Here is a 144,179-nt window from a genome sequence, read left to right on the forward strand (position 1 = left end):
TAAATTCAGGAGCTATATTACACAACATGGTGATTATAGTTAACATTGTATTGTGTATGTAAAAATTGCTGAGAGTATATCTTAGATGTTCTCGCCAAAAAAATTGATAAGTGTGTGAGATAACAGAAAATATTAATAAGCTTGATTTAGTCATTCTACAACGTGTACATATATCAAAACATTATGTTATACATGTTAAATATATTCTGTTTTTATCAATTTAAAAAATTGAAATAAAAATTAAGGTTATCTAATTACAAATAGTATGTTCTTTAAAAAATAAAAAAAATATATTGTGTTTTTTTCACTAAAGCTCTGTTCTCCTGCCATTGCCTTTCACAGGGAGGCAATTTCACACAGTGGTTAAGTACATGGGGTCTGGGTTGAGACTGCTCGGGAACAGAGGTTTGTTCCAACATTGACAAGGTGATTTACATAACCTATCTAAAATTCCCTGTCAAAGTATCTAAAGAATGGGAAAAAAAAAAAAAAACACCACATGTGCTCACTACTAAATTGGAACTAACCAATGAGCACACATGTGCATAGAGGGAAGTAAAACTCAATGGAAATCAATTGAGGGGAGGCGAGAGGAGAGGATGGGCAAAAACTTACCTAATGGGTATGATGAACAATATCAGGATGACAGGCACTCTTATATTCATGACTCAAGCATTATAAAAGCAACTCATGTAACCAGAATTATTTGTACCCCATAATGCTTTGAAATAAAATACAATTCACTGTCTTCATCTATACAAAAAAAAAATAATAGGATCAACATGAGAATTAAATAAGATAACAAATACAAAGGGACACAGTAAGTGCCTCAAATAGTCACTACTATACTACCATTATACTCGTTGGTTGTAGGTAGAGAAATTGTCTTACAATGACAGTTTTTATACATCAATAGAATGAAATATTCATTCTAAAAAGTCAAGCAACTAATTTTTTCTATCAGAAATATTTAATAGTAAAAACAGTTTAAAATATTTTATTTGCATTTTATTTTGGTCACAATAATGTTTTCCACTATTTCTTATCGGGATTTATTTACCTGGATTAAAGAAGTTCATGACAGAATAGGAAGTCTATGACTCTGAAAACATAAGAAAATTTTTATCTGTACATAAGAAAATTTTTATGAATACATACCTATACTCATTTTACCCCTGAAAGAAGGTTCATGACTTCATCCAGATTATTCTCCCCCCAAATTTAGGAATCTCTTACTTATATATTGGTCCATATTACCTATTTTGACATGAGTTACGTGGCAAAATATGTTTGTTCTACATAAATAAAATTATTTCATGGCAATTAAGAGTGTCAAACTTCCCAGGTTTCTTTGTGTAGCCACATAAATACGTAAGTGCCACATGTGAGTAACTATTAACTGTATAGCAAAATTCAAATTGCAGTTTGCAGATACTTAAATGTCAGGATGTGATCATTTAGCACTCACACACATGTGCACACACAAGAGTATTTGATAATGTCACCATCAACTGGATCTTTGCTTGCTGAGAAAACATTGAGACTGCCATTTAAAAAGGGGTAAATAGAAGAAGGAAAGAGTTTAAGAGGGAAAATAGTTTTTATTAAATATTTAATAATATAATAAGGCTATTTACTCTTATTGTCCATCTTCAATTGCATTAGTGAAGTACATTAAGAAAAAAATGGGTATAATATTTATCTCAAATTCTGATATTATGTCAGATATTTTTTGTTGTTACTCAGAAATGTCACCACTCTACTAAGCCCTCCTTGTACTTCATGGACATGATGCTTGGAAATGGCATTTCCCAGACTCCTTTGCAGTAGTCTTCTATTAGGTTGGCCAGTGGGAGGCAGTTATGTAAGATCTAGATGGCAGAAGAGAAGTAATGCATTATTTTATGGCATCAATTATAAAAATGTCACTTGGGCCACAGAAAACAGTGGATGTAGGGTTTGTTTTATGGTTCCATGATTCCTTTTGAGAATCTGTTACCTCAATGCTACAGGAAACTGAGACTATTGGTGATGACTTGTACACTATCCCTGGACTTCCAGAATTCCTGAAAGTAGCCTTTCTAGCCATCACTGCTTCTGACTATTAACAGATATGTGAGTCTAATACCATATACTAAACAACATTGCTTAAGATTGCCAGAATCAGAACAAATCCTTATTGGTATTGATAGTAGAATAAAAATAGCACTGAAATGAGAACCAGAGTTAGCATAACACTAAACTAGAAGCCTGGAAATCTGGGCTCTTCTCTTAATTATTCCAATAACTTGTTGAGTTGGCTTTGGGCAAATGATTTTATCCTTTTTGGCATCAATTTACTCATCTATGGATTCAGATGGTTTGAGTGTGATTTTTTCCAAACGTTAAGGAAGAAATAACACTAACAATATTTTTCAGATAATTAATAAAAAAACAAGGACAATTTACCAGTGAATCTTAAAAGGACATTATAAAAGATAAAATTACAAGCTAATTTCCCTCTCATGAACAAAGGTACAAAAACTCCAAAGAAAATATTAGCAAATCAACTCCAGTGATACACAAAATAGATAGCACATCATGACATAATTAGGTTCATTGCACAAAAACAATAGTGACTTAAGATTTGGAAATAAATCAGGGAAATTTGTTATATCACAGAATAAAAGGAAAAAAAACATACAATCATCTCGAATGCAGAGAAAGAATGGAAAAAAAAATTATAACTCACCTAATGGATGCAGTCCACACTGTCTGGGGATTGGACATGACTGAAGCTCTGACTCAGGCAGGGCAAAGGCAATATATGTGACCTAAACATTTATACCCCCATAATATGCTGAAATAAAAAAATAAAAACAAAAATTATAACTCATTCATGATTTAAAAAACTCTTAGAAAACCTAGGATAGCAGTTAACATCCTATCCTGTTAAGTGATAGTCAGGAACAAAAAATCAATGGTAAACATTTCATGCTATAGCAAAATTGGAATGATTTCTCATTGAGCTTGTAAGCAAAACAAAAACTGTTATTACTACTTGCATGCAACATTGTACCGGAAGACATAGCCAATACAAAATAAAGAAACAAAATAAAAGCATAAGAATTAAAGAGAAAATAATAAAACTTCCATTATTCACAGATGATATAATTATATAAATAGAAATTGCAAGAAACACACCAGGTAAACTATTAAAATTAGTGAGTATTATGGGTTGTATTTCTATATAGCAGCAACAACTTAGAAAACAAAAATCTTAAGATGGCAAATTTTATGATAGCATGAAGAAAACTTTAATACCTAGGCTTCAAACAAACAACTATGTGCACAATTTCTACATGCAGTAAATATGAAATACAACTAGTAGAAATTAAAGAATACCTAAAAATGATGAGACCAACTGTGCCTATGCAATGCATGACTCATTATCATGATGATGTCAGTCCTTCTCAAATTTAGCTCTAGATTAATTACAAATAAAATTAAAATCCAAACAACTTTATTTTTATTGCTTTTTTGATAAGATAAATCTAAACTTTTTTTTATGCTAAACTTTTAAAGAAAAGTAAGTATCTCCAATAGCCAATAACATTTTGAAGATGAAAAAAACCAAGGTATAAAACTTCTGCTACCAAGTACCAAGACTTAGTGCTGCAGTAATTAGAAGTAAAGTAGTATTGTTGCAGAGATAGATAAATTGAACCATGAAAGATAACAGAGGGTCCATAAAGAAACACACACATGTACAGTCTCTTGATTTATAACAAAGGTACCATTACAATACAGTGAGTAAAGAATAACTTTCTGATAAAAAGTGCTGCATGAATTGATTTTATCTCACACCTGACAACAAATTCATTCATTCATTTATTCATTCCAGATGGACCACAGATCTATATGTAAAATAGGAAAAAAAATAGGAAAATATATTTGGGTATGCAAAGATCTCTTAAATAAGATTTAAAAGAGCTAATTATAAAGGAGAAAACCTGACTTGATTAAAAACATTGACTTCAAAAGTTAACTCTATTAAAATAAAATATTCTGTTCACCAAAATTCAAGTATGAGAAGGCAAACCATAGAATGGGAGAATCTTTTTGTAACAGATAGAGCCAATAAAAGACTTATTACCTGATTTTATAAAGAACACTTACAAAGCAATAAGGTGAAGTCAGATAAATAAAAAAATAGAAAAGGAACTTCATAAAAGAGAACAATCACATTGCCAAAAACATAAAAATCAAAAATTATTAGTCAATGGGAAAATGAAAATTAAAGCCACAATGAGATGTTATAATATGTACCATTATGGGTAAAATGCAAAATAATTAAATTTAAAATACAATGTTTTGTCAAAGATGTGGAACAACTGGAACTCTCAAACAGTGTTGGCTGATGTGTAAATTGACTACTACAAAGTATGACTACTTTGAACAACTGTATGGCAATATCTCCTATAGCTGATACACCCCATACCTGACAATTCAGCAATTCCATTTGTGGTAAAAGTCAGTATAGTTGTTATATTTTGTGGGAAGAATATTGACCACAAGAGGCATAAAAAAACCTTTCTTGATTCACACAATCGATACAGGAATATATATATATATATATTTTAATCATCAAGTTGTAAAAAATTGCGATAGATTATGTTAAGTGCTAAGAATTATGCAAAGAGTAATATACATTTTTTTTAACTCTAGAAAGATAAGGGTCAGACAGGAAATTTTATATCACCGAACAGCATGTGGGATAAACCCTATTATAAGATTAAGTTCTCAGTATATGGTCCTACAACTTCCTAAACTTGCTTTCACAGCAGTTATCATTGATATATTTATGTATATCATATTATGTGTATAATTATCTATTTAATATCCCTTCCCAAACAGCCTATAAGCTATAAGAGACAGGACTGTGTCCTTACTGTTTATGGCTTTGTTCCTGTAACTGAGCCCAGTGTCTATCACATGGCATACACTCAAAAAAATGTTTGAAGAGGGGAGGGAGGAAGGGAGGAAGGAAGATCTCTGAATGAAGCTTTCTACCAAAGAATATAGATTGAGCATAGGAGTGGGGGTGGGGTGGGGAAAGCAAAGGATTCAAAAGTCTCACAAAGTAGCTCTAGACGGAAAAATCAAATCAACAGAAACAAGTAGCAAGCTCATCAGAGGCACGAAATAAATAATCCTGCTCTCCTCTCCCATTAAAAAAAAAAAAATGCATTGTAGTTGCTTCTTAAAAGTCATTTACAGGACTAAAATTCATCCCCCTGCTGACTTTAGCAGTTTTTCCCCCCACGTATCTCAGTCTATCTTTGTGCAAAATGTCTGTTCTTTTCTTTCAGAATAGGTCATTCATGTTTACAAAAGTTGGCCTTGCTTTGTTTAATTAAAAAAAATTTTAATGTCTGGGATCTAATCTGCTTACTTGCACATCACTTGCAAAAGGCTGTGGGCAGGCCAGGCTGAACAATAGCTTCTGGGACTTCTAAATGCACAGTGGAAACGGTCTGAGGGAGGAAGAAGCATGGATTTCATTTACCTAGAGGAAACAACACCAACATTAGTGTTTCTTTTCGCTTGTAAAATGGAGTATATAAAGGTGGCAAAAAATAATTTTGCCAGTCTATCTTCCAATGGGTAATTGGGAGGTTGGTAGGAATTTTCAAACATAATATAACAAAATCTAGAAACAAAAAAGTTCCTTTTCATCTGCACAGAGGCTCTGTTGAAGCTGAAATACTTGTGGGATATTAGGAATGAAAAATGTCAGCATGCACACTGCCCAGGCTTGCCTGGTTTATGGCTCCCACCTCGTGGCCGTCAAAACTGCCCAGTAAAAGAGCCTCTTTGTCCCTGGTGCATTACTTTTCAGAGACAAGAAACATCCACAAGTGTCCTTTCACTTTGACATATAGGTCATGGCATTCAGAGAATAATGTGAGAAATCACCAAGTGCCAGTTCCTTGAATCTTTGGGAGATGAAGTTATTTCGTACGAGTCCAGCTAAGCCTTTTTGCTCCTACAAATTTCCTTCTTAAATGGATGAAGGTCACTTTTCAAGTGAAAAAGATTTGAATTATTCCTCAGTGGCTTGAAATGCAAGGCTTGTAAACAAATAAAAGGCAAAAGAGGGTGGGGGGAGGATCTAGGAAATAGAGAGAGAGGCACATGTCATTCAAAAGTCTTAACCTAAAGCCTGTATTAGTGGGGGTGTGTGTGTTTGTGTGTGTGTTTGTGTGTGTGTGTGTCTATGTGTGTTGAAATCTAAAAGAGGAACGCCAATCCTCTAATTCGGAGTTGAAATGATCCAGACCCTACAATGAGCACATTTCCTGATGTTTTGGTAGTTTGAGAGGCTTGTTGGACGGAGAATGAACACCCACTGATTCCTACCTCACATCCAAGAGAAAGACAAGATTGGCGCGGGGTCCTGCCCTCCGTCAGAAATCCCCGTGCATCTCCAGCCTCAAGTCAGGCCCCGGAGAGGAAAGAGGAGCTTCTGGCACAGCTCTGGAACGCAGGTCTGTTTCTTAGAGGTGAGGGTGCTATAACCACAGCCATTTCAAGCCAAATCACTTTTAAGCCCAACTTAGTGGTTTGTGGAGTTGTGGTCCTAAAGGACAGTAAGTTCTTTTCCTGGATATCTTACATGAATGCCAGCCAAGTCATTTGGTTGAAGTCAGATCTAACCAGACTTCTGGTGTACTTTGTGCCTAAAACATAACTGAAAACAAAACAAAAAACAAAAAAGGAGATATTTTGCATGAGATCCAGTCATGATTGAACAGCCTGGTAGACCCTGTGGTGGCATGTACATGTGACATGTGCCAGAGGATGTGGTCACTGTAAAACCTAAAACTTCACAATAAATTAAAGAGCCAGTAAAGATACAGTGTTGGAACAAACTTAAGTGGACCCTAAGCACAAGCACTGACCAGTACTGGGCTTTGTTTTTATGTGAGTACTTTTAAACAGGTATTTAACTTCTCAGTGACTGAGACTATATGACTTCCCTTTCCAAATATCTTGTTTTCCACTAGAAAATAGAGGCCAGGGCTTATATTCTGTTATCCTTCACAATGCCCAACAGATTAGCAAACACTATGTACTGGCTATTGCTCTAAAATATTTAATCTTTCCCAAACTTTATAAGGTGAGGTTCTTTTTTTTTAAAGTTTTATTTTATTTTTAATTGACAATAATTGCATATATTTATGAGACACAAAGTGATATTTCAATTCGTGTATATATTGTGGAAAGTTCAAATCTGAGTAATAAAAAATAGTAAATTCTGTAATTTTTGACACCATGGGTGAACCTATGTTATGTGAAATAAGCCAGTCACAGAGAGACAAATATCGTATGATATCACTTATATGTGGAATCTAAAAAAGTTGAAGTCACAGAGGTAGAAAGTAGAGTGGTGGTTACCCGAGGCTGGGGGTGGAGGGTGGATGGGGAGAGGGGAGAATTTGGTCAGAGTTACAGCTAGATAAGGAGAAATTAGCTTCCATGTTCTATTGTACAACAAGGTAACTATACTTAATAATGTGTCACATATTTCAAAATAGCTAAAAGAAAGGTGAGGTACTCTTGCTATCTCCATTTTACAAGTTCACAGGACTTATAAGTGACAGAATAAATATTCAAATCTAGGCACTCTGTCTTCACAGCTTGCTCCTACAAATAAGCCATAATAAAGCTTGTCATTTTTTCTACTTTATTTTTCCTTACTCACATCATTCTAATCACTCTTGAAACTACAATGTGTCTTCATAGATAAAGTCAAAGGGTATTAGGTGTTGAAATACCCTAAGTTACCTCTATCACTTCTTGCCTTAACAGGACATCATTCATCCATTCATTCCCTCATTTGTTTAGTCAGTTTAATCATATGCCAAAAGTCTTTTTGTAAGGGAGGTACAACATGTTTTTCAATTTCAGGTCTTATAAACTTAGGAATTAGAGGAAAGATGACTAGACTACATTTCAATGAAAACAGTATTAAGTGGATTCTGTCCCCTAGGTTGGAGCCCTAAGATGGTAGAAGACATCCTGGGTGTAAATGAATAATCCTGTTATCTCTCATATTGATGAGTCTCCCAAGCAGTAGCTTCCATATATCTACCAAGGGTAGGGAAAAAGATGATTATGGTTGGAGAATGGACATGATTCTTATTCTCCTTAGTGCTATAGGCAGGGAGAGGGTGACATCTGTCTTTCAGAAATTTCTCCTCCAGCAAAACACTAAACGAGATGACTGGGAATATCTAGTCTGGTGTAGTGTGATATGGAATTCTTCTGTCCCTTAGAAGATGTAGACATTTCCATGTAAAAGGAAAAGCATACTCCATTTTCACCATGTGTAGATTTCCATCCCGATCGCTTCTCATTAACTAATTTTCCCTACCTCATTGCCTACTGACATCACAAGCTATTTCTTTGTAGACAGATGTTGTCTCACTTATCCATTTTCTTTTGGCCCTTTTTCTTCCGAAGTCAACAATCTTCTTAGACAAGGCTTTCTTCTTTTTTTTTTTCCTCAGCTCTGTGCTTTTACCAGTGACCGCTTGGGCAGTCCTCTCCTGGCTCCTTCTAATACACAGGAGCTCTCCTGCCTGACCCCATAGATAACCCTATCTAGTCCAACCCTTACTCACGGGTAGCCTCAGGCAGTAAAAACCTGGGTAGAGGTAGGCCACAATATGCTTGGCATTTCTAAATTTCTTAAAGATGAATAATAAAGACGGTACTCTTTTACACACCTGTTCATTGAAAATATTCAACAAAGATTGTGAACTACTATGTCCCAGGTACTGGGCAAGGCCATAGATAAAAATATTGAATAGGTAGATGTAGTTCCAGTTGATTAGAAGTTCACAAACTAGTATATTTGATCACCAACATTATCTAGTTACTTCTAACACTTTTAAATAATTTTTAAAAATATTTTATCAAGCATTGCTTCTATATAAAGGAAAAAAATTTAATCATGGAAAATTATATGGCAGCTTTTATTTCTTCCAGTCATTGTTAAAAAATATTGTAAAGCTCAGCCTTAGAAATCTCAAACCAACACATGGCTTTCTCCTTCTTCCAACATATACATGCCTTGAATTAAAATGTTTTTTAAATGCCTAATGAAAATATTTCTATGTACAGTTAGTTTAATCAAGTTTAATTTTAATCAAATCTAATTTTGTAAACCAAATTGAGTATTCAGTGGTTATTTTAGGCTTATAATTTTATTCCTAGCATAACAATATAGTTATGTCATTTGTGAAACTAACATAAAAAATGGAAACCTACCCAGATTTGCCTTGTGAACTATCTATTTTGCCTTGTATATTTTCTTGAAAAGAAACAAATAGACAAAATGTAAGTCATGAGATGTAAAGTGTTTACTTAACATTAGAAGAATTTTTAAATTTTAGAAGAATCTATAGTTGTCATATTAGGTTTCATAGGAATATTCTAAAGTTTCCTAGACATTCTTAGTGAATCCAGTTTTTCTGCTAGGGACAAGTATGGGACATCCTCGGTGTGGACTGGCCTTTTCATTGCTTTATCCCCAGCATGGAACAGGGTGCCCGGTATGTAGTAGGTGTTCAATTGATGCTAGCTCCTTTCTCCACCCTCTGGCTGAAGCAAAAATTTGTTATATTTGCATATATCACAATAATATATTAAACACATTACACTAATATAGATACTATTGAGTTCTAGACTTCTTTGGTTTCTTTTATTCTGTTTCTAGCTTTGACGCTGTCTTTATTTTGACAGTGCTAAAGTGACAAAGGCATTGGTGAATCTCTAAGGAACCCTGTTCTTTCATTTCTCTGGACTAGAAAATCAGAAAGGGCTAGTGAGGGGAGAAGAGGACAAGAAGTCATTACTGGGGTAAGGTTCCTGTCACCTCCCAATACATCGCCTCTGGGTCCTGGTAGAGACAATGGCTCACTCAGGCACAGGTGAAAGAATCAATCTTCTTTAAAACTAAAGCCCCAGACTCTATGACCTGTCCTTTGACCTCTCCCAAACTCTTTCTTCACTCTCCTATTTTAGTCTGTCTGCTTTTTCTTAAATTTCACCTTGGAATTTGTTTCCCATTGAACTGGAAGATCTCATCCAACGTGATTTCGTAGCAATGCCAAAAGACCAGTCCTATTCTTTCCAGTACTTGATGCATGCTTGGTAGTTATAAAACCCAATTTACCTCTGAAGAACTTGGAAAAAAATCACACTGTGTGCTTCTGTCTTTCCTCACTTACTTCCACATTTTTGGAAGGCATAGGGCCTAGAAGAGAAATACAAAGACTGAATTAAAATTTTGCTTCTATCTTGAGTTAGCTGGACAAACATCAGTCAAGTTACCTACTGGCTTATTGTATCATTTTCTCAGTAGTGCTGGTTCTTTGTGTCCCCAGATAAGATTATTAGTATTTATGATAGCATCTGGCAGTGGGATTCAAAGTGTAGCTTGGGCACCCATATGTATCTCTGGGACCCTTTCACGGGAACTATAAGGACAAAGCAATTTTTACAGTGTTAGTAAACAGGGTTTGCTTTTTCCACTCTCATTCTCCTGCAAGTGTACCAAGTACAAAAAGTTCATTAATCTGGTCATTCAGACTGCACATTGCAGTTAACTTTTAAGAAAATAACATTTATAGAGTTTTGATGTAGTATCAAGGAGGAACATCCACAATAATCTGAATGAGCCATTAAAATAGTCTTCCTTCTTCCAACTTTATGTCTGTGTGGGGCCAGATTTTTTTCATATACTTTAACCAAAACAACACCTTGCAACAGATTGAATGCAGAAGCGGTGACAAGAATCCAGCTGTCTTCTATTAAGCCAGGAATTAAAGAGATTTGCACAAATGTAAAACAATGCCAGTTTTTTCAGTAAGCTTTTTCTTGTTTTAGAAAACGTATTATTGATAAATATGTTAGTTATGTTCACACATAATGGATTTATTATTATTTAAAACAAATGAATAAGTAAAATTCTTTTTTAATTTTTGTTTTTAAAAATTTTGAATATAGTAAATGTCAATAGATACAATCTATATAAACAAAAGATCTTTGGTATCTTCAATTTTTTAAAAAAAATATAAAATAGCCCTGAACAAAAACTCTGAGAACCAACGATAACATGGAATGATAACATATACTTTATATCATCCTCACATAACTATTAAGCAAATATGGAAAATCTGAGTTAATATTTTGCTCTGAAGAACAAAAGAGAAGTTGTTTTAATTTCTTTCTAATATCTTCCTAATGTCTTTCTATTATCTAATATTATTTTATTCTTTCTAATATCTTTTCCACTGCCATCTGTCTTCATTTAATTAGAAACTATATAAATATAAACACACATAATGGGATTTTGCCTTATTTAAATCTTTATATGAAAAAAAGTTCAGTACAAAATAATCCAGATTTAATGACAAGAATAGGTCACCCAGTTGTATTTAAGAAAGGAGAAGGGACAATTCAAGATGCTGTATATTTATAAATCTAATATATGGTATATATTACCACTGAGACATTAATGAGATGAAATTTCAAAACAGCTGCAAGAATAGAAAAAAACTATCCCCTATCACTTTTAAAGGGAAACTCTTTGATGGTCAATGTGTTAGGAGAAATAAAACAGAAGGGATGAGATTGGGACATATTCTATTTGTTTCTCTGCTTTAAGTACAATACTAAGCAAGTTCTGCAGTAGCACCATACATTTGCAATAGTACAGTTCAGTAAACAGAATCTCAGAGGAGAGAGGTTTAAAAAGCACTGGAGTTATAATAGAGGAAATGTACGGAACTGTAAAACCAGCCAATAAAACTTTCTTAGAAGTCTTGCTTGTCATAGAAACTAAATGAAATGTGGTGAAGAACCTACTGACATTCAGATGTCATGGATATATTCTGGTTTCACATACACATACATACACAGCCCCAAATTCCTACATCATCACTATTTATTACTTTAATTACTTATTTAGAATGTATTTGTGCTTTCTTCCTCCAAGCAGTATAATGAAATTGATAAGTTAAATTTAGTGCAAAAATAGAAAAACAGAACAAGAACCCAAAGTAGTGATCAAAGGACACAGCAGTTACCAGGATCCTAGGACTCAAGCCATTCGTCTACATTATTGTGATATTGACAACAGTTGATGTTAAGCAATCAATATGTTTCAGGAACTTTACACATGTTATCTTATTTCATTCTTACAGCTAACTTAAACATCAGGTCCAATGTCTCAGATGAGGAAACTGAGGAACAGAAAGATTCTGCAGCATGCTCAAGGTTGCATAGCTGGTAAGTGTTGGTCTTGAGCCCTTAGTCACTGTGCTGTACTGTTCTTTATGATCAAGTGTCTCCAAGAGAAGCTGGGTTGTAGTACTGGGTGGTACCAGGCCCCTGACCTCAGGGAACTGTGAGTTTCATGCACTAGCCAGCTGACCAAATAACTGATTCAGGCTGCAATTTGCCCTGTAAACAAATTATAAATAATGAGCTTTAGGAAGATGTAACAGATACTAAATAACCCTTTAAGGCACATTATGCTTTTATTTTTGTAGCTCAACTACCCAGCATAAATGCTGACTAGATGACAAGGCTATTGGGGAATATTCACAGAAGTAGACATTTGAATTTAGCCTTTATGAATGAATACCTTTCCCCAGGTAGGGGATTGGGAAAGACCACTTTATTTGGGCACTAAAGTATTGATCAAAATGCACATCACTGTTATTAATAACCAAAAGGTAGTATTCACTGAGTGAATGCTATGTGTCCAGAGGTGCACTAAGCAGTTTATTTGTATTTTCTCATTCAATAATCACAATGAAGTAGAAAAGTACTATCATTTATAGACAGGAAAGCTGAGGCTTGGCAACATGCTGAATTTATCACAGCTAATAATTAATTGTTCACAGCTCAGGCTGTTTGAACCTAGCATCCATGCCCTTAACCATAATGCTATGCATTCTTTTAAGAATGCCAATTTTTCCTATGATATCCTCTTTTCCCATGGACCCCCAAACCTGAACTCTGAGGTCCCACCATCAGGTAAGTGGAGTCTTGGCATGCACCACCCCAGGCAGCACCAGTGCCCTCTCTTGCACACTGTATTTGACCTTGACACGGTAGATACGCTTCAGCTTGGATCCCTGTAGCCCTTCAGCTAAGGTGTTAGAATGGAATCAAGGACAGGGGAACCCCAGCAGTGGCAGGAGCAGAGCTGTTTTGTAACTGGAAACCGAACTTAGCTTTGAAGGCACAAGAAAGGCTTCGTTTAGATAGCAGGCAAAAAAGATCAAAGCTGAGGAGTACAAACATGCCTGCTGTCTGAGGCAGGCAGCAAGTCACCAGAAGGCAGCCCACATCCTTTAGTGCGGAGCAGATGCAAGACATCTGAGAGGTTACCATAAACTAAATAAATACTGCCGAAGAGCCTCCTTGAAGTGTTTCACCTGAAACAGAGAAGGCTGGCCCCCTCTTGCAGCTGGCACGCGGCCCTCGGCCCCATCCTGCGTACCATGTCTTAGATGAAAAGTGAACATCTACTAATAAAATCACCCAAAAGCACAAAACCGCTTTATATATGTGTCTGAAAAAAAAAAAACCAACCAAAAAGAGAGATTTTATTTAAAACATTTCCTGGTAATGACATATAATGCCTTCTTTGTCACAAGGGTTTCAAGCTGATAGCAAGGAATTAAGAGAAATGCTATGCTCTACATAAGTGACGCTAGAGCTCTCATAAATGAACAGAGCAAAAGGAGGGGTGATTTTCACTCTTCTAGGGGGGAAACTTCCTGAGCAAAGAGAGAAACAAACACATTGGACATCTACCATATGGCAAATACTATTTTAGGTGTTTTATATACATGATTATATCTGATTGCTATCACAATCCTATAAATTTGGAATTATTAGATCTACAGATGGGAGGATATAGTGTCTATTTTTTTCAAGGTCATATAGTAACTAGTGGAACTACCTTCAAAAAATACTAGATTTTATTAAAAAGTTTCTTTCTTTGTTTTCCTTTCTTTAGAGATAAGGTCTCACTCTGTCACCCAGGCTGGAGTGCAGTGATGCACTTACAGCTTCCTGCAACCTCGAACTCCTCGGCTGAAGCGATTCTCCAGCCTTGGTCTCCCAAAGTACTAGGATTACAGGCATGAGCCACCATGCCTGGCCTAAAAAGTTATTTTCTAATGAATTCTACCAGTTAGGAAACTGAAACCCCAGTTAAAGAATTGTGTAAAAATGGATAAAAGTAACTCAAAAGCAATTAACTATAGGAATAAACCATTTCATTTGTTAAATTTGAAGAAAAAAAGAGGTTAGGAACCTAATAATTAAGGATTGGTAACAAAAGCAGAAAATTGAGCAAAAGGGCTTTACTCCTTAAATTTCATTTTTAAAAACACATTTCTGAGTGCCCACTAGAGTGATCAACTTATCCTGACTGGCCCAGGAAGGTCCCAATAGGACACTTTGTACTAGAGATAAATGGTAAATAGGAATAATCTAATTTCCAGTCTATATTGCTAGAGGCAACAGAAATTAATTAAATGTAATCCAGGGGTGATTAGAGTTATGAGGCTGGTTATGTGAATGAGTTAACAAGGGGACTTGAATCACCTTGGGAGTTTGGGGACAGCTTCCTGTGGCAGCGACACACGAGAGGAAATCTGAATGCTGAATAGACATTAGCCCCATATAAAGGGGGTCAGGGTGAGGGATATTCCAAGCAGAGAGTGAAGCGTGTGCAAAGCCCACATGGCAGAAGAGAAAGGACCTTGGCATGTAGGAGCAATTGGAGAACACAGGGGGTCGCAGGAGTACAGTGAGGACGAGCCAAGTGTAGCTGACACCCCCAGGTAGACCAAGCAGGTAATTAAAGTCTTGTAGGCTGAGTTAAAGGTTTTGGGTTTTGTCCTAAGAACAGACAGAAACCTTTAAAGGGTTTAGGGTGAGAGGAGGGAAGGAGTGGGGGTTGGGGCTGATATAGTCACATCTCTGGTGTAAAAAGGTCACTGCACTGAGAAGAACAGAGTGTATGACAGAAGAGCATTCAGCAGAGGAGAGGCAGTTGTGACCAGGATTCAGTGGTCACAACAGAGATTGAAAGAAGAAAGTGGATTATGGAAATATCTAGACAGAAAAATTGACTGCTCTTGGTGATAACTTCCACATGACCTGAAGTAGAGAAAAGTGTCAAAGACGATGGCTGATATTTCTGGCTCTTAAATGGGTGGATGGTAGAAACTTATATAAGGTTTAGTTTTACTATCTAATAATGTCTATGTTAGCTGTTTTAATAAAGATGTTCTTGTCTTTGTTATAACATCCAAAACTGCATGAATCTTTCCCCTGACAAAGGACTTGTAGTCTCCTGCTGCCACTTGTTGACTGTGTACCTTAATGGTAGGGAGATGACCTAGAAGGTTGAGGGACCTGAACTTCTCAAGAATCAAGTCATAAATTATAGCACACATCATACCTGACTGATGATAAGTAAAGCATAAGGGGGTGATTAATTTCAAAATTCTCTCAAGCTAAGTCAGGAGGCAGATCAATATAAAACGTTTTAGAACAAATTCAGCCAGTCTTCATGACTTTGTAAGTGACAGGAATTACTGAAGCACAGTCTTTTAAAAATATCATTCTTGGAACAGTTTTTGAAAGACCCAAAAAAATGATTCTGCAAATCTCTCTGCTCATTAGATTTTGCTACCGTGAGTAAAATCACTATCCTCATACAGCTTCTACAAGTATTCAATTATGCTCATCATCTAGGTTTTTATCTCAACAGTATTGTTATTAAATCACTGTTACACCATCTCATGATCAAGTTGTCTGAAATACTTAGCTATAATAATATCAAATAATTATATCTAATCATGCATATAAAATATACCCTCCTAGGCCAGGCGCAGTGGCTCGTGCCTGTAATCCTAGCACTCTGGGAGGCCGAGGCAGGAGGATGGCTTGAGGTCAGGAGTTCGAGACCAGCCTGAGCAAGAGTGAGACCTGTCTTTACTACTAATAGAAAAAATTAGACGGTCAACTAAAAATTGAAACAAAAACTTAGCCAGGCGTAGTGGCTTGCACCTGTAGTCCCAGCTACTCGAGAGGCTGAGGCAGAAGGATCGCTTGAGCCCAGGAATTTGAGGTTGCTGTGAGCTAGGCTGACGCCATGGCACTCTAGCCTGGGCAACAGAGTGAGACTCTGTCTCAAAAAATAAAAAAATAAAAAAATAAATTAAACTAAATAAAATACACCCTCATAAATAACATGTATTAATGAATATAATATAGAATAATACATATACATATGTATTAATTTATAATATACTATATGTAATATATAATACATGGCACATAATATATCGTATACATTATATAACAGAATATGTAATATATAATAACTATTCATATTATGCTTTAATATATTAAAGTACCAAGTAATACTGATAATATATGTCATATTTTGTAGTTTACAAGGTGATTTCGCATGTAGTCTCTCACTGAGGCTTCAATTTGATATAAGAATCATTATACCTTCTAACGAAAGGGAAGAAATAGTAGCTGGAATTAGGTGGTCATAGTGAGTTTGAAAGTCAAGGATGGATGGTGTAACACTTTTATAATGTAGAATACATAGTACATAATATAGAACACATTATATATGGTAAACTATATAATATACATTCACTTATGTTCTCTGACTGAATGTGCCCTGTGATATCTGTCTTACTGCGTCCTTCCAACCGAAGAGAAAAATGAAGTGGTTCAATAATGTGCCCGATTTCACTCCGCTAAATTATTGGGCAGATTTAGGACTCACGACCGGCTTTTTAAAAATGTAATTCCACACTCCTTCTACCACATCAGAGCTGCCTTAGATGACTGATTTATGCTTCATAGTTTTTAACCAGCTCCCAACTGGCAGAGTTACTCATAGCAATATGCATGACATTATCTGCTTAAAAATGACTCAGCTAATAACATCCAGAAACAATCAAGGAGACGCTGAATGTGGTGCATATGGCAGGCTCTGTCTGAACAGGGATACCAAGAAGTCCAGTGAGTGCTTGTGCGCAGTATCTCCTGGGCAAGGGCCAGACTCCAGAGATCAGACTCTCAGGACCTCACTGCATCATTCTTTCCCTTTGGAGGACTGTGAGAAGCAGCCCCGCACTCCAGACTCACAGCACCAGGACCGTCTTTGCAGATGGGAAGGGAGGGAGCAAGTGTCCTGGTCTGACAGCCAGGCAGAGTGTGCTCTCCCCTGGAAGCTAAGGTCATTAGGCAATGACCACCAAGGAGCCCACCCACCCAGAACAAAGACTTCTCTGGTTACCCAGACAGATGAGAGCAGAGGAATGGTGTGTGCCAGGGGTTTCTGGGGGAGGGGTGGTAAGGGTGACATCATTCTCTGACTTCATAGTTTAAGCATAGTTAACCTCAAACTGAGACGTAGGTTAAAACATATAGGGAATTCATGGACAGTGAGTAAAAAATCAGATTTTTAACCTTGGCCCTTGCTTTTGCCTATGTGGTGCTCATCCCTAATACTGCCAAAAAGCAAAAGGAAAAACAAGAAACAAAAGAAAAACCCAAATATACACTATGTTCATATGTATATATTTTTTTCTCATTTTTCTCCTTTTTTTCCTAACCTCTAAGAACTCAAATAATGCATTTCTATGGAAAAAGGACTATAATCTAAAGAACTTTCACTGATGGCAAAGACTAACTGTTTTAAAGGTTACTGAGGAATTGAGTTAAATTTTCTGTAAAAGAGAAATAAGACCTAGCTATGGTCTCTCCTTGGGAGCCGCCTGGCTCCATTCTATCTTCTACTCCAGGAGTTCTCAAGGGAGAGTCCTGAGACTTGCAACATCAGCATTTCTTGGGAACTTGAATAATAACATATTCCAAGGTATCAACCCAGACCTGGTGAATCAGAAACACTAGAAGGGTGGCTCAGTCATCTATTTTAACCAGCCCTCCAAGCGATTTAGATGCATACCAAGTACTCAATTGTCTGAGTGATCTTTCTAAAATATATATTTATATTATTTTACTGCTCAAAATTAGCTTTTGGCTATCCATTCATTATAGGAAAATTTTTGAACTTTTTTTAATGTGGCCTGTTCGGTTTTTTTTTCCAACAAAAAACCCTCATTCATAACCCCCTCGCAATTATACAGAACTACTTGCAGTTTCCCTTGATCTTTGGGAAGTAATCCTTCTGTTCACAGTGTCTTTCATTTCTACACTTATCAGCTAGAACATTTCTACTTTTCTACATGAGAAAATAAACATCACTACCTCTATGATGACTTCTCTGAATTCTATAAGTAAAAGTAAATGCTACTAAGTGACCTTGTTTCATCCCTCCATTGTATTCCTTATTATTTTCACAATTTCTAGAGGTCTCTTCCTCACTGCTTGATCTCTTTTAGGGCAGAGAAAGCACGCTTCGGACATTATAACATCACCAGAACCTTCGATTCTCCTTAGCACATAGTAGGTGATCAATAAATAGTTGTTGCATAAATCACTGGATAACTGAGTCAAAGCCAAGTACAATACACTAAAAATTCTACTAGGTAATTTATGATTCTGATGACATTAAGTGGCACCTAGTAAAATTAGTGAAGGCTTTGTTTCCAGCAAGGATTATAGGTCCTCTCCGTGTCTTTTTTTCTCGATTTGCTCAATCCCCTTTTATTTCTACTTTTTAAAAAAATAACTCCCTTTTTTTTATCCATGCCTTGGTTTTGCCAATCATACAAGATGTGATAGCATCCATACAGAGTGGTTATTTCTCTGAAATAATCATATATTTTTCCAGTTATCAAATTCCTATTTTATCCCCCCTGACTTTTGCTGTTAATGTTTCCATATAATCTTCTACCACAAAAGTAGAACCACGAGGCTAATTATTTTAGAAAAGGAAAGGACAAGTACTGCCTGGAACGAGGGTCCCTTCATTAGCTTTGAGTCTTAAGTTCTCCAGATTCTAAGCTACACAAGGAGGGTGATTTTGTTTTTTGTTTACTGCTCTATCTCAGCAAGTAGAAGAGTGTCCAGCACATAGTATGTACCTGATACTTATTGAATGGATAAATAAATGAGCAAAAGCTGACATTCTTGATCTCTTTGGCAAGACAAAAGTAATAATGACTGGACTTTGTTAAGTTAGAAAGGGTTTTCTAACATTTTTTCCTCTTTATTTTGAATTCAACAAAAAAGTCAGGCTCATTCGCCAGATTGTGGTGCCAGGTATAAGGAGAAATAGATTATGACATACAGGAAATAGAGAGCTCAAAGCCCACTCTTTCTAATCCCAATAAATTATGTGAGAAAAACAGGATGACTCACCATGATTAGGGGAGGAAAGAATATGAGCTTAGTTATACAGAGCTAGTCTCTAGGGTTGTCAAATTTAGCAAACAAAAACACAGAGCACCTGGTTGGATTTGAGTTTTGGATCAAAAAGTGTTTGGGTTTTATTTGGTTCGTTGGTTGGGTTTTTGTTTTGTTTTGTTTAACTTTTTGGTATAAATATATCTCATGCAACATTTAGGACAGGCTTCACTAAAAAAAGTTTAAAATCAAATTTGCCATGGCATTCTATATTTTAAATGGCAACTCTGCTGCTGTTAATTCTTGTGTGTAATGCATTCAGGAATTTCCAGGGAGCCCTTACCAGGGCATGTGAAAGTTAGTTGAGATCTCTCCGGGGATCTCAACAGAGGGGATCGCAGCATATTAAAAGCCGAGGTAAGGCCAAATCTCCAGCAAAGATCAGTAAGTCCTGACCAAGACAAAGGAGGAAAAAGCCCAAGTGATGCCAGCCTCATTAAGAGAGACCAGTAGTCTCCCTAAGAATGGCACTAGTTGACCCTCAACAGTGTCATCTGTTAAAAGAGAGGACAGTTGAGGCAGAAACCAATAAAAGCCCAAGTCCACAGAACCTGTGATAGCGATCTCCCTTCAAGAAATAATTGTCTATTTAGCAATAGTGTGGAGAGTACTTGAAAAACTTAAAAATAGAATTTCCATCATTTTTGTGGCTGAGTAATAATACTCTATGGTGTCCATTTACCACATTTTATTAATCCACTCATAGCCAAGATATGGCATCAACCTAAGTGTCCATGAATGGAGAAAGAAAATGTGGTATATATGCACAATTGAATACTATTCACCCTTGAAACAGTCCTTGTCATTTATGACAACATGGTTGAACTTGAAGGCCATTATGTTACATGAAATAAGCCAGGCGCAGAAAGACAAATACTACATGATCTCACTTACATGTGGAACCTAAAAACGTTGAGCCCACAGAAGCAGAGCATAGAATGGTGGCTACTAGGGGTTTGGGGGAGGGAGCAGGGAATGGGAGACGTAGAAAATTTCAGTTAGAAGGAATAAATTCTGGGGATCTATTGTTTAGCATGGTGACTATAATAATAATGCATAATATTTTTAAACATTGCTAAGACAGTAGATTTGAAATGTTCCTCCATCACAAAATACGTATGTGAGGAGCTACTTATGTTAACATTTAATCATTCCACAATGTAGACATATCAAAACACCATATTATATACATAAATAATACAATTTTTCATTTGTCAATTTTTTTAATTGAAATAAATAAAATAAAACATATGCTTATCAAACTGCCAAATAAAAAAGAATTCTCCATTCAGTTGCAAGAAGCACAGTTACCTGGCAGCTTCTTTAATGGCGTAGGTATCACTTGCCTTTTGAGACAAGAGCACACTCTTCCTGGGTAGCCCCTTACAATCACTGAATGCATCAAGGCCCGTTTTTCCCACCCAGCCTAGGACCCCTCTACCAATCAATCTTTCCTCTAGAACTTGCGGTTGGATTGGCAGAGGCTTGCTTTTCCTGCTCAGTCTGCGTCCTTCCATTTTTCTTTCCAAGGCATCACGTGTCTGTCTAATCCTGCTTCCTCTCCCTTTTAGGCTTCAGTGGCCTTGCCTTGCAAAAATATCCCTTGAGCTCCTCCTCTGTTTTAGCATCTGCTTTCCAAAGGTTCCAACTAACACCATTGTGCCAGTTGCAGTGATTCCATCTAAATTTTCCTCCTCCCATAATCATTGACATCTTGCAGAGAAAGAGAAGATGTGACACAGCTCTAACACAATGTGTATTACCTGAGTTATTTTAGTAGAAAAAAATAGTTTATTTTTTAAATAAGACTGAGAATAACTGGCTGAAATAAATCTACCTGGAATAAAACCATCTGTCCAAATCATCTACTCAACAGGATGGGGGCCCATGAAGGTGATCAGACTAGTTATACAAAAAATAAAGAAATCACATTTTCTTTACGTATTTGGCTGAAGTGCTGGAGAATTTACAACCTTGCCCCATCTACTTAAGGTAGAACCATAAAAGATTAGTGAGATAGGAAAATAGAGATCAGGGAGAGGTGGAAGAAGGAGATGAGTTACAGGGAGGAGAAGACAGGCAGGCTTCATAGACATTCAGAATTTCAACGTCTTTCAGGGGAGAGTGGTTTACAATTCTACCCTCTGACCCTTCATTAACTTCAATGCCACTTTCCTGTCTTGGGAAAACACTGGCCAGGTTAAGTAGTAAAATCCTACCCTGTACTTTGTTCTGGGAGAATGACCAGAAGCTATTTTTTAGCAGGTATCTGAAAAGGGGAAGAAGAGGACTTCCTGCCAATTCTTGTAGTGTGAAGGCTCATCTTCCTCCCGTCCACTAAACCTCTTAGAAGCAGAATGTCTTCCTAGTAGCACTCTACTAGGGCAGGGTTGCTACCCTTTTAAAACATTTTAGGTTGTATCCCACACAAAATGAGAGAAATTTCTTGAAGAAATCAAAAAGACTCTAGAATTTGAGCTCTTTAGCCTGTAGCTCAGGGCACTTTATAAGCTCAGCCTGACCTATGTTTGTCCCTAAAGGTTGGTTAGAGTGATTTTCTGCCTGTATTAAGCCCTGTCTAAATCCCAGATATATGACAAATCTGCTTCAATACTCAAATCTTACTTGGGCACAGTAGTAACAGATTTCTCTCTCTCTTTGAATCAGTATTATGTTTATTTAATTATTTATTTTTTCATTCATTAAATACCTTTTTACATTTTGTAAGTAATTTTTCTGTATAAATATCTTATCTCACCAATAAATAGTAGATTTATTAAGGAAAGACTATATATATTTTTTAGATTAAATATTGTCCATAGTAAAAGCTTTAAAGTAACTGTCATCTGATTCTTACCATCAAAACAATTATTGCAGGAAAATCACAGACATGCATGATCAAACTGGGGTCAAAGGTAAGTAACATCACTTTTAAGGTATATGAGTATTGTGCCCTGTGCTCTGATCCTTCAAATCAAAAAAGCTCAGAGGGGTAAAGAATAATGGAAAATGAATTTTAGCCAACTTGACTATGAACAGCACTTTGGTCTCTACTGGTGACTAACAATGAACTTTGAGGTGAGTCAGGGCTAGTTACTCCACCTCTAGCCTTACTCCAGTTATAATGAAACAAGACTCAGTCTAAATTCTGCCTCACACACAAAACAAAACAAAAACAAAAACTACTCATACAACCTGTCTTGTTGTCTCGAGAAAATCTTAGCTCACTGCCATTTCAGGCACTCTTATCACAAATTGCAAGAAAAGTTCACTGAAAGCAGACACAGCGGTATTCTAGAAGCAGACATAACAACATGCCAGAGGCAGGGTTCTGTCACCGTGACAGCTGACTCAGACAACCAGAATCCTCCCGAACCCAAGGCTGGACATAGGAATCTTTGGGGATTTAGATTAGGACATCTTTTCCAAGGGTGTAGGCCACAAGCCCTCCCTGCGTTTTTATTGTTCATGCATGTGTGGGAAGTGTCTTCTAAATATGTTAGTCAATAGACATATACTGAATGTTTTTAATTTCCTTAAAAAGGACCCATTTTTGACATTTATCATTTTTGTCAACAATCCACTATTTTCATCAATAAATGTCCCATTTCTGATATCCGGTATATTATTGGTGAAGTAGTAGTTATTGATCCAGATACAAGTAACAAAGCAGTTGGAATAGCACTGCCAGGGGACAGGCTTCCTGAGGGACAGGATCCAGTCCTATACTGGACATTCTTGAGGAACACATTTGCTGACAATCTCTGCATTCTTTATTAAATACTAGAATCATCGGGTTACAGGCTAAACTCAATAATATATATGTTCTTTCACATAATATCTGCTAGAGTGTTTTTAAATAATTTACAGACATCGTAATCAAAACCTTAGGGAACATTTCTGCTAGCTTTTTCTTTTTTCTAACTGGGTTCTCCAGAGCCTTAGTTTAAGCTCCTCACTCTCACCCACTTGGGAGCCCTTGTATCCTTAAAACAAAGCTACTTTAAAACATTTATTTAACACTTTTTATTAGGCCTTCATGTAAGATTTTATCCGAAGGACAAAAAGGGTTACTGAAAAAAAGGAGGCAACTAATTACTTTTCTACCCCATCTGGCTTTTTGTCAATGAGAAAACTGCCACACAGAAGGTGTAGAGATAAAATTTGAGGTCAACTATACAGTGTCAGTGATAGGCCCAGAAGGGCATTTATAATAGGAAAAAAAAATGATGCATAAAGACACAGGGGCAGAAACAAGATGGTTGTATGAAAGACCAGTAAAGTAAATGGTTTGCTGTATCAAAGTGTGTTAGTAAGGTGGGCTTGAAGGACCAATTGTGGTACGTCCCTAGTCCTTTGACACTTCTTAAGTTATGTGTATGTACAGCATACATTCAATAATTGTAACTGACCTGGGTGATTATCTAAGTCAAGATTATGTGTTGTTGTTGTTGTTATTGTTGTTGTTTTGAGACAGAGTCTTACTCCGTTGCCTGGGCTAGAGTACAGTGGCATCAGCCTAGCTCACAACAACGTCAAACCCCTGAGCTCAAGCAATCCTCCTGCCTCAGCCTCCCAAGTAGCTGGGACTACAGACGTGCACCACCACGCCCAGCTAATTTCTCTATTTTTAGTAGAGATGGGATCTCACTCTTTCTCAGGCTGGTCTCAAACTCCTGACCTCAAGCCATCCTCCCGCCTCAGCCTCCCAGAATGCTAGGATTACAGGCGTGAGCCACAGCACCTGGCCAAGATTATGTGTTTATAAGTATAAATTGTCTGTCATAATCCTTCACATATATAGGACTATCCTCCAAAAAGCAAGGCCGAGGACACCTGGAAAAAGTGAGATTTGAGACTATGTAGTCTCAAGGATGCCGCTGCAATTCAAGTCTGACTAATTAAGCCAGGAGCCCTTGACACTGGGATAGGCTAAAGGAGCACGACATGCTCTGGCAATGCCTTTCTTCCTTTGGCCAGGAGTTCTTAAATGTTTGCTTTGGTGGACACTTAGGAAAGGGAGAAAGTTCTGTAGTGGAAACTGCTGACTCTTTCTCTACTTTCTTTGTGTCCTGGCGAGTTTTCTACATTTCAAAAAAAAAAAAAAAAAAGTCACAGATATTAATATGGGCAGATAGCAGTGTATACACCTTCACTTTATGTGGCTGATTTCCTTTGCCGTCTCACGAACATTTCTCAGTCAGCAGGTACTTCTATGGGACACACTCTAAATGACTTGAAAGATGTAGGCAAAGATAACACACAAAATGAGGACCCTGTACTAGGTGTCAAACCAGTGGTTAACTCTCTATCTAAGCAAGAGTTCTTAACTTTTCCTAACTTATATTTTTGAAGATTAGCAAAACCCTGGGCTGTTTCCCCAAGATGATGCACACGTGCTTCCAATTTTACAAACTGTTCCGAGAGATTATGGCCCCTTCTCAGTCCATCCACAGAGAGTCCTCCTCTCTCTGGAGACCTCAATCTAAGAAGTAGGTGGCCTGAGGTTACATGTTCAGGAGGAGTTCGGATGTTGTAGGTGTTAAGTAAATTCATTGAACGGATTAAAATCAAAGTATTTGAACAAAAAAAAAATGTGGTGGCTAACTCACTGAAAGGTCTCTATTAGGAGATTTTCCTCTCCTACTTCCCACTGTGTTCCTCTATAAAACTGCGAAGACTAAAAACACCCGACTGCATCTCAGTTACCATGTCCCTGCGTTAGCCCTCAGGCATACTTTGGTTTAAGTAAGACTATTCTGATAATATAAAATAAACCAAATGCAAGTAAAGTCATAAAGATATTTGAATATCTCAACGTATTTATTTCTAGATTTCATTATGGGTTTACCACGAGATTTCTCAGATTATTTAAAAGGCTTTCCTAAAAAATGATTGTAATTTACCACTTTATAAGGATTATAGCATTTTTGTTTTACTGTGTGATGTTGGTAAAGTTTAGAAACCCTGAAGCCAGGACATTCTCATGTTGCCAATTTAGGTTTTAAAAGAATAAGTAATGTAGGTTTCTTTGAGATCTCTAAAAAATTGACTGTATTGTTTAACATTTCCATCTCTATGATGAAACGAGTGCACAAGGGAGGAGGTGAAAATGGGAAAGGTCATGAGAGTAACGTTGAATCCATCTCACCACCAAATTACATCCATGTCTCAGGAAGCCCTGTTCCAATGTGAATTGAGTTTCCCTTGAGCTACAGAGGAAAAATAAACAAACAGAAATGTTTTTCAAAGAGAAGGAAAATAATTTCCAAGCTGTATACATTTAATTGTAGCACAATAACACAAGTTAATTTGCAAGTAAAAAACATATTTTAGTGATTAAAAAAAAATCAAACCTGGGAAACCACCCAAAGCTTTCCTCCAAAGAAAGTATTCTACTGCAGTTTAAATTGTGCAAACACACCCTGTGATTATCACCAGTTGGGAACTGTGGAAGACCCTTAATGCCAAAGCATGAGAAGGCATTTTAGCATCACACGCCACTTACTTGTTCCAAGCTATTTCACAAATTCAAAGAGGCCAATTTTCAAAAAGCATAGTACGCACAGTGCTTGTTTTTATTGCCATCCATTCTTTTAGCTATTTCTCTGAGCTCAAATCCACTATGCCCATTGGATGTAGCAGACGCAAGGAAGGAACAGACAAGTCACCCGTCAGGGACACATGTATGCTTTGATTCTCAAAGTCTTTATATAGTCAATTTTACCAATCCAGTTGTCTCTTGTAAAGTACAATTGATTTGAATGGTTTTACTAACTGTAAAAAAATTAATATAATGCCAGGACCCCAAAACCTGCCTTAGCTAACACTCCATTCTGTTTAATTTTATCCCATCATTATGATGGCTAGTCCTTAACAAGACCAAAAAAAGATCCTAGTTCTCAATTATCATAGGTAAATATATAGGCCATTCATCATGAAGCCTGTCTGTAGTTATAAATAAGATGAGAAGAGTACAAAGCTTCAAATTCAAAATTTTACTGAACTGTCCTCATAAGCTCAAATACTATGAGTATTATTATTCATTAAGTTAGATAAACTGTACAATCCTTGGCTTTATCTAGTCATTATTGGCCTGGCAAGAATAAAAAAAGAAATTGTTCTGGTGACTTACATAAAAATCTGACTTGCTAACCTTTCAATTTGCCTAATCTTAAATGTTTTTCTTTGGCTACATGGTTTTTTTTTTTTCCCCTTTTTGTGATAAGATAAACTAATAAACTCTTAGGACTTGAGATTCTCTATCTTTTATAGAAGACTCTGAAGATCAAAAAGGTTAAATAAATTGTCTGAGGTTGCACTCATAATTACCGGAATAACCAAGGTTAGGATTTAGGTCTCCTGATTCCCAGTCTAGGAATCTTTCTACACATCAAGATGCTAAGCTATATTTCATATTCCTAATGTCTTCAATTTTCCATTACATAAAATCTCTCAAAGACATAACTCTATTCAACGTTATCACATAGAGAAAAAATGTTTTCTTGCATACTGAAATTCTTTTATCCCTGCAAATGAAATATCTAGTTAAAAACATGATCCTAGCAGAAGTACATATATGAGATAGTCTAACAGCCTATTGCCTTAGGACTATGAAAGTGAGGAATGAGGTAGATGTACATTTAAGGAAGAAGAGAAATAATTTTCTTACCCACAATTTCCAAGTTAGCACATCTAATGACTGGAGTGTGAAAATCTTGGGTATCTGGGAAGGAATGGAACAGTGGTGAGAAAGGGCAACTCATTTCCGAATTAAATCTTCCTGTTGCATGCAAATGGATGATTGCAGTGAGTGAAGAACACCCATCTGCAGTTATTGCATTATATAATATGTTTTTTTGTTTAGTTTTGTTTAACAAAAATCACAGTGAGTATTTCAGGCATCTTATTCCTTTTTCTTTACTGCCCCCTCCCTCCCATGTTTATGTAATCACTGAACACAGGGCAGGGTGTCTTACAAAGGAGCATCCATTACCAGAGACATTCTAGGAGGTAGTACTGTCTACGTCTTATGCTTTTTTTCTTTTTTGCCCAACAAAAGGAGAATATTCATGGCTTTTCCAAGTGTGGTTTTATAAAATTGGCCTTTCTATAACAATATGAGCTGTTCATTCATCTTGTAAAAATGCCTATTAGACAGCTGTTTTGCTTTTGCTGAGCTTTGGAATTGGGGGCATGGTATTTACACTGTGTCCTATTATAAGCTAAATAGGCTCACACCCTGGAAACAGTTATTTCTTAATGAAAGTAATATGCTATAACCAAGACTATATTAATATCTGACAATGAGACCTCCCTTGTACTAAAATGTGTCTGCTCTAATACAAATATATGCAGATTTAATTCTATTTCTCTGGTTTTATTCATGGGTAATATATAATAATAACACTTTTATTCATACATTTTATCTGAATTCAAGGGAAAAATATCCGATGATCTTTGAAAATGTTCCCTAGTTTGGAAAGATGCATGGCCCTGCTGGGACTTTAGTGGCAGACAAGCTGAGTGAGGATTTGAACTGTGCCACTTAGTTGCTGTATCATTTTGTAAAAATTATTTAATCTCTATAGGACTCAGTTTCTCATTCTATCAGTAGAATAAATATAAATATACCTACCACATAATATTCTTACAAGATTTCAAGACAATATTAAGCACACAGTTCAATACCAGAAAAACAGTAGATATTCAACACAGTATGGTAAGTAGTAAAGGTTTGGGAGTCAGTCTATATGTGAGTTCAAAGACTTGTGCCAACACCTGTGTGTCTAACTCTTTGATTTTATAAATTGAGTATAACAATAATAGTCTTTGGTTAGGTTTTCTCTAGACAGATTAAGTGAAATAATATACATATAGCACTTAGAAGAAACCTGACACATGATAAGTACTCCATTCATTAACTCAGTAAGTATTCATTGAGCACCTACTATATGTCAGACACTTTTTGAAGAGCTGGAGATTCAACAATGAAACAGTAAAAAGTCCTTATCCTCATGAGCTTAATAACTTGCTAAAAAGAAATACCATAAACAAGATCAGTAAGATCACTATTATGTAAAATACTGAAAAAATGCTGTGGAGATCTGTTAAAAGAGGAGAAATAGGACAGGGTTAAAATTTTCAATAGGATGGTCAAGAAGCACTTACTAAAAAAATGACAATTGAATAAAGACCTAAACATCAACAGTTATTATTATTACTATTATTTCCCCTTCTCCCTTTTGTACTCAGTAATCTATAATAGAATTCGATAATCAGGAAGAAAAGAAAGAAAATACATCAGCTAAGGATGAGTCAAGAAAACAGAAACCACTCAAGCTAGAGGCATTTAATTCAAGGAATTAATTAGGTGCTTAAAAAAAATACTGACAGGGATGAAGAAGTGAAGTTTAAGCTAAATTACTGTTTTTCCCCCCAGGAGATTAGGATATTAGAAAACTTGCTAGAAACCACTGCCAATGATCTTGGCTATCTACTACACCAAAATGGCAATTCTTAGGGGAATTCCTGGAAGCCACTGGCAAAACCTTGTATTTATTTGTCTACTACCAAACCGTATGCACCTCCCTGCCCATGGAAGAGGAATTATATTAACTTTTATTTTTCTTCTGCCTCCAAAATCTCATGCAAATGATTCTCACTAAAGGAATTTAAACAAGAAGACAGGTGGCAAGAGATTCTGGGAACTGCAGTTTCTAGGCTTCCAGCCCTGTGACACAAACGATGGCATAGAATGGAGTCTGGGTAGACATCTACCAAAGAGAAGAAAAAAACTGAAGGACAAGCAAGACTGTTTATTATGCATTAGGCAGTGTGCTAAATTCTTTATATTAATCTACTCCCCACAAAAGTGCTTATTATTGGTAATAATTTTCTTCCCCATTTTGCAGATCAAAAAACCTGGAGCTTGAATGGATTAATTAATTTGTCCTAGTCTGTAAATAAATTACAGAGCTAGGTTTTATTCCTAGGAAGTCGGAATGTAGGTTTCAAGACCTGCATTCTTAATCACTCTGCTTTTATTTACCTATATGGTCTTTATCCCTCAGGAAAGGGATAAAGGGTGTGGCTAATATACAGTGATCTAGATTAAATAACTGATTTTAGCTGGGTGTGGTGGCTCACACCTGTAATTCTATCACTTTGGCAGGCTGAGGCAGGAGGACTGCTTGAGGCCAGGAGTTGGAGACCTGCCTGAGCAAAAGCGAGACCCGCCCCCTTCCTTCTCTACAAAAAATAGAAAAATTAGCCAGGTGTGGTGGTGCATGCCTGTAGTCCCAGCTACTCAGGAGGTTGAGATAGGAGGATTGCTTCAATACAGGAGTTTAAGGTTGCAATGAGATATGATGACACCTGAACTCTAGCCTGGGCAACAGAGCAAGATCCTGTCTCAAAAAAAATAAATAAATAAAAATAAATAAACTGATTTTATTCATAGTTTTGTTGAAAAGAAGTTATGGAAATAGCAGTTTAAAAAGGAACAAGAGCTAGTTTTGAGGACTACAGAGGAAAAGACAGAACTCAGTAAATATTGCTAAGGAAAAGAATGAAGAGACCCACAAGAACACCCTGCCAGGCTATTTTCACAAATATTTTGAACCATTCTTATTTTCAGACAGGACCCCTTTTCCAGAGTAAGGGCCATAGTTGCTTAGACTATCAGATCTAGAAGGAATCTTAGGAATCAATTTACCCTGGATGGGGAAATGAGACCACCAAGAGTACCAAAGTAAAGAAACATGTTCAAGTTCCCAAACAAGCAGACTTAAGAACATTTTCTTTTAGACCACTTTCTAGTTTGTCTTAATTATTTAATATCTATAAATTTTTCTCTGTCTGGTGGTTACAACAGCAGAGCAGAAATCTTGTTTGCTATTCTTGGCTCATCTGCAAACTTGCTGGCAGCTATGGCATGTCTCATTCACTTCATCCAGGGTTCTAGAAACTGCATGATAACCATATGTGGAGTAGGAGTCTTGTAAATCCTCATTCAAAATTTTAAAAGGACTGACTGGCGAGTTAATTTGTGTAAAGCACCCTGAGATTCTGGGATAAAATCCACTGTATAAACAAAGAAAAGAGGCTATCTTCCTTTTCTGGATTATCAACCAGCATTTTGAAGAATGGCAGACTCTAGATTCAGTAAGGAATGTAAATGTTCCTTTTTGAACTCTTAGTCAATTTTGGAAAGGTTTCAATATCCATGAAATTTCAAAAGTAATCTTAAAGTGAGTTTGCCTCCAAACTCTTCCCAAGTAAAAGTAAGAAGCATTTTTAAATTACTTTTGGGATATTTCTATCCTGAGAAAACAGCTGGCTGTACTCTCCATTTAACTACGTATTCCCACGCCATCTTTGGAAAACTAAATACTAGGGTTTGCTGCAGCCATATTGTATTAATTTTATTATTCAAAGAAAAAATAACAAATAACCACTGAATATTCTTTCTTCTTTGAAAAGTCCTGTGTTTCTTAAGATTTATGTTGAAAATCTGTGTGTTCTGTTTTGTTTACTAATCTTTGTCAATCTCCAGTGACTGAATATATTTATTCTGTTAGCGTAAACTCCATGTTATTCACTGAACTTCAGAATTAAATATTTTACTTTAGTTACAGAAAACCACTTACCTCATCTTCAATGAAAAGAAATAGCCATTTATTTTCCTTTCTCAGAAAAATAATCCAGAGATCCAGAAACAAATGATTTTATGCAATGTGAAAGTTAGCAAATGCCCACACTAAAAAGCATAATAAAATTCTTAATTAGCCTATTCTCCTCATCAGATTTTATCATCAGAAAATATCCAGAGTTAAAATAACCTGATCTTGATAAACTAGAATTGAAAAAAGAGAATGGAATGACATTTTTGCTGTTAAACACCATTGATATTTGCTAACCTTTCCCAAAACAATTTGGAGAATTCAGTCAATTATGATTAAATCTGCCCAAAACATCCACATAAATCAACCCAGGGAGACTTTACATCTTATTGGGCTCCTTCGTTCTCAATATCCTGCCATCAGGGTTCTATTCTCACTGTATCACTAAAACTGATTTTGACAAAGTCACAGACAGCCCCTTGGAAAGTAACAACTTCTTGAAGCTAACTCTTTCCTTGGTGTTTCTCAGGATTCTGTCCTGGGCTCTCTTCTCAATTTGTATATTCTCCGTGGGTGATTTCATATACTCTTTTGACTACAATCATGTTTACGTTTCTAAACATTTTTTAATAGTCCAGATATCTGTCCTAAGCATCAGACCTTCATATGCAAATGCATATTATACATCCTCATTTGGATATCTGTTAAGAATCTCATACTCAATATCTCCAAAACTGAACTTATAGTCTTACCCCCCACAAATTGCCTCTTCATCTGTGTTCTAAATTTCAGTGAATTCCATCCATCAGTCTCTCAGTTGCTTAAGCCATAAACGTCACAGTTTTCATTACTGCCTTTTGCTCCTTTCTCCACATCTACAACCAATTACCAAGTCCTCACAGTGCTATCTTCTAAATACTTTTGTAATCTATTGATGATTCCTACTGCCTCTATCATTTAGGTTGCAATCATTTCTTGCTTGGATTATTACAAAAGAATCCCAACTGTATTTTTTAAATTCAATCTCTTTCTCCAATTCATTCTTTATACTGAACTAAAATGGTAATATGGGCATGCCATTTTCCTGGTTAAAATTTCGCATCTACAACATTCAAAATAAATTCCAAATTCTTTACTATAGCACACACCAGGTGAAAGTTGTAGTCAAACTAAATTTCCTTTGATTGTTGATCAAGCCATGCTCTCTCTTCTCTCTCTCTCTCTCCCATCTGAATGTTATGAGGCATCCTTGATTCCTCTTTTCTTTTTCTTCTCTAAACCCAAATCCCATTGTCTCAACATTTTAAACAATCATAAACATTACTACTTCTCCCCGCCCCAAGTCTGGGTTAAGTGTCTCTGCTTAAGTGCTTCCAGACCACACTGTACTTATTTCTCCTAAAGGTGACATTCTTTAGTAAATGCTGCCTTTTCTGTGGCCTCTAACTCACTGCAAACTTTTTAGGGCTCAGGGCCTTGTCTTGTTCACTGTTCTATTTTTAGCACCTAGCTCTTTATCAAGGCATATAATAGGAGTCTATTATTAATAATATGTGATTGAAAAAAGGAAGGACGGAAGGAAGGAAAGAAGAATGAAGGAAGGAAGAAAGGGAGAGAAATGGCAATTAGGAAAGTCATATTATTTACTTTTTAGAAAAACAAGATATGTTTTACATCTTGAAAGGGCCAAGGAAAAATTTGTTTCTAATATGAGTAGATACAAAGTTGGGTAAAGATATATTGTATGTGTGAAGGACACTCAACAGTAGGGAGGAAAAAAGGAAAGTGGGATTGGAAAGAAAAAGGAAATAAATCCATCCTTCACAACCTCCATTCCACTGCACCCACCTTTTCTCTGTGCCAACAGATACCACTGCGCTGAGTAGAACCGAACATATCAGCTCAAGCAGAAAATCATTTAAAATGTTGCCTACACCATAAGGAAAAGAGTTGACTCTAACTCCAAAAAAGGATCACAAGAATGAAAAGAAAGTAAACCTTAGCTAACCCAATAATTTGTGTTGACAAAACTGCTGCTCTGAGCCATTCATTCATTCACTTAGGTACTTACTTATTAAGGTTAGCTGGTCTAAACTGGGCCATTTCAACTGCAAGAAAGGTGTACACTTCTAGATTTTAACCCTCAAATAATTCAGGAGAACCTTCAAAAAACTGCAAAGAAGCAAGCCAATTGAACGAGTTCATTTTACGAAGTTGACAGACCACCCAATGGGTAATATTATTTCCACAGAGAGCTGATTGAATAGCAAGTGCTGAGGAATAACACGGCAGGCTGCAATGCTTAGTTACCATGATGGAGAAACATGACTTACATTTTTTTTTTCAAAGTTAGCATGAAAAAAAAAATCTGAGATTTGATTGTAAAGTAATGTTCATCCTCTCCTAATGTGTTTCTTTACCCAATCTACTTCTAGTTCTTGTCCTAGGGAAGAAAGATCAGATGTGCAGTGACTCACAAACAATGTGAGGTGACAGATCTTCTTTTCCTTGAAAGACTAAACACATTTCAAAGACAGTTTCAATTGTGGCAAGTCCATTTGAAACTATCCTCCTTAAAAATGACATCTTTTCTTATTTAATTTTTTTCTTTAGACTCAAAGGCCCTCAAATGAAACTCTCTGGGTTTTTGAAACTAAAAATACAAAAAAAAAAAAAAAAGTAATTTTGCAATAAATTTTGATAAAGTCAACCCATTTTATGCAAATATTTATATCCCTTTATGTCTTTAACTTTCTCTATTGTGTCTCTTCACATATATTTCAGGATGTTTTTCCAGAGGAGCACTAAGTACTTCTTTGTATATTCATTTTTCTGATTATATATTCTATGGAGAATATTAAAGAAACACTCAAATAAAAATGACATAATCTCACTAGCTAGAAATAACATCATTCTTAGAATTTTATTTATATGTTTTAATATAGTTATGCTTATAAAAGCTCTACATATAATTTTACCCTTATTATTTTACCCAGAGTAATTTACATATCATCAAAATGTCTTCAAAAACACTATTTTAATTGCTGACTAATGTTGGATTTTTAGGTGGTTTTCAAGTTTTTTTTACTATTATAAATTATACAGTCATAATTTTCTGTACATTTCTTGAGCACAAAGTCAGAGATGAGGAATTATTGTATCAAAGAATATATGTTATATATATTTGAGGTGTTTAATTTCTATTTCTAAAAAGCCTTTTAAAAGATAGTAAAACTTTACTTTCTCATGTACAATATGTAAGAATCATCTCTCTCACTATATTTTAAAAAGCATATGGTATTATTTGTTTTATCTTTCAAATTTTATGAGCAAAATGTAATTTTCGTATTATATTTATTGGCATTTTTGATTAATAGGATTATTGAAATTTTATATATGGCTGTGTTATACACACATTTATATTAATAATATTAATATATTTAAATTCCTCAATATCTACCAACTTGTATATATACATATGCATTCCTTATATGGTACTTTTATTTACCTTTCTGAGATTGCCCTTAGGATTTTTTTCTTTCTTTTTTTTTTTTTTTTTTTATTCTTTTTTGCAACCCTGGTGTCTCAGTGTAAGCCCTTAGGACTTTTATTGCTATGAATGTAATCGCAATCTTTGATTTGGTTGGGAACTCCACCCTGTATTTGAACACTGGCTCAGATATTCTAGAAAAATACTTCCTCAAGAACCTAATTTCCTGACACTGCTGAACGGAACTAGATCTATTTGCACCTTTCTGATCTCAAGTACATGCAGCATTAACTCTAAATTTGTTCTAAAAAGCTAACCCATGTTTTATGGAGCCATGAAAGGGAAAGGCAGAGCTTATTAAGTAACTACTCCCCAAGGAGCGGGCAGCCAATGCCAAAAGAAAGGATGAGGTCACTCTCATTTCCTATCTGGCCTTTTGGATCAGTTCGTTCTGTTCCTTTGAGGGGCAACAGAATAAGGGACTAGAGCATCCTGAAAGACTTCATTTTATAACCGTGTGCCCCCGTGTTTATTGCTAAGTATGAGATCACGAGACCATATGGACTGACTTGGGGATGATTTTTGAAAGGAATTATTAAAATGAGTCATAGTAACTACAATGAATAAACACAAAGATGTGAAAACTAGGACCCTTAATAATTTGATAATGTTTTGGACACGGCTACAATTAATATTCAATATTATGCACTGAGGTACCACAGAAGAAGCCAAAAAGTATTTTAAAATAGCAAAAGGCACAATATTGTCAACGACAACAAAAAACTCACAGCTTTCAACAGATTCTCCCAAAGGTCCAGTTGTCCCAATTAAGTACCACCAGACAAGAGAGAACAACTCTTGTTAGCACTGCCAACTTGTGCCAGTGCTAGTCTAACCCCAGTTCCATACGATAGTGACACTTCAAAACCCAATGTTGGAAATGTCTAAACCTGTCCCAGCTTCACGCCCCTCCTCTGCTTGTTACAAACACGCAGTCCCATTTCTCATACCTCAAGAAAGGATTCCCACCCTCCACCCTCTCCACCACGGGAACAAGAGATTAAAACACAACAGAAGCTCTTTCTAATAATGCCTTTGAATTCAGTATTCTGAATTTTTCTCTCACTTTCCACCCTGACCTATCAAGCTATTCTTGATGGTGAATAGATAGTAAATGGTAAATACTTATGGTAAATATCTATCATTTATTTTTCTTATATAACTATAATAGCCACCATTAATTTGCATTTATTATACACTAAGTATTATGAAAAGCACTTTTTAAAAAGTATAAATATACTCTCAAAACCAATGAAATAATTATATTATTATTACAGCTATTATTACCAGCCACTACTGATTGCATGCCTACTTTACTCCATACACTGGGTTGAATGTGCTATAGTAATAATGTTTATAATCTTCTCAACAACTCAATATGATAAGTATTAAGGTCATTTTATGTGATGGAACTGAGATTCAAGGAGGTTAATTAACTCATATGTGAAGCAGTTACTACAGTGTTTGACACCTAAGAAATATCTGATAATGTTACCTATTTTATTATTAACAGTAAAAATTGTATTATTAATATTAATTTTGATAAGGCATGCAACATGTTCCTTGATTGGAGAATTTGCTAGCAAAGGCATACAAAAAAAATGTACCTTTGTAATAATGGTGATATTATTAATACTATTAATATTAACATAATAGTTATAAATAATAGTAATAATGCCAATACTATTAATGATATTACTAGATATACTATATTGCATATAGTTATATAGTACCTTAGTACTATATATTATGTTAATGATATATGCTATACTAAAAAGCTACTGCTATTAATACCATTATGTTCTTTAACAATACTTACACTGTTAATAAAGTAGCTTAGTTTTTAGTACCCACTGTGTGTCCAGAACTAGGCTAATACCATTGTCAGGATTTACCTCATTTTAATTTTAAAAAACACTGTGCAACAGGTTTTTGTGTTACTTCCTGATTTCCAGATGAAGAAACTAAGGATAAGAGAGATGAATTAACTTGTTCAAATCTGCACAGCTTTTATCAAGAGATCCAGGATTTTAGTGTTGGCCTTCTGACTTAAAAGCTCTAATTCTTAATCATTGCACATTTGAGAGCTGGGAGGAATCTTATAAATCATTTTGTATTCAACTCATTATTTTACATATGAAGAAACTAAGACACAGTAAGGAAAATAAATTGCCCGTGATTCCATGGCATTTATTGGTCTAGCTGAAATTTGGTAATAATAATAGCAGCCAGGACTAATTGCCTGCTCACTGTGCACAGACACTATGCAACCATTATCTTATTTGCAGCCCCAATATCCATGTAAGTTAGAGTCCCTAGAATCCCCTTTTTACCTTAAAGGAGACAGAAATTCAGAGAGGTTAAGTAGCTAGAATAATTTAAGTAATATCTCTCTGTCCAATGCCCTTTCTGGGTCACCACAATGATTTCCATTTCTTTCCTAGGGGCAAGAGTGTGCTGGAGCCACCTCAGACCAGCTTGCAAGAGCCAATTGTTAAATTTTTAAAATTTTTGTGTGGTCAAATGTAGCCATTATTAAAAATTAAATTGTATGAACTTGGAATTAAATACAGTACATTAAAAATAAAAGTAAATCTTTTTTACCTTTGAGACTCATTTTATTCATAATACTAATAGTATTAATGTTATAAGCATTAATAAAATAAATAATACTGATAATACCAATATCATTAATAATAATACTACTATTAATACTGTATGCTTTACTATACACTATATTATTTTACTGTACCTCTAAATCCTAATTATTTTACTACATTTTGCTCTTACCTAGGCTCTTGAGATTATGTGTCTATTGTACCTGTACAGTGGGAACACTATAGAATAATGTGCCACCACACATCTTTCCCCAACTCTGCCTTTAGTGATGTCATGTTGGTAGCTTGAAATCAGCGATGGTAGGATTATTTATACCACAGAAATGGGCAAATGCTCCAAACAGGGCATTTATCCCCCCACATAATCAGCTGCTAAACATTTACTAGTACCACTGCCATGAGTCATAAGTATTAGAACATAAATCATTAAAATTGTTTCCTGAGTACATTAGGTTATATGTGGAAAACTGTAGTTTATGTTATACTCATTCAAAGAACATAATATGGGTTCACTGAATTAAAAAAAAAAACTGTCTTAGTGATACCATTATAGTAACTTCTTTTGAGTACAAACACTTTACAGTAACAATCCCTAGGGAATTTTAGCAGCTATTCAAATTAACAGGCTTTTAAACATTTCCATGAAACCTGCTTTTCTGCCTTATGTAAGCAATGTATTATAAGATAAAGCTTGTCTATATACCACTTTTTCTTTACGCAATCATTGATTGATGGACACTTAGGTTGATTCCATATCTCTGCTATTATGAATAGTGCTGTGATAAACACAAGAGCAAGTGTCTTTTTGATATAATGATTTCTTTTTCTTTGGGTAGATAACCAGCCATGGGATTACCGGATCAGATGGTAGTTCTGTTTTTAGTTCTTTGAGAAACCTCCACACCGTTTTCCATAGAGGTGGTACTAATTTACTTTCCTACTGACAGTGCATAAGCAGTCCCTTTTCTCAGCATCAAAGATAATAGATTCTAAATTCATACAATTATGCTGCAATGTGGACCATCTGATCAACGATTATGGTTTGTAGTGGTAGACACCACCCTTAAAAGAGACAAAATAGTGAAAAGTGATGCTAAGCCCACAGGTCAAAGAAAAAAATCGACTCACATGTGAGAGATGTTATTAGTGGTACATAGCCCACGAAGTGGAAGCCGGTCCATGTGACTGACTCTAGACCCTGTCTGGCTTGGTAATGTGAGGCAAAGCATTTTGCCTTGTGGGTCACTGGTTCAACTTGGCTTACGTTGAGAGTAAATGAAAGTTTCTGGCAGCAGAAGGTAATTTAATGCTCTGAATGAAACAAGGCAGTTATCTCAGCCCAATCCTGCATGTTTTCCTAGTCCTTTCCATAATAGTAGTCCTTAGCACCCTTGTTGACGGTTTCTGCAGAAAGGCCAAGAAAATAATAACAGCCAGAGATTAAAATCACATCTCACCTTGGTGCTCCCTCCAGAACAGAGCTGGAAAGGTAAGAAAGCTCATTCTGCCATTTTGTCCCATCGGAGAACTTTAATTTCCAGCATTATGCTTTTTTCTCAAGGTGCCTGTAGTCAAGAGTTCAAAGGAGCACTAGAGGAAAACAAAAAATATTTGTAAAGCCTCTTTGCTCTGTCATTTCCCTTTGGATTTAGATGGGAAAATGCAACATTTCTAAAGTCATGGTCTTAAATCAAATATTTGGATGATATTTTCAGTAGGGGAAAATTTTGAACAGCTGACTTCTGTTTGAATTTGTAGGACCTATTTTGAAATCATTAAGTTGGGAAGACAATAAATTACAGTGTGGAATTTTAGAAGACCTCATAATGGTAGAAAAGTATAGCTGACCAAAGTGCCCTCTCCTAGCTATTTTAAATATTTAGATCCCTGGAAAAAAGACCAGATGTTTGTCATAGAATCAGAGACTGAGAACTGAAAATGACAGAGGTCCCAGGACCTAAGATGCTTGCACTTTAGCCTCTAGTCTACCACTCACCAGCACTGTGAACATGCTGAACTGAATGTACTTCCAACTCTGATTTTCTATAGTCTAGATCTTTTTTTATGAAAATATGATATTCTTATACCAATTTTATTAATACCAATGAAGTATCCTAAAGGGTTAATATATGTAAAGTAATTGAATTACAGTCTAGAACATAATAAGCACCATATAAATTTTTGTTCTCATATTACTAGTTATTACTGTTATGACTATTACTAAAAGATTACATAAATTTCCCAAAGAAAATCATAAAGGAAAAACTAAAGCTCCAGCCCTGCACATGTTTTATTTTTTTTTTTCACCAAAACATAGAAAATTGAGATGTGACATGCAATAGGTCTCAAAATGTTGTTCATAGGAATAATAATCCTTCAAGGTACTTCTCTGTACAATTATTCCTTGGATGAAAATAAAATTTTGGGGATGCTGCCTACTACATGTCTTCTTAGAAAGTGATGGTACACATTAGCTTGTGAAAGACTCTGAGTATTTTCCATGAAAGAAATCTATTCAATTAGGCATATGCTATGGTTTGAATGTTTGTTCCTCTAATATTCAGATGGAAACTTAATCCTCAATGCAATATAGTATTAAGAGGTGGGGCCTTTAGAAGGTGATTAGGTCATGAGGGCTTTGTTTTCATGAATAAAATTAGTACCTCTATAAAAAAGCTTGAGAGCACCTATTTGGCCTTTTTGCCTTTCTGTCTTTTTCACCATGTGAGGACGCTGCAAGAAGATCCCTTACCCGACACTGAATCTGCTATTGCTGTGATCTTGGACTTCCCAGCCTCAGAACTGTGAGAAACAAATTCTATTATTATTAAAAAATCCCCAGTCTAAGATATTTCTGTTAGAGCAGCAGTAATAGTCAAAGTCAGGGTAATTTGGTATTCTCAACTTTATTTGACTATAAAACTTCATTAGTGCATAATATCTATATGGCTCTCCAATTGAACACACACACCTCCTTTGTCAGATGTGTAGGAATTAAGTCTGGGTCTCAGCATTTGACTCTCGACATCACTTTAGACAAGCACTTACTAGGTGCCAGACCCTATGCTAAGCTCTTTATAGTCATTAGCCCATTTAATTTTAACTCTGGAGGTCAGCTCCTTCATCATGTCTTTGCAGAGAAGCAAGAGGAAGCTCATAGATATTCAGTAATTTATACAAAATCATACAGCTGGGATTTGATGATAGTAAGGTTGTCAGACTGCAAGGTCCAGTCTTTCAACTGCTAGGCTATTCTGAATAAATGAATAAATGAGAATATGCTTCTTAACTAAAGCTCAGGGGAAGGTTGAGCTTGAACATAGTGCCCACTCAGATGAATCTTGAAATAATGCCTCTAAATGACCCCAGAGGAAAGAAGAAGCTAGGATACAGAGTCCCTATGTCACAATCAGAACTAGTTAAGGAAAAGAAAAGCTACCCTGGGAGGGAGTGAGCTTTCCTTTCTGAGAGTAGTGTAAGCAGGAGTTGGAGACACCTCTACTTTCGTGCATTCCTCCCCGTCTCTCTGCACATATTATTCAACTGCGCTAAATTTTTCAAACATTTTCCTATTTATGGACATTTGTATTGTTTACAATTTCTCACAATTAGAAAAAATGTTCCAATTATTTTTAGAATTTGAGAAACTGATTCTGAAGTCACTGTGGAAGAAAAGTATGTAAGAATTATCCAAACATATTGAAACACAATAATGGTCGTGGGTGATAGGCTTTATTGCTTGTGGAACTTAATATAACATTACTATGTTCAAAATAATAAGGCACATGCTCAGGTATATACAATTAAATCAAAGAACTGAATTCAAAACCAGAGAAAAATCCATATCTATAGAATTTAATACATTTTAAAAATGGGCTCTGTAAGAAATGATGGGCTTAATACCAACAGTCGGTATTAAGGTAGTAATTATTATTGGAAGAAACTAAATATAAAATCAATTGTGTGTCCATTGAAAAATATAAATTCAAGACAAAAGTCTTGAACATAAAACTAAAAGTATTAAAAGAAAAAAATTACTTATATATACAAACTTGGGGAAGAGGGAAGCTTAGTAAAAAAGATAGAAACAAAAAGATATAAAGAAAAATAAAATATCAGAAGAAATTATAAAACAATGAAACAAAAAAACCTATGAATGGCAAAAGGTAACTTAATAAATTTAAAATTATAGATTAGGAGAAAATATTTGCTACATAAAATATGATTAATACTCTTAAGACATAAATAGTTCTTCAAATTAGTAAGAAGAATATATAAGTCAAGAAAAAATAATTAATTTGTTTAATATACAGGAGATTAAAATAAAAGAAATAAGAGGTGATGCCATCAAGACAGCAGAGTAGGAGATTCCAGCCTTCATCACCCCACAGAAAACCAAGCATAGGTAGCTGTCCATAAACCAAAATAGCTCGGAGAGGGCTCAAGGTCCCATCAGGAATCTGCAATAACACAGTAGAGCAAAAAAATGGAGACTATTCATTTGGATAATGGAGATAAGCCTTTGCTCTCCTTACTATGTGGAAGTGCTAGTAAGAAAAGGAGTAAAAAGAACTCAGTGAGAGCAAATGGAGGTGTGCAGTCTCAGGCAGGAAGCTAAGGTTTTGCACTTGAACAAAGATCATTGACCAAGCAAGGAACTGAAGAGGAAACAAATGAGTAAAATAACCCAGCACTCCACTATTTTGCAACTTAATGGGATGGAAAGACAAGTACACACATTAAGCATGGAATGAACACAATATTACAGTGGTTTAGTTGAAGGGTAGTCAGTACAAATATGAGCAAATCTCAGGGTCCAATCCAAAGCAGTTTAATTTCCCAGTATATATCTTTGAGATATAGAACAAAAGCCAATCCTATTATTGGCCCTACTATGTATAACCAGAAAAAAAAAAAAAAAACTAAAAACAAAGTCTCAATGGTCAACCACACAGTGTTTTAGATCTTGTATATTAATGCAACCTCTACTGAACTAAAGGGAAAGAGATAATTAAACACACACGCTCTTTAAGAAACCAAATTGCCTAATGAGTATTGGACAACAAAAATATAACACTAAATGTATTGCAGTGTTTGTATGAATGAAGTTAAAACACCTATTGAGTAACTATATTTCATGTATTTTGTTAGACATTAATATAGATACATGAAGAAAGATATGACACATTTTATTATGAGAGAATCAACACATTTTATCATGGGAGAATTATATCAAAACAGATTCATATGTCTACATCTGCAGATGGCTTACAAAAAGGAATTGGGGAGGGGGGACTCAGACGTGTAAAGCAAAGATTTAAAAACAAGTTTACTCCCTTGTTACTGTAATTAATATGTCTGATCTGGCACTTTTGCCCCATATGTTTTCCTTGGAGACATAAGACAGTGTCCATTTCCTTGCCAAAAGGCCTATTTTCTACAGTTTTCCTCAATCTTTTTCTTGGCTTACAGGTCACAAATAATCGTAACAAAACAGCTGCTCTTTAGTGAGTGTTTACTGGGTGTCAGGTGCTGTGCCAAGCATTTTATGTAAGTGGCCTTCTCTACTTTTCACAACAACCCTGTGAGGCATGTATTTTCTGTGTTTTATAGATTAAGGAAACCTATAGAGGCTCAAAGTTATGAATAACTTGGGAAGGGGCTTACTACTATCACATGGCAGAGATGGTATTCAGACCTATGTGTGTTGAACTCAAAAGCATGATGTTATTCTACTGCCTAAAGACAGAATATCTGGGAATACAGATGTCTTATGATTTTTGCTGCACTATTTACTTCTTCCCTTCATTACATCTTGGCTTTTTGTTTTCCGTACATGACAAAGCCTATAGATCAGAGTTAGCTGCTAGACTATTTAACTCAGAAGTCAATAAACTAAATATTCTTGACTGTTTTTTGCTTTTAGGGGATCTAGCATTCAGAAATGCTATTGTAGGTTGTGCGTGGTGGATCATGCCTATAATCCTAGCACTTTGGGAGGCCAAGGTGGGAGGATCACTTGAAGCTAGGAGTTCAAGGACAGCCAGGGCAACATAGGGAGACCTTGTCTCTACAAAAAAAAAAAAAAAAGAAATTTAAAAAATCCCGTTGAGTCTGGTAGCATGCACCTGTAATCCCAGCTACTCGGGAGGCTGAGGCAAGAGGATTTCTTGGGCCCAGGATTTTGAGGCTGTAAAAAGCTATAATTGTGCTACCACACTTCAGCCAGGGTGACAGAGCAAGATCCAGTTTAAAAAAAAATGCTATTGTAGGTACAGGAATATAAAATTAAAATGAAAATAATTAGAAATTGGTAAGTTACAGGTCCTCTGTTAAGAAAGATTTGATTTGCCTTTGTCTGTTTCTATAACAAAAAGATGAAGGACGCAAAACGCCTAGACTGGTTTTGATGTCTATTAGATAGATTTCTCCAGAGAAGCGCAGATAATCTCTGATATTTATATAGTGGCAATCATATCCCTGGCACTTAGCAATAGTCAGAAAGAGATTAGATAAGAGAACCTTAAGGGATTAGTGTAATATAACCCAGACTTTGATGCATCTGTTCTCTGTTGGCCTTCGAAGTCAGGCCCCACATGCCATTTTTCACAGTAAATCTAAGGGCAACTTTAGGATCCTATACTATGATTTTTTTTTATTCAGTTGGTTTTAATACTAGAGTCTCTATACATGGATCTTCCTTGCATAAAGGGTTTAAACACCAGATTCTCTTTTCTTTTGTAATTTCAGTGCCATAAAATGAAGGCTTCTTAATTATACATCAAAGTATGATCATTATTTAGGACTTCTACTTTAACTCACTTAAAAAAAATGATTAATTAATCTCCTCTCTCAATCCCCAGACTCTATCCACAGTTTTCCAGAACACTCCATTTCTCTTCAACCTATTCCATTTCTCTTCAGTCCACAGCAATTGGAGCAAAAAGTATGCTTGGTGATTGGTTGTAAATGCTGGGATAAAAAACAAACCTTTCCAACATTCCTTTGATTATTTTTACAGATTGCCCAATGTTCCTTTTTAAAGACTGATATGTTTCTTAAAAGTCCCAGAGTGATTGCTTAAAATAATCCTAATGCATGTCTAAGCATACCGGCCTCTTGGCCTGGTTTCAGTGTTTGAAATTGAATGCACATTGAACCCAACCAGTTCCCCTTCTTCCTCTTCTATTCCCTCATACACCCACCAACACACATATACACATCTTTTTGGTCTTACATGTTCCCTAAGGTTCAAAGCATCCCATCAAAATATCTATGCAGATTTCTTAACCACTACCACTCTTCCTGCTGTTGAAAGGAATGCATTTCCTTCCATAGGTTTTTCTTACAAAGATACTGGATATATACACACCACACACGGTTTACAACCAGTTTCTCTTATACAGTATTTTAGTTTGATCTCCAATTCATTATAATCTCAATCCATGTAGGACTTCCTATCTGAAATGCTGTCTTTGATGAAATGTTTGATATGAGATCTGAAATCTAATAATATTCTAATCATAAATTCCAAACTACTTACTCTTGCACTTGGCCCACCTTTTAGTTTTCATTTTAACTATTAGATATTTTGTTGTTAGTCAAAGGAGATAGAGTTCCTAAGAGGAATATAAATCATTAAGAAGAGATTATTCTGAAAATTCTTTAATCTGTATATACATCTCCCCCAATGCACACACATGCATCTCTCAGTATTTTCCTTTAAAAACTTTTCTGAAAACCGGGGTGGGGAATACTAGAATCATAAAATTCCCTTCCTTATCTTCACAGTGCGTTTCAATGATTGGTTTGAATTGTCTCTCAAAATTGAAGTTGTATTAACTAAATAGATGGGATTGCTAGTGTAGAGGTACAATACACCAATCAAAGTAAAGGTAACCAGTATTTTTATACGACCTTTCCCTTAAAGATCCAGGAAATTACTGAAGCCATAGTGGGAGTATTTTTGGAAATGGGTAGGCTGCAAAATGTTGCTTATAATCCTGATATTTAATACAACTTCATTGTGAAGACTATAGCTGCATTTTGTTTTTTATCCAGATACAAAGGATAATATTCTCTTGGAGACAAGTACTTACCTTGTCAACACGGTCCTGGTTGAACAAGCACGTGAGACTGGTCACATAACCTAATTTCAGTGGTCATCTAAGGGCACTGAAGTTTTGGATGGTATTTTCCTGCAGATCTTCTCTGTTTTTCCTGCTGCCTAGTTAAGATGAAAAGAGAGATTCATGTGTTTCCAGTCCTGGTAGGGGAAAGAAGCACTGGTGCAAATCAAGGAAATCAGAACAAATAAATTCAGATTCACAGACTTGGGTTGAATGACGAAAAGAGTTTATTTATTTTGTAATTTCTCTGTTGTATCATCTCTGTGTTAGATGCAAGCTCAATATGAAGTTAACTTCATGGGAAAAGGATAGTGATTTAAAGAAAAATACATATTACTTATTTGATTTGCATATCTGTGTACTTTCAGGATTCCTGTTTTACTTCGGAAAAGAGAACATTCATTGTTTGCCTTTTAATTAGCCATTACTTAAATTGTCATTTTGATGTTATCCGTTCCATATTGTCAGTGCTATAATTTCAGAGTTGTCCTTTCAAGAGTTCTGAATTTAAGGTTAATTTGGCAGTGAGTTGTCCTCCCGAAGCCTGCATTGTCCAGAGGGCAGTTAAGACTTAATTATTTTTTTCATGATAAGAAAAAAAAGTATAACTATAATATTGTATAGGACTCACACCAACCAGCTTTAAAATGCCAAAACCAAAACACCAGAAACGGATCACAGATAAGGAAAAGAGAGGCAAGATAGGACCATAACTAAGGGTGGACATCCTACCAAGCAAAATGACAACATTGTGTTCAGATGCTTTTTTATTCCTGAGAGTAATTGATTTAGTAAGCTACTGTGTTAAGGACAGAAACCACAAGCATGACACAACTGAATATTTCTATTGTTTGTCAGAGGTTCTTGGCAAAGTGGATCAGTCAAGTCACTCAGGTTTTGCCTACTGACCAGAGTGTAAGCTCCTGTAGGTCAGGAATTACAATAATTTTTCTGCACATCGCTTTTAGAAGGTGCTCAAAAGATACTCTCTGCCTCACAGACCCATAAAATGGCCCTGCCCAAATCCTTCTGCACTCAACTCTCTAGGCACACTCCTGATGGGGGGCAGAGGGCAAACTGGACATCAAAGAGTTGCCAAAGGCTTTTCTGCTGTGGAAGGCTGAGGAGCTCTTGATGATTCTTTGATCTCTGCTTCCATGCTCCCCCACCCCTACTGCCCCCACGCATACCTCAGAGTCTGCTTCTTCCTCCAGGCCCCACCCTGCATCTCGGCTCTTCTCAGCTTCTTTCACAGAAGACCCCCTGACACTCTGGTCTACATTAAGGAACAAAGCTAAACAAGAGTGCAAGCAATCAGCCTTCTAATCCGGACAAGTTGCTCCCGTAGCCTTTGGTTCCCTTATCAGAATAGACAAAACATTTGGTGAGAGATTTTAAATCCCAGTAAAAAAATCAAGAGCAGTTTTTATTTTCTCCCTATTTAATACAGAACCTAGATTCTTTCACTAGTGCTATCTCCAGCTCACCTCTTGAAAAACCAAGAGGGAAAAATTTCTAGGAAACCTAATCTGAAGTTGAAATCCCTTCAACTGTATAATTCTTGAAAACCAAATTTTGAAAATTAAAATTTAAGTCTGTCATAAATTAATGAAAGTGCAGCATTTCATCAGCTGCCATGTAATGGAGATGAATGGTTTCTTTTGAGAACAAACTGATACAATTTTAGTCCAAAAGTGCCTCAATGTTAGACTCTCTTTCATACTGAAATATGCTAGGAGAACAATTGGAAATAAACTTCAATTTTGTCAAGAGAGTTGTGGTTCAATAGAAACTCTTATATTGAATGTATATGATGTTTTCAAACCTATATTAATGAAAGAGAATTGACAATCACTACCTTTGATGTTTTAGATTTCAACTGCCTAGAGAAAGGGAACTGAACCTAGTGACCTTCTGAAGACTCCAGTCTGTGTGGGAAGGTCAACCAGGTCTTGGAATCAGCAGATGGTGTCCACACTAGACCCAGCCCCTATGTCGAACCTGGTATATTTCATCATTCAAGTCTATTCTGCTAAATGGTAGTTCCATAGCCTAAATCATCAGTATACTTCCCCAAAGATCAAGCATCGATTACTCAATTTTAATTCAATCGGTATGTGCTGAGACTTTCTGTGTGCCAAGTTCTATGACTGATATACATTGGTAGGTATAAGAAAGGATATAGCAAAATTGAAAAGTTGATTCCCAAATTGTATTTACAATTGCAGTTTCATCATCTGAGTTTTTCTGTCTTATATGAGAATTGAAGGTTCTCGGAAGGCTCATGTTAGGCAACTAGCTCTTCCTGACCAATCCAGGGAGAAACTGCAAGTGCTGCATGGAGCTTTACATACTTGGACCTATTTCTAGGCAGGTGGATGTTTTAAATCAGATAAAAAGATAGTTTTTCTATTTCTAAGTAAATATAAAGTGTTTTCCTTCGTCCTTTCTTACCTATTCTTCTACCTTTCTGCCACTAAATGTAGATGCTTCCCAAAGTTCTAATTTTGGTCTTCAGACTGAAAAGAGATGTTCTTTCTTCTTATCCACCCATATTTACTACTGTATCTACATTTACCACCCATTTAAATTGACAACCTGTCTTTACCACTGCATCTCAAATCCCTTACCAAGCTCTATTTTTTTCTTAACACATAACATTCAAATATATTAGAGAATTACCCTAGTTACTATTGATTTTTTTATATTCTGCACCAGTTAGGATGTAAGCTCAAGGAGAGCAGAGATTTTGTCTGTTTTGTAACTAATGTTTTGCAAATGTCTGGAGAAATTCCTGGCACACAGTAAATCCTCAAAAATATTCTTTGAATATGGGAACAAATCAACTTCAACTTCAGAATCAACTATTTTTGTTAAGTGTGTTATTTTCTCATTAGATTCGATATTTGGATTCCATACCTGATGGCTTTTCACTTTTCTCCATATATCCTATGACCAACAGATGTTGACCACGCTCCTTTAATGATGATTCTCACATCGCTCCTTCGAATTCTGTCTGCTGCCAGAAGCCTAGTTAAATTCCCACTCTCTTGTCTTATTGAAGACAGCAGCCTCTTAACTGGGTTCCTTTTGTCTAGTCTTTCCCTTTTACAACTCATTTTGTACTGTTGCCTTCCTAAGACAAAGCCTTGGCCATGTAATGGCAATTCATTGATTTCTTCATCAAATATTTATTAAGAGTCAGATATATGCCAGGAAAAGATTGAAAAGACTGAAAAAGCCTTTTCTTCTTGAAACTTATATTCCTACCTCATTACTCTTTACTAACTCTTCATTGTATACAAAGTGAAGTGTAGGCTACTATACTGATGTCACAGCTCTCCACAGTCTGACATCACCAACTTTCCAGCCTTCATTTCCACTAAAACCCTCTACGTATTTATGTACTAGTCAAATCAAACTAAGCCCATATAGGATTAATCTTGTCCACATCTGTGAGTTCACACTGATTTATCTCTGTGTAATAGACTCTGTCTCTTTCTATCCTGTCCAAATCCTTCACATATCTGGTTTCACCACCTTCAGGAAGCCTTCCTGGATTTTCCCTATTTATTTGGAAATGATCACCATTTCATTTTGCTTGTTTTTGCTTCTTTGAATATGCTTTCTCATAATACTTTGTATGCTATCTATTAGTCTACATGTTTTACCTGCATTACATTAGAATCTCCTTGAGGTCATAGACCCCACCTCATACTTTTTGGACTTCCTACAGGAACTGGTACAATTTCTTGTACTTGGGCACTCAATAAATGTTTTTTTGGTAAGACAAATGTAAAATATCTTATAACAGCACTCCATATTATGCTCATTTTAAGCTCAACCTTAATGTTAACCTTTCATCTTTGAGAAAATATCACAATATCCCAATTCACATATCATGAAAGACAATATAAAGAATATAAGTTTGTAAATCAAAAAGATTTCAGATCTATTCTGGCTTCATTACCCATTGTGTACCTTGAACAAGTTATTTTACCTCTATACCTCCATATGTCCCATTTTCCTCATTAGTAGAGATGGGCAGCTAGTACCTAACTCACAGAGTTACTTAATGCTTAAATATGATAATGAATATATGACCATTATATTAGCACAGTATCTGACAATTATTTATAGCATTTATTATTACTGCACAAATAGAGTATCAGGGTTAACTCTTTACTCATCTTCTACCACCTTCCCCCCTTTGTCTTTAAGCCTATTTACATGATTGTTTCCTGCTCTATCCTATCCCTGCTTCCTGCTACCCCAAAAAAACACATGAAAAGTCTTCCTTTTGCTCCTATTCAAGGCATATGCATCCAGCAGAAGCCAGTTCAAATTTTACCTTCTTTATAAAGTCATCTTGGCTTCTTCAGCTTATATTTGTTACCGAAAGCTCAATAACTGTTCCCAAAGCTGAATTTAAACAAACAAAAAAACCCGAAAACAAGTGGGTTGAGGAAAAAGGAAAGGAAGATTTATTAATTTTCCAGCAAATGAAGAGGATGGCAGCCTTTCATCTTAAAGAACCACTGTCCTGTTGAGAAGGGTTTAGGCTCTTTTTATAAGTACACAGTCCTTGAGTTAACTCACGGTCTTCATGACATTTGCTTCACATTGTTCCCACAGGCCCTTGGTGGCTTGATTGTTCCTCCTCTGATCTAATCTTGTGGTTTCTCCATCAGTTGTCTTGTGACCATTGAGCAATCCCCCTGCAGTAAGAAGGAAAGAACAAACAAACCAGCACAGAACAGACCTTCAAGTTAAGCTTCCTAGGATTGTTACATTGTTACCATGAGATTACAGTAGCCCTTTGGCTTAATTAATTTTTTAACCTGGTAACATATTGAGTTTGCAGTTCTATGAACTATCACAATACTCAGGATGATAAATCACATATTTCACTTCTTTTTACATATATTCTATTATTAGTTACTTACTTTGGCATATTCATTTGGCATATCTATATCTTCATCTCTATCTTTATCTATCTTGAACTCTTCATGACATTTAGCACAACATTTTATAGTTATATAGTAAGAAGTATGCATGAGACACAGGAGCATGCAATGTTAGTTTCAAAGAGCTGGGTTTAAATTCTGACTGCCATTTTTTAAAAATAAGTCATCATGGACAAGCTACTTAATTTTTTTGAACCTAACATTTCTTCATATGGATAATAAAATGATAATGCTTACATTACTGGATAGATGTTATGATTAAAGTAGAAGATACATGTAAGTACTTAACACAATGTTTGAAACCTGGAAGATACTTCATAAATAGAAGCTTTGATCATCACTGTTGATACTGTAACCAGTTATTTGATTCCTAGATAAACTGGCATGAGACAGAGATAATCCATGAAGCCATGAATCCCATTTTAATTTAAAACAACTGAATTTGCTATATTTTTATATATATGTATATATATGTATATGTATATATGTGTGTGTCTATATATGTATATATAGTTTTCCCTAGGCATCTATTTACATATTTCTTTCTCTTCTTTGTCAGTAAATAGATGAGATTTTCAATTTGCTTTATAATGAGAATAAAAGCAAAAATTGAAAAAAAAATGAAATTCGTTACCTTGTTTCTGGCCTTAATTTAAAAGCCATTTTGTCAAAGTGGAAGTGACTAGGACAAAGCCACTTGTTTTTCATCAACAGGTTTCAGTAAATCTGTCACAGAAAATGAAAACTTTTAAAAGCACCTAAAGTTCATTATTGGTTTAGAGTGTTTTTGCTATTTTTATTAAGAATCTTTGAGACAGGACTCAAAGACTTTTTAATGCCCAGATCTTATGTGGAACAATAATAACACCTTAGCCTTTAAAATGCCACATAGTTGGTTTTCCAAGGTGGAATTGACTGAATGATGATGATGTCTACTTGCCTTTTATATGTCTGAAGCAGATCAAACACGATATGAAAGAAAGAAACTGGTATCTTCAATTTTCAAGGGTTGGCTCATTAAGAATGCAATGATGAATTTGCTCTGTTCAAAAATTCTGCAGCTTACACTTAAATCCATGGCTGCATCATTGCAGAAGGTACAAGAAATGCATTGCAGGCTTGAAAAACTGAAGAAAGATCAATTCAGATATACCCCTACAAGGATCCTGTGATTCTGAACTTTTAGACAATAAGACCTACCTATCAAGTTTCAGCCAAACAGGACAGAGCTTCATTGGCATGCCTTGGTTGGCAAATGCAAAAGTGTCTTGGTTTGAGATATAGTCTAAATTATGCTGTATGCTTTTAATGATACTCCATTAGCCACCAACTTTCAAAGTCTTCCACTGAGGACTAATTTCCTTACTCTTCTATACCTCATTAAAAATGACTTAAATCTTTTTACATATCAGATAGCTAAGAAAATATTGCCAGAATACCTCTACAATTACAGTTATATCATGACAACAATTCTGATATGGTCAGTTAGGCACTTGGATTGAAATTCGTCTCTATTTTCTAGTAAGGACATTATTATGATCAATTTATTTGCCCAATCTGGGCTTTATTTTCCTTATTTATTGGTGAGTTATCAGATCAATAATATTACAGGGCAGCATTAGGATGGTTGCTAAATGAGAGATCTAAAAGGAAGATGAGTGGGTGAAAGAGGAAATACACTCAGCTAGTGCACTCTGAGAAGATTTCAAAAAGAGAGGAATCTTGAGTTTGGCTTAGAAAGACATATAAATATTAATATTTGATCACTAGAAAAGAGAAGGCAAGGTGTGAAAGTAGAGCTCAGTTGATACTGACTCAGGCTGGCTAAAGATAGGAATTCAAGTAAGAGATTGGGAAGGTATTTGAACCCACTAGGCCAAAAATATTAGGGTTTTATTCGTAAAACAACATATATTTTTTAATTCAAAAATACCTCAATTTGTATCTTAGCTTTGTCAATTTCCAGGGACCTGAACTTGTACAAGTTATTCAGCCAATATGAGTCTCAATTTCTCAAACTGTAGTGGAAAGATAATAATAACTTTCAAGAATGCTGAAAGAATTAGAAACAATAAAAGTTTCAATCACACTACAGGCTGAATATACTGGTAGTTTGTTATGGTCCCTCCCCAAATCCATGCCCCAAATCCAGTATTGTTCCTTATATGCTTTGCTCTGTGCCCAAGGAGGCTGGCTTCCTTGTTATACAATTATATAACTCTAACACACATATAGAGAAGAGGAAGTACCTACACTTCTGACAAGGCTGGATAGAAATGGGAGACCAGCGAAAAAGCGGCTTTCAATAAGGGTAAGAGAATATAAGATAAAACGCTGGGTAGCTGTGTCATGTTAACACAATTTCTTTCCAATAAGATGAGACATTTCAAGTGCAACACCTGAAAAATAGTAATCACACAGTAAGAACCACCTATAAATTCTTGCCAAATGCTAGCTATTACTAAAAATGCAAATTTATTTTTATAACATCACACATTAGATAAAATATAAAACCTTGAGTAAGAAATAAACATCACTCATAAGACCACCATTGAAATAAAAGAATGATTACCAGTTTTACATATTCCCTTTTATTTCCATTTTTTAAAAAATATACATTTGCTTTCACATAACCTAAGAAATGTAGGTGTGTAATGTTGCCATCCTCTTAACACCTATGTCAAGCAAGTCACAAACACTGACTGTTGGGAACAGGTGACTGGGTCAGTTAATGACATATCTTAGGGTCCAAAATAAACCCCAAAGGACCACGGAATGAGATATACTGGGCAGAGAAGTTGACAGATCTGTTCTTTGTGAAACCTCCCCACAAGAACGTCAGGTTACAGCTACGGGTCTAAGACTAAGAATATCTCCCCACATTCTAAAACTATCCCTGCCCATTTGCTCTCCTCCCCTTTGGAGATCAAAATAAATACAGTATCCTTTCACCTGGGTTGAATCTTGGTCTTAGGTAACATTATAAAGAACTATCAAGAAAGGAATGAGCTCTAAACTGTGGTGCCACAGACTGGGCTTTGAAACTTATTTTAGACATGAAAATCTTAATATATTTTTCTTTTTTCAGCAAATGTGTTTAGCAACCCTCGGAAGAGTATGTGAATGAAATTTGACTAAGGTTAAGAATAAGATGAACCTAACTTTAATTATTAAATGACTAAAGTCTTTGTATATTTATGCATGATTTAAAAGTAGGCCTTGGCATCTTTCCCAATGGTATTATATTACATAATAACTAACTTCATTCTAATATATCTATCTTTTATGTGCTATGTGACTTTGAGCAACTTGCTTACCTCATTGTGCTAGATTTGCTGACTCAAAAAATAGGAAAATAATATTACCTAGCTCATAGGTATGGTGTGGATTAAAGTAATGCATATATTATAAATATATTTCATATGTATATATGAAATATATGCACATGTGTGTATACATAAACATATATAAAACTTTAACAGTGTGTGGCATAGGTCAGCACTGTATAAATACTAGCAAATATTTAATTATTTTTATAATTATTGCCCCCTTTACTTAGCAATGTCCTTTCATTCATACTTTTATCCTGTGAAATATAAAATAAATGAAACTGTCAATAGCATCTGGGAGCTCCCCAGTGACTTTCAGCGTCAATACTCACTTTTATATTGGGTCATAAATCCCTTTATGAGATTGTTTTTACCCATATGAGAGTTTGAGGGCGACAGTCCCATCAGTTACCAAAGAGCTTTTCACCCTGTCTTCTTCCTAGCCGGCAGGATTGGTCAAATAGCCATTTCCTCTTGCGCTTAAAAAGGTGAGCCTTCACTGCCCAGGTGTTGAATCATGACCTTCTAATTTAATCCTGGTTAATTCAATTGACTAGATTAATGATTGGTTTGGTGAGTGCCATGTGGCCCAGCCCTGATCAATGAAAGCACCAAGGGGAAGTCTGCTGTGGGGGAGGGGAGGGCTAAGGATTTCCTCCATAATAAAAAGAGATCATGAAAGAAAATGTCCTTTTTCTACTGTTGTGAATCTAGAACTTATCATATAATATAGAAGTTTTGTTTGTTTGTTTCTTTTCTTTTTTTTTTTTTTTTTTGAAGTTTATCTCCCCTACTCCCCTATAAGTTCCTTAAAATCAGGAAGGGTAATTTATTCATCCTGGTAACACCACCCTATATTCTCCTACCACAACCCCAAATGTGGTAATTCAGGCTCTACTGACCAGTACCTCCTCTTTGAAACCTTCATGGATACTCAATAGTGCGAATAACTTCCTCCTCTGTGCTCCCTCTATATTCTGTTCGTATTTGAGTAGCAGGGTTCCAAAGTGGATAAAGTGCTGGCTATAGAGTCAAACTGCCTGTGTTTAAATATGAATTCATCCAATTTTCTATCCCTGTCTGTACCTCAGTTTCCTATTCTCCAAAATAGGACTATTTATAGTGACTCTATTTTAGGATTCACGTGAGGATTACATGAATTATTATAAATCATTTTAAATAGTGCCTGGCGTATAGTAAATACTTAGTAAATTTGAGACATAATAATTCTGTTCTTACATCTATGTCATTTTAATCAATTAATTGGTTACACATCTGTTTCCCCTCACTAGAATGTGAGAGTAACTAGAGCTGAGAGTCTTTGTTTTCCATTTCCCCATTGGCTGACAAAGCACCTGGCACACAGTAGGTGCTCTGAGAATGCTTCCTTAACTGAAGTGTGAAAAGAAGGAAGGAAGGAGGGAAGGAAGGAAGGAGGGAAGGAAACAAAATATTTGTAGGTCTTTGTATACTTTTTTCCCTTGGGAAGAGGGAGAATTTAATGATCTATAAAGTTAATCTGGTTACCTGTTTCCATTCGGTGTCTAAAAGTCAAAATCTGTCCTGATCCTCTCAAAGCCACCAACTGAGGAGGCTTAGCTACAAAGGCCAGTCGTTTCCCTACTGTACAAATGATGCTTTCAGCTGGACAGAACCATCGTGACACAATGAACTCTATATTAGGAGTGTGCAAAGCCCACGGACATAGTGAGCTGACTGAGGCGTCTGACAACATCTCCACTGTGTGGGTCACAGAGCCAGGCTGGAGCCTCAGAGGAACTGATTATACTGAAGAGACTGGTCTTCCACAGAGCACAGAACTCCCCCAGCCACGACAGGCTGTGCAAAATGATCATATTCATGAGGTCCACACAATCTTACTTGTTAGGGAGTCTGAGAGCTCATCCCACACCTGGATGCTTGAGCATTTGGTTTATAGCCTCTTAGACACTTCATAATAGAAATCTGAGGATCAGCCAAACCCCTCTCACAGGAAGTAGTTTTCAAGCAAGTTTCCCAACACATCAAAAGAATGAGAACGGATCGAGTTTGGTGGATTATAGTGAGTCATCTGGCCTTTGATATGGTTCAAAATTGTTTGGGAATTATTGAAGTCACATTCTGGAGTTGTGGCCTTGTTCAGGGATGCAAGTAGGCCCATGTGTAGTCTACGGGTTAAGGTAGAAAACATTATCTGTTTACACATAAAACAATGCAACATTTTTGGTCTGTTTTTTGAATCTTGAATCCATTCACTCAAACAATTGATTTTTAACTTAAAACTAAAATAGCAAATTTTTTGTTGGTTGTGTTGAGACTCAGAAAACAATATTCCAAAATAAAGGCCTTAGAAGCACAGCTGCAGAAGCAAAACAAACAAACAAACAAAAAACAACATTATCTGTTGTCATTTTGATACTGGTGGAAATTACAGTTTCTTCATTGGGTAAAGCTTAATGTTTTTGTACAAATTAAAGAGAACAATTATATCTTTAAAGAAGCAACTCAGATTTTTGTAGAATATCTGCAGTATTTTTTCACTCTTTGATTTCTGTCTGTATTCTTCTCCCTACCTTCACCCCCTACCTGGCTATTTCCAACACTCTGCCATGAAAATCAGTTCCCTGTTCTGACCCCAGTTTAAGTTCAATGTCTCCTTTATTCTCTTTCATATCATCCTGTTCTGTTCCTACAATGTACTTACAATTTGTAATTAAATTTGTAATCTGGGTGTTTCTTTAAAGTTTCCCTCTCCCAGTATTGCCCCAAGGACCCCTTCCCACATAAAAATCACCTGGAAGACTTATTAAAATGAAAATTCCTGGACCCTATCCCAGACTTTCGGAATCATAATATCAGGAGGTTGGCTCCAAGTATTTTTTATTGACACTAAATTTTAAGAACCATTTTACTATAAAGTTTATGCTTTCTGAGGGTAGAAGTCACGTTGGTTGTATTGAACTCTGTTATTCTAGTGATGGACTTAGTGCCTGGCACATACGAACCTATAATAAATCCTTTTTAGGTGAATAAAAATACAAGTTTGAGCATCAAAAAGACATTATTCGTCTTATAGAGAAACAGAAAAAGAGTTAACGCATATTTCAATTCCACATATATTTAAACTTGAAAATAGAGAAGTTTTATTGTAGATACCCTTTACCACAAGTAAAAGGACTAAAAGCCTTCTAAGCTGGAACTACTGCATTTTAGTCAAGAAGATAAAACAATGGAAAAGAAATTGATTTTGCAACCCTGTAGACCTTACTGTGGCACTCACTATGTGCCAAGTTAAACTTTCTGAATACAGATTTTTTCAACTATAAAACAATAGCTACTTCAAAATGTGATTGTGAGCATACACTTAAGTAAGAAAATATAAACACAGAACTTGCATTATGCTTGGATTTAAAGTGCAGTCAATAAACGATAGCCTTTCTCTGCTTGATTCCCTGGTTTCAGGCAAATTGTTTTAAAAACAACCAGAGAACACTTTGGCAAGTAGTCAATGCCTCTGCTCTGTAGTCATCATTCTTGGTAATGTTTAGGAAGCACTGCAGTTTCTAATTGGAATTAAAAAGAATAATGAAGCCAGCCCTGAACTAGAAGTGACAGAATGTGTTTTCCTGATCATGTCCATTTTAGGAACATGCATGGCTTAGAACTAATCAATGTGCAAGAGATCTGATTTGGACAGTGGTACTGGGGCTGGGACGATTCAACCACAGAGAGAGTTTTTGGGTGGGGATTGCAATCTCTAGCTAATTTGTGATGACGTATTCTTGAAAACCAGAGGGAAAATCATTAAAAATAAAAAAGAGAGGAGGAGAGAGCAACCGCTAGGCAAATTCAGATGGCAAGAAATTACAACTGAATCTATTTTAATAATGTCATACATAAGAATAATATCCAGCTATGGCAAAGGAATAGAGAAAAAAATACTTAAAAAAAAAAAATTTCTCCCTTACTTAGTTCCTTGGAGAAGACATTCTAATTGTTTTAGCTCTTTTACTGGAAAAAAAAAAGATGAGACTTGAAAGGCATAAGAAAGCTTTGGCAAGTACATCTTTTCCAGCTGTGTTAACAAACTTCTGTGAAACAGATGGGTAGCTGGCTAAAACCTTCGAACTCCAAACTCCCTTAATCAATTGACACTTCCCAGTGCTATGAAATCTATAAAATTAACCCTCCCATTGCTGCTCCAAGAACATCTGGGATTTGTTAGGTCTTTTTCACTTTCAATCCAACTATTGAAAGGAAACTCATTTATCCTTATCCTTTCTCTGTGAAGTTTCCTCTTTTCTTTGTAGATACTGATAGCAAAGTCAGTTGTAGAACTTTTCTTAAACAGCTAATCCCTATGACTTTGGAAATGAATGATCTCTGTTTCCATATGTAGTTTAGATGTTAAATAACCCCTGGTTCACTATAGCTACTTGCTTAATAACAGAAACTATAATGCTCACAATAGCCAAGCTTCTTTATTCTTCAGTGATATTCATAAAAATATGAAATGTATATAGGGGCTTAATCATTTTCAAGGCACTTCAACACACAATAGTGTAGTTGAATATTTAGGTATTGTATAACAATTTTCGTGAATATTTAAGTACAAATGATTGTCAATGATAATTCAATATTCAGGCTTCCCATACTTTTTCATTTGGTGGCATTCCTTGTCTTCTAACCTCACCTCAGCATATCTTGAGGTTGAGGGACAGAGTGTGGGCAACAGTTCCACACGTTGTTTATTTCATATTATGAGTCTATTATACTGTGGGAGAGGGAATGAACTTAAAATGGAACTTAGGTGACAAATTGGGTGACCAAATTGTCACAGTTTGCCCAGGATTATCCTGGTTTTAAAACTGTAAGTCCAGCATCCTGAGAACCTCCTTAGTCCCGGGCAAACCAGGATAGTTGGTCACTAAAATCTATGGTCAGTAGCATCTTTGTTTTATAAAACACAAAATACTGAAGGTCAATTTAATGTAGTTATAAGTATTTGTCTTCAAATAGAGCATTAAGTTAAATGTAGAATGAATCTTCACATGAGTAACTATAAAATTCACTTCAGCTTGAGTTTGCAACTAGAAAGTAAGTTCTCTTTGACTATTCTATTGGAAAAATGCTACAGAGTCTTCATAAACATGTTTATTTTATTTCTCTGTTGAGTTTTTAATACATAAAATGAGAAACTGAGACATAAATGTCAGAGCATAGTAAAGGGACATCTCTAAAATGTCTGGAGCTTCTGACCAAGTTAAAACAAAAATACCTGGGATTAATAGTTGTCAAAATAAATACTACTTTGCCCTCATTAAGAAAGATTCTATCACAGAAGGGGATATCACTTTGGAAGGTTTAGGTGGCTTCCTATAACCTCATCTCCACAATTTTATCTAGCGCCAATGAAAACACCTAGTTCCTTTTCCTAGTACCTGGTTCTCTAAACTTAGTTCCTTTACCTAGTATTAATGATAATAAAAGTAGTTATTCTCTATTAAAAACTAAGCAAACTATAATCAGGATTCCTAGATAATAACCTTAGAGCTCTGTATTAATAGGTATTCAATAGACTTTATCTCTCAACTTTGTAGCATACCTACAAAGTAAATATATTCACAGAAAAAGAAAAAAAGTAAATATTATTAATCCTATTTTTGCAGGTAAGAAAACTCAGAGATGGGATTTGAACTCCGGTCTGATTATGTTAATAGTAAAAATTTATAGTAAAAACAGTCTGTAGTCAATTCTGAGTTTGCTTACGATGAATATAGAAAATGTGAGTTATTACAAAATGTTTTTCTCGTAGAACTGCCTCTCTTCTCCCAGCCACACCTTAGCTGTCAGACTTAATGGAGAGAATTGCCAGGTGATGGGGGGCCGAGATCATTTTGGCTCTGTAACTTTAAATGGTTTAGTAACAGTCACACTATTTGAAGGACATGAGAAAATGTTGTAGCGAAACACTTCGAAGGGGAATCTGGTTTTCTTGTGAGCTGTTGGAAGAATTCTCCATACTGATGTGTATCAGCTCACTAACCCCCTAAATCTTGTTTTATAATAGTGTAGGCCAGCTTGTGGGTTAGTTAGCCACCCACTGTTAACACTTCAGTCACAAGCATCCTCATAATTCAGTAGTCCTCAGTCGTAGCTCTGCATTAGAATGATCTGTGGAAATTTAAAAACAAAAACAAGTCCTTGGACCCATCCCAGACCAACTGAGTTTAGAAGTGGTGGTTATATTTCCTCAAAAGAGTCAATGGTAAATTCTGATGCCCAATTAAAGTTGAGGACTGATGTATGTTTCATGCAATATATTTATATATGAGTTTTTTATTAAATAAGAATCTTAAAGTGAAGTCCGTGCTATATTTAGTTGATTCAGTTGAGATTCTTATTAGATGCCATTTGGCCTAATTTGCCAGATATTAACATCATTGGTTATCTCCTATCACTCTTTTATTTCCATTCCTTTTTGTCATCTTAAAATACTCTGGATGTTGTTATAGTCAAAAGGTATTAGCTCATTCTTGCAGTAGAACTCAACAGCTTCCTCCTTCTTAGCAAAGAAAGCAGGCAGACTGTCCTCAGTGCATGGAAGGGCAGTGGGTGGTGAGAATGTGCAGGAGGCAGTGATTCTGGGTCCTTGCTCAGCTGTGAGGGCTGGAAATCAACCAAGAGGGCAATTTATTAACATTCCAGAGTCTACCAAGGACCCTGTGTGGGCAGGGAGGGATACCCCCATTTAAATACTATGGCTTTCCTTGTATATTGCCTTAAAACACGGAACTCAGAATCTCAGCAGATAAAGCCCACTGTAGGATTTAAATTAAGAACAGGAGCTTTAGCTTAACTCTTGAATAAAAGCAGAAATTCAGTTAAGTGGTCATCATGCTCTAACTATGGCTAAAGACATGTCTTTTGATGCTGTGTAGGTATCAAGTGGTAAATCAATCAAAACAGGGCACAAATCACCATCCCTAAGGAATCATTCTGATAAAATAATGTTAAAGAGAAATAATGAAAATAATAATGATATTAACACGTAATATCCTAAGAATCCCTCCTGTAGTAGACTTTGTTCTAAATATTTTATGTGCATTATATCAGTTTTCTGATCACTATATGGAGTTAATATTATTATACCCACCATACAGATGAGAATTCTGAGGCTCAGAGAGTTCTAGACACTTATCTAAGGTCACATAGCAAGGAAGGGTAAGAGACAGGATTCAAATACAAATTTATCTCACTTAAAAGGTTTGTAAATTTATTTATTTAAATTGCTTCTAAAAGACCATATTGTATTAATTGCAGATATTAGGAAAATAGCTCAAAAACTTCCTGCAATGCTAAGAAAGAATTCTCAGTATAAAGAATTTTTTAAGAACCCACCTAAGAAAAAGTTATTTCTGAATTATCAGAAAGATCTGTCACTGAGCATTCTGAAACATGAGCCCTCAAAAAGAATATTATACCTAGAGTCTAGTATGTTATTAAACTTTCACTTACTTAGCTATTATTCATTTTCTACATTGGTTCCAACAATTAGAAACATCTTCCTCTTAGCCTTTTTTACTCAAAGTGATAGCCTCTCAATTTGAAGGGGAGTATGTTTTTCAAGTCAGCTTTTTATGTCTGTGTGAGGTTACTTGCATCATCTCAATTCTCTAATAAACAGAATTAATAGTATTGGGATGAGCTTCTAACAAATTCCAAACAATATGCTCCGCTGCACTATAACTCTTCTCTGACAGCTCACCAAGATGGTGCATTTAACAGTTCCATAAATTTGTGTAATGGTAAACAAATGACTAATAAATGTCTGGATGTTCAATGAAAACATTCAAATGAACATATTGCAGAAATAAATAAATGGCCATTAAAAGCTTAACAGTGACTGCCATACGTGTTAACCCATAGACTGGGAAAATATGGTGGTTTGGAAAAATGTACAAATACACAAGTTATTAATGGTTGTGCTTTTAAAATTGGATGTTTATTTAGCAACATAAATAGGACCCAAGTCCAAAGAGGAAATCTCTCAGCTTCTGGCAATAGCTATAATAACTTTATAATAATCAAATAATAAAACCACAAACCTTCAGTGAATTTCAACAAGTTGCCTATTCCACCCCTTTAATTCCTCTGGGCTATAGTTTTTAAAAATGTGTTTTATATCTCCAGTGGAACCAATTCAAGATATTCCCCTGACAAAAAGTTTCACTGCTCTAGAAATTTAACAAACATATATTGAATAATAATATGTCCCTCCCCCTTGCCATCATTTAATCAGCCATCACATCTTAATTCTCTTTCTATAGGCACTCTCGTATCCATGATGTGTCCAACACCCCAGATTAGTGTCCCAACTCTGCTTACCAAAGAATTTTTCATAGTCTCCTACTTGATGCACTCTCTTCATAATCCTTCTCCTCATTAATCCATCCCCAAGTTAGCCTCCTAGATCAAATCTCTAATCCCATTTCTTCTCTGCTCAGAAATCTCTAAAGACTGAAGACAGATTAAAATTCTAAATCCTTAGTCTGAACTTAAATATCTTCAAGAACTCAACTGTAAACTATTTTTATGTGGAAATAAGGAGACTTTAGATTGTAATAGACCTATTTCAAAGTGGTTTAAGATGGAAGAGAGAGAATGAGAGAGAGAGAGAGAGAAAGGGGGTTAATCTAATTTATTAACTTCAGTGTTCTCATCTCCTTCCTCTGCCTAGGCTTCACCCATCTGGGCTGCATTTGCAGAGGCCTCTCCAAAAGAGGGAAAAAATGGCTGCCGGTACCTCTGGCTCCAGATCCCATCCATGCAGCAACCTCAGGGGAAGTGGTGCCTCTTAAAATCATGCCAATAGAATTTCAATATGATAGTCTTTCCCTGAACCAACCACTGTTGCTGGGGAAAGGAATTATGCTGGGTGAACAGACCTAAATCACCTGCCTTTCTTAATAGGCTAAGATTGGATCAGTCTTACCCAGTGCAGAAGAACTGACAGTAGAAGAGGAACAGTTCTCCAAAGAAATATTGTTGATGTTATGAAGAGATATAGATCTTGGTGAGATACAAGAATGTATTGTGTATTTCAAAGTAGCTAGAAGGGAGGACTTGAATTGTTCTCAACATACAAGAATGATATGTACACAAAGTAATGGGTATCTCAAATACCCTGACTTGACTATCACACATGTAACAAAATATCACATTTACCCCATAAATATGTAAAATATTATGTATCAGTAAAAGAATCCATTAAAGATATCCATTGTATTTTTCTGTCCTTCTTTCTCCCCTGTACTTCGTATTTATTGTGGGGGTCAAACCAAACATAAGTATCCATTGTTCCCCACAGTTTTCTTCCAGTGTCTTGTCTCTTTATACTGCTTTCTCAGAAACCCCACCAATTTGTCAATGATAAATTGGGGTTAAAAACAACAATTAAAATGCTAATATATGGCTGACTTCTAATATGGTTGCCAAAGTACAAGATGCCCAGTTAAATTTAAATTTTAGGTAAACAAATAACTTTTGAATATACTTATGTCCCAAATATTGCATGGGATATACTTACACTAAAAAAAAGTATTTGTTGTTTATCTGAAAGTCAAACTTAACCAGATGTCCTGTATTTTTATTTGCTAAATCTTAACACCCTACTTTCTAAGAAAGTATATAGATTTTTCCAAATTTCTTTGACTATGGGACTTACTTTTTTTCTACAAAGCATCCTGCATGGGTGTTGCACAGAATTTCATTTAGGAGAAGCTACGGTAACCCACATTTTAATAATTTAATAATTCAGGACTCCACTCCTTGTCCAGTCTCTTCACTCCATAAGTAGTTTTCTTAGCCACTTCCCTATGGAATGAAGACATTTCCATTTAAGAAAAAGCTATGGAGGAGGGGATGGGCAAAAACCTACCTAATGGGTACAGTGAACACTACCTGGGTGACAGGCACACTCATGAATCAAACATTTTAATAGTGATTCATGTAAATAAAAAAAAAAGGAAAGAAAGAAAGAAAAAGAAAAAAGAAAGACCTAGAATAATGAGGAAGGAAACACTTGACATGCAAAAGGTTATTACACAAAAACAGAAATCAATGACTTGAGAGCAATACAAACAAAAATTGGGGATTATCTCATGTATTTGCCCCTAAATTGGTTAGTATGACTAAGGCTGATGAAAAATTAATACTTCCAAGAACATGGACAATTATACTCTTAAAAAATAATACCTTTTGAGCAATGAAAATGTTCATAACTCTTCATTTGCATAACACTGATAGCAGAGACCCACCAGCCATCTCGCAGACCGCGATCTGGCATGTCAAAAAGATCCCTTACAGGCTATTTGCACATTTCATTCAAACCATCCTATGAACTAAAAGTGTGCCTCTGTGTGTGTACGTATAGCAAAAACTATAAGAGACCTTTCCAAAGTTGTCACTAAGACAGATATTTATTTAAAAGAACACACTTACGTGAAAGTTTCCTTTCTTTGATAATTTTCCCCTATGTTACTGAGACTACCTAATATCACATCTGGGAATGGAAATGTCTGGAAGAAATGTCATTCATTGTAGAGGGCAAGAAGCAGAAACCTGAGATAAATATGCCCCTGTCAAACGGAAGCAGGCAAAATTACTGAAGGAAAGAAACCAGACATCCCTGGTGCTCTTTCAGATAATAATTTATAAATGCCAAAGCTATCATCAAATAAATAATGAAATAGATGTTTAATCTAGTTATGCATATAGAATTTCAATGCAAAAGGAACAATATTGAATAATTAAATTATAAGAAAAAATACATTCTTTAGTGTTTTAATTCCCTATTTTGTTAGTAAACTCTCCTTGGTAGATGTTGAGGTGGTCTCCATGATTCTTGAATACTCTAGAAGCTCCTTGATTCTAAAAGAAGAATCACATAGCTGGTTGAATACAGCCATGTGACAGGAGCTTAAGAAGTGCCTGCCCTGTGAACTATAAATTCTAGAAGATCCTGTTCCCTCAACTTCCCTCTCTGCTCTCTGGGCTCTGTATTCTGGTCATCACCTGCTTCCAACCATGTCCTTAAATATACTGCCTTGGCTCATCTTGACATGATATTGTTGGGGATTTTTTAATGTGCTTACAGATAGAACTAGTAAGCAAGTCTTTCATGGCCATTTTTTTCACTTTGGCAAGACGTACTCTATTTGTTTACATTTTAATGTTCCTCTGTCACCATAGAATACTAGGTGCTTCATCCTTTCATTGATTACCACTCAGAAGGAGAAATAAAGTTATTTGAAAAATCAAAATCTTCTGTAGAGGGCCAATTAAATTTTAGCAAAGAGCTCTCAAAAGTGGAGATATAAGGCATTACGCTTCTAAGGGTCAGAGGAAAGGAAGACATCTTCTCTCGATTAATGTTGCACTTTGTACAAAATTTCTTAACAGACAACACGGTCTAAGAGGGTAGGAATTATGTCTGCATCCATCACCATTGGCACCATTCTTGATACAAAGACACCCAATAAAAGTTTGTTACGTGGGCAAATGAATGAATGACATGATATGACATGACATGACATGAAACCTGGAATGCTTTCTTATAACAAAGTAGACTTAAAGAAACTGGTTCTTTAAAAAAAACTTGTTTTTTTAATGATTGAAAATTTTGAGTTTTATTTCATTAATGCTCTATAATACAATATTATTTATATTTTCACTTGGAAAAAATACAAGAAATCTGGAAGTAAAGTTTTAACATATTCAAGTAATTATTGGTTACTTAATGAGTTGTGTAGCTTGTGAATCACAATGAACTATTTTGTACTCCAACTCTTTCACTGTTCCCAACTCTCTGTCTACTTCTAGTTGGGCATTTCTAACAGAAAACACAAAGGCATAAATTTTCACAACATGATCCAATCATACTGCCTTGAAACTTTTTATTCTGGAATACCTGCAAGCAAACGATTACTAAGAGTATTATTCAATTTTGCAAATATAACTCCACAAGTTACCATAATCAGTATCTTTAGTCTTCTATGGTATTGAAAAGGTTTTTACTAACATGCTTAGTTATGCAGTCGTATATGTGCATATGTTCGTTATTTGTAGGACTATTTAACTGAATGGCACTGTGTGTTGAAATTAATGTACATTGTTAATTACTGTTACTTTGTCTGATCTATGTCAAAATTTCCTTAGTCACTGAGTATCAGTTTTAGCATTATCACTTTTGTGTAAAAAAATGAAAGCATCAGTTTATTTGAGGAATTCCACTACATAAATATGACCTGTGATACTGAGGTTACCATCAGAGAAAACAATTCTCTATGCTCTGTGGAAATCGGTAATTGTTATTAATTTAAGAAGATCTTAAGGCTATTTCTAAACCATTAAAAATAGCTTTTAGTGTTTCAGTGTACCATCTATTTTCATTTGTGGGAAAAAATTCTGGTAAATGTCAACATCTATTTTGGTGAATTTGAGGGAATATTAACGTAAAACTTTGAGTTGCAGAGAAAGCAGCTCTCTAAAATACCTCTTGAGCAGTAAGTAGTTCTCAAACTTAGATGCATATTGAAATAATCTGGGTAGCTTAAAAAAATACAGGGATACCTGGATTTCCTTCCTGAAGATTCTGATTTAATTGGTTTTGGATGTGGCCTGGACACTGGGATTTTTCAGAGCTCCCTAGCTTATTCTCGTGGTTAGCCAAGACTGAAAATCTTTGATTTAGAATAAAGATTAAAGTGAATGAACACCTGTGGTAGATGCGGTAGAAGACAACTTGAACTTGTTAAAGGGTCAAAGATTTAGGCAGCAAGTAATGTTCAGTAAAGATAGTGGGGTGGGGGCTGGTAAGGAGGGCAGTTCCTGAAAAAGGGTACAAGGAAATCTAAGATTGAAAAAAAGAAACCTTAGCTGCATGGAAATATAGTGATTACATTAAAGCAAATCTGTCTCTGTATTTTAATTAACCACAATTATTGGCTTGCATATGCATTATTGTTTTGATAAATTCTTTTTTTAAAAAAATAAGCAGTATTGAGTACAATATTTCTTTGATACATTTTTAAATTTAATTTTATTTATTTTTCTTTTCATAAATTTCAGGATATCATGGGAGTACAAACATTTTGATTACATAAATTGCTTTTGTACAGTTTGAGTCAAAGTTATTGTACCCGTTAGGTGTGAATTTACCCCTCCCCTCCTCCACCCTCCCACCTGCTTGATTTCCGAGGAGTGTTATTTCCAACACTCCTCGGAAATCAAGCAGGTTCTCAGCCCTGGGAATAGAGCAGTCTCTTATTTGCCTAATCCATTCAGAATTACCCTATTGCTTACATCTGGGTAATTGGTTCCGGTAACTGATGATTTAAAAATTGCCCATCAAATTTCCTTGATTAAATGATGAATTCATTCTGATCAGCTGAAGGAAAGGAGCAAAAAACACCATGTGTACTCACCATTAAATTGGAACTAATTGACCTTTGACACATTTAATCTTAAATGGTAGAATGAATAACACCCCTTCTGCCCCCAGGATGTCCATGTCCTAATCCCTGGAACCTGTGAACATGTTACCTTACATGGCAAAAGGGACTTTGCAGATGTGATTCAATTAAGGATTTTAAGATATGAAGATTATCTAGGATTATCAGGGTGGGCCAAATGTAATGTCTTTGTAAGAGGGAGATAAGAAGGTCAATGTGAGAAAAAGGACATGTGATGACAGAAGCAGAGGTTGGGGTGATGTGCTGTGAAGGTGGAGGACGTACCACAAGCCAAGGAATGCTGATGGCCTCTAGAAACTGAGAAAGGCAAGGAAATGGAGTCTCCTCTGAAGCCTTTGCAAGGAAGGCAGCCCTACTGACACCTTGATTTTAGTGCTGTAAGACTCATTTTGGACTTCTGATCCCCAAAAGTATAAGATAATAAATTTGTGTTGTTTTAAGCCAGTAAGTTTGTGGTGATTTCTACAGCCCTAATTGGAAGCTAATACCCCATGCCTTTAGAAAGACTAGCTCTTTAGACCACAAAGCTGTCTCCATATCTCCAAAACAGCATCCATCTACTTTGTAACTAATAACTGAATTGCAGGCATAATGCTTAGTAGGAAATAGATAATAGAGTGCTATCTTAGCCAGGCAACCCTATAAAAAGCTGGCCAAAGTCCAAACATCCAAGCCATTGTAGAAAAGCTCAGGATGTGGCTTTACATCTGAATACCTGGAGGAGCTTTAAAATATTTCAGTGCCTGGGCCACACCCACACCACAGACAAATTAAATCTGAAACTCTAGGTGTGGGACTGAGCAATCTGTTTCAACAAATCCTCCCTAGTAGTGGTTCTCAATATTAATGTCTGTCCTAACCACCTCGCTGGACCTTCTTAGAAATACCCAAGTTTCCTTCTAACAAGCATCTAGGTAATGCCGATGACAAATGACTGACCTGCAAGGCTATGTCTTTTTTTTTTTTTTCCCCTCTGTGAACCCTTCCTCAGTTAACCAGCCACCCAGGAAGAATTTAAATGGGAGGCTTATGGATCATGGTATTGGAGTTGCTGGTGGGAAGACAGGCATCACTGTTTTTAGCTCTGCATTTCTTTTGGTTTATTTTGTGTATTTAGTTATTGTCTGTTACCTAAATTACTTTATTTTAAACCTCACAAACACTCTAAAATTATATTTAGACCCATTTTACTATACCTTCCTAAACACTGAGATATGAAGTTTCCACTTTATGACAGGTCCTGGAGTACAGGGTACAAGTTCTGGGTACTGAGTACAAAGGAAACACATGATATTCCCAGTCCTGAGTTTGCAGACTAATTTCTTTAAAGTGTCTGAGTATTTTATTAATATAATTTCTCCAGGAATTTCCTTCAAACATAGTAGTAAGAAATCATTTAATATTAATAATTTTGGAAAGCCTATAATAATAAAATCACCTTTGGTTTCAATAATATTTGAAAATAAATGAGTGTGCTACTACATTTTAGTATAACACACGCTGCCAACAATTCTTTAAGAACCAATTGGAATATCTCTGCAACTGAGCCTATGACTTATATTTGGAAACATCACAGCAAGGTAATTAATCATGAAGGTAGCATTGCAATGTGGAACTCACCTGCACAAAGTGACCAGTCTCATCAAATATCCTTGGTTGTTCAGGAAATGTCCATAAAGTGGAACTGAGTGGCAAGCTGACATCTGTTACTCAACTGTACATTTAATACCTCTATCCTCTAAGAAGCCACCACTATATCTTAGATAATTACTGATCCTATAAAACTCTTATAGAGTTTAGATAGCTAAATCTTTGGATTGCAAACTTAATCTTGATTCATCTGCAGTCACGGATTTATCACCAACTGACTGAATGAATCTTTTGGGAGTAACATGAGGGGCAGCTATTCAGGTAACATCTATTTACATAATTACCACTTGAGGTTGAATGTGAGGTTGTATTTTCATAAACAACAGCAGAAGTAAGGTTTATTGACATTTTCCTATAGGTTTTGTTCTTGTTACTATTTTTACTCTTTGTTCCTTTTTTTGGTGGTTTTGCTATAATTTCACTTTGTATCTTTGGACACCAAAGCTATCAATTAAGAAGCAAAAAAAAATCTGATTTGTATTCTCAATATGTCTTCAAAAGTTTGTGCATATAGAGATCTTCATATTGTGCAAATGCTGTCCATTTTATGAGTATACCAAAGTTTTGCTATGCTATAGTTAGTTCTGTCCTAACATCTGAGGGGGCGCAATCACTCTTCAGTACCCAATATCCTGCATTTGTTTTCCCTTTTAGTTTCATAGCACTCACATGTACTATTTTATATAATAGATATGTAGTCATCGGGATAATTTAATCTAGGCTAAACTATGTTAACTCCAAAATCTCAATCATTTTAACAAAACAAAAGCTTATTTCTTGTTTGTTTACCTTCAGTCTGCTGCTCATTTGGAGGGTCCCTCCTCCACCCAGTGACTCGGGGATCTACATTTGTTCAATCTGTGATGCCACTAAGAATCTAAATCATCTAACCACGCTCAACCTGGACACTGAGCACTGAACCACACCTAACTGTCTACGCTAGCATGACTTTGATATTTCACTGTCTTCATTAGCATTTTTTAGATTGACAGAATGGATAAATAACTGAAATATCTGCTGTCTCCAAGAAATTCATTTAATTTACAAAGAGTCTCATAGACTCAAAGGTAAAGGAGTGAAAAAAATATTCCACACAAATGGAAATCAAAAGCGAGCAAGAGTAAATATTCTTTCATTAGATAAAACAGACTTTAAATCAACAACAGTAAAGAACTCATTAGCATTTTTTGCCCTAAGACTCTTTGAATCCTTTACCTCAAAATCCTTACCTTGTGGTTTCCGCCAATCCTAGACTGTTGTGTTGTGATTGTGAGGAGGTCTCTCCGATGGAGCTGAGCAGTGAACTCAGCTTTATCTTATCCATAGGGATGCTGGTGATAAACGGGGAGTCAGCTTTTCCACAGAACGATTTTAATACAAGTCTGTCTGGAAAGTATCCGGCCATTGTTAATATAATGAGAACGGTTTGCTCGACATCGATGTAACCTGGCAGCCAAGGAGAGTGGACTGGGATGTGCATGCTTGAACAATGACAACTTCGCTGTACTAGTCAGTGGGGTGCTAGTTGCCGTGGAGTGAGGATGTGTACTGTGTGGCCATGGCATTCAAAATGACTGAGCGAATAGAGCAATGAATTTGCATCAAATTTTGCGTTAAGCTTGAACATTCCTTCACGGAAACTATTCGGATGATTCAGAAGGCTTTTAGGGACGATGCAATGAGTATGCTGCAAATAAAAGTGTGGCACAAATGCTTCAAAGATGCTCAAGAATCTGTTAAAAGTGATCCAGGTTCTGGAAGTCCTAAAACAAGCAGAACACCTGAGGATGTCGAATGTGTATGGGTTAAGACATACTGGGAGAACTGTGTGAGGTGCCTACTCTGAAGCAGTCTGAGTCATCATTGTCCTATGTACAATGTTTCTTGTATCTTATATCTTCTTCAATAAATGTCTCTATTGTTTATATTACATGGCCAAATACTTTCTGGACAGACCTCGAACATTGCTTCCATGGAGGGAAAGGGAGGAACCAAGAAGGCAAGCTGGTCTTTTAAGTGCTTTAGGTGGAAGTGATATATTATTTTCACTAACATTGCATTTGCCAGAATTTAGCCACACCTTTCCTACAAAGTGTGCTACAAAATATCAGCTACCTAGTGTTCTGGAAGAGGAAGAGGTGTAGAAAACACACAGCATTGTTTCTGCCTCAGTGAGATAACAATGTGGTAATAAAAGCTAACATGTACATGACACTGAAAATGTGCCAGGCACGGGTCTAACTCCTTTATATTTTCTAATTCATTTAATGGTCACAACAACCCAATGAGGTAGGTTATTTTATTATCCCCAATTTTCAGAATAAGCAATGCTACATATAGGATAAGTGACTTTCCCAAGGTCACACAAGCCAGCAAGTAGTATAACGTATCTGCAGAGTCTGTGCTGTCCCCTCTAAGCAGTGCTGCCTCATTTCATGTAGGAAAGAGTTCCAGTGTACATTTCATATGCATGGTGTTATTCTTAACAACAAACAAAAAACTATTCATATACTATAGTAAGTACATCATTACTATATCTTATTGTATTTAAAGTCTCTCTATTCAAATTTTTGTGTAAGCTGCATTGAATTTTCTTCTAAGTAATTTGTTTTTATTCTTTAAATTAATATTTTTAATTGAAAAATCATAACTGTATACAAGAGGTACAAGTGATATTTTGATATATATATATATATATATATATATGTATACACGCAATGTGGAATGATTATATCAAGCTAACATTCATCACCTCCCTTACCCAGCATTTTTTATGATGAGACATTTGAAATTTACTCTCTTAGTTATTTTGGCATACATTTATTTACTATTTAACTTATTTTACTTCATAAAAAACTAATGCAGTTATCATTTAGTGTTTCTCAGAATATCCAGCTCATTACTGGTTTAGGACAAATGTTAACTAACAATAACTCTGAAGTAACTTACTATTATTATTCTTTTTATATTTGATGGTGGAAGAGTAATTTCTTTTCAACCAATGGAACATGAGACACCATATCCCTAAATACTCAGACAGCTTCTCCTTGAGATAAGTGTGACCATTCTGTCTTTTAGGAAGTCCTTCTTCAAATGTATTGAAAGGTCAATCTTTTTATTTACAAGTCTCAGGGAGAAAAACAGCCTTGAGAACATTAGTTTTCCCTGTAGTAGAGGATTACAAAATTTAGTATTTCAAAGGGACTTCTGTGAAATTACCTGAGCAGTTCTTTAGATTGAAGTTTATAAGAGTTTCTGTGCAGTGAGAATGTTTTCATTTTCCCCAACCAACTGGAAACCCAAACTGCAAAATACAGTAACAGATGTGAAGAGGCACTGGAGATCATCTTTGGATACCAGAATTAATGTGTCTCCATGATAAATCTGCCTGTTAGTAAGTTCAACACCAGTTGTCCTATAGTTAAAGAAGCTTAACATGCTATTAGAAATGAGTACACCATGGAGGATTCATTGGAAAAAATATTGCATTTAATTAAGTATTCCAGTTATCTAAGCCTCCCACTCACATAGTAAAAGTGCTTTATGGAAGCTGCAATGTCTCACTCAATAATTGGGTTGTGGCTGGAAAAGTAAATGCAGTCCAAATGCTGTTTGGACAAAAGAGAGGATTAAGGCCTTAGTTGTTAAGTACACTGAGACATTTGGCACCTGAGAGAAGGTAAGGCAAACCACACAAATTGGTGATCAAGATGGTATGAACAGGCTAAACAGAGACTTTTTCCCTTGAATCCATTTTTTTTCTAATAGTGCTTAGAGGCAGATAATGGAAACTCAAACTGGATAAATAGAAGTGGTGTTGAAGTATTGCAAAATCTTAGAGTTTTCTAAAACATGGTATTCTGGTTCATATTTTGAGACAAGGATACCGGCTTTGCAGTGAACTATGTATCTGAACTCAGAAACAGGATTTAATAAATAAGCACTTTCATCTTTGGTTTCCTGTTTTCTTCATTTTAAAAATATGTTCTGATTTTCATGGTCTATAGAAAATCCACACTTTGTAAATACCATATCATTTACCATTTGGCAGTATTTTTTTCTTGGCTATTGGTGTTATCTTCATGGTCAATCAATATTTGTATAAATTTTCTATAAGAACAGGAAGACTATTTATTTTCTTCTTAAAAGCAACAGGTCAGACATTTGGTACCTATCTAAATTCATCCTGATGCAAGTCAGAGGTTTTCACAATATTAAACTTTCACAAGCTCATACAAGAAAGGACACAGATGATGTCTACATCTGTTTGTCTTCCTCACTTATTCCTTTTAACTATTTTCTTTTGTTATAGTGTATTAGAGAGTTTCAAATTTTCCTGACATTGGGGATGGTGACAATTGACCATTGTGAGCCAAATTGACTAAAGCTTTAAATCATGTCTGATTTTCCAGTCTGTGAAATAATTCAAATAATCAGATGCAGAAATTTGTGCATTATCATCAGAAAAAAAAATCTCTAAACACACGCACAATTTATTCTAATAAAATATTTTTGTCAATGCACTCTTGTCGGGTGCCTGCAATAGATACTCCAATGCAGTGATTCTCAAAATTAAGTGTGCATCAGAATCACCTGGAGAGCTTGTTAGGCTATAAATTATGCTGCCCCATCCCAAGAATTACTGATTCAGATCTGAGTTAGCTCTTGAGAATTTGCATTTTTAACAGGTTCACAGGTGATGCTAATGCTGCTTGTCTAGGTAGGAATCTCTGAGAGCTATTGTTCTGTATCAATACTCTTGGGCAGGTTGAGGAACCTGCAGCCCTAGGGCCACATCTGGCCTTGAGGACATGGGTTTTCAACCCTTATTCAGCTTCAGTTTCAACTGTATTGTGGCCAGTTTTTTCTCTATGCTGATTCCTACCTTACTTCCTTATATCTCCCAAGACCGATTCCCTATAAATTTTTACACACAAAGAAACTCCCTTTCTGTTTCAGGGTCTATTTCAATGGAATCCATTAAAAGACAGTGTCAAATAATATTTTGCTTCAAAATTATTTGAACTGTTGATCGAGGTAAACAGTGTCCTAGTGTCCCAGGAGGCACATTGGCCCTGTGTTTTCTACCATCATGGAAAACAATGTGCTTAACCAACTCGTCTGAGAAACATATCACTCAGCTGTCTTATCAGGTTCTGTGCAACATCCCAGAACTCCCCTTATGCATTAAGAAAAGACTTACTCAATATAAATATAAAGCATGTGAAAGAATTTTTACATTATTTCAAAGCACAACTTTCTCTGCTCAAATAGTCCTCCTGTTTATAATAAGTTGATGGTTAAGAAGTATTATAGCCTGGAATTTCCTACCAATTAACTTAGAACTCAAAACCAATAATAATAGTGACCAAAAAAAGAAAAGATGAATAATCTATTCTAAGACACAAAACCCATTATTAGCCTTTTGCTGATCTTACTGTTTCTTTTTATACTAACGTATTTTACACTAATAAAGTATTTTAATTGTGGGAATAGATATGGTGATGAGGAAAGCAAGATAAGGTTATAAGAAAAAGATAATACTTTTTGTAAATGAAAACATCATATAAACTACAAATAATGTATTTAACATTACCGTCTTTCCTGGTTTACACCTTTTAAAGCTATTTTAGGTTTTCCTTGTGTATAACTCAGATTAACTGAAAACATACTATTCCTAGATGGAAACTGGCAATATCTGAAGAGAAAAAGTCAAATAACAGGAATGTAGAAGACAAGAAAGTCAACAAGCAGAGACTTGAGGTCAAGTACTTATTTTGACTTACCCTATTTGCTTTTGTGGGGCCTTATATTAAATAACTACTGGGCAGCTGGTGTCTGTTGTGCACTAAATGTCAGCAACTCAGAAGTCTCTGCTGTGTTAGGATGTAGGTCCCTCTTCATTCATCACATCTCTGGGCAAATGTGCTTTGTCAAATGCACATACCAAGAAGGAGGAGGGGCAAAATCATGATGGAGTTTCCGATGTGATTCTGGATGTCATTTCAGCCAAGCAAAGTGCTTTCTTTCATACCTGGCAGCCCTATGTCCCTGCATGCCATTTTCCAAGACTGCATAATTCACGATAGCTGGCACTCCATAGAATGGCTCCATCAGTGCAAATGGAAGCAGGCAAGATGCTCTGTGTGATTCAGAGAAGACACCGCACGGGAGAAAGGCAAATATGAGGCTCAGTCCTACCTCCTGAGCCATGATGACTGTCCCAGTGCGGGCACTGACTGACTAGGGGGAGGCAACCAGGGACAGAGTGATTCAGAACAGAAGACTACCATGACCAGAAGTATGAGATATGTGACTACATGTCTTACATCTTTCTCACTGTCCCTGCCAGTGCAGGTGGCAAAGCACTTGTGACCCATTAGAGTCATTGAAACTGAGAGCAAGTGTCATGTCTCAAATAAGGTGATACGTACTTGGTGTGTACACCCCTCAAAGGACAAGTCATCTTAAACTGAATACAATATTTCATAGATTACTTCAACATCCGGATGATATTTGGTGAGAATCAATTATTCACTAGGATATTCAGAAAAGAGAAAGTCTGATTTTAAGGAGCTAATAACTCATTAAGGGAAAAAAGATGAGAACAAAATAATCCTATTACAAGGCAGAACTGGGTAAGAAAATCACAAGAGTGAAGTTAAAATGATGACAAAACCATTCCAAGAAAAGAACAGTTACATCTTGTAGGTAATGCTTAATTGCTAGTTCTAATCATTCGTTAGTTACAGGCTATGCACATATCCACTCCATGCATGCAACACATATTCACCGAGTATTTAGCACAATCAAGATGCTTCCTGAGTGAGAATGATGATCAAGGAAACCCAACTCACCTTTTTATAAGAAAGCTACTCCTGTGATAATGGCATTAATCCATTCATGTGGGTAGAGCTCATGGCATAATCACCTCTTAAAGGTTCCACCTCTTTATACTGTTACAATGGTAATTAAATTTCAACATGAGTTTGGAAGGGGACCATAGCATTCTACTCCTCGTCCCCCAAAACCCCAAAACTCATGTCCATCTCACATACAATATACATTCATTCTATTCCAATAGCCTCCAAAGTCTTAACTCCTTCAAGCACCAACTCAAAAGTCCAAAGTCTCATTTAAGTCCCATATGGGTGAGACTCAATGCATGATTCATTCTGAGACAAATTCCCCTCCAGCTGTGAGCCTGTGAAATTAAACAAGTTACCTACTTCCCAAATACAATGGTGGGGCAGGCACAGGATGGACATTCCCACTCCAAAAGAGAGCAAGAAAGAAAAAAGTAACAGGTCCCAAGAATGTCCAAAACACAACAGAGTGAACAGCTTTAAATCTGAAGACTACAGAGTAATTAATAATCCTTGACTCCATTTTCTGCCTTGTGAACATGCTGGGGCAAGGTTTGGACCCCCAAGGCCTAGGGCAGTCCCGCCCCTATGGCTTTTCTGAACTCAGCCCACAGAGCAGCTCTACTAAGCTGGCATTGCACATTGGGAACTAGAATTCTGGAGTTTAGGAGCTGGGCCTACTCCCATGGCTCCTCTAGGCATTGCCCCAGTGGGGACTTTCTGCAACGGGCTCCTTGCAAGCAATCTCTGCCTAAGTCCCTGGGCTTTCCATGATATTCTTTAAAATGGAGCTGGAGGAAGTCATGCCCCCAGAGCTCTTGCATTCTGCATGCCTGCAGACTTAACGCCAAGTGGACAACACAAAGTTTTGCTGCTTGCACCTTCCAGACCAGCAGTTAAGCTGCACCTGGGCCCTCCTGAGCCATGGCTATAATGACCAAGGCCCCCTGTGCAGGAATGCAGGGAGCAGAGACTTAAGATCACCCTGGGCATCAAGCCCCAAGGTCCTAAGGACACCCTAGGCCTTTCTTTTGACATATTTTCTTCCCTCAGGCCTTGGTACTTAGGGACTTGTGATGGGAGAAGTGGCACCAGTGAACTCCAAAGTGCCTTTGAGGTTGAACTGACTAATAGCCTCTGGCTTTATTCTATTCATGCTAATCTCCTTATCAAATGTTATCTTGGTCATGCCCTTGGTTTGCTTTCCTGAAACTTCTTTTTCATTTTCTACTATACAGCCAGGCTGAGAATCTTTCAAATCCCTAAGTTCCGGTTCTTTTTTATCTTTTTAATTTGTTTATTGAGGTAAAACATACATCTATAATTTACCACCTTTACTATTTTTACATATACAGCTCAGTAGTAACACAGCCAGTCCCCAGGTTACGGACAAGATATGTTCCTGAGAATGTCTGTAGGTCGGATTTGTATGTAATTTGGATTCCTGATGCACAGTGCATATATGGTAATAATAATCAGAACAACAACACTATAATGGCTCCTATGTGGTAATAAGACAGTGTAATACTATAATAATAATAATACCCCTGTACTGTAATAAGTTACAGAAACTATTGTGCTCTTCCTTTCAATTCAAACAGAACATAAAAACAAACTCAAACAAAAAGTTTAGATAGAATATAGGAGACATTTCAAAAAAGAATATTAAAGGTTAACACTCACCTAATGTTGCGTCAATGTCTTGCTTACTGGAAGGGGCATTTCTGAGGCAAGAAGGTAACATTGGTGGGAAGTTGATGATGGAGCTGGTGCCAGAGAGGACGGAGCTGGTGCTGGAGAATCAGGATTTGATTCTGTTGCTGGAGGAGGGGAGCTTACCACAGGAATCAGTGTCTTGAAAAAGGTATCTAGGGTTGTTTGCACAGCCTTTTTCTTGTTTTCGTCATACATGGGCTTGTAGCAGCTGATGTTCTCACTAACTGGACAGTGAACCTTTGTAAACCGCTCAATGTTAGGCTCTTACTCCTTAAGCTTAGCAAATACTGCTTCAATGAGACGGAAGGCTTCAGCTAATTCTTTTGTTGTAAACTTTCTTGGCTTTGGATCTTCTGATTTTTTGTGTTCTTCTGTTTCTATTGGCTGCTTCTCTATCTATCTATGAGATCAGCCACTAGGGTAAAGATGTTGTGCCAACCAACCACTTATGCCATGTGGATTTGTTTACATGCATGTAAGAAACTAGTTCCCGAGTTATTAATTTAATTATTTAATTATAAATTATCCTTGTGGGAGACTTGGGAGCCTGCTCATAAGTATGGAGCACCACAAGTCGCATCGTCTCTAATCCAGGGACTTCCTGTATATACATTTATATTCTTTTCTTCTCCTTCATCCCTTCCTCCTGCCAATCCAATCTCTATCTTCATGAGATACACTTTTTTAGCTCCCACATGTGAATCAGAACATGCAACATTTGTCTTTCTGTGCTTGGCTTATCTCCCTTAATATAATGTCCTTCAGTTCCATCCACGTTGCTGCCAATGACAGGATTTCATTCTTTTTTATAGCTGAATAATATTCCATTGTGCATATATACCATATTTTATTTATTCATCCATTGATAGGGATTTAGATTTATTCCATATTTTGGGTATTGTGAATAGTGCTGCGATAAACTTGGGAGTACAGATTTCTCTTTGATATGTTGATTTCCTTTCTTTTGGACATACACCCAGCAGTGAAATTACTGGATCACACGGATGCTCTGTTTTAGTTTTTTGAGGAACCTCCATGCGGTTGTCCATAGTAGCTGTACTAATTTACATCCCCACCAACATTGTATGAGGATTCCCCTTTCTCCACATCCTCACCAGAATCTGTTATCACCGGTCTTTTTTATACAGGCCGTTTTAACTGAGATGTGGTTCCCTTTTAGTTATACATTTCATCTTTAAATCATTTCTCATTTCTCATATCTTACTATGTGCAGTTTAAGGAAACCATTCAGCATGCTGAATATTTTGCTGCTTGGATATTTCTTCCAACAGATACGCTTGTTCATTGCCCTTAAATTCTGCTTTCCACAAAGCCCTTGGGCGTGGACACAATTTAGCCAAGTTCTTTTCCACTTAACACGATGATCTTTAATCCAGTTTCCAATACTGTGTTTCTCAAGTTTGCCTGAAACATCATCAGAATTGCCTTCATCATCCATATTTCTACCAACTTTCTGATCACAACCACTTAGATGATCTCTGTGGAGTTTCAGGTTTTTCCTAAAATTCTTCCTTTCTTCTCAGCCCTACTAGAATCACGTTTAACACTCTGCTCATGGCAATCTAGGTTTTTTCTACCCTGCATCTTTTTCTACCCTGGAAGATTCTTCCAGCCTCTACCCATTATCCAGTTCCAGAGCTGCTTCCACATTTTCAGGTATTTGCTATAGCAACACCCCACTTCTCTGCTACTGATTTTCTTTCTTAGTCTGTTTAAGCTGCTATAACAGATACCTGAGACTGGGTAATTTATAATGAACAGAAATTTATTTCTTACAATTCTGGAGACTGGGAAGCCCAAGATCAAGGGCTTCCTGCTGCATGATTCCATGGGGGAAGGTGGAAGGGTCTAGAGCGTGAGCGAGAGATAAAAGGGACCCAACTCATCTTTCTGTAGAAAACATACTCCCATGATAGCAGCATTAACCTATTTATGAGGGAAGAGCCCTTAAATTACCTCTTAAAGTTTCCATTTCTTAATACTGTTACAACGGCAATTAAATTTCACCACAAGTTTGGGAGAGGACAGTCAAACCACAGCAGTAGTGTAGTAGCATGGCATTCTCCTGCCAACATTTCAAAATTGTCGCTAAACGACGATATCTGACAGGCAATCTTCTCATACTGAGGTACCTTCTTGCCATAATACTACCAGTTTCTCTGAAGTTCCGTAAGCAACAGCAGGTTTCCAGAATTTCCACTTTACTGACAAGTATTCTCAAACCAGCAGTCTTCGCAACTGACCCAAGGATTCCTCCCCAAATCAGAAGAGATCAAAATTTTCCCAGGGGGGTTTCTGGGACAGACAGGAAGTTGTTATTAACCAAACGACTCACATGCTGAATCACGAAACAAGAACCATTTGGAGAAAGATCACCCCTCTTGGCTGCAACTGCAGAGTGTGTTTCCAGTTAATTCAACACCCTGAGGCCCCTTTGAGAAGAAGCCAACATTGGCCAACATTACAGTAGCATCACGGAGGGCTGAATGATAATGGCACACAACCCAGGGATCCCTTCTTAGTTTTGTCCTTGAAGCTCCCAGGGATATATTCTCTGGGAAATCCCAGACAGAGACTGGGGAATTTTCTATGTGCCAGGAACCCAGATTGTCCGTCGAAGCTTCAAGGAAAGGCCAGCAATTCTCACAGGAATGGCATTTGGAACACCCCTCCCAGAAACTAGACAGACAATTATTTCATTTTCTTTCCTCTTCCTAATAATTTGCACATGAATTTTACCATCCTAAAGATGGATATTTATTTGTGCTCTGATCTAAATATTTTGATGTTTAGAGTGATAAAAGAAATTTCAGCTCAATGAAAGTTGAAACTTGGGAGATTATGCTAAAATTAATAGCTGAACATTAAAAGCTTAACTTTTTTTAATCCAGGCTTTCTGTTCTATGACAAAGTGACTGTTCAATATTTTCCACTTTAAACATATCCACCAAGAATTCTCAAGGGGCTTCACCCATTTCATTCTTACACCATCCATTCATTCATCTATGTTTTCACTTAGTGAGCACATATTTATTGAAGGTGCTTTATGTGTCACATCCTGGCATATCCACAGTTACAAAGGGGACTTTCATGAACCAACAGACTTGGTTCCTGACCTCATGGAACCACATCGAAAGCCCTGCTCCTTCTCCCAGCCATTGTATCAGGGAGCTCTTCCTTCAGTTAGTCTGAGAAGGGGGCCTGCTGGAGAGGAGGGCTCTAATTGTGAGTTAGAAATCTGTTATTGCCACAGCCACCTTACTTTCCTATTGGATCAGGTCCAGTTCTCAGGGGGTAAAAGCCCTGACTGCAAGCTTCTCAAATGCAAGGGCCATCTCTGCTTAACGCTTGCATCCAGCAGAATACCTCACACCTAGTAGGTATGGAGGAAATGATGAGCATGACTAGGAACTCGAGACAGCAAGAATAAGGTAACTAGCTTCTGCTATCACAGCCCTATTCTCACTTCATTTCCATCCCTGGCTAGGGCTCTTCCTAATGCCTTAGAGCTGTATCTCCTAAGAACTGGATTGTCTTGACACAGGCTCTGTTTTGGCCCAGACATTGACATTGTCGGCTTTAATGCCATCACAGACTCCATTTAAAGGTATATGCTTTGGTAAGTCATATTATTTTAACTATATTCTAACCACTTCAAACATCTATCTTTGAGCCCCACAGATGTCTTTTGCTTCTCTTTCAGCTCTTTGCCCCAAATTAAATTGGTTTTCTCCACGCTTAATCATCACAAATGTCTACTAGCCTGACACAGACAGGCTCAGGATGAATCTACATTTGGAGATTCAGCTGGTCTGAAAGGAGGAGCAAGCCAGGGAAAGGGGGAAGCTAAAAAGAGTTGTGTTTTTCCCCCTCTCTCCACAGAGCAGGGACCTTCACAATGCACCGCAGTGTGTGAGCAGAGCTGCGTGCTGTGATACCATTGAGCCATAATGGATGACTTGTGCTGCCCAGACTTAACAGGCCAGTGAGCAACATCAGGCTGCAGATGGAGTGCTCTGAGACTGCCATGCATTAAAAAAAGATAAAAAATAAAATTGTCTGTGGCTATTGTCGACGTATTTACCCCTTGTTTAGGGATTCCCATGGCAACGAAAAGCTGTTCCCACTAGTGGAGATGAGAAATGTGCACTGTAGAAGGATGTGCTGTTTGCTCAGGAAACGAACCCGATCCGCATGCAACTACTCCCTCTCGTGACAACGTGGTGAACCGCAGGGCTTTGCATAGTTTGCTTTGGCACCAAGCTCTCACCACCATATGTTATGGCTCTTAACTCTAAAAGCATAATATTGTTATATTAAATTAGCATGACTTATTTTCTGAGGAGACTTCTAAAACTTCATTGTTTTGGGTTGTTTAATGCCTGCTTTCCAAGGTTTTGTTTTGTTTTCATATTTTAAACTAAATCCAGAAAATATGCAAGTTGCTGGCTTGACCCAAACTCTTCTCCAATGGCCTTGCCTATGTGTCCCACATTTGGAAAACCAGATAAAGAAGAAAAACAACTAACATGGAAGGAGTTGTTAGGATCTCTGAGGCCACTGTTCTTTCTTTCCTGGTAGAGGGGCGGGCATATAGTTATAATCTTAGGGAGCTCTCAGGCCTGGCATTGTTTCTCTGTCCTGTCCCTTACAACCTCCCGTTAGCCAGCTGTCACCCATGACAATGTCCAGGCTAAAAACTAACACGCAGACCACCCAGGAGCTGAAGATTTTTCAGGGGCAGGAAACTCTACCCAAAACGTGCACATGAGAGGGGCTACGCTAGGGTTAAAACAATCTCTACTTTCACTTCCAAACTCCCCCATAACTTCACAGATTCCGTGGAAAGACCCTAACCATTCAAGAAGTCACAACTAGAACTTCATCCCCTTCCTTTGTCCCTCTTCTGAGATTCTATAGCTCTTTCTTTTTATTTCTACCTTTTCATTGGGTATTATATGCTGCCTTATGCTGTTAATATTTTCATGTGAATTTGTCAAGTATTTTCACCTCTAATATGAGTGCCTTGGGAATAAAGACCTTCTTTGAATATCTGAGTTCTTCATGTAGTTTTGATGGTTCAGTTGATGGATTTTTTTTACACACAGCTTGGTGCAGTAATATTTGCAAAGAGAGACATTAGCCAATAGGGAATACATGTTTCTAATATGATCCGGATTCCTGGAGGGTGGGTCCAGCAAGATATACTGCCCTGAGAACCAATATTGAGCAAGGAAAAGGGGAAGGGAACTTTATCTTTACTGAACTGTCAGTGTCTTGGTTTATTATTAAATAATTCACTAGATTATATTAACAGGTGCCTACTACACCCCTATGTGGTAGGTACAATATTCACTTTCTAGATAGGAAAAACGGAGCCTCAGAAATGTTAATTAACCAGCTGGATGTCACAGTGTTACCAACTGACGCTGACAGGTTTCAATAAGTCTTCCTGTTTAAAAATCTCATTGATTTTTAAAAAAGAAGTTCTCAAACTTTCACGGGAGAGAAGCTACTTTTGATACTTCTAGTATTTTTGATCCTCAGGGAAGAAACAGGAGGTTCTCAGAGCGCAAGTTACTAGTGTCTGAGAAGGGGCAGTGATTAGCCTTACTTCCCGTCCACTGGAAATCAACCCTGAAAGGTACCACAGAAAAGAGGCAGCAGCAGGTATCTAGGCAAGGTTTAAAGATCAGCTGGTATTTCCAGGTCTGTGTATTGTGGAATCCTGCTCAAGAACAGAGGTCTCATTATATTTTTCCCAATACGCTAGTATCATAAGCTATTTTTCTAAAAGAAGATGCTGGGAAAAATATATTTCAGAATCCTGAGTGGGAAAATTTAGAATGGGTTCTGGGAAGTTCTATAATTTAACAATTAAGGAAAAATTTTACATTGTCTAACCTGGCTAAACCTTAAATTTTACAAACGCAAATAATAATAGCTCCTATGTATTTGTTAGAACCCCACCAGTTTATATATGTGAAAATAAATTTTCAAACACTGATCTTGAAGCAAGTACATGGAAGTTTAAGGCAAGCAAGGAATATTACCTGGACTAAGAAGCTGTGGATCCTAAAATAAAGAAATGATATGAAGGAAATTAGATATGACAACCACAATACGAGTGGATATTGAAATCATTCATGGAAAGATTCACATGGTCAGAGGATACTGTTTTGCTTTACAAAGTTTAATGAGGAAAAGGTAGAACTTAAAGTATAAATTGGTCTTGTTGACTATATTTTGTTATTCCATTTTAAATGAAAGAAGCACTTTTGCACTAATTGTTCTCAAAGTCAAAGAGTACATTTCAAAAAATTCAGCGTTGGTAATCCCCTCAGTGCTTGGATTCAGAAAACTTTCCATGATGGGACCATTCTTGTTTCTCCATCTTTCTCCTTCCTCTTTGTCTTCCTCACTTTCTTCCCACCCCCATCCCAAATCACACTTGAGATTTTGGTCTGTTTTATGTCTAGACTAATGGGCTTAATTTTTTTCTCAATGCTCATTTTTTAAATTCCCTGCTCCTTTTTACTCTCTATACTTTTTTCATTGCCATATTTTCTGCAAGATTTCCCATTTTGGTGGTGGAGGCAACCTTGACAAAATTTTTGTAATATCAAAAAATGCTTGAATTCTATCTCCAATAATTACTAGGTAGCAGACCTGGAGCAAGTGATTTAATACCTTTTGGTTTCAGGTTTATTTATCTGGTAAGTGGATTTAGTAATCTTATGGGTACACAAAATGCAAAGGTCCAGGTATAATGCCTATAATATAGTAGTATTAATTCTCTCCTCAGAATGTAAGAAGATTATTTGGCATACTAGATTCTTTGGGTATTTGTTTATGATCACTCACTGAAGGAAGTTCAAGGAAATGGAAGATCTGTGTGACGATATGCAGGGGACTTCATGGAACACAGGAAATAGTACAGGCAGGACGAAATGTGAAAAAAAAAAAAAAAATTAGCCACCAGGCAGCTGCTCTTTCTGTCTCTACATCTCACAGTTTCAGCCTAGATTACAGTAGAATATAAACTAGGCTGTAGATACCAGCAGAGTATGTTACATAACGTACCCTTTCCTATAGCCCAGTTCTCTTCTTTGATGGAAGTCTGTTGAGAGTCACTAAAGACATAACCCTGTGTCATTATCTGTACAAAATTTCACCACTTCTTCCAAGGCCGCCATGATCAGCCAATAAACTAGAGAAATAATTTGGGTGGCTTTTGTGGGAGACTTTAGTCTACAAATGGAGGGGAAATGCGTGGACTATAGGTGAACCACCCTTTTGACAGAGGCAAATGGTTAATTCCAAAGAAGAATTATATTATGTATTTCATATCATCTTTTATTCTTTGAGAAAATTTAAAGTTTTCTCCACTTCTTTCAAACATTCTGGGGATTTTATTATTATTTTATTTACAATGGGATTGCCAGTGTTTAAAAAGTCTAAATAAGGGTGTCTTTGTGACAAAAATATTCATCACAAAATCTGGGCACATGAAACCCTTGCCTATCACCAGTGAAGGAAGTCATATTGAAAAATGTCAGCAGAGCAATCAGAAAGGAAGCATAAGATGAACTGATCACTATCAATCAATGAATCTTCTTTCCCCCTTAACCTCTTCAACCCATGATCACCCCACTCATGGTCCCACCACGCTTTCTTGTCATGGTCCAGAAAGCATATTTAACGAGGACATGGAAGCAGTGATCCAGTTAACTTAACCAAAGTCCCCCTATTCTTACATTTTAATCCTTGCTCAGCCATTCAATTTTGAGATGACCTCTGACATTTTTTGAAAAGGGGATTATGGTGCTGATGTATTAAAGAACTGCTAATTACTCTTTTAAAAGAACTTTGAAACTATAGGGGAAGATAAGTATTTGGCTGTAATAGACTTGATCCTCCTTTTTCTTCCACAGATTTCCATTTGCCAACAACTTGGATTAAGTCTGTCATTAGAGAAATGTAAAAATATTATGTCAGGTTTTGTTTCACCTGCTCGTCTACTAATTCAACATTCACTGAACATCTGTTATATGCGAAGGCACTAGTTTAAGCTTTAGTGATATCAAAAGATGGATTTACAGAAGCCCAGCCACAGAGTTACTCAGTGTCTGTAAAAGGCCTCAGGCTGGTAAACAAATGATTGCAATTTAGCATGAAAAGCATATATGGTGAAACTGTCATGGTATAGAAAGCATGGAGAAAGGATCAGGATTAAGGAGGAATGACAGAGACAATATCAGGATATATGGAATGTATTGTACTTGCAAGAGTGGCAGTTTGGGTAGATAAATAAGCAAAAGATGTGTTTGGGGAAGTCTTACCTTTTCCGCCAGTTTTTAAAAAAAATCTTCCTTGTCTTTCAATACTTTCATAAGTGAATCTCTTTCCACTGAATGTTCAGACTGTTCCCCAACCCAGATTCATTTGTGTTAAATAAATATGATCTGCAAACATTGTTTAAATGTCTACCAAGAGATAAAGCTAAAGCCAAAATAAAGCCCAGTTCTTGGCTCAAGGCTCTTACAATCTGCCTACATCCAAAGTTATAAAGAAATTAATTCATATTCTATAGGGAATAAATACTAAATTATGATGAATAGCTAAAACAAGTTCTACAAATGATCAGAGGAACAAGAAGTTATGAAGAAATCACACCCTATTTTATACCGAATGATGATAATGATTCTATTAGCCATTTATTGAGCATCTACTTTATGCTAAGCACACTATGAGGCATTTTACGATATCAAATTTAGTCTAGCCAAAATCTTGCAGTGTAGATATTATTATCTCTATTTTATGGTAAGGAATGGTTAAATATTTGCTCAGAATAGGTGATGGAGCCAGTATTCAAACTCACTCCATGCTCTTCTTTTTCTCTAACAAGCTAGGTGACAGTGTGTGAGCCATTTAACATTTTTGGTCACTATTTTCTTAGTCTGTAAAATGACCAGTATATTAGTTTTCTGTTGCTGGTAGGCTGAAAAATTGCTCCACAAAGATATATTCACTTCTTAATCTCCAGACCCCCCGTGACTATTCCTTAATATTGCGGAATAGGTGATAAAGTTACAGATCTTAAGAAGAGGAATTTATCTTGGACTATCTGAATGGGCCCTTAATGCAATCACGTGTCCTTACAAGACGGAAGCAGAGGGAGATTAGACACAGACATGCACAGAGGAGAAGCCTACGAGAAGAGGGAGGCAGCGATGGGTGATGGGATTGCAAGCCAAGGGGTGCCGAGAAATGCAGGGCAGCCACCAGAAGCCAGGAGAGTTGAGCAGATTCCCTCCCACCTCCCAACAGCCTCCAGAGGGAGTGCAGCCCTGTTAACCCCTTGATTTTGAACCTCTGGCTTCCAGAACCGTAAGAAAATAAATTTTTGTTGTTTTAAGCCTCCAGGGTTTTTGTTATTTCTTACAGCAGCCTTAGGAAACTCACGCATTGTCATAACAAATCACCACAATTTTAGCAGCTTAAAAAAACACAAATGTGTTATCTCACAGAAATCTGAAATGAGTCCAGGTGGGCTCAGCTAGTTCCCCTCTTCTTTCTTCTAAGTCTCAGAAGGCTGAAATCAAGGTGTCAGCTGGCCTGGGCTTGTATTTAAAGGCTCTGGAGGGGAATTTTCTTCCAAGAGCGTTCAAGTTCTTGGCAGAATTCAGTTCCCTGTGATTGTAGGCTGTGATCCCTGCCACAGCTTGGAGTCTCTTGTAGCGCCTTCAGGCTTGTCACATGTCCCCTTTGTCATATGGTCCCCTTGTCACATGACCCTCTTGACACATGGCCCCCTTGTCACATGGCCCCCTTGACATATGACCCCTCCATCTTCAAACCAGCAAGAGTATATTGAGTCCTTCCCACTTTTCTAACCTCTCTGACCTCCTCTGTGCCACATCTCTTCTGCTTCCAGGCAGTAAATTCTTGGTTTTTAAGGGCTCATGAGATTAGAGTGTGCACACTCGAACAATCCAAGTTAATCTTATTTGAAGGTCTATAATCTTAATTATATCTGCAAAATCCCTTTCTGACACATAAGATAACATATTCACTGGTTCCATGGACATTTCTGGGAGGGAAGGGGAGCATTCTGCCTACTACAAGGAGTTAGAAATGGGTTATGTCCAGATAAAGCTCTATGAAAACATATGTATTACTTAGGGTACAAATGTAGCTGCTAGGAAAAAAAAAAAAAGGGACTCCAAAATACACTGTCTTAAATAAGATTGAATTTTATCTCTTTCTCACCAGACATCCCCGAAGAAGGACAAACATCACACAAAGTACTAACTTTATCTTTTTTTTCTGCTCTTCCTCGGGGACTTGTTTTTGCCTGCAAGATTGAAACTAGGTTTCCACCATAATTGTTCACATCCTAGGTCAAACTCAGAGTCCAACAAATTTGAAGTGGAGAGCCAACAATTTCCTTTTAAGCACATGATATTGAAGTTGGAGCCTATCACCACCACTCAGTGGCAAGAACTTAGGATATTTGGCCAGGCGCAGTGGCTCACGACTGTAATCCTAGCACTCTGGGAGGCTGAGGCTGGAGGATAGCTCGAGGTCAGCAGTTCGAGACCAGGCTGAGCAAGAGTGAGACCCCGTCTCTACTAAAAAAATAGGAAGAAATTATATGGACAGCTAAGAATACATATAGAAAAAATTAGCCGGGCATGGTGGCGCATGCCTATAGTCCCAGCTGCTCGGGAGGCTGAGGCAGGGGGATCGCTTGAGCCCAGGAGTTTGAGGTTGCTGTGAGCTAGGCTGACGCCACGGCACTCTAGCCCCGGAAACAGAGAGAGACTCTGTCTCAAAAAACAAAAAAAAGAACTTAGAATATGATAGTGCCCAACTACTAGAGAGGCTGGGAAATGAGTCTTCAGGTAGGGTGTTGTGTACCATGTTAAAATCTTTAACTACAGAAGAGAAGAATTTATTCTGAGGACCACTATAAATCTGCCACAACATGGAATTCAAAATTTTAGGAAAACCAGAAGAGAGAAAAGAAAATATCTGGAAAGATAATATATTTTTATCAAAAGTATTGCAATAGGGATGGATGGAATATGCTTAAGAAACAACAGGTATAATATGTGGTTGAAATAGAGAGATTGTGCATAAAAATCAGTGATCAGTAAATTTGGAAAGGAACAGAATTCCCCCTGAGACATGGATCTTGGATCTTACTCACCATGTTATCACAAGGACTTAACAATATGTCTGGTGTATAGTAAGTAAGTGTGTATTCAATACATTTTTGAAACTGAATTTGCCCATTTCAGGGAGATGGGACTTCCACCAATGCTAGGGTAACCGTGCTAGCCACTAGGAGCATATGGGGGCTTGGGGGAAAAAAACACTCCTACTCTTTCGAACTTATGATCTAGCCAGAGGTAAGGAGACAATAATAAAATGACAACATAAATAAATTCATAATTACAAACTGTGAATAGTATGAAGAAAAAGAAGAGGGGGAAAGTAGAGGTACCTATTCTAGTCTGGAGAATAGGAAGTCTTCCTTAAGAATAGGGACTTGGAGCTGAAATATAAACCATGGGAAGATGTTGAGTGAATGATATCTAGGTAGGTGTAAGATAAAGAAAAGTATGACCAAAGCATGAAAAAGCATTTCAGTACATTCCTACAGCTTATGGAATCACTATCTAGTGATTTTTAGTTTATTTGTATATGTGTTTATTATCTGCCCCTCCGACTAGAAAGTAAGTACCGTGATGATGTACAGTGGGCACTTAAAAATGGTAGTTTTATTGCATTAGTGAAAGATTCTATGAACATTGCCCATTATATCACTGTCCTAGTCCATTTGGGCTGCTATAGCAAAATACCAATACTGAGTAGCTTACAGACAATAGAAATGTATTTCTTACAGTTCTGGAGTCTTGGGTATCCAAGATCAAGTCAGAGCAGATTCAGGGTCTGTTGAGGGCCGGCTTCCTGGTTCATAGATGGCAGCTTCTTGCTGTGTCCTCACATGGCAGAAGGGGCAAGGCACCGCTCTGGGGTATCTTTTATAAAAGGAGTAATCTCATTCCTGAGGGCTCCACCCTCATGACCTAATCACCTCTCAAAGGCCTCACCTCCTAACACTGTCACATTGAAGTTTAGGTTTCAATATATAAATTTTGGAGTTGGGAGACACAAACATTCTGACCATAGCAATCATAGTGTCTTTTTTATATAGACATTTAAGAGAAATGTCTCTGAGTTTTCAGTTCTCAGTATCAAGGTTAGATGTGTTTCTCTTAACTAGGGGGTGTTCATTTGTTTTTAACCTACAGATCCTATAAACACGATCAATTTTATGGCTGTGTGACCTGTGTGGTTCCATAGGGCCTGCCCTCACAAAGGTCCTTTGCTTTGGATTTAATGCTCATTAGATACTGTTCTGAAATTCTCAATAATTTTATCTTAAAATTGTATTTTGTAAGGGCAAGGGAGCATGCTTGGGGGTTTAGAGCCTCAGTTCACAGTCCTACCTCCCACTGCTTCCCTGCCTCCTTGGAATGGATCCTTGGCTTCCCATTGCCTTGTGTTCTGTTGCTCTGCCCATTCCTGACCTCCCCCTTCCAGCGCCACCCAGATGCTGACACCTCCTGCCCCCATTGCACCCCAGGCACTGCCTGTCCTCTCTCTATAAGGCTGGTGACCATTCTACAGCTGAGGAAGGCTTGTGCGTAGGCATAAGCCATGGGCAGGGGTGGGGCTGAGCAGTGTGGACCCTCTGGTGTCTCAGGGTGTGTTATGGCCATGGTGGTCTCTGTCCTGGGCTGGCAGCAGTATGTGTGGTTGGCAGGGCAAGCCTCTTGCTCATTCCCAATATGGGATTTTCAAGCCTTTGAAGGTTGCCCGTCCATTGTATGTTGGGTTAGCAGGCCATGAGAAGAGCAGACTGGCTTCCTGCACCCAGAAAAGGCACAGTGTTTAGGCCTGGTGGCTTGCAGGAAGGAGAACCCAGCAACACATGGGCCACGGGAGCCAAGCTGGAAGTAAGGTTCCCAGTGCCTGGGAGAGACTGCATTCACCCAGCCACTATCCCCACGCCCGAGGGAGTGTACCATTAAATAACAAATAAAAAACACCAGGACAAGTCGAGAGTGAGAGAGTGGTGCAGAAAGGAAAAAAAGTTTCATGTTTTATTACATTTAGTGGCATTTTTCCAGCTTTTTGAATAAGGGGCCCCACATTTTCATTTTGCACTGGGGGCTGTAAATTATGTGGCTGGCCCTACCCATAAATCACATACTAAATCATATTTTACTCATTATGCTGGCTGTTAGGAAAGCCAGAACAAAACTTACAACCCAACTTTAGCACAATATCAAAGAATTTATGGTATATATTTTGAGTAGAGAAATAACCTTACACCTGTCTTTTTTCTTGATTTTATTTCTCTTCATCTCTTCATAGACCCATAGAGGGAGAATCTTATTTTGCATTTATTTTTGACAACTTTAAACCTTTTTATGTACCCATCTAGGGTATAAACAGTTACTAATTAAATAACAAATGAATTATGTACTTCACACTCTCATGGAACTCAATAAATCTTGGTTGATATGAGTTGTGATCCTTTACTTCAGGTAGGAATTTTCCATCATCACAGATGGTACTGTTTTATTAATAACACTTCCCCTTGTGTAACCCTCATCAGACTTGTGGTATCTGGCTTCTTTACTGGTATGTTCAATAATGACACCATGAATGGAATCTGTCCTCCAAAGGGACATTACCTTCAACATCTGGACTTCTCACTAGAATAATCCATCAGCAGTAATTTTTTATTGATCACCTACTATATGCCAAGTTTTTTCTTCTACTCATTGAAAGGACAAGTGATGCACAAGTCAGAGGCTATCCCTAGCCACAGAAGAGTTCAGTCCTAGCAGAAGAGAGATGATCAACAAGTAAACAAATAAATAATACCATTGCAGATCATACTGTGTTATAAAGGAAGTAAACAGGATTGTATATTACAGGCAAAATCAGGGGAGTGTGGGACCTTCATTTCATAGAGTGATTCATGGATCATAGGCCTCTCTGAAAAGGTAACGATTAAACCAGAATTTTGAGGATCCTAGGAGTCAATCATCCAACATGATTGGGGCAGAGAATCTAGGTGGAAGGGTCAAAAAGACAGGAAAAGAAAGGAGCAGATATGGCTGGCTAAGAGGTATATCAAGAAAGGCTGAAAATGGTCCATGATGCCGCTGAGGAGTTAGCCGGCTTGAGCCCTTCCCACCTTCCTGCGCTCACCCTCTGCCACTGAAGGGCTCCCTCTGGTGGCTACCACGCGTAAGCATTCTCGTAGGACAAAATCATAAGCTATGGAAGAAATGAAAGATACCAAGAAAATGTTAGCCGGGTGGGCAGGGAACAAGTGAGCCAGGAAAAGCGAGTGCATGCCCAAGATAGGCTGTGGTCACTGACTGGCCTAAGAAAGATCAGAAAGACAGTGGTAAAGCCAATTAATTCTGACAAGGGATGAAAAGTGTGGATGCTTTATCCAGCTACTTAGTTATTATCCAAATAATTAATGCAGCCAATACTTAGCTTCCAACAAGCAACAGGCTGATCGCTGCCTATGATGAAACTTTACAATTAAAAGTTTCATTTTCCTTTCTCCATGCTTTCATAAATTCCCAGGAAATAAGGAAACCGGAACATTTGAGTGTAAATCACTCTTAGTCAAACTTGGACTCAACAGGCTTTCTTTCTGTTGTTCAAGCCCCAGCCTGTCCACTAAGGTATCTCTCTGCCTGACAACACTACAGAGGCTCTAAATGCGTTTCTGTTTAACACTCCATGCAGGGGGCAGTGATGGTCAGGAAATGGGATTATTAAAAAAGTCGTTCTGAAACACTAAAACACTGAATAAATGTTAGGTTGTTGATCATGGTGATGATGATGATGATGATACTTGTATAATTCTACTGTTTTAGCCAAGTGGTAGTTTCCTAGAAAAAATAAACCTGACTTTTACTGGCAGAAAGGTTTTTCAGGGCAACATTCTGTGAATGAAAATGTTCACTGCAGGAAGTGAAGGCTTCCAGGGATTGCAGTAGGTGGTTAGCTTTGTGATTGAACTAACATCATCACATCCTTGCCTTAATTTAACCCCATTAAGTAGAAGAAAACCATGTGAGATCCTTTAGATGAGGGGCGAAGGGCGGCAGGGGATAAAGCTCCCTGAATGTCCTTTTTAACTGAGTGGAGCATGTCAAGAACTCAGACTACTTCAGGTTTCAAGGGCCTAAAGAACCCAGCCATGGTTTGACATTAACCAAAGTTTTGAATGAGTTTGAGGGGAGGAAGAGAGAGTGGAGGGGTATATTTTGGGGTCAGATAAATCAAAGCACATTTGGCCAGACACTGCCCCCCTTCATTTCCAAGCACATGTGAATTTCCAGGGAAATTGAATCCATGTGTTCCTGATTCATTTACATTTAACTCTTCAAAATGCTTTGTAAGCCCTCCAAGAAACCTTCAGTGTATTGAGCCAGAAGGTTGGGCTTTGTTAGCAATGCAGGCATCTATTATGCTTCATGAATGGGACTAGGTTTTAAAGACAGAGCTAAAGAAAGTCAAGTGGTTTGAAAATTTGTTTCAACGTATTCCCCCTAATTTCTGGGTCTTAACCACCAAACTTTTGCAAAACATACACAGAAATAAATATTCTTTTTCAGGACACCCATTGAGCAAGGAGCTGCTGGCCTCGATACCTCTTTCCACTCAAACCTAAGCCTCCGTGATGACCAGAGACAGAATAACTGACACTTGACAGAGCCTCGTCCTTCCCAATGTTAGTTTTCTTTTCCTGTGCTCCACTTGCTTTCTTCTCTGAAGTGGAAAGGCTGCTGCTGCCACCTCTGCATCTTTGATAAGAATTGACGAGACCCAGGAGAGTGTGGGAAGAGTCTCTGACTTTAGCAGTTTGGCAGAAGTTCCACGGAGACTTTCTGATCTTCCTCCACATGCTGAAAATCCCTAGAAGTCCTTTGACAGAGAGGAGGTTCAGAAGGGCAGTCTTCCTGTCCTCATTTCTACTGGTGAAAAAAAAAAAAGCATACAAATATATTTTAAAAATGAGCATAGCCACCAGATTATATCCTCTGACAAAGCAGACATAATAAAAACGTTCTTTTCTTTGAGTGGGATAGGGAACAGTTTGAGATCAGTCACTTCCTCCTTCCCACACATCTGAATGCAGTCATACGAGGTCACGATCCACCTTCAAATCGCACAAATGTTTTGGCAGAAACCTATGCTTTTGTTATTCGGTAATAGCTCAGAACGCTTAGCTCACGAAGGAGACAAACTTCTACAAAAGAAATTGCCAGTGCTCACATGTGAATCGTGTTCAAGGTACTTCCTTCCACCTTTCATCTCTGGTGCTCCTCCATTTGTAGGATATTCGCAGGGCAGGGGCATTGTGAAGAGTGGCAAGTATTTCTGGGATTATTCAGCCTAGTTCTAATAAAGTCTTTGTTAATAGGTCAAGTGCTGCTGTTCATAGGTCAGAACAATTTTACATTTGATTATGTGATTATGTCAATAATCCCCAAGGTCTCTTGCTAGAGTGTGAGCCCTATGAGACAGGAATGGCATCATGCCTTATTTTTGTAGTGCTTAAACCTGCTGCACTGTAGATGCTCTAAAATATTTACTGAATGTTTTTAATGAATCCTTACTATATGCCAACCATGATGCATTAAATTCCACCTAATGTTCACAATAAACCTAGGCGGTACATGCTCTCAGGGTCTCCATTTTACAGGTGATAAAATGGAAGCTTAGAAACACTAAACAGCCTACTAAAGCCATCTAGGTTAATAAGCAGTGGAACCAGAACTCAGGGGTAGGTTTGTTTCATCCTGTTAAGCTCTGGTCTTGTAAGGTTCACTTAGGATAGCCCTGGTGAATATGAACTTCATTTTCAAAAAGAAGCATTTCAGTTTACACCATAGAAGTCAGTACCTAACTAATATCTGTAAGAAGCGACCTCACTAATTAGCAAAAAAAAATTTCTCTTGACATTCTTTGTGTGCTACATATTCCCTGAATTTTCCTCTACAGACATCCCAAAACATTCACTTATCTCTTTAAGTGTACCAATATGTAAGTGTTATTTAACACATCCACTCATTCAGTGTATGACCTGTAGTTTGTCTAAATTTTGATCTAAGATTCTGAACTCTGAAAGCTGGAAACGTATAAAATTTGAGATCCCTAATGGCAGATACGGCTTCCTTTTCTTTGATTTTAGCCTGCTTTCCTATGCCTTCTGAAACAGTTTCTTGAAGACCACTGCCACGTAAGTTCTCTTTGATAAGCTCACTACCAGCTGTTTTACATAAGGGCAGTGAAGTGATTCATAAGCAAACATAGGACTTTCCTGATACCTAAGAGACTTTGTAATCCTTGGTAGATATTCTGATTTGAAGTATTTCAACCTCAAGTTGATAAAATAAATAAATATATGTGTGTTTATTTCTGTGTGTATAAAATTTTTATTGTAAACCATAAAGCACAGTACAAATATTAGTTATAGTTGTTTAAGTAGGAAATAAATAAACTGCTAGTGAAGTCTGCCGCTGTGACTTTTGCTTTTGTTACACTGTGTCTGTTGATTCTCTAGGACACCGAGTTTTGTAGAATCTACCAGGATGCTGCTTTTCTTGCAACCCATTCAGGAGTAGAAGAGACAGGACCACCTTCGGGCAACATTTCAAAAATTGAGTGAAGAATTATAATCCCTAACAGGATTCAAGAACACCATGGAATGATTGACTTGACAAGATAAGCTTAGAAGCAGAGAATTAGACTTGAAAATATCTTTAGAGCTTTTCCAGCACAGATTGTTATCTCTCAGTAGATACATTTCATAACCTAGTGAAAAAATATTAGTGTTCTGCACTGCTCTACAGAAATGCTTCTCAAACTTCAATGTGTGCGTGAATCCCCATGCAGTTTTGTTAAAATTCAGATTCTAGTACCGTAGATCTAGGTTGGCACCTGAGATTCTGCATTTTATCAAACTCTCAGTTGATGGTGATGATACCAGCTCATGGGCCACGCATTGAACAGCGAGACTCCAGAGATGATGTCATACAGCTCATAGACTTAAGAATTAGGGCTCACTTTGAATTTAGCCTCCATGGCTTGGAATTGCACCCTGGCCACTTACTGTGTGATCTTGATCAAAGCAGTTTACTCCTTTTTGCCTAATCCACATCTGAAAATGAGGAAAATATCAGTACTTATTTCATAAGCTTTTGTAACAATTACATAATTTTTTTAATTTCAGCATATTACGGGGGTACAAAAGTTTAGGTTACGTATATTGCCCTTGTCCCCCCTCCCCACCCCGAATCAGAGCTTCAAGCGTGTTCATCCCCTAGACGGTGAGCATCACACTCATTATGTATGTATACACCCACGCACCGCCCCCCCCCCGCCCTGACATCTGCCCGACACCCGATCAATGTTATTCCTAAATGTGCTCTTAGGTGATGATCAGTGAAACCAATTTGATGGTGAGTACATGTGGTGCTTATTTTCCTGTTCTTGGGATACTTCACTTAGCAGAATGGGTTCCCGCTCTATCCAGGAAAATGCAAGAGGTGCTATATTACCATTGTTTCTTATAGCTGAGTAGTACTCCATGGTATACATATACCACGTTTTATTAATCCACTCATGTATTGATGGGTACTTGGGTTGTTTCCACATCTTTGCAATTGTGAATTACACTGCTATAAACACTCTAGTGCAGATGTCTTTTTTATAGAATGTCTTTGTTTTCCTTTGAGTAGATTCCCAGCAATGGGATTGCTGGATCAAATGATAGTTCTACATACTTTTAAAATATTATTTAAATCCTAAAATTTATGGAAAATACTAAATATGCTAAATAGTTAAAATTTCTAATTCCTGAAAATGCTCGTGCATGTTTTACTGAAACTATTTGGAGAGAATTTATGAGATAACTAACACTTTTCTCCATTTTATAGATGAGGACATTGAGGCATAGACAGATTCAGTGATTTACCCCTTGCAACCAGACAACATTTTGAAAAGAAGGGATTAAGAGATTGAGAAACTCCTTGGAAGAGAAAATCAGCTCTCATAGGGAAATTGGCCTTTAAGTTGGCTGGAATTGGTATGCTAAAGTTTTAAAGTTTTACAATAAAGTTTTAAAGGGAGATTGAAGAAGTTTATTTCATATATAAAGAAGTGTAAAAGTTTCTTTTTTCTTTCTTTCCTTCTTCTTCTTCTTGTTATTTTTGCAAATCTGAATTGTATTGGGAGTACCTTTCAAAATCCCACTTTGTGTTTCCGTCTCTCACAATAGGTAAGTGGGTAATGGGTTCTGAGTTCCCTTAACAATCATGTATACTTTCTAAAGAGCAATGATCTTGTAACTTGGATTTTCCCTTTTTTTTTTTTTTTGTCAGATCCTTTGTTAGAAGGGCAAAGAAAATAAGTAACAAAAAGAATGAAGGAAAATAGAGACCTGAATGAACCACTAAAGACACCATTGATCTCTCCCTAATCAAGAGCTGGCTCTGTTGTACTCTTCTGCTGGAAAGAACAAGGACTTCCTCTAATACACACTAAAATCAGTTCTAATCATTGACATCTTCCTGTCTGCAGATGGCACCATGTGTGTGCCTTCCCTGGAATTGCTCACCCTCGCCTACTCACTCACATACTAGCTCCCAGTTCTTTAGCATCCATTCTGTTGCTCAAGTATTTTAATTTTAATTTTTTTTTTGTACATGCTCTCTCCTACTATCTATAAGCTGTGACCAGTTTCTTGAGGTTGCTAAATCCCAGTTCCTCTATTAAATAATAATTCTTAATGCCACATTGCCTTTGTTCTTACGATTGCACACTACATTTGTCAGAGAGACATTTCACCTCAAACAGGACCGATTTTGAAGAAAAATAAAAATACGTAGCTCTTAGAAGTTTCTGTCCTCTCTCAACTCTCTCCTTCCTAGTTTTCACATTTTTCTTTTTCCTTTTGAACCCAGTAGTATAGTCATTTATGTGCTTTAGCATTTGAATCCCAGCTACACCGCCTCTGTGACTGTGACAAAATTATGTAAACTGAGTCTCAATTTATCTATCTGAAAAGTGGGGCTATGATGGTCAGAGTGCCTATATCCCAGAATCACTGTGAGTATCAAACACATTTACGTTGTGTGCATAGTATCTGGCACATGCTAAACACAGAATAAATGTTACTTTTTACTTTCACTATCTTCATTCTAGGTTCACGGACAGGTCACTGTAATTAATAACTTACAAGCTTTTTATTAGAACCCAGAAATCCTGACTGCTCAGCATCTGTTTTCCGTATGCTTCTGCATTACCTCCAAAATTTCCCACTGACCACATCTATGAAATGATTCATAATACATGAGGCTTGCAATTATTGAAATATTCACATAGATGTCCACAACTTAAACAATGGACTCTTTTGGGTTTTGCTCATGCATCATAAGTTCAATTCTTTTTTCAAGTGTTTTCATCCTAAGAGCAAGATGCTACCCCCAGAGGTAGAGAAGATGTAAGTTCTGGCATGTGAAAGAATATATGTGGCAGACCAAGTGCAATTACAACACAGTTAGTCCCAAATGTTGGTCCCTAAAAGCATCCAGATTGACTCTTTTATATGGAAGGCCAGTCTTGCAGATGAGGTAGATTTAATAAAGTTGGCAATGAAAACATCAATGTTATGAGTTAATTAAGGGCTGGTTCTCTGTATTATAGTCTTTATATACCTTTTTGTATGAGATTAGGGTGGGAGGAAGGGGAAGAGGGAAAATATAAATGTACCTACAGACATTAATACAGCTTGGCTGAAAGCAGCAAAGCAATAGTACAGCCCTTATCTGGCCATATTCCAGACATGGCTTAATGACCTCTTTTGCAGATGAGATGTCTAAGAGCAACTTGTACAAACTCAGAGACAGTGCTTCCGTCCTCTTAAGAATAACTTAGAGTTTAGGCTATCTGAAACAGACAAGGATAAAGTTCCTGGACTATTTGAGTGGAAAGTGAGGCTTAGTGAGGTTAAATATTAATAAATGGCCTAAGTTCATACAGGGAGTGACAGAATCAGGATCAAGTCCACAGATGTCTGAAACCAGAGTTCATGATTTTGCAATTACAACACAAAGGAAAATGATAGATGGCAAGTTGTCTGGTGTGAGGACAGGAAAAGTTTGAAGGAATGGGCTGTAAGGAGGCATGTTTGTCAAATCAGCTGGCCACTTCGGTATTTCAAAAATATACATCTGATTGCTGGGCTGATGATCAGTAAGTTTTCAGCAAACAAGATTACACAAGATATATATTAAAACTACTCTTTTTATCCCACGGTGCAAGGCAAAGATGAAACATTCTATTTTCTGACATCCCTTTTAAAAGTTGGAATATTGGAGAAGGACTTTTGGTTAAAAGTAAATCCACTTACTAAAAATAAATCCACTTACCTTTCTTCACATGCTTTAATCTACATTTCACTATATGGTGCTTATTACATTTATTCTGTAAATATGCAGTTTTATAGATATTGCCAAGGTATCACCTGGCAAAGTAATTTAGCATACAATATGTCATCATAAAATGCTGAGTATTATATTGCTAATGCCAAAATTAAAAGAAAAAGCAGGGGCTATATATGCTTCTCAATCTAGTAGTTACTAGCAAGAAAATGTGGTTTGTAACAACAATGAAGATATGCTGATAATAAAGAGAGACACAGGGAAAGAGGAATAGGGGGAAAAGTTGGCAGAGAGAAATGAGCAAAGGTAAAGAAAATTGTAGGTCAGAGAAAGTCTAGATAAAAAACAATTACAAAATTGTCATGAAAAGCTCAGAACTATGAAAGCATACATGCACTCCCAGGCACTCCCAGGGCAAACTGTCTGATCCCAATGCCTAGGTTCTTCATTATTTTGTGAAATATATTTTGTTCTACCATAAGAAAAGAACAATTTAATTGTTCTTTTTGTTAATTGACCAAAATTTAAACCAATTTGGAATCCTTGAAAAAGACCCAAAGTGGATGGGCTATGGTGTCATTTAAAGCTGGGGTTAGCTCTTGTCTGCACTGCTTAACCAGCTGGGAGGTGTTGATGAAGTTTATTTTTACTCTCATTAGCAGTATCCTCATCTTTAAAAGCCTTGTAGTTTTATTGTAAAAATTAAAGAATATTTTTTATGTATATATATATGTGTGTGTGTGTGTGTGAGAGAGAGAAAGAGAGAGAGAGAGAGGTAATGCTATCACGCTATCAATGGTTTGAATAATTAGCCCATTGATATCATTTTGGGATGGCAAAGTTTATCCTCTCCATCTTCTTCAGCCATCATCTCCAGCACTGTGATCATCCTAGTGATTAAGCTATGTTTTTTATGGCTACATTTTTTATTTCCCATCAAAAAAAAGGGGAGGTGTTTCTAAACTGTCAAGGCCTGCACACTCCAAAACCATTGAAATTTTTGATAAATATTGCCATCTTGCGTTGCAAACATATGAATACCACATTTAACATTTTTTTTACTGATTATAGTTTCAGAAATTCTCAGTGACATGTAATGTCAACTGCAGTATTTTGTTAATTGCTTGAAAAATTGAAAGCAGTCTAAACGATTTGCAATAGAAAAATTGCTTAATAAATGTATGTTGTATTCATATTACAGAATGAGATGCAACTCTTAAAAGGAATGTGATAGCATGGTGTATTACTGATATGAAAGAAAAGTCCACAATATATTCTCAAGTTGAACAAAAAGAAATTGTGAAGCACTATGAATAATTTGATATCATTCATGTAAAGCAGCAGTCTCCAATCTTTTTGGCACCAGGGATAGGTTTCATGGAAGACAATTTTTCCAGGGACTGGGGTAGGGTGGGGGGTGGTTTCAAAATGATTCAAGCACATTACATTTACTGTGCACTATATTTCTGTTATAATTATTACATTGTAATATATAATGAAATAATTATGCAACTCACCATAATACAGAATCAGTAGGAGCCTGGAGCTTATTTTCCTGCAACTAGATGGTCCCATCTGGGGGTGATGGGAGACAGTGACACCCAAAGTGTGTCCCTTATGTCCAGTCTACTCTGTAACCTCATTTTGGTGGCTGTCACTGCAGAAAATCCTGCTTCACAAAGATAGGGTGTTGGAAACGGAAGCAGGCTTTTCAGTGCTTTTGTGGCAATCTCAGGATATTCCTCTTTGACTTTAATCCAGAACATATGGAGATTTGAAGTTGTCTCAAACATACTTTTAAGGCGAACATCACTTGCAATAGCAAGCAGTTGATCCTCTTCTAGCACAGACAAAGTCGATTCACCTGGCTTATTCACAAATGGGTCCTGGATCATTCCTTTCCAGTTCAGGGGTCTTCTGTGGTCAGGAAGTAATGCTCAACCTACTTTGAAAGCTGTGATAGGTGATCATGCACCACCACAAAGAAGGCCTTGGCTCAGTCTCTTTCAAAATCTCTACTAATGTTTGAAACATGTCAAAAATCCCAATGTTAACTCATCTCCCCCATAATTCCAATTTGGCTTTGAATGCAGCCACTTTATCTGCTTACTTGAATACAGTTGTCATTCTCCCTTGAAGTGACAGATTGAGTTTGTTGAGCAGGTTGAATATGTCACACAAGTAAGCAAGTTTTGCGACCCATTCTGTGTCACTGAAATGTGCTGCCAGTGGTGACTGTTTTTCTGAAAGAAATCTCTGGAGTGGCTTCCATAACTCAAAACCTCTGGCCAGTGATCTACCTTTAGAAAGCTGTCTCACTTCTGTGTACAAGAGAAGCTGTGTGTGCTCTCATCCACCTCTTCACAAAGCTGCGTGAACAGATGTGTGTTAAGGGCATGTACTTTAATGTGGTTGATAATTTTAATTGCATCCTGCAAAATGTCATTATTTAGTTCAGGTAAAATTTTTTGGCTAGCCAGCATTTCTCTGTGGATGACACAGTGCGTAGACTCACATTCAGAGGTGACCTCCTTGACCTGAGTAGTGAAACAAGAAAGCCATCCAGTCACAGCAGCTGCTCCATCTATGCATATACGGACACAAAACGACCAATTCAGTTTTCTTGAAATGTAATCATTCAAAGACTTGAATAGTTCTGCAGCTGTGGTGTTGGTTGGCAACAAAAGTGCACATAACACATTTTCATGCACATCCTCCAGAAAAATGTATCACACACAAAAAAGCATCATTGCCTTGTTGTCAACCTGGATTGCGTACCACGGTGATTCATTAGTCCTGTCTAACAACTGTGACTCAATAGCCTCTGCTATTTTATCAATTCATCTAGTTATGATGTTAGCCAAGAGAGGAACATATACCACCTTTGGGACTGCAGCTTCTCCTAAAAGTTCATGGCAAATGTCCCTAGCAGTGGGCAGGGTCAACTCTTTACCAACAGTAAAGGGCTTCTTGGCTTTAGCATGCCGTAGCCACTAAGAATGATGCCTTTAGTGCCAACACATTTGATGAAGTGGTGGCCTTCAATAATTGCTTCTGCTCTTCATATTCACGTTTTTTTTTTTTTTCCTTTTGAAAAACTCCAAAGCTTGTCTTTTAATGCAGGGTGCTTGGTCTCCATGTGGCGAAGCAGTTTTGAAGGTTTCATGGCTTCGTTGGCTAGCCGGTCACCACATATTATACAAAACCGGCTTGGAGAATGTGAATCACCTGTAGCAATGAACCCATAATTTACTCTTGGTGTTTTCTTTTAAATGCAGCTTTCATTTTGTTGGCAGTCTTAGAGTCTTCTGCTGTCTTATCATTAGATCTTTCCCCTTTTTCAAAAAAGTTCTCCTGCGATGTTTGTTTTTCACTCATTTTTGCTAGGGTTAGCTTGTGGGCTTACCAAAACTATGCCTGAGACAAGTGCACAGTGAGGGAAAGAGGTATGGATAGAAGTGGTAAATAAAATAATGGGCAGGCCATGTGCAGACTAAAACAAGTGTCAGATTCTGACTTAAAGCGTCCCACCAGACGCAGCTGTACAACTGAAGTACATCAACGCACTTGCCACTAAAAGCCTGCTACCAGATGCAGCTTAATTGTCACTTGCCACTCACTGATAGAGTTTTGATATGAGTCTGCAAGCAATTGCTGTATTATGGTCTCTATGCAGTCAAACCTCTCTGCCAATGATAATCTGTATTTGCAGCTGCTCCCCAGTGCTAGCATCACTGCCTCAGCTCCACCTCAGATCATCAGGCATCAGATTCTCATAAGGAGCGCGCAACCTAGATCCCTCACATGCACAGTTTACGGTAGGGTTTGTGCTTCTGTGAAAATCTAATGCCACTGCTGATCTGACAAGAGTCAGAGCTCAGGCAGCAACGCAAGTGATGGAGAGTGGCTGTAAATACAGATGACGATTCTCTGGCTTGCCCGCCACTCACCTCCTGCTGTGCAGCCTAGTTCCTAACAGGCCACAGACCACAACCAGTCTGCGGCCCAGGGGCTGGGGACTGCATGTGTAAAGAAACATATGTAACACATATGTAGTTTATAAAGTATATATGTGTGTGATATTTTCAAAATTAGTTTTGATTTCTGGGGAGTGGTAATAATGAGTCAAAATGAGAAAGGAAATCTTTATTTCTTCATAAAAGACTAAATTGAACATTACATGTTATTTTAGTTTTTTCTATTGTTTCTGTAACAAAAATACCTTACATTTAGTGACCTAAGACAACCAAATTCATGTTACAGTTCTGGATCCTAGAAGTCAAAAACAGTCTTTTAGGTTAAAGTCAAGGTGTCGGTTGAGCCGTGTTTCCTCTGGAGCCTCTAGGAAAGAATCCATTCCTTGCCTTTTCCAGCCGCATTCCTTGGCTCGTGGCCTGGCATCACTTCTGTGTGGGCTTCCATCATCACATCACCTCTCTGAGTTTCCTGCCTCCCTCTTACAAAGGCCCTTATAATTACATTGGACCCACCCAGATAATTCAGGATAATCTCCCCAATTCAGGATCCATGATTTAACCACATCTGCAAAGTCTCTTTTGCCATGTAATATTCATAGGTGAGGACATGGATGTCTTTGGAAGATTATTATTCTGCCTGCCACACATTTTTCTGTTTTGGTAGAATCTGTCTTAACAATGACTTAGACATTGGTTACTGAAGCTCTTCCAAAAATCTACATGGAAAAAAAATATACGTTAGATACGATATTTAGCACAACATGGAAGAAGAGAAGGATGGAAGGAAGGAAGGAAGGGAGGGAAGGGCAGACTCTGTGTTCATGTACCTGAAATAATAAGTGCTCAAAAATATTAGCTGTGATGTATTTACTTATTCGCTAGATGACAAATTCTTATGCCGAGTTGAACAGTATCCATGGCATTGCTCACATCACAAAAGAAATGGAAGAGGAAAAAAGACAATCTCTGGCCCTTTAAGAATTTATCATTCATTTGGGAAGACGGCATAAGCACCTGAAAAGACTTAAGAATAGTGCGATGTAACATCCCCAGAGTGTACTAAAATTATTTAAAATGAGAATTTGGAGATAGGTGATAAGAGCTGGGTAGTAGAGTCACAGTCACAGGACTTATCAGGGACAGCTTCATGCATGGAAGATTTGAATCAGGATTTATATGAGGCAAATGGGCATGAAACCGTAAGTTATTTTATTTATTTATTTATTTATTTTTTTGAGACAGAGTCTTGCTCTGTTGCCTGGGCTAGAGTGCCGTGGTGTCAGCCTAGCTCACAGCAACCTCAAACTCCTGGGCTCAGGCAATCCTTCTGCCTCAGCCTCCCGAGGAGCTGGGACTACAGGCATGTGCCACCATGCCCGGCTAATTTTTTCTATGCATTTTTAGTTGTCCAGCTAATTTCTTTCTATTTTTAGTAGAGACAGGGTCTTGCTCTTGCTCAGGCTGGTCTCAAACTCCTGACCTCGAGTGATCCTCCCGCCTCGGCCTCTCAGAGTGCTAGGATTACAGGCGTGAGCCACCGCGCCCAGCCAAAACTGTAAGTTATTTAAAACAAAAGAAATTAGAGTAAATGCACATACTCAAGGAATAACTGATGGAAGACATTGGTAAACATTTTAACTTGGTTGGAGAAGAACAAGAGATGAGCTTGGAGGGATATGGAAGGTGTGTTCAACAGAGGAGGCGAAGAGGTGAGTAGGCAAAGAGTGAGCCCAAAGGAGGTTGACTTGGTAGTGTATGAGCAACCACGTGTGTTCCCAGCAGACAAGTGAAACATGGTCATTAGTGGCCCTCATTGTCTGCCTGGAATCTTTCCTTCTAATATCTGATAAAGAAATAGTACTAGGTATTTTATGGTTAGTGGGTAAATTGGTTAGTGTTTTTAATTTAAAAAAAATATTTTAGTCAAAGTTAGAGATCAAAAATAGATTCTAAACAATCTTACTGTTCTTGAGAATAATAATGGTAATTGAGAGGAAAGGAAAAGGTTAGTGAAGAAAAGCCAAATAGGGTTTAACTGAAGCATAGATCACTGGCACCTCCTGGTGGCTAAAATGGAAATCCATCGTCAATACAAACAAGTGGCTCATCTCAAAAAAAGTAGTTAGTAAACAAGGTAAAAACAGAATGTGTCTTTGATAAACAACCTCTGGCTACTGCGGAGGAGTGTTTTGTAGGCAGGGACACATAGATACAGGAAAGACTATAGCTTTAGGTAATTCATAGAGGAGTTTCTTAACTAAGATATTAATCTTAGAGTCTGAAAAACTAGTTGGATTCACGACACTTCCAAGAGTAAAAACAAACAGAAATAATTCAGCTTTACAATGAGGACATATATAGAGATATAATAAAATGCTCAAAGAAAGGTTTATAGAGAAAACAAAAATGCTGACTCAATCACACAGCTAGTTAAGTGAAGATCCAGAATTTAATCTCTAGCTTATCTGTTTCTAAAACCCTGGTCACATGAAGTACACAACTACAGTGCCCCAATATAGTGGAAAGGGACAACAAAGTTCATATCAACTCACATGTTCTGTCTAGACTCCGAAATTAAGAAAGAAATAAGCAAGACTTCAAGCATTCATCATTTTCCCAATGAGTTTTAAAAGAAAGAATGTAGAATAAACAAAAAGAAAAAAACATAATTTTTATAAAAATCTAGTATCCCAAGAAGGCTTACAGGTGCCCATTTGTTTGAGATCTTTCTAATTAAAAAATGGTTTATTTTTAGTTTTTTTTGGATGCAGAAGACCCCATTTATTTCAACGTGAGCACAAGCAGCCAATTATCAGTAAGGTAACACTTATTGAGAGCCCCCTCTGGGCAGAAAATTGTACATGATATCAATAGAATATATGAACATATTATGTATATTAGAATACATATTGTAGCCAAGCCCCAAGGGCACTATTCCAAAAGTTTATCATCAAACAGAATTAGGAATCCTAGAGAAACTGCTGTAAAAAACACTTATGTCAGAAGCACACAACACACACACACACACACACACACACACACACACTTTCTTTGACATACCAACTGTAGAAGTCAGTCTATTAATAGAAATCTGTTTGGGGGGGCATGGGCAATATACATAACCTGAACTTTTGTACCCCCATAATAAGCTGAAATTTTTAGAAAAAAGAAATTTGTTGTGTCCAAAAGGTAGTCACTAGCTACCAGTGGCTATTGAGCCCTTGAAATGTAGCTAGTCCAAACTGAGATATGCCAAAAATATAAAATACTCACTAGATTTTGAGGACTTACTGTTTACAAAAATGTAAACTATCTCATTAACAATTTTTACATTTATTACAAACTGAGAGATAATATGTTGGCTATATCAGATGAAATAAAATATGTTATTAAAATTAATTTCACATGTTTCCGTACTTTTTTATTGCGGCTAAGAGAAAAATGTAAATGACCTGTGTGAATTGCATTTGTAGGGTCACATTACATTTCAGTTGGACAGTGCTATTCTAGACATATGTACTAGAGGCATTTTAGATACTGTTGCATTGAAGGGCAGTGACAACAGGTAGATGTGATATGTCTAGATGTGTCCAAGTTTGTTGTATATAGTTTCCTGAAGTATGATTCTTTCCAGCCACTGTCAAATTTCTGAATTCAAATGACACGCTCTCAAAAAAATTGTTGCAAAATATTATTTGTCCACAAGTATGTATTTTTGCATTGCTATTACTTGTTTATTTTCAGCAAAGCTCTAATGTTACCTTTGAAGGTTGTAATTCAGTTGCCAGCTCTGCATTCACATCAGATGACATCTTATCCTTTCTGTGCCACTTTATTAGGAAAAGAAATGTGTTGATAGACATTATTAAAGACCTAGGCCATTGCCAAAATATATTAGAAAGTACCACTACAGTGTCTGGCCTTGGTCTAAGGATATGAAAAAGAACAAGAGCATAGTTCTTTCCCCCAAAGGCTAACTTGAAGAGAAGAGACAAATATAAAAGATGAGAATGCATGGTATCACACACTTTGTGAAAAATGAAAAATTCACGGTGTATATGGCAAGTAAAGCTGGATGAGATGGCTGGAAGTTGATAAGAGTTGATAAGAATCATGGAATAGAAGAATGAAGAGGGGTTGGATGTGAGAGAACATCACAAGATTCATTTCCTTCCCATTGACTATGAATTTCTTGGCAAACTCTTTAAACTTCTCGAGAATTGGTTTTCGTACCAGCTTCTATAAGCCAATACAGTGTCGATATCCATCAAGCTTTGTTGAACTAACACGCAAATATGTCTAAAAACAGAGATACTAATGCATATATATCAAGGTTTCGTGAACATTAACTTCAATGACTTTGTAAATTTTAGATCACAATAAATATGCTAGCTGTTTATTCAGCAAATAATATTGAACACATATTAAGTGCCAGGAATTATTGTCAGCTACACCTATTACCTGAGCTTTGAAGAAAGGATAGAGCTTAGGTAAGCGCAGAGGAGGAAAAAGTGTTGCAGGTGGAGAGAAATGGTTGGAAAGACACAGAGGGGTTGCATCCTTTATTACTGAAATATTCTAACTAATTTCCTTATTTTTAATCTTTTGTATGTTTAGCAGGTACACACACAGAAAAAGAGAGTCCATTTTCATTATTTGTGGTATTTATATTCTATGTAGTTGATATGCACACTAGATTAGCAAATACTGAGCCATTGCTCCCAGGGGAAATACAGATTTAGGTTTCTGTGAAACTCCGATCACAATATTTTCATCAGCTCATCAATAACCTTGTTCTGCACGTATTTCTGTTTAAAGATATACAATACACACACACTATATATATATACACGCACACACATATACACACACACACACACACACGCACACACCTTGATACAAGTGTGAGGAGTTTCTTTCTCTTGGGCTTATATCTTAAAGTATAATTGTTGGGCCATAAGATATGTGAAAATTTGGTTTTACAAAATAATGCCAAATTAATTTTCAAAGTGGTTACATCAATTTATATGCCAGAGCAATTTATCTAGTTTTAATTCTGAAGTACCTTTCTTAAAATGTTGATCTCGTTTTTTATTCACTTTCAAACAAGCAAACTATTCTTTCTTTCTTTCTTTCTTTCTTTCTTTCTTTCTCTCTTTCTCTCTCTTTCTTTCTTTCTTCTTTCCTTCCTTTCCTTTCTCCTTCCTTCCTTCCTTCCTTCCTATTTCAGGATATTACGGGGGCACAAACATTTTGGTTACATGTTATGACTTTGCCACACCCAAACCATGATTTGGGGTGTGTCTTTTCCCCCCTACAACGCTCACCACATCCATTACTTGTGAGTTTACCCACCCCACAATCCCTGAGGAATATTACTACTGTGTGAGCACAATAATGTTGATCAGTCCGTGCCAATTTGATGCCAAGTACATGTGGAGCCTATTCTTCCATTCTCGTGATACCTCACTTTGGAGGATGGGCTCAAGTTCTATCCAGGAAAATATAAAAGGTGCTAGATCACCACCATTTCTTATAATCGAATAACATTCCATTGTATACATATACCAAATTTTAATAATCCACTCATGGATTAACAGGCACTCAGATTGTTTCCACATCCTTGCAATAGTGAATTGTGCTGCCATAAACATTCACGTGCAGATGTCTTTATTATAGAATGTCTTTTGTTGTTTTAGGTAGATGCCTAATAGTGCTATTGCTGGATTGAATGGTTATTTCTACTTTTACCTCTTTGAAGTATCTCTAAATTCTTTTCCACAGAGTTTGTACTAATTTGCAGTCTCACCAGCAGTGTAAGAGTGTTCCTATCTCTCCACATTCTCACCAGAATTTGTTGTTTGGGAATTTTTTGATAAAGGCCAATCTCAATAGGGTTAGGTGATATCTCATTGTGGTCTTGATTTGCTTTTTATTTAAAATTTCTGGCTATGTCACAAAGAAATGTGAGGCAGTTTATAATAACCTCTTCAGTAAGTTTGGAAGGTCAATCTTTTAACCTCTTTATACAATAGGAAAATTAAAATTATAAATAGAAAAATCAGAGAACTTATCGAATACAAGATTCCATGAAAGAAGGCCAGAAGTTTCTGAATTAAATGCAAAATGTGTATGCATGTGTGCATGATTCTGGAGTATACAACTTTCTTTAAATTCTCAAAGATTTCTGTAACCTGAAAAACATTAAAAACCATGGCTAAAGAATAAATTGAAAGATCATCATACTAGAATTCTGGAATAAGCTAGTTAAAAAGAAAAAAAAAGTCCTAAACTTCCTGGAAAGTATAACAAGGAAGAAGCATGATTTATTATATAGTTTGCACAGGACAAAAGGAAACATACTAGTCTTTACCTTAATAACTATGTTTTGCTCAGGCCATCATTTAAAAATCATATGTACTTCTTATAGCTCACACTGAAGAGCCTTGTAGAATAGCCTTGTAGAATAGAATAGCCTTGTAAGTTTTAAAAATTAGTCATTAATAATGCACCAACTAAAACTCCAGAATCAATAAAAAGGAAAACTACCTATAAAAAGAAGAGAAAAGATGAAGTGAATAAGATAGGGAAATTATAAAGTGTTTCTAGCTAAGGAGTGTGACGCAAAAAAGAGAATTGATATATAGCTCATTTTCTTAGTGCTAAGCAACTGGTGAAGCAGAGCCTCATTGAGTAGAGATTGTGTGTTTCACTAGGAAGAACAGTTACATCTGACCACCCTGGGAGAGGCTTATAAAACTCTTCCAAGCTAGTAAAGGAAAAGAGGCAGACAATTAAAACAGGAAGTACCAGCTGGGGAAGATCTCCACTGGTGTTCATGAGTATACTGGCCACATAATGAAAAACAGAACAATGGATGTGGGGAACTCCTAGGAACCCCTCTACGGGGAGGAGGGACCAGGTGGCCCTCGTCAGGAAATGTTTGCTCGTTTGTGTTCTTAAAACCCATCAAACCCCGAGAGGCTATTTTCCCTTAAAATAAAAATAAAATTAAAACAAAAACTAGTTTACGTTTTCATCAACAGGATAGTGGGCATTTCCAATAGGATTTATATATTTTTTTTCAGTTGTGCCTCAGCTTTTTGTGATATACGATTGGTAAAATTTTATACAGAAGCTTTTCATCTAATGTTCATAGCTTCTTACACATGTGGTTAAGCAAAGAGATTCCCTTAAAATATTGTCTGTTATTACCCAGAACAGTTTAGCAAAATTTAAAATCAGGTAAAACATCAAGGAATATGATTGTGGAGTGTCTCATTCACTATGGAAGTGTAAAGATAAAAGTAATACAGAGAAGTCATAACTGCAATTGTCTACTTTTATAGAAACAAGTATGTCATCAATCTACCTGATGAGAAAGAAAAAATGTCTATAATTGTATATCCTTTAACATTACTAACATGTTTTTTCAGTCAGATTTAATATCTCTCTCTCTCTCTCTCTCTCTCTCTCTCTGGATCTTAGACTCTCAGTCTTTCAATGTATTCTATTGTCTTTCTCATGGGTACTTCTGAATCTCACCATACAATATGTTATATGAGCTTCTCATGATTAGAGAACACTACGTACAAAAAAGAGAAGACATTATATTAAATGAGGGAAGTAAGAATGAGAAACCACCGATGTGTTCTAAGTAATCATTATGCCAAATTCTATGTGAAGTCATGCCTACAATCCAGCAATAGCAAGAGTGGTTTTTTATTGGCCACTAAGTGATTATTTGAGGTATAATCAGTGTTGCCCAAAACAGTCTCGAGTGAGACCAACCTCTTCCACCATAAAACATTTCCATCTCTGGAGTTTACTTCACCAGGCAGTAGAGCTAGACAGAAAGACCTTAATTCAATGTCTCTAGTTGGGGAACATTAAACTCACCTCATTCATTCACACATTCAGCATTTATTGACGGCAAACATTTAGCCAGGTGCTTTCCCATGAGCTGCAAATACAGGACGTTTGAATTTTACCATGTTGAGATATCATTTTTCTAGGCAATCAATGCCAATTTGAATTTATTTCTCTTATTCTAACTACTGGTGATCTCAAATTTACAGCTTTAGGAATTTCAACCATTACTTAGCTGTCACCTGAGGTCACTCTCACTCTTGCAACTTAAATAAAATCGGCTGCAATCCCTTATCCTAAGCCCTCTTGAATTATTCTTCCACAACACTTTTCAAACAAGTCTGTGTGGCAAACCTTGCTGAATATTTTGTGTAACATACCCCACATAACAAAACACCACGTAACAAAAAGAGAATGTAAAATACTGGACTGTTTTGGTTATCCCTTAGAGAGTGACAACCTATCCCAAAATGTAGTGGTTTAAGACAACTACTTTACTGGCTTATAATATTTTAGGCCAAAAATTGAGAAAGGGTTTGACTGACAGCTCATCTCTGACCAACATGGAATCCAAGGAACAGCTGGTGAGGAAAGACTCTTCCAGATGGCTTCTTCATGCAAATACCTGGTGCCTTGCTGCTCCTTGGCCTCTATCTGCACAGGAAGTCACATGGTAGTTTTCCTTTCTGTGGGGAAACTGAACTTAATATTACCTTACCGAGAAACGTTGAAGGAAGTGACTAATTACATGCTGCATACACTACCGTGAGCAAACTTTGACGATGCTGTTAAAGAATTATGAAGAACACAACATTGAAATGAGCCTGATAAAGATTTATAAAAAATAGGACATCAGAGTAAGTTCAATGTTACTAGTGATGCAAATTGATTATCTGCTTACTGTTTACTAAAAGTAGGATAATGTATAACAACCGTAGCTTTAATTCCATGTAAATAGAGCTGAAAATCCACTACACTTTTATAGCCACTTGCTGGTTACTTACACGTATAATATTTGAGGTATTTTTTTTTTTTTTTGCTCCATAATAAAATCAACAAATTGTATATTTATAAATTGGCATCTTCCTTTTGGCCTTGACTTCTGTCCCCTCACCCCACCTTGCACTGCCAGTACTTTCAAGAGACAGAAAACAGACACTGCTAGGCCACCTAGGGGCTATGCTGGAACTTTCGCAGTGATTCAGTCTTTGGTAGAGCTGTAGCGCAAATGAGAGATGTTGCAGCCACGGTAGGAAAATTCAATCTTCCACATAGGCACTTATTCTTACACCTTTGCCAGTCACTCTTGCCTCCGACATTACTCTCCTACTGATATTTCTGCTCAAGTCCTCAACAGTGTTCAGCCCTCCTCTCCCTCTCATTTTTCCTCCTCTTGTCTATCCTGTTAATATCTCCTCCAATCTAAAAGTTCTTGTAACTTTCTTGGACAGGTTTGTTGTATTGATTGATTGATCCGTGTCCTTATCTCCGTCTAAATCATCTCTGCTATTCCCAGAAAGCCTTATCTTTAAAAACACATCTATCGAGTTGTGTTTTAAATAGACAATTGTCTTTCTGAAAGGAAATATGTGCTAGATGTTAACATACTAATTTCCACCCTCACCATATTTAAATCTCTTAGATTAATGGTAACCACAAATAGGAAATGCCCAAATTTGATTTGGATTTTTTTAAAACAATTTGGTTTTGATTAATACAAAATATTTATTTAATACCATTTACTTTGTTCTTTAAGTATAAGGAAATCTATATTTGATTCTGGAGAATTCAAATCCAACTGTGATTTGTCTTTGTTCCTTTTTCTCATATCCATCCCTAAGCCTAATTTTACTCAAAAATTCTACCTGTATGAATAAAAGCTAAATTCTGCAGAGAGAACAGGCAGACCTGAAGTTTGTATGTTTAGGGCAAAGCTGTTTGTTACCAGCTTCTGCTGCTTTCAATCTATAATGCAGTAAAGAACACAGCAGTTATGCATAGTAAGTTTTCCTTTCAAAGCTAAAATACAAAAGAAGCCCTTGTCAAGAATTATTAATGTCTTAAGTAAAGTTCATCACAGCCAAAGCCATTCTAGAGAATAAATCTACCTAACTTAGGAAAGTGTGTGTACTTGTAAAGAAATAGTGGGGGATTTGAGGGAGAGAAGAAGGTGAAGGACTCATTTTCTTACGAGAGAGGAAAAAAAATGGGTGTTTCGTAGGATGAAAGAAAACATAACCCCAATAATAAATAAATACTCTTTTAAAAAAATAAGCATAAGTGAAAAGGGAAACTAGAGGTCAAAAATGAAAACTCAAGTTTAATTCAGAAATGAATGTTGTAGAAAAAGCACAGGGCTTGGATCCGAGGAAGGATTTAATTGGGGTGGTGGCAGAGGGTGAAGCATAGGAAGCTTATTTGACCAGGTCCATTATTGAAAATGTGGGGCAAATATATAATTTGTACGTTGCCTGCAAAAAAAAGGTTATACAATGACAAAATCTCCGAATTAATGTATACATTGTTCATCATAAATTTTTTCTTTTTGTTTTGGCAAGGAAAATGCATTATACGTTAAATATAGACATTTAAAGTGCAGCAAAGTTTTCTAGCGTTGATCTTCCTTTCTTTTGTTTTTTAATATATCATAGTCTAAAAGCATTGGGAGGGGGTCCAATCATTCAAGACCTCTGAGACTGCTGCCACTTGTTAACTGTGAAAACTTGGGAAACACACTTAGTGCCTTTGCAGCCCAGTTTTGTCATATGAAAGATGGAATGACAATGCCTGCCTTACTTAGGCTTTAAGGTTGCTGTGAAATTTTATGTGTAAATCACGAAGCACATCAGAGAGGTAAGGGGCTGCTCCAGTTTGAATGTGTCCTCCGAAGTTCATGTGCCGGAAACTTAATTCTCAGTGCAACAGTGTTGAGAGGTGGCGCCAGTAAGAGGTGATTAGGACATGAGGGCAGAGATGTTATTTAACGCTCTTCATGCTTTTATTTCAGAAGTAGATTAGTTATCTCAAAAGTGGGCTCTTGGTAAAAACATGAGTTTGGCCCCCTTTCTTCCTCTCTCTCGCGTGCTCTCTCACCGTGTGATGCCTTCTGTCATGTTACAAGGCAGCAAGAAGGCCCTCACCAGATGTGGCCCCTTGATCTTGGACTTCCCAGCTTCCAGCACCGCGAGCCAAATAAGCTCCTATTGTTTATAAAGTACCCAGTCTGTGGTATTCTGATGTAGCAGCACAAAATGAACTAAGACAGGGGCCCTGACGTGACTGTGAGAAAGAGCTACAGTCAATCTTTGAAAGTAATTTTTGCAGTAATTCAAGTTGTTTGTTCAGAAAATTTTGAAGCCAGAGTTAGAAATGAGTTTTCTATCATTGCCAGAGTGGCTCCCATTTCACAGACCCCCGGCCTCAAAGTCGCCACCAGATCAAATACTGATCGTGGCTTTCCAGGTATCTCTTTCCAAAATGCCTTTCAAGCAAGTATTGCTGAAAATTCAATTTTTACTCAATGAATTTGTTTCCTCAGTGACAGCAAAATGGTGAGTACATGTGTGTGCATGTACACACACATACACCCTTACAATACATAAGAATACAAATTAATAGAAATAACAAGATTTATTAGTTGATATATCATTCTAAACTTAAGAGAGGATTTTGGAAGGTTGGGTCCCCAGGAAGTAGACTCTGAGGGGGACATTTGCTTGCAAGAGTATTTTGAGGTGCCTTTATTTCCTGTGGGGAAGTGAAGAAATCAAGATTCAGAAGAGGAAGAAGTTGAACTGTGATGAACTTGTAGCAAAAGCTTTAGCAGATCCCATGGGGAGCTCTGGACCTAGAGTGCCCTTCAGAGTTGTCTAAAATTAAAGTAAGGGGGCAGAGCTTTTATACCCCCATATCAACTTATTCCAGGTTACCCCAGAGAAGGGGAATATCATTGAGCAATGTGACTTTCTTTAGCTGAGGACAAATGTCAGAAAGGGACTCAGCTTAGAGATATCAGTCTCCAACACTCTCGTGAGATGAGTAATTTAGTTCTTCAATCTTAGAGTGTGACCCAGGTGAGCACCACAGAATCCACTACAGTCCACCCCTCACACCGTTCAGATCCACATACCTCATATAATCAGTCCTGGAAGCAGTGCCATTGTTCCTGGAGGAAGCTTACAAGAAGATGGTTAATGGGATGAACATTAAGCTCCACCAATGACATTAGTTTTGAAGCTATTCCTGATAGTCATCACACTCTTTCATCATCACCATTCAAGATTTCCCTCACCCTCTGTTGACACATGTCTGTTAGCCTCAATGGCTTTCCTGGTAGAGGAATCCAGAGTTCATCTCTGAGGTGTTATTCTGCCCTTCTCAAGCTTTGCCTTCCAAACTTGTCCAATTTATTATCAAAATTGAGTAAGGAAGTACCAAGAGATACCAAATGGATCACCTGAGTAGAGGGCCAAAGAGTATTTGCTGCCCATATAAGAGCAGCCCTTCCTCCTCTTGGTAGTCAGAATTACTCCCCAGGTTAATGACTGCTTTCCTTTTGTGCCATTCTTGTGGCACAAGAAGCTTAAAGTGACTGGACAGTTAGTTGTTGAAGCTTGAGCTTTAATTGGATTTTTTCTGTGTTCTCTGGTGGAAGTTTTCTCTCTCTGGTAACCAAGGCCTCTGAACTCACAGAGCCCAAAGTTGTCAGAATGAGAAACACAAATTCCGTAAGTGGGTCACTGGGAATAATAATTAAATAGGCTACTCCTACTTTCATTGCTTAGTTCTAGGACTCATGTGTTCTATCATTTGGGTACATAGCACTATCTACAGTTGTTACCTTATAGAAAGCATTCCCAAAGTATTCTATTCAAGCTGTCCTCAGATGTTCGTTCAATGGGTTGCACCATTACTAAAACGACTGGCAACTCCTGGGAGAACTGGGATGTGATAGGACCAACAAATCCCATAGGGGTAAATTGATGCCAAACCTAACTACTGTAAAGTAAGTCATTTTGTCTAATGTTACCTTATATGGACTCACATGTAAATGAATCAAATACTCTGTAAGTCCTCTAATTGTGGTTCTGTCTGAGTCCTGCTAGCAGAAAAGGCAAACTCACACCCTAAAGAACATGGACTCCCAAGGTAGAAGGGGCCTTATAAAAAGGCAATTTTCCACCATGAGGCTGATTTGTCTCCTCAATGGTTAATGCCATGTTTGGGGCTCAAAGTTGATCTCTCTTGCTGGCAGGCTGAAATTTATTAATGGTAGTAGCTAGATCAGCTCTGGTGGATGGAAATCCATGCAGTTTGGCCAATACACAGCCTCCTTCCCTGCCACCAAGCCCACTCTGTTTCATGTACCCCATGTGCCAATATTAGGGTGGTTGGTATCAGCTGATCGAGTCACCCAGTGTACTTGGTTGCTTAATGTCTTTCCTGTGGTGGATTTTCTCTGCAGCATTTACAAGTCAGAATAAATCCAACATACTTCATGCCCACTCCCAATGGGTTATCCAAATGCTTCTTCCCCAGAACTCCTTGTCCTCAATATTTTATTCTTTCTTCTTTGAGCCCTTTGATTAACCAGCCAAGCCATTTTTCACTGCCCATGTGTCTGTATTATTATTACCTCATGCTAACTTCTCTTTCCACATGAAATAGATGGCCAGATGCACTGCTCAGAGCTCTGGGATGATTTTTCCTTAAAACGTCATTCAGTGCCATTCCTAAGTGGGCTATGGTGCACCACGGTCCATTTTCAGTTTGATCCTGCATACTGAGCTGACCCATCTCTGACATAGCTTGGTTTTTTCCCCTCCTCTGCCAGCTGGTTGTAAGGGAGCCCCTCATATGGTCACAGGTGTGAGCTGAGGGAGAGCTGGGACAAGAGTGGTGGATGACACAAGAGTCTGGGTCTGGGCCACCTGCTGCTGAATTTCTCTTGTGCCTCTAGTCTTATTTTATCTAAGCCCAGCTATATCATTGCCGTGCTATAATGGATTACTGCTGGCCCTGCCCAACCTTTTGATGTGGTAAATTTGCCTGAACCCTGACCATGATGGGTAGTCCCGGTGGTGTGGTTGCTTGATGGCCAAGGTCAGGCATTCTCTCTTTATTTTCTCTCTCCCAGTAGCAAGACAGGAGGTATTTTCAGAAAGTTTAATAATAATTCTTTGATGTAGACAGTAGGTCTTACTGGCACCTTACTTTAGTATGAAGGGTTATCCGCCACCAGGTCTATATTTCTCAGCCTTTAGGGCCTCTATAAACATTCTAAAACAAAATGAAAAGCCAAATTTAACAACCTTTTGTATATATGTTCTTGATCGCGTTAAGGTGCAGGGATAGACCTTAGGGGCCCTCATCTGTACAGCTAACACTTACCCAGGTTTACCCTAGTATGGGCTGAAAGGAACAGAGGACATTTTTAAAGATTCGTTGTCCCCTTTCTTCTAATAGTTCTGCAAATCTAAAATAAAGTGTTTATAAAATTTTGTCAGAACCCTCTAAGACTTTCTCAGATTCTAAAATTAAAGGCAATGCCTACTTCACCTAATCTTTTAAACTTGGAAGATACACAAACACACAAGAGTTTCTGTTCAACATGAGAAAAGATAAAAGACAATGAAAATCGGGTCAAAGTCAGAACTGAGTCAGTTAGTGTTCATGACTTACCTTTCTTCTCCTTAAAGGTATAAAAGTACAATTTCTTCATTGCCTATATTCCTTTGCATTTAACACTGAATAAGGAGACTCCATCTGTTCTGTTCACTTTGAAATGAAGCATTCCTAACTCTCATGAGTGATGCCATTGTCTTCTAATAGGAAGTGCAATTTGTGTTTTCCAAAGGTACAACATACCTAAAAAACATAATTTAGAAGAAGCCTAAAGGAATGCTTGCAGAAAAAATAGGGCATTGTATAAAAAGGAATTACATACAATATTGTATTATAGAGCTCAAGACTGAGGAACAAACCTTTTAAGGGGAAGGGATTTTCCTGTTCTTAAAAAAACAAGGATGTTATTAGAGAAGTCTGAGCCCTGCAGACTTCAGTTCACTGCAGCAAAAAGGCTCTGGGAAAGATGAAATCATCTGTATTATATTATGAGCAGGCAGGCCGGTTGAAAAGAGACATTGAGTATGCAATGTGGTAGATATTAGCAAACACTTAAGAGAAACCACAAAAAACTTCATGCATTGGCCTGGAGTAAGCCTTCAACATCTGCTCAGGCCCTTCAGAGTCTACGCTGCTAAGAACATAAGTCAGTTTGTTGGTCATTCTTCTGAACTTGAAGCCAGATGAGCAAATCCAAGCCATTTTATGGTACGATCATTCAAATCATTCCAGTATGTTACAAGATTTTTTGCCTTTGCCTTGAGCTTCAAAAAGAATTAGGCGGCATTTGTAACACTTCACACATTCCAAGGAAACAACTGAATCCAATGGTGAAAGTTTTCAAGTTCTAATGAATTATTAATGTATAATTTATGTTAAGCATCTAATTTAAAATGATGCTTTGCTATAGAGCCATTGTGCTAAAGTACAGTAAAACAGTAACTGCTATTTCAATGTTCATTATTATGACTTTATTATGCTTATTCTTTCATTTATTTATCCTTATTATTTAATAATAAAAATTTACTATGAAATGGTACCAATCCCTTGACAGGTTCATCCAAAAGGAGTAGATTTAGCAGTCAAGTTTAAGGTTAACAGAAGGGCATGTAGGGATGCCCACACAATAAGAGGAATTCTATTACATCAAAATGTTCAATAAGTGATTTTAAAATATACATGTTTTAGAGATGTTGAACACTTTTTCATATGTTTGTTAGCCATTTTTATATCTTCTTTTGAAAAAATTCTATTCATGTCCTTTGCCCACTTTCTGATAGGGTTGTTCAATTTTTTCTTACTGATTTTCCTGAGTTCTAAATAGATTCTTGTTATCAGTCCTTTATCTGATTGTAGTATGCGAAAATTTTTTCCCATTCTGTAGGTTGTCTGTTTACTCTCGTGACTGTCTCTAATCATCAGGGAAATGCAAATCAAAACCACAATGAGATATCACATAACTCCAGTGAGAATGGCCTTTATCAAAAAGTCCCAAAACTATACATGTTGGCGTGGGTGTGGAGAGATAGGTACACTCATACACTGCTGGTGGGACTGTAAACTAGTGCAGCCCCTGTGGAAAACAATGTGGAGATACCTTAAACAGATTCAAGTAGACCTACCATTCGATCCAGCAATCCCATTATTGGGCATCTACCCAGAAGAACAAAAGTCATTCTATAAAAAAGACACCTGCACCCAAATGTTTATAGCAGCACAATTCACAGTCGCAAAGATGTGGAAACAACCCAAATGTCCATCGATTCATGAATGGATTAGCAAAATGTGGTATATGTATACCATGGAATATTACTCAGCTATTAGAAATAATGGCGATATGGCATCTCTTTGGTTCTCCTGGAGAGAGCTGGAACCCATTCTATTAAGTGAAGTATCCCAAGAATGGAAAAATAAGCACCACATGTACTCACCAGCAAACTGGTTTCCCTGAGTGCACATTTGGGAATAACACCAATTGGGTATCGGACAGAGGTCGGGGCTGGGTGGAAGGGATGGGTGTATACCTACTTGATGAGTGCAATGCGCACTGCCTGGGGAATGGACACGCTTGAAGTTCTGACTGGGGGAGATGGGATGGGGGAGGGGAGGGGTGCACACCTACATGATGAGTGTGATGTGCACTGTCTAGGGAATGGCCACAATTGAAGCTCAGACTCGGGGGGATGGGGAGGCATGGGCAATGTATATAGCCTGATCTTTTGTACCCCCTTAATGAGCTGAAAGACAAACAAAAAATAAAAAATAAAAATAAAAATAAAAAAATATACATGTTTTTAATTTATGAAACTAAAAACAATGAAGAATATATTTGGGTTACTTCATTGCAGTCAAATACATTTTCTTGTTACCCATGAATTATTTCTTTATACATGGTCTTATTTCTCATAATCTTTATCTGAGAATCTTCATGAGCAGGGCAAGGAGTGAATAACATCCTCTCACTGCAGAATTAATCTTATTCTCAGAAATGGCAGACCTAGAACATTTAACATACACCTAATGGCCTTACCGTTTCTCTGTTAGGTTGGATTTTTGCCAATCAGATTGGTGCTGATTAGAAGGAAGTGGGGGTGGAAGAGAAAAGGGTTAGGGATAAGGACTATGCAGAAATTTTAAGTTGGCTCACAAACGCTCTTCTATGTTTTTCTGAAATTCTGAGATGTTGAGACTAATTTTTCTGTTTTGAGAGTTAAGATAACAATGACAACAACAACATCAAGGTATGAAACTGTTTCTAACTGCCAAGAAATATGCTTAATCCTACATGTATATTATATTTTTATATATCCACAACAACTCCATAGAATCTATGCTGAGGAAACTGAAAATTATAGAAGCCAAATAACAATCTTGAATTTGTACTCCAAGGCATGTGGAAGGTCCAAAGCTTAAAACCTAGCCATCTCTAAATATGTGTGAATAAATAGCTAAGAAGAATCAAGCCTATTTTATGGTTTTCGAGCTTGTTGAAATCCACATTTTAGTCAACACACTAATACCCAAATATATGTGCCCTGAATAGTTAACTGGTTTAACTCCAAGATATTGCTTTTCTTTTTCTGGAGAAAAATTTTAAAAAGAAAAAAGAATAGCAAAGTAAATGTGGGCTTTGCTCATTTGGAGTTGACTAAACCAAAAATCCTTGAATCGTTTGCAATCAGCTGTAACCATGGGATGATCAGTGGGATCCTTAGAAATCACAAAGGGAATTGGAGTTCCAGCTCCCAAAGAAGCACCAAAGAAGTTACTGTTCTGATTTTCCACTCACAAGTGAACATTTTAGGATGCCAGCATTTTCTTCTGGGCCTTGCCAAGAAAGTGGCTGACTCACATTTGCAAACCTGAAAGTATTTTGTGACAATACAGTGCTATCCAGGACCTAAACTTACTTGATTCACATCTGCAGCACCCAGAGAATTAGGAGCCTAGGAAGAGTGAGTTCTATCTCTTTTTATCCTTTATTTTGTCTTCAAGTCAATTCCTCTGGCCAAATAAGGTCAGAGATGTAAGGCACCTCACAGAGCACCCAGCCCAGGGTCTCTATACTGGGGCCTCTTTAGGAATTCACAAAGACTTCCTAGGGCGGACTCCAGCAAGGACAGTTGTGATGACATCACACCCCAGATTGTCTGTCACTCTGTACTGCTTCCTAAAATTTACCTACCTTGCCCAAGGATACATTTCACATCCCAGATTGTCTGTCACTCTGTACTTCTTCCTAAAATTTACCTACCTTGCCCAAGGATACATTTGAGGCCTGTGAACTCACCTTTCCCTGCCTCTCTTTCACAATCAGCCTTGGCTTAGCTTACAAAATATAGGCCTATCTCTCTTCCATTTGAAATTTTTCTTGGGGGCACTGCCCAGGATGTAAAGTCCTCTTGTTTGCTACACAAAAGGGCAATTCAAAGATGTCCTGAGGGTAGACTTTCAAGGGTGCCAACCATAAGAGAATTTTCTCACGTATCTTCTAGTTTCATATAAGGATGAAAAAAAGTGAACCAGAGAAGTTACATGAACTGCTGCTGATCAAGCAGTTAAAAAGTGCAGGATTTGAGATGTGAAATAGCATAAGCCTATTGGCTGCAAAGTCTGTTCACTTCCGTCTTTAAATGTTAAAGCAGATCAAGACTCCTAAGTGTCTGGCACTCCATCATCTAAGGTCATTTTTTTTTTTCTTTTCTTACTTTAAATATTCAAGTCTCAAATGGAAAAGGTCACAAAGGAGTCAGCAACTCAGGTGGAATTAAAACTACAACCACAATCCTTCAATACGTATAGCCAATGTATGGCATTACCTTCTAAACTAATACTTCTTTTTTTCTTAAAAATATAAAGATAGAATTACAAAGGGTCATATTACCTGTGCTCTAAGCATTAACTGCAAGTGGGAGTTTAATAGCTAGTTTTTGAGCCAATTTTTGCAAAGGCAATTTTTCCCCCTTTCTGTGCTTTCAGACTATTTCTGCAAACTAATTTGGTTTACAAGCAAATTGTACCTTCAGAAGTGACTTCAGTTAGTGTAAGCAGCCAGGTAGTTGAAAGTCATTTTAAATTTATGTCCTGTTGTTTGCCTTTAGAAGGACTTCCCAGAACTGTGCCTTGTGCCCCCCACCTCCTAAAATTGCATTCCTTCAGAAAACCCCTGCCAACAGTTAGAAGTGAAGGATTTTCCTTAAAAACCTGGCCACCAAGCTGAAGGAGTTTTCTGTCCCAATATAGACATGGAAAACACTCTTCCTTCAGTGATTTATCCTCTCTGATTTTCAAATGGAGAGAGGAAGGAAGGAAGGAAGGCAGGCAGGCAGGCAGGCAGGAATAGAGGAAGGGAGAGAAAGGAAACTAGGGATCTGAGTTTTGATTTAAGCTTTTCCTCCAATTCACTGTGTGAACTTGGGCAACTCCCTTCACTTCTCTGGTTTTGTGTTTACAGACTGTAAAATCTGGTTAATAATTCTATCTTCATAAATTTATTGAGAGGGTGTTATGAGGTTATAATTTAATTGCACAGTTTAGTTGCTTACACAGAATAAAGTCTCAAAATAAAAATATAGAGTACAGCATTATTGGAGACCTATTTATGAGATATGACTCTGCAATGAAATTATCATTTACTCAGTAGAACTTACTTTAGAGAATACATTTGGCTCCTATATGGATCTACCAGGTGATGGGGTAGTTCTTCATCCAAAAAAACAGACTGACTCTCCCTTCTCTCCAACTCATATGTTATGATTGTGGAAGAATTACTATTTCACAGATGAAACTCAAGCTTCCATTTCCCAATGGAGAGACATTGAGAAAACAGGAGAAACAAGAAGAGGATACATGGCCAAGTTATCGCCAATTTAGTGAATGCATGTTTGAATAAATGACTACTGAACAAAAATCAACTCAACCAAATGCAGAGTGTATCTTTTTAGATATGTCTAAATTGAGTTTCAAAGATTTATCAAGCCACCAATTATTATTTTAAATAGACGATAATAAGTGACATTTACAAAGAAATTGTTCTTCATTAGGTTTATTAGGTGCTTTGTGGTAACTCATTTAATCTGTGCCACTCTTCAAGATATGTACCAATAGTCCTATTCATATAAGGAGGGTTTATGGTCCCTCCACAGAGGAGGGTTTATGGTCCACCAAGACTATGCATTTGGCCTAATTTATACATTTCATAAGTTGTGGAGCCAAAATTTGGATTGGGCATTCTGGATCCAGAGCAGCTGCCTTAACCATAGGATATATTGCCTGTAATTTTCAAGATAATTAGAGAGAATGGAACAGAAAAGAATGGCAAATTAATGGGTGTTTGTTTATGCAGCAATTTTTATTAAAATACATTCTAAGTGAATATTATAATGAATATAAAGTATTTTATGAAAATGAGAATTTACTGCTGTAGGAAACTTTTATGATCATTCCATTCCTTTGAAACGGGCTATTTTAAAGACAAGGAGACACATGCACTCACTACTAAATTGGAACTAATTGATTAACATTCATGTGCACATACGGTAGTAAAATTCAACAGAAATCAAGCATGTGGGGGCGGGGAGAAGGGCATGGGTAAATTCACACCTAATGGGTACAATGCGCACTATCTGGGTGATGGATACACTTATAACTTTGATTCAAACTGTACAAAAGCAATTCACGAAACCAACATGTTTGTACTCCCATAATATTCTGAAATAAAAAAAAATTATCACATGTACCCTGAAATTATGTACATCTATTATGCATCAATAAAGAAATTGTTTAAAAAATTAAATAAAGAAAGAAAAAGAGAGAGGCTAAGAGAGGTCAGTTGACTTGACAAAGTTCACCCAAAGAATCAGCCTTCAAATTTGGTTCTCCGACCAGTCGGGCATGTCTTCAAAGGAAGTAACATACCCCAAAAGCAAATGCAGGATTCACTTGTGTGGAAATAGTAATAAGAATAAAAATAACAGTATTAATAATAATAATTAGCTCTGACAGCACAGAAGTCACAGTATTCCTATTTCATTTACAATGCCTCAAATTTATTACTGAGTGTCAAGGATGTGAGAAAGAGACTAGTTTTTGTTAGGTCACCTTGTACTTGTCCAAGATGGAATTGCTCCCTATAGAGTATTCTTGGAAAGTATAAGAGAATCATCTGCTAAAGGAAATGTACCTAGAGCCATAAATTGGATTGGAGCCACTGTTACATACTGAGTCTGAATCTGTTAAAATGGCAATGTCCTGTCCATGGAAGGACATAAATTAGAGTACGAGGCCTTGTCCATACCTTGGAGAATAAACTGAACACACGCTACAGCTGTTTACATGGAACAGGTACAAGCTGCCATACCTGTGCTTTCATCAAAAAATACAAAAGAAACAACCAATTCAATAGCCAAGAAATAAACCCTTTGATTTTTTCATATTGTTTTTATGTTTACCCATTATTTTATTTATTTTTAAGAGTTTTCCAACAATGTGCCCTCAGCTTGGGATATAATAAATTGTTGAATTGAATTAAATGAAGAGAGAAATTCCTGTGGTTTGGAATCATTACCTCCCTGTTTTAGCATTTCCTAATACCTTCACTTCAAATCTGGCAGTGAATTCCTAAAATAAATGGATTTCCAGAAAGCTATATCCTACAAGATCCAAGCATTTCTTACCCATGGACAGAACATGAATCTCTAGGTTCACCTGACCTGTTATCAGCTGAGTTATCTGGAAAGAGAAATCTAACCTCCCTAAGCCTCTGTATCCCCAGCTGTAAAATAAAAATAAATTAAAATCTATCTCCAGGGTTCTTGAAGATTAGAAGGAATAATAATGAAAGGGCTCAGTCCAATGCCTGGCACAAAGAGCTCAATATATATTATACTAAATCAGCTAAGTGGCTTTTCTAGTTGATAATGCTTTTTCTTTAGACTTGTAGACTAGCTAACTCTATGTACAAAACAATTCTAACTCCTTTGTACTGATATTTTGTGTCTTCTTTTGATTTTTTAAGAGGTGGTACGATAGTGTGGAGAGAGAGTTTCAAATTAAAGTCAAATACTGGGCTCTAGTCAGGGAATTGTCACAGGACAGGGCATTCGATGAATTATTTTGCTTCTCTGTGTCTCTAATTTCCTCATATCTATAGTGGAAATCATGCCATTGCAAATACCTTTTGGAAAGAGACTGCTTGAATAAGGCAAATCGAACCGGTGGTAAAATCTCTGACCTGTCTAATGACCTATAAAGACTAATGATCCTACCTCACTAAAAGGAGAGAATTCAGTCATCTAATTATCCATACTTTCTAAACCACTTTCTCCAGTGACCAAGGACTCATAGTTAACTGGGGGTAAGCACACAAGTGGACATAAAAAAAAAAAAAAAAATGATAGGCCGGGCGCGGTGGCTCACGCCTGTAATCCTAGCACTCTGGGAGGCCGAGGCGGGTGGATTGCTCAAGGTCAGGAGTTCGAGACCAGCCTGAGCGAGACCCCGTCTCTACTAAAAATAGAAAGACATTATATGGACACCTAAAAAAAATCTATATAGAAAAAATTAGCCGGGCATAGTGGCGCATGCCTGTAGTCCCAGCTACTCGGGAGGCTGAGGCAGTAGGATCGCTTGAGCCCAGGAGTTTGAGGTTGCTGTGAGCTAAGCTGACGCCACGGCACTCACTCTAGCCTGGGCAACAAAGTGAGACTCTGTCTCAACAACAAAAAAAAAAAAAAAAAAAAAAATGATAATGCTCATTGGAACACAGGAGAACTTGATTGTGATCCTTGAAAACTTTAGTTGTTTTCTAAGCCAATGGAAACATGGTAAGATGCACAGAAATGGGCATGGCAGGAGATCTTTCGGCAATTCTGCCACTCTGAAAAGGAAGGTGCCCATGTAGGACCCCAGCCTAACTGTTATGAAAGCTATCACAGCACTTCTGAGGTCTGCACATGGAATAAAATGAGCTGAGCATGAGATCTAAAATTGCAGATTAGGGGTTCAAGTACCAGCTCTGCCACCTTCACGTGAGTTAACTCTCAATTCCCACATTTGATATGGTGAAAATATATGCTACCTCATCAGAGTGTTGCTATGAAGATTAATTGGACAAAACACATATAAAGGGACTAAGAACAGCTCTTTCAAGACAGTCAGTTAATGTTAGTCCTCTGCCTTTACTGAACAAGATTTCTCCATTAAAAGCTGCTGACTCTCACCATCCAAGTTTATGGAAAAGGAAAAAAAAACAAAGCCTTGGGATTAAAAATAATTTTCTAACTCAATTTTGTTTGCATCAAATTTTCAAGCTTGAAAATTATACATTGTTGGCCCCCAGACCTTATAGTTTATAAGCAGAGAGAGGTTGTTGTTATAAAAATGGTTAGATTTCTAAGTAATACTATATACAAGATCCAAATATCAGATAATTTGGCTAGATGATCTGTATATCCAGAGGCTCTATGATCTCATTTTTCCATCCTAGACCCCCAGTAATAAATAATCCTTTTCCAACTCTGACACTCATTCCATACTCCAGCAACTCAAGATAGGTCAATGTTTCTCAAGAACATCGCAACTCTCTCTCTCTCTCTCTCTTTCTCTCTCTCTCTCTCTCTCTCACACACACACACACACACACACACACACTACCCAGCTTCTGCTCATGCTGTGCCTATAGTTAGGGAAGAAGGGGAGGCAAAATTCCCTTTTGTCTCTACTCTATTCATTAATTAAAGTCACACTCCATTCTTTCTGTCTGTTCAGGAGGTCTGTCTTTTCTGAGATCATTCAGATACTTTTTTTATAATGGGTAATTTTATGCAAACCGATCTTTCCCAGTTGATCAATGCAATAGTAATATCATTAACTTATCCAGTGACCTTTGTTTATCTTTGAATTCCATCAAATGCTTAGCATAATATCTGACATGTATTGGATTAAGGATTTATACTTGTTGAATTAATTCAATCATAGACTCATTAGAATTAGAAAGAACTTAGGGATCATTTGATCCAATCTCTGACTCATTGATTGACAATTGTGTTTTAGAGCTGTACAATCCAACACGGTAGCCACTAGCAACATATAGCTACTAAGTGCATACAAAATTGGGCTAAAAAGATTGAGGAAATACATTTTTAATTTTATTGAATTTTAATGAATTTTAACTTAAATGTACAGTCTAATACTTCTGCTATCATAGAAACTTTTAAGCATGATTGGAACAACATGGCCATAAGAATCCACTTTTTCAACTGTGAACTTTATAACATTTAAGTACAGATCAAGTGTTTATGATAAAATTTAGCATCCTAATGGAGATGTGCTGTAAGTATAAAGCAAACATTGAAGTTTGAAGATTTAGTACAACAAAGGGGCAGAATGTATCATTAAAATGTCTATATTGACTACATCCTGAAAAGATATTTTAGAGATGACTCGCTAAATAATAATATATTATTAAAATTATCTCACCTGTTCTTTTTTACTTTTTTAAATGTGGCTACTGGAAAATGCAAAATTTTGTATGGGCTAGCATTGTATGTCTATTTGATATGCCAGTGTAGAGGATTCTAAGAAGAAATCCATTCATCCTTGGCTTCCTCCAGTGAGGAGCTCAATGACTATATGGACAGCCTATCCCATAAAATGACTCTATTTGTTGAAAGGGTTTTTATATTTGTGGAGTTGCACTCTTTTGCATTCTTCATCTCATGGCTTCTATTTTAGTCTATGAAAAGAAAAATCCAGCATAAGTATTTCCTTTTCCGTGTGTCAGCCCTTCAGAAACTGAAGAGAGTTATAACAGCAGTAATAAAAATAATATTAACTAAGTATTTATAGTATGTCAGGCCCTGGGCTATATGTTTGACTTAAATTACCTCGTTCAACCTTTGAGATAAGCTGTGATATCATCCCCATTTTATGGATGAGGAAACTGAGGCTGAATGGAAGTAAGCAATTGCATAGAAATACTTATCATGCTACTTGGCACATAATAGACACTTAAATGTGAGTTGACATTGCTATTGTCACTACTACTGCTGCTTTTTTAGCAGCAAAGTTTTTTTAATTGATATATAATAGTTGTGCACATTTATGGGATACATGTGATATTTTGATACATGTCTGCAATGTGTAATGATAAAATGAGGGTAATGGGGATAACCATCACCTCAAACATTTACCTTTTCTTTATGTTAGGAACATTTCAATTCTTCTCTTTGAGTTATTTTGAGCTATACAATATATTATTGTTTACTAAGTCATCCTACTGTACTATTGAACATTAGATCTTATTCCTTCTATCTAAATGTATTTTTGTACCTATTAACCAACATCTCTTCATACCTCCTTTAGCCTTGGTAACCACCAATCAACTCTCTATGTCCATGAGATCTACTTTTTCAGCACTCACACATGACAGAGAACATGTAGTATTTATCTTTCTGTGCCTAGCTTATTTCATTTAACATAATTATTTAATATCTCCAGTTCCATCCATGTTGTTACAAATGATAGGATTTAATTCTTTTTTGGCTGAATAATATTCCATTGTATATATCTACAATATTTTCATTATCCATTCATCTGTTGATGGACACTTAGGTTGATTCCATATCTTGCATATTGTGAGTAGTGCTGCAATAAACATGGAGTGCAGATATTTCTTCACTATACTGATTTCCTTTATTTTGGCTATATACTCAGTAATGGGATTGCTGGATCACATTATAGTTCCACTTTTAGTCTTTTGATGAACTTCATACTCTTTTCCCTAGTGCCTAAACCAATTTACATTCCTACTGACAGTGTATGAGCATTCTCCTTTTTCTACATCCTCACAGCATCCATTATTTTTTGCCTTTTGATTAAAGCCATTTTAACTGGCGTGAGATGATGCCACATTGTGGGTTTGATTTGCACTTTCCTGATAATTAGTCATGTTGCACATTTTGTCATATACCTGTTGCCCATTTGCTTGTCCTCTTTTGAGAAATGTCTATTAAATCCCTTGCCCATTTTTCAATTGCATTATTTGTTTCCTTGTTCTTGAGTTGTCTGATTTCCCCATATATTCTGGTTCTTAATCTCTCATTGGATCGATAGCTTGCAATATTTTCTATCATTCCACAATCTATTTCCTCACCCTGCCATTTTTTTTCCCTTGTTGTTACAGAAGGCTTTTTAAAAAAGTTTAATTGAAATATAATAATTGTACATAATCCTTCTATTGCAGAACTAAGAGACAGCCCCTTTCCTCTCGGTTACCAATCAGGCATAAATTTTCTTGCATTTCCAGATTGTTGGGATGAGCACAAGCATACCTAATAGTATCTCTACCTTAGTGCCATGAGGAAGAAAGCTGAGGTGCACATTATGGCCATGAGTCAGGGTGCTATTGGGTTTTGGTTGCAAGAGTTTGGTTATTATTAAGTTAGTTGCCACAGAAGTAGCTGGGGATGGAACAAATGGCCAAAGGTCCTGCAGACTAGTGGGGCTGAAGTGATGTGGTCTAGGTTCCTGATTCAAAAGAGCAACTCATTTTGTAGAGCATGAAGCACAACGTGTGGTAACTTAGAAACATACTTACGATGCTATTGGCAATATTATATTGAGAATGTGGGTTGATTCCTAATATTACTTTTAAGCCACCATGCAACTTTATTTTCTCACAACTATGACTCATTTTCTATTTTCTAAATCAGAAACTATTTTTTAAATACAGGCTGATTGAGTAAGTAGATTTTTGTTATATTGCTTTCAAACACAAAAGACTTTCTCCGTGAGGAAATGGCCATTCGTGGATTACTTGGCTATCACCATGAAAATCAGGAAAATAAAAGAGCTCAGCATTTAATAACTTGATATATATGGAAGAATCAAATGATTCCATAACTTTGGGCTAAGCTCCCATGAGGTCATCCAGCACATGAGTATGTGAACTCCATCTCAGTAAATGAACTAGCTAAAATGGAAATACTAATTCATCAGAACAGATGTAAGTTAATGACATGAATAAAGAAAGAAAATAGACATATCAGTGGGAATTATTAGGAAAAAAAACATTACACTTAGGAAGAGTTATTGACAAAATAAAGACCTGGGTAAAAATGTAACTTTGTAAAAAGTTGAGTGATATTACATGAAGAGCTATATGGAAAGTATATAAAATTTAGTTATATAGAGAGAAAATTATGTATAGATAGATAATCTTATTTCATTTCATTACAACCCATTATGTTGTCTCATTATTATGCCTCATTTTCAGACAACTAAACTGAGTCATAGGAGAATAAATAATTTGCATAAGACCCATGGCTAATAAGTGTCAGTATCAAAATTTAAAACAAGTCTTTCATGGTACACATCCGACAAAGGGCTGATAAGTAGACTCTATATACAACTCAGGAAAATCAGCAAGAAAAAATCAAACAATCCCATTAAAAAGTGGGCAAAGGAAATGAACAGAAATCTTTTCAAAAGAAGATAGACTAATGGCCAACAAACATGAAAAAATCCTCAACATCTTTAATCATCAGGGAGATGCAAATCAAAACCACAATGAGATATCACTTATCTCCAGTGATAATGGTTTATCACTGGAGAGCTTGAGAGTTTATCAAAAACTCCCCAAACAATAAATGTTGACATGGATGCAGAGAGATAGGAACACTCATACACTGCTGATGGGACTGCAAACTAGTACAACCTCTGTGGAAAGTAATATGGAGAGACCTCAAAGAGCTACAAGTAGAACTACCATTTGATCCAGCAATCCCATTACTGGGCATCTACCCAAAAGAAGAAAAGACATTCTATAAAAAAGACATCTGCACTAGAATGTTTATAGCAGCACAATTAGTACCCATCAATACATGAGTGGATTAATAAAATGCGGCATATGTATACCATGAAGTTCTACTTAGTCACAAAAAACATTGGTGATCTAGCACCTCTTGTATTATCCTGGATAGAGCTGGAACCCATTCTACTAAGTGAAGTATCACAAGAATGGAAAAACAAGTCACATTTACTCACCATCAAATTGGTTTTTACTGATCAACACTTAAACGCACATATAGTAATAACATTCGTCGGGAGTCGGGTAGATGAGAGGGGGGAGGAAGGGATGGGTATATACACACCTAATGGGTGCAGTGGGCACCGTCTGGGGGATGGACATGCTTGAAACTCTGACTCGGGTGGGGCAAAGGCAATATATATAACCTAAACATTTGTACCCCCATAATATGCTGAAATAAGAAAAAATAAATAAAATAAATAAACCTGTTTTGAGAGTCTTCTTAATTTCATCAAGCCCAGAAGTTGAAAAGAGCATTGAGAATGTATCATAAGTTTTTGTGATCCAGGCCTAGAGGTTGCATACATAATTTCTGATCATATTTTATTGGCTAGAACTTATTCATATAGGCATACCTAACTGCAAAAAAGAATGGAAAACATATTCTAGTTTGTGCCCAGGAAAAAGAGTATAGCAGGTATTTTTGGAGGTCAGATAGCAACCTCTGTCACACCATGCACGGCCCCTGTCTGAGGTGAGGAAAAGAACTGACAAGAGCATCCTTTGCTGTTTCATTTAGAGAATTTCACTACTATAATTAAAATCACTACTGCTGCTATTGCTATACCTGCTACTACTCCGGCTCCTAATTCATATTACCTTTTGTTAAATAAGCTTTTAATAAGTTAAATGAATAAGTTAGTAAGTTTTAAAGTTAAATAAATAAATTAATAAGTTAAATAAGCTAAATAAAGCTGTTAAATAAGTCAAATAAGCTTCATTTTCTAGGTACTTAATATATGCTTATTAAAGTTAATCTTCATATTTCAGATGAGAAAAATAAGACTCAGAAGTAAGTAGAGGAGTCAGGAAAAAACTCTTATTCTGTTATGCAAAATTTCAACATGTTACATTATATGTATGTGTATAATCAAGTTTATCTTAAGTGATCTCAAGTGTTTAAGAGAATGAGCTATACCACACACACACACACACACACACACACACACACAGAGATAAAAACAAATGTTAAAATCCCTGACAGTAACAATGATAAGCTTGCTTGAGCCAAAGAGACAAGAGAGGTGGATTTTGATGTATTTTTCTTCAGAAAAAAAAATGTACTTTATATCTCAAAATACCTAGGAAATTAAATTGGAGGTCATATTACTGTTTGCAAAAGATCAAATTTTAGAAAATTTAATCAAAGTTGGTCAATTAAATGAAAAAAAGAACTCAAACAAGTTTGTTGATACCTTAAAAATAAATAATCAATTAAAGCTTAATATTTGCATTTCAGTTATGTAAACAGCTATAATATGAGATATATACTTAATGAGTAAGGTGAAGTCATCCAGCTAGTGTGATCTTTCCCATAATTATACTGTTTTACTTATTTCTGATGATTGGGGAAAGCTACTAGTCTAAAATATATGGTTAAAAACATCTTTCTATGAGAGATCATAAAATAGAAAGATAATATTATGATGCAGTCACACGATTATAAAGTTAGAATAGACCTAAAATTATCTGATTTATTTTCAAACTTTCATTTTGCTCTGTTTGGAAAGGATGAGTCCAAATCCCAATCTAAGTCTGCACCACTATTTCTACCATCCCCCACTGTTACCCCTGACTAGCACAGTTTAACTTCTAGAACTCATTTGAGGACAATTGCAAACCCAAAGATTTCACTTTATAAATAAAAACATAGAAAATCAGAGAAAACAAGAGAATGATTAAAGGTCATACAGATAATTCAACAGTCAGGTGGTATTTTGTTTCCTTTATCTCCATCTTAAACATTTCATCTAGCTCTGTCGGTAACTGAGAAAGATCTAACCTTGAAATTCCAATTTCTTTCATTTATTCACTCATTCATGCAAAAAGTGATAGGGCAGATATATATTGAGCATGCACAGTATACTAAGAATTGTGCTAGCTCCTGAAGATTCGAAGATGCTTTAAACAGTACTATAGTCATGAAGAGTCCAGCCTATTGTGGGAAGAGACTTAGTACTCATTTTAAATCACAGATGAATTAAAGAGAAGGAGGTTTAGGGAAAGAAAGATCTCTGGGAAAACTGATAAAGCACAGAAATGATTTTCTGTGAAGAGTAGAAAAGCGAAAAAATAGAAAAATCATGGAATAACTTAAGTCCACTTCAAGTCCACCTGAAGAACAAAAAAAAAGGCATCACTGACTGAGCACCATGATTTACAAAAACAGGTACTACCCCAGTTTTTCATCATTGATGAATGTACCTGTGGGATAGCAATTTCTCAGAATCCTACCTGTGAATACCTTCAACAAGCACAGTCAACTCAGGTCCTCCATCTGGTCCCTATGACTGCATAGAACCTAGCCTTACCTCTCATTCTTTGTTTGCAGTGTCTTAGTGTTATTTCCAAAACTGACAAAAGATCTATTTGGCCAAATATGTACCTCCCTTTTGCAGGTATAAGTTTTAGCTTTGGGTTTTCAATATGAAAGAAGTATGAAAACAAGTTCTTCCTCTTTCTCTGCCCACCCCCCACATTCTTACCTACCTACATCTAGGAAAAAAATAGATAAGTAGGGTAGGATTAGGTTATGAGGGTTTCAAAATCCAGACAGAGTAGATACTATCATGGTACAATGAAATAGGTTGCCATTTAGGTTCTTTGGCAAGGGAATGTTTTTAAGAAGAGTAATATGGAGAATGAATTGCAAGTGGTGCAGGTAGAAAGGTATGGGAAGTAGCAACATGTAAGCAGGCAGAAGACCAATATTACTAGTACATGGCTTGCCACTTATTCTTGCTGGCTCTCTCTGTCTTCCAAATGGACCAAAAATGAAATAATTTAGTTTAAGAATGATATGTCCCCCAGCTATTCTCTTTGAAAATACCTTTCATAGCTTAATGAAGTGAAATTATCTTTCATTTCAGTGTCATCATTTCTTAGATGACACTGAAGGCCAAATATGTAACCATGTCATTTTACTTTGGCTTAAAGATGAGAATGCAGGAGTGGCCTTTTCTCTTTGGCTTTCATCCCTTAAGTTCAGGAACTCAAAACAGCTTTTTGAAACATATGTTATGACCACCTCTGAGTTTCTTATTACTTATCTGGACCTCATTCAAAACAATATGATTTGGAGAATTTTTTCAAGAAAGTGGAGATACCTAAACAAAACATTCATGCAATATTTAATATTTAATTTTATGTCCAAGATCAATTATGGTATCAGGGCAATAGCTTATATAATTTCTTTTGGGAGATTTTTTTCTACACTAACTCAGAGATAAACCCTGTGATATAATTATGTTTTCACATGTAAAATGACTAGGATAATTTTTAAAAGTAAGCCAACCAAACAAAAGCTTTGCTTGAAATACTATAATTTGAGGTATCTATTATACTTTTATGAGATTTGTTGTTGCTGGCCATACTTTAAAAGGGAAGAATATTAAATAACAAATGGAGACATAACAAAAGGACATGAGCCAAATTCTAATCCATGGGGCAGTGAAGAGAGAAGAAAGAAGGATTGTAAGACAGAAGAATTGGACCATAGCTTTTCCTCTACACTTCTTATCTGGGACACCTTAGGGACCACCTGCCTGAGCATCAGAGGCCTCATCTTTAAGACAAGGTTAGTAACACTATATTAGTCCAAAGACAGAAGGTTGAACCAGACATTCTCTGAGGTCCTTTTCAGTTCTAAAATCGTCTAAATCTAAGAAGTTAAAAGATTTAGGTGACTAATAACCAGAGTCTCCATGACAAGTGGAAGAAGGTAGAGCCCTGAAGGCTTTCCCATGCTTCCTCCAAACTCCATTTATGTTGAATCATTAAAGGTACTAATTACCAGTCATGGGGGATTATATTACTCTTGTCCAAATTATCCAGTTTTGCTGCATATGTGTAGGATGACCACGTATCTCTATCTTCTTGAACCCAGTGATGTACTTTGGCCAAGGAAAGGTAGGCAGAAGTGCCTATGATTCCTTCATGAAGGTAATGCTCTCCAAATAGTGGAAAATTCTGGGCTTAATTGTAGGCTGACGACACATCACCATCTATTTGGGTCTAGGAGATTTCCCAGGATGAGGGACTTTCAGTGCTAAAACTTGGAAAATCCCAGGTAAGTCTGCATGAGTTATTTACATTTGGTTTTATTGATGAAAGCTCACCAAGGTACCTAGGTAGAACACCTTCCCATGGCTGCTTGGCATCTCCATGCACATTTGGCATTCCTGTGTCTTATTTCCTCCTATGAAAGGTTATTGGAAAACAAATCTGATAAACTAATAATAATCCATATAAGTTTCCTCTCCGTGGTGAGAGACTTTGGCCACTGCACGAAGACATTCAGCTATCCTCAATACACCAATATGAAACACATGAAACAGCTCTGGATTTGCATCTATAAGATTTAGCTTCAAGCCTTCACTCTTCTACATAGTAATTCTATGACTTTAGGACAGCCATCTAATCGCTTAGAGTTTAGGTCCTCATGTTTTAGAAACAGAGCAAAAATAATATAAAAAGCATCTTGTAAACTCTAAAGATTAAAACCAGTATTATTATTGTTACACACTGTGCTCATAAAGACTATTCTGTCCATTTGCCAAAATATTGTTTATTTAATGGTCATTTCCTTGTATCTCAACTCACAACGCTGTGTAAAAAGGAAGGTGAAATTTACCCCAAAGCCACAAATATGGAAATGATGGCACCTTATACCAGGGAAACATTCCAACTTGGTCAACTAAGCATGGGTGACAATTATCGGAAATGCACATTTAGCCATATAGGGGCGTGGGTACAGTGTTGATCATGGGTAGGAGTCAGGGAAGTGGAAGGAAAAGCAACTTGTCGTTATTTTGGATCTCTGAACTAGTAATGTGTACCTCTGCCCAGAAGTCAAAAAACAAAAATGCCAGAACTACTAATAAGTGTATTGTTACTTTATAGTGGAACTGTTAACTCCCAAGTCACTGTACATGCGGTTGCACTAGGGCTTACTTTGAAAGAATGATTCAGTCATTTGCACCCCAAACCTACACACCACTTTCTCACCCCTATTCTGTGCCTAAGTACAGATTACATCAAAGAGTATTTTTGCCATTTGGTTCATGATAGCGACACTGGCAAGAGACTGGAGGAACAGAAATACAATCAGGGTATTTCCCCCTCACTACGCCACTGTCTCAAATGGTAGCTGAGGAGTTGATGATATCTCTGAAGTGAAAGTCGGTCTCAGCCCCAGTCGAGGAAGCCCTCTCCACATGCCTCATTCTGGGTTCCTGTTACCACTGGTGAAAAGTATTAACAGCGCTTTGACGTTACTCTCCCAGGGATGCTATGTGTCTGTCCTCTTGTTTTCCTACACCCTATTAAACTCTCTTCAATTAACCCATTTTGAAAGTGCCATTTGTTTTCTGCCAGTTCTGTTTTTTATTTTGTTATTTAAGAATCATTATCTCCATTTGTTCACAGTAAGACTTTGCATTGATTATTACTTCATTGAAAGAGAGAACCTTTCTTGACACTTCCTTCTCTACTCATGGAGAGAAATCAGTTAGACTTAGAAGACCCAATCACTCTACATATTTGACTCTTGACCAGCCTCTCTAGACATCGGTTTTAATGAAGGCTACCAAATCGCTCCAAAAGAGCCTCCTGCCCTGTGCTTTTCTGCAAGATAAGTGAAGCTGAGAGCTGGATAGCTTCCAAAGTGCTGTTTTAAAGGCCTGGCTTCTCTCTTCTCTTACACCATTTCCAACATCTGTGACCAGAACACATGTGAACAATCTGAGCCCTGCCAGTGCATTTCCTGGCAGACACAGCACGTGTCAGTTTTATTGCTCATTCACACTTGGGAATTGAAGTCAATGCAACAAATGCTTTTTGAGCCACAATTTTGTGAAAAAGCACTTTGTTAGGTGCTGTTGAGAACTAAATTATTGTTATCAGGAATGGAAAACATGGGATTTAGGAAACATTTTTTAATTGAAATAGTAGCTATCAATTGTTAACTGTCTCTTAAGTTCCCAAAATTTTCTAGGTATTTATTTATTATTTCATCCCATTTGAATTTCAGAAAAATGCTTCAAGGGAGCAATTATTTCTATTGTTATGATTGAAAAACTCTGAGGCTCAGAGATGTTAAGTATATTATCTATGATCACACAGCTAATAAGTGAGACAATAAGGATTTGGATCCACGTGTGCCTGGTGCCAAAACCCATGTTCATTACTGTAACCCTTGAAAATGGCATTAAAGTTATTCTGGTTTTCAAACAGCTGATGGAAATGATCTTCAAAAATGTCAGCAGTCAATCTAATTTTAACGCTTTCCCTTTTTAAACAGCTGCCAGAACACAGGTAAAGTTGTATTATAGAATGTGTATTTACTCCTGTAAGTACAGGAGTCAGGAAGAGGTGGGCAGGGAGCAGGTATCTTCTTTGTTTGAGCCTGCCCAAAAAGTCAGATTGTTTTTACACTGACTGGCTCTTGGACATGGCAAAATGAAGAGACATGGAGAAAATTCAGTATGCTTTTATCCAAATGAAAAGGTATAGAAATTTTTCTATTGTTCAGTCTTATTAGATGCAGAGTTGGCTGTAAACCGAGACTTGGAATATTACTCCTTTTTAAATGCAGTAGGACATCTTGTGAATTAAAAGAAAATGCAGTGATTTCTTCAGTTAAACAAAGAATCTTTTGTTAATATGATTAATCGTCTGCTTTATTAATCCTATTTCAAGTTTTTACAAAGAAATATTTCTTTTCTATTATCACACATTCCTAGTGTGCTTTTCCTGGTTACATGATACATTAGAGTGCAATTATGCCCCAGAAATTTCCTGTTTAAGTAAAAGCAGCCCAAAATAGAAGAATTAAATAACTGACACTGTGATAAAGCTACTGCTCTCTCTGTCCCAGAACAAAAGACAGCTTTTGGGAAAAAACCAATTGCTAACCCTTCCTGCTGTAGGAATCTGGTTGTGTCTTCATCATAATAAAAGCAGTAAATGATCTGAATTCTCTATAAAGAAAAAAATCTCAAAGGACTCTCTCTTCTGCCCTACTTTTTAAAGCAGGAAACATATTTTGATTTTAGCCTAGATGACCACATCATTTGCATCTTGGGAAGCAAATGAAGTTTCTTCCTGAAGCTGAATATGATTTCTTAAAGGAAATCTCTGTATTTAATGAGCACAGCCAGATGGTTTTCTATAGGTCATCCCTTCCCAAGGTGAAATGTGGCTTGAATAGCATCAGGTGGGTGTTGGAGATAGCCAAATGTGCACATGGTTCAAGAACTCTTGTTTTCGTTCACTTCTTTTGGAAATTGGAATTGTCCCAATGTTTTCACAGTATCAAGTATGGACCACATATAACAGTTGCATGTGAACTAAGGAACACAGAATCCAGTTGGTGATGATAGTTCCATCCAAATCTTAACCATAGTACACATTCCAATCTTCCTTCCTAGGTTCTGTTAGCCCTCTTCTGACATGGTGATAAATGGAAGGTACATTCAAGACATGAACTACCTGTGTGACTTTGCATAAATCATTTCCCTAAGACATTTCCCTAGGTCTCAGGTATTTTGTGTATAAGTTGAATGAGTTGATAATAAACCTCAAGTTTTTTTTCCTGATTTTAATATTCCATACACTAACAAGCAAAAGTTTCCATGGAACTCTTCATAGCAAAGTCATGTCTTCAGTGGAAGTTTCTGAACTTCCAATGTAAACATCAAAATTTCTTAGTATGAGATATGATTGCTATCAATTTAATGTTGTCCAAAACACTGTTTTTATGGTCCTGATACAATAGTTTGTTACATGTATAGCAATGAACAAGTTCATACTTGTGGAAGAGCCAAGATAGTGCTGACCACCCATGGTGACTCTTGATCATCGTGGCGAAAACAAAATAAGATGGACCATTGAACTTGGAACACGAGGGTTTGATATATGAGTTCATTTTGCCAAAGGGCAGATAACATTGTTTGGAAGAGCCTGTAATAATCTCACTAGACTAAACAGTCTCCAATACTAGGACTGGCCTTGTAAGATATATTCTCCAGACTTTGTGTACTACAGTTGTGAGGTGTCATCATTTGACAAGATAGGTAAGTCACAGTTTCATGTTTCCCAAATATGAGTCATTCATATGCCACCTACAGGAACTTTGAAAATATCACATTTTTATTTATATAGATTCATCACTTGAATGTCACTAATTTATTTAAAACAATTTTTTTTTTACTATCATGAAGAGGAAACCATAAATAGGGATAAACCAAACAATAAAGAATTAAACAAAACATTGCTACTAAATTTTGAAAATTAAAATGAAGGAACAATTAATTTCTAAAATGGGAACTGAAAAACTCTTGATCGCTGTCTTTAAAACCTGGGGGCTCATTGTACCAATCTACCTCTTTAGCCTTCTCAATGCACTCTCTTGCTTGTTCCACTCCAGCTACAGTGAACATCTTTCCGTTTTTCAGTATCCTGGCTCTTCTTCAGGACTTTCACAGGCTGTTTTCCCCACAGCATTTCCACATTTCTTCTGCTGAACTTTCAGATTTCAGACTTTGGCTCAAAGTCACTTCCTCAGAGAAGAATTCTCTATCTCTGTGACTAAGACAAATTGTCCTATATTGCAAATCAGTATGTACTACTCCTTTGTGTGTCATACACTGGGGCAATTCTCCATTTCTTTTGCATTTCTTTGTTTAATCCATGTCTTTCCCACTAGACCAGAAGTTCCATAAAGTCATGCCTGGTTTCACTCACCCCAGCATCTACCTGAGTACCTGATAAACTGTAGATACTGGGATTCTTATTATAGGTCAAACAACAGGAAGGGATGGTACATGAGGAAAAGCAGTTTTCCCTTGCAAGAAAGGAAATATTTCTCCAAGTAAAGGGTTGAAAATGACAGTGATTCAGTGGGGGATTTGAATTTCAGGATTCCCCACATTCCAATTATTGGGGTTTCACTCTTTCTCAATTCTAATGTTTATATATGAATAACTTGGTAACTATGAATTTAACATATGAAAATTGATATGGAACCACTAAATAACCATTTATTCGTGAACCACCTGGAATGAACTTGAAGACCACTAATGATACTTATACCACACTCTGAGATACCATGTTAGGATTTGTATGCAGTTAATATTCCCAAAGCCCAGCTTCCATCAAGTCACCTTTCTGAACAGAGTAATTCAAGGGTTTCCACCTGCCTACAAAATTGAAAACCCAACTGGATTTTAGAGCTCCAACTTATCTTTCCAATCTTATTTTCCAATGCTATTCGTTATTTACCTTATGCTCCTCATGAGCTGAACATCTCTTAAACATTTCCTCCACTGACCTCTGCTATGCTACTCTTGCTATGCTACTCGTTTTATTGGGAATGCTGATTTCTCTCACCTTCTCAAAATGTTCAAGTCTTACTTATTTTTCGAAGCCTATTTCAAACAGCTCTTCTTTAAAACTTTCTCTAATTCTCCTAAATAGATTTAATCTCTCCCTCCATTGAAGGACATAGAACCAAAATTTTATCTAGTATCCATTATAAACTTTATCACTTCTTACCTTGCTTTGCATTACCTTATTCACATACATAACTTCACCTATAAACAAACACAAAATTGAACTATATACTCCTCATGAGGCAGGGTTTTTGTCTTATTCATATTTGAATTTCTCACAGTGTACAATGAAGGCACACAATGAAATATATGTTGACTACATAAGTGAATCTAACATGGTCCATTTTAAAGAAAGACTTGAATTTCCTGGGTCTGACTTTAAAATCTTACCTTATCCCCTATGTGGGATACTTTGGTGAGGGCAATCTTTCTCATCTTTCTTTAACATCAGTTTTTTATAGAGAGTTCTAAGTAGAGAAAATGGATCTCTCCCTTAGTAATTTTCAGTCTGGCCAATGCAGCAATGCCAAGATATGGCTTGAGAGCAGGGTCTAACTGTGAAGGTACATCAGGTCAAAGGAAGATGAAAAGGCTGGGAATGCAGCATAGGATTTTCTAGATCAAGGATATTTGTGTTCATTTATAAGCCATCATTTGATTAATTTAGGAAGGATTCCACAAATTAGGATGCCCTTTTGTTTTCTTTTACTGATGTATTCTGAAAAGTAGTATTAAATAGTTGACAATAGTGATAGATAGCTGTTATTTGTACAAATCACAGTTACTTGTGTTTCAATTCCATTCAGCTACCCTATTGGATATGCTTGCTGTCAACCTGGCCATCTCACCTGCTCTTTCTCTCATCCCCAAACCGTCTGTGGACTACTGCCAAATTAATCATTCTACAACACAGCAGCCTCCATACCACAGCCGAAAAACCTTCCATTGCTGCTTCCCTTTGCCTAACAATTTAAGAACAGCCTGTAGCTTGGCATTTAGTGTATTCTACAGACTGGACCCAATTCACTTTTTCCAGTTCCTTATACACAAGTTCAAAAAAGCAAACTGATGACCTCTTAGACTGGGTTGTTCCTAAAACATTTTGACTCAAAAGTATGGTTAAAAATATTGTGTGTGTTTAAAAATCAGCAAGGAGTTCATGATAGTCTGGATTTTCGTCTCTCTATTTCTTTCTTTCTTTATTAATTCATGTCAATAAATAAAAAAATTGCATATATTTATCGTATACATGTTGTTTTTAAATATGTATGCATTGTGAAATGGTTAAATAAAACTAATTAACATATCCATTATTTCACATACTTATTTTTTGTGGTGAGAAGAAAATAATCAATTTTCAGGAATACAGTACATTGTTATTAATTGTAGTCACTATGTTGTACACTAGATCACTTGAACTTATTCCTCCTGTCTAACTGCAGTTTTGTACCTTTGACCAACATCTCCTCAATCCCTCCTCTTCAGCTAACCACCCTTCCGCTGTCTGCTTCTGTGAATTCAACTTTTTTTAGATTCTACATATAAATGAGGTCATACAGTATTTGTCTTTCTATGCCTGGCTTATTTCACTTAACATAATGTCCTCCAGGTTCATCCATGTTGTCACAAATGACAGGATTTTCTTCCCTTTTAAGGCTGAATAGTATTCCATTGTGTGTGCATACCACATTTTCTTTATCCATTCAACCACGATGGACACCTAGGTTGATTTCATATATTAGCTGTTGTGAGTAATGCTGCAATGAACATGAAAGTGTAGATAGCGCATTAACATACAGATTTCGTTTCCAACACTTCTCAGCCTTTTGGCTAAGATCAAGTGCAGATTTCTTTTCCTTTGTATAAATACCCAGAAATGGGATTGCCGGATCATATGGTAGTTCTATTTTTAATTTTTTGAGGAAATTTCATACAGTTTTCCATAATGGCTGTACTAATTTACATTCCAACCAACAGTGTGCAAGTTTTCCCTTTTCTCCCCATCGTTGCCAACATTTATCTTTCATCTTTTATCCACCAGCCATTCTAACAAGTGTGAGGTGATATCTCATTGTGGTTTTAATTTGTATTTCTGATGATTAGTTGTGTTGAGCATTTTTTCACATTTCTGTTGGCCATTTGCATGTCTTCTTTGAGACATGTCTATTCAAATTCTTTCCCCATTTGTTTTTCAGATGTATGACTTACAAAATGTACTTCTTTAAAAATTCAGAATCTCTGGCAACGTTGGTTCTTTATTCTTGTGTGACAATACTCACTGTAGCCAAGTAGCAGCGGTTTCCTTTGGGTGCAGAACCTCTCCAGTTAGACACAGAGTCCATCACTTCCTATGACTCTTACACTCCCCAGCATAGACTCTGGTATCAAACCAACTTGAATTCAATCCTCTACTCACTCACTTACTGGCTTTGTATTCCCAAGTACATTCTTTAATATTTTAAAATACCAGTTTCTTTGTCTGCCATATGAAGGTGAGACTCTTACACTTTCTAGGGTTTTCTGAAGATTTGAGGAGATAATGCATGAAGAGGGCTTAGGATAGCTCTTGGTACATAATCAGCACTCTCTTCATGTTAGCTATGCTAACTCTTATTATTAATATGATAGCATTCCTGGCATTTATTTTTACTCTACTTTTTAAGGCAAAAAACATTTCAGCTGAATAATCAAAAGGACAATGACCCAGTCTTATTTGTAGCCTATGAAACAAGCAGCAACAAAAATCTTATTTCATCTTTTACTAGATAGTAAAACATTAATATTTGACATTTACATAACACCTGCAGAATGTAAAACAGCTGGGGTTGGTGTTTCATAAAGGAGCCCTCAAAGAGTTTTACCTTTAGAACAGATCTCATTAAAATCAAAGCAACATGACATTACCACCCTCCTTAAAGGAATGGCAGAATTACACATTTCAACAAAGGAACTGACCATAAGAGAGCACAAGAAATTATCTACTCCTTGCATAAAATTTTGTCCACCTGTTCCTTTCTGGCATACCATATGTAAGCCAGATCAGATTCCCTCCAGAAAGAAATAATCAGAAATCAAGTGATCGAAAACATAAAGAGACTATTGTGTATGATCAAAATAATAATGAGTTTGCTGCTATTTAGACAGTCAATTGAAGAAGAAGAAAGAGGAGAAAGAGGAAGAGAATCACTTATTATCCCCAAGCACTGTGCTTAGTGCATGACCTCATGGAATTCTAACAACTCTCAGTAAGCACTAGTACACTCTTCAGTTGATAGACACAGACCGTAAAGTTTGGAAAGGCTATAGAAATGTCTCAGTGTTACACAGCCAGTAAGCAGTAGAGGTGAGATTCCAATTCAGTTCTTATTGTTCCGAGGTCTCTGTCCTTATTTATTATGCTCTGATACTGAACAGATTCTGTGGAAGTATCTAAATAAACTAATTTATGCAATAACCATTTATGATCTCCAGGACTTTTGCTAAATTCCACATTCCTAAAATTAAAGAAAACTTTTGGGCACTGAGAGAAGTAAATTAAAGGTATACAAATGGAATTTCTACTCTGAATAATCCATTAATGATCATTACCTACAATATGGAACATTTCTTCTAAATTTTACTAATATCAAAGAATAGCAACATATTCATAAAGAGTTTGTAAGAGCATGAAATATACTTGTGTATT

Source organism: Eulemur rufifrons, chromosome 3, assembly GCF_041146395.1.
Source record: "Eulemur rufifrons isolate Redbay chromosome 3, OSU_ERuf_1, whole genome shotgun sequence".
Classification (NCBI taxonomy): Eukaryota; Metazoa; Chordata; class Mammalia; order Primates; family Lemuridae; genus Eulemur; species Eulemur rufifrons.